The following is a 123,770-nucleotide window of genomic DNA, read 5'->3' on the forward strand; positions in this document are numbered from 1 at the left end:
AAGGTGTACGAACAAATTTTTTCCGAAATATTTTTGTCAAGTTACAGTTTATTAATATTCAAAGCCAACTTATTGATAAGCTAATAATGCAGTTGTAAATATTACATCTTTCTCAAATTAAAATATGATATCCTCTATCTACAGCACAGCAAGGCTTGGTAAATATTAATTGTGCAACGCTTGCAGATTTGCCTTGCAGTTTGTATGAACTTTTTATACCGTAGGCCTAGCTCAAATGGTCTCTTGACGTCAAAGAAAAAAAAAGTCAAACCTTATTAAGATATTACATCATAACGACGTCAAGGAATAGCATTGAAGCATGAAATATTGCTGAGTTTTATTAAAAAGTCTTGGGAAGTGTGTAGTAGGCCTATCCAGATTGATACAACGGACGGAGTCTATGAAAAGTGACCATAAATGTTTCCCGGCCTTTGTGGCAAAGAAAACGTTACGATGTTGATTGAATTTGCATTGATTTGAAACTGAGTTGGAAGTTGTGACGCCATGTTGCGTCATATCCTTTACTTTTATTGTAACCTTTATCCTGTTTCCGTGAAACCAAATTCATTGACATGAAACGAGAGGAAACTTTTTACTGGTAAAGTTATTTTGAAACGAAATGTTTCAATTTAAAGAATTTTGAAGTCAAAGTTTTAACATGAAATACAAAAATTTTTGAAGACACATTTGTCGTCAGAGACTTTGCAAGTAATAAAAAAAAAAGGATTTAATTCTCTTTGACTTGACCGACTTAAGTTGCACAAGGAGAAATAACTATGTTTTCGTGTTTGCCTGACTTGCTGCACAACCCAACAGTGATCTTACCTGTATGTGTGCGTTGATAATGTGCTCCGTCCTTCCAACATACTTCAAGTTATTGAGACCTTCAGCTTCAGGCATCCTCCATTCTGGTTCTACTTTGTCGCAGTGATGCCAGACGTACACCACTCCGTTCACTTCACGACACGGCCAAGTGGGAACGGATACGAATGTTGGAACTGATAGGAAAAATTTGAAATTAAAACCTCATCTAATGATGTAATGAAAGAAAGCAGCATCGACAAAAGCGCATTAATATTGAAATTTGTCAACATTTCAACATTATCTCTAAAGCGTTTCATAATGGAACATTTCCAAAGAAGAGTTTTTAGTGGGAGGGTTTTTCTCGGGAGATTTCTTCTGGAAAAGTCTCATTAATTAAAACATTCATCTATAAAAAAAAATACACTGTCAATGCGAATGAGAAGCAGGTCATCTATCTATGTTACCAAAGTTATCATTACAAGTAAAAACATATGTTGACATAGAACGCAACATTTAAACTACCTTGCAACTATAACTAGCAGTTGAGTCAGCCATAGTTAGCCTATATTACGCAACAGATATTCTAAATGTTGTGTGATGCCATGGTATTTAGGCCAACTACTTTACTGTGCTTGTAGTGTAAATCTAATTTTCTGTGGAGACAAGTACCTCTCCTTTTTTTACTCTAAACCAGCCAGTTTGTTAGATGAGATTGTTTGCCCTTTGTGTGTTCAAAAGTTTATTACTACATCATCGGCGCAACTATTTTAATAAAACCTCCTTCAGAAAATAAGAATTTCCTAGAAACAATTTCTCGTAGGTATGCAGACAATAGAAGCTGCTGGATGAATCAAATTTTATGTTTTTAAAGTGAGTTTCTTTTTTGTTTTTAGTCGGTGCGCTGGTACATCGCTCAATGCATCCAGCTTCGTCTTTTTCGTGTCGTACACAAATTACATGGTTGTCAATAAGAAATCTTTGTTGATATTGTCTTCTCTTCTTTCATACCATACAGAATAATGTCAGGGCTAATGGGATGAGATAATTTTTTATAATTTTATAACAAGCGAGACTTAATTGCTTCCTGCTATGTTTCATTTAAAAGTTATAAATATTTACTTTAAATTTCATTAGTTTCCTCAGGCTTTGTTAGCACTGGTGAAATTACGTTTGTTACGCATAAAGAAAGAACTGCCATCAGCAACTGTAGAAAACAATGAAAACAAAACTATATGGGGAGACACAAAAAGCATGCTGCAATGTATGTTATAATCAAAATGAAGTTTTCATTGACATTGCCATTGTAGTTTACGGACTATAGGGTTTCATGTTTCAAGGTAAATAGCTTGAAATGTATGAATTCCTACATGATTGATTTGTCACTTTCATCCTTTCAACGTCTGCGCTGATTTTCTTCTGAACATATTTTAATCTTGAGCGTGTCATTTAACAGAGAGGGGATTCAACTTTAGCTTTAGTTTTAAGATACAACAGTATATTCTAAGACCTCTGATTAAAAAATAGTATAGTAGGCTACTGTTATATCCTAAAACCAGGCCTAAAATTTAAATTACCCCCACCACCCCTTACATTTAGACGCGTTTTTGTCGCCTTTAACCTCTGCTTGACTTCTCTCTTATTACCATACTTGTTGAAGTGGTGAGAAAAGTAAGCAGATGGAAATGGATGTTGTTACTTAAGAACTGGATGAAAGTCCTTTTCATCATCATACTATGAACAATATTTGTGCTAAAATAATTACTTACTGTGCATCAAGTGTCATTGAGATAAAACGAAGTGATTTGTGGCAATGGACCGGTTTGTTTTATTATTATACACGATAAGATCTTAAGATTAACTTTCACACCTCCGCTTCATGGCAACAACATTACTGGAATGTTATTTGATAATCTCCACTTTCATTGGCAACGCTTTGGAATCCCCCTTGTTTTTGAAGTCATTGACAAACATCAAAACGACAAACTTTTACGCCAATGAAACATACATTTAACTTCTGAATGGTAAATTGGTTTCTGTTGCGCAACTGTCTGTACCAGCAAGTGGAAAATTGCAACCAGCTGTGAAAGCGATGTCTATGATTGGTTGTTACCTTGGTTCATGACCAGGAACAAGAACATAGAAGCAATGTTGATCGCAATGATCACTTCAAATGCGTGGATTGTGCAATGCAAATGAACGTGAACTCACGCAATTCAATTTTAGTTTTGCAATTCGTCGTTAAATTGCTCATTCCTAACAGTAGTCTATCTTATGTTACTGTACAGTGTACAACATAATTAAAACTGAAATATTCCACAGTTATTTCAAAATATCCACCAACTCTGAAGTCAAGTATTACCAATTTTAAAATCGCCATAAAATACGCCAAATTAAAATTTCTCTTGAAAAAAAAATAGATTCCCTTTCAAAAACTGGTTTATTGACTGACTAAAATATAACCTTAAAATTATTAGGTTGATGAAACAATCCGCGAAAGGCGCACTTACTTTTTTGGGCATAAGGAATGTCAACCAGCTTTCCTGTTTCCCCACTAAACTTCCAACCATGGAATGGGCATTCCAGACAATCTGAGTTGACAACTTTTCCTCCTGCAGCCATGTTGGCTCCCAGATGGGGGCAGTAGGCGTCCATGACCCTCACAATGCCACGTTTGTTTCGAAACACAGCTAATTGTTGACCTAGATACAAAAAGCATTGTGAATACATAAGCAACAACACTTGAAGGATAGTTGAAGTCGACTCCTTGTTTTTGCATGTATTTTCTGCTTAGTGCTGTTGAATGCTGCATTGCAGTAAATATAATATTTATTTACTTATATGATGCTTCTTTGAATCGTAATAATATAATCAAGTAATAATAGGAATAATCTAAAATAATAAAATACTTTAAGAAAAATGTGAACACTATAATATAAACGACGACCTTTTAGACTACATGTTAATTGTATGAGTACATGCAATTGCATAAAAGTGAGACTAAGTCCAATTTGAAATTCTTCTGTTGCATTTTGGCAATTTGAAATTCTTTTGTTGCAATTCACGATATGCAACAGAAGAATTTCAAATTGGACTTTGTCTCACTTTTATGCATGTAGGCTACTCATACAATTAACATGTACTCTAAAAGGTCGTCGTTTATAATTATTATAGTGTTCACATTTTTCTTGAATTTTTGATGCTTTTGTATCTGCTTTACGCGGATCCCCGATTGACTTTAAGTTGACACGGGTTTAAAGTAATCGCCTTTTTTTTTAATAATAAAATAGTGGCGTTTGTTTTCTAAACTACTTAGGCGAGTGTAGACAAGTTGTATTGCACGTCTTGTAGACTCTGCACGTGATAACGCATTCCGGAGGAAATTTTCAATTAAATAGCTGACCGCGGTCCGAATCCGAACCTTCTGGGTGTTGATGGTGGACCTCGGGCTTCTGGAAGAATAACCTCATTGCCACGTTTCAGGGCCTTTTTAAATGTATTTCTACTGGTAGGAAGCAATTTTTTCTGTGATTTATCTCAGTACTTGGCGGCATGGGCGCCGATCGCTCTTTAAAATTGGTGGGGACATTTACTAGGAAAGGTAGGAAGGGGCGACCAGCAAAGCGAGCTAGAAAGATCGGGGGTTCTGTTCTGACAAACAAACTAATACAGTAGGTACAAGTCTGATGCGATGTGTATTTTAATTGTCAGTGTCAGCATTGGACAGCAGACGTCTCAACACTCGGCAACGAGTCTCCGGCGAATTAAAAACGAAGTCCTTGGATAGGTCATGAAGGTTGATCGAATTCAAAACCTTGTTGTGCCATTGCATGATTTGGTCGTTCATGTGTCATGGTAGATCGTAACCAAGTTTTGACACGTCGCAAAGTTGAAAATGACCATTCATCTGAACACGAGCTGGCTGGTGAAATGAGCAAAATTCGCACAAAAAGTTCCACTTTCGGAAACATTTGCCGAGCAGCGGATGGCACCTTCTTGAATAGCCTATCATTCAAAAATCTTCCACCTACTTTCCATTGTACTGCTTTCGAAAGAAGCATAACTTAGTTCTTGTGCAAGGGATTCTGTGTCAGAGAACTCAGGATAATCGTCTACCACATGCGATTGTAGCTTTCCACTATAAAAGAGTGATTCTTGTAGAATTTTGTACTGCTCTAGAACGGTCGTCTTGAAATAGTCAGTAAGATTTTGCTGGGCGCTGTCAATGACTGCAAAATACTCTGACCGATATTTCGTCTCCGGTGTTTGAAAGTTGAGGAGGTCAGCCATGTCCATGCTGAAGACGATTTGGGATCTTTTTGGGACGTGACAGTTTCAATGACTCAGGGTTGCAATCTTCCATTAGCCTCTCAGCATTTACAAAGACACGATGAAATTCTTCTTCATTGCGTAGATGGCGGAGCAGTACTACAAAGTTCAGCACCTTCAAGCATGCCAGCCACAGTCACCGTGCAACCCTGCAAGGCTTTGTTAAAACGTTCCATACACTGAATGACAGCCAATGCCGCTAATAACCTAAGCATACTTGACCCACGAGAAAAAGATTTCAAAAGCCAAATTGCAGTTGTTGCTACATTTGAATCAAATTGACTCACGGCTGCTTCAAGGCTTCCAATACTGACTTATTATTATACTGACGTTAGAATCATCAAGCACTGCTTTTACAGCAGCTGCACGTGTGAGCAATCTGGTTGGACAAATTGGTTTCAGTTTTGATGCAGCCTGAGGCAAAGACTCTTTGGAATAAAGATTCAGGTACATATGCTTGAATTTCCCAGAAACCTTTTAGCCTATATAGGCCTAGCTTTCCAAGTTCTTGTGTGGAGCTTGGAGCATCTCGAATAAACGGCGAAGCTACAACAGCTTTTGATACAATTAGATTAGTAAATATGTGCCCCACAATGCACATATTTAGCAAGAGGTTGAGATTTTTTATTTCAGCTTGACAGCTATGGGGTTTACTCGGTCGGGGTTTCCTCCCATAAAACAAAAATGTTGTCCCCTCCTTTCAATAGATTTTAAACGTCTGACTAATAAAATTGTGACATTCGGTTAATATTTTCCCTTTTACATTATAAACATAATGAAAAAAGATGGTGGGGACATGTAAAAAGATGGTGGGGACATGTCCCCGCTGTTCTATAGGGATCGGCGCCCATGCTTGGCGGGCTTCTCCCATCAAGACTCTCCAACACTTTATCAAAAATCCAGGTCGAGTTACATTTTACCTAAAAAATGATGGTTCGGTGCTGGTACAGATAGTTTAACTTTCGTGGTTGCGTGCAAAAATTACTTATTCACCGGACCGCTAAAAATATTCAACTTGTCAGACTGAACCTTTGTTAATATTAGTTGAGTAACCCTGGACTAGATTAATGTCTGCGTGAGCTTTGAATAACAAGCAAACGTTTGCTTCATTGTGTACAGAGAAACACCTGTTGGGTATTTGAGATCGCTTCTGACGTCCAAATGTCTTCCCGCGTCATAGAAGTGACGCCATGATCAATTGATCAATACAGATAAGTGTGTGATGCTGCAAGTGTTTCCATTATATCTCCATTATTATCTCCATTGCGTGATATTCTAACTGGTATTCGATTTGTAGGTTATGTTTGTACGGTGAAGAAAGATGTAGCACTTTAGTCAAAACTATAGGAAACACCTTAATCCGCCCCGATACCTCAGTTGGTTAGCGCGTGCATGACTTCGTGAACGTAGAAGCTTCAAGATCAAGCGGTGCTGGTTCAACTCTTGGGGTGTGCGCTTGAGCAACGCATTCTAAAGACTGCTCTCCATTTGGCGGCACCTAATGGATGGAATAATTCCATGGCAACAACACTTCAACAATCGGAAACTTCACTCTGTCAATCTTGGTGACCGGTCCTGCGTCAAAATCCTCTACAAGTATGCGAAACTACCAGGAATAACCTATCAAGGCTTTGTCAGTCCGAGGATAAAGATTCAAAACCAACCACCTTCGCAGTTGCGTTGACAAGATGATCCATGAGGGTACGATTGGACACGAGCTCAAGATAAGTTTATGGGCCCGAAATCTTTTCAAGAGGGCTAAGAACATAGAAACAACACATATTATTTGGAGTCCTGTTGTTTTGTTTGGAACTGTCTTGTTTATGGGGGCCCGGGCTTTCTATTGGAAGTGAGCCCAAATTATTCGCTCAACAGCCCTGCACTGTAGCGTGTGTTTTGCACTCACCAAATACATAAACACTTTTCACTTTTCCTTTCTTCAAAGACAGCGAGTCCATGATTCGGAACCAACCATTTGGATAAACAGGAGGTGAATTTCCTATTTTCCTAAAAAAACAACCAAAATGAAACATTTAGACACGATGGTTATGGCAATATGAACAATTGAACATGTCGTTAGTGCCAAACACGTTTATGAACGATAAACCTAAAAACAAAAGTCTTACAGCACCAAACGAAGGAATACGGCAGCTGTGAAAAAACTATGTTTTGGTAGATAACAATAGGTCATTACTATGTGCTGTGTGGGAAAGAACAGATAGTGCAATCAACTGAAGATAAAAGTAGGAATGCAGTTGCATGAGGGAATCCCAAAAACCAAAAGTATTCATGGGAAGAAAAGTTTTTCAGCACCCAATAGAAATAGACTACTTGAAGTAGTCAATAGAGATGATAAAATGAGTCTTTTCGAATAGCGGAATCCACATTCGTAATAGCAGGACACGGAGGCCGTTAATGCAGTTGGAACAATTTCGCCACGGTGGATGTAAAGACAATACCAGGTCTCAGCAGCGCTGACAGGGGTGTCCAGAAAGTACTTTTATATCCTGGCCCTAAGTGATATTAGAGGCCAGTAATCATTGCAAAGGGCTCGGAAACTACAAGAGACCTCCTGGTGTTTGTTGGACATAGCATGTTTTTCTTAGAAGTGTCTTGATTTCGAGGCCGAGGATCTTATTAGTACTGAGCCAAAATTATTGTATCAACGGCCCTGGCAGGCCTATTCCTTGGTTAGCAATCCGTATTTTTTCATCGATTCAACGTTTGCAGACGGAGAAAAAGTTTGAAGGAGCACATCAAATATGTTTTTACTTCATATTACAGCACACAAAATGGTTTGGTTGTTTGGCATACAGCGGTTCCACTTCGAGTATGCTTTGAGTGCATTCACTATGGTCAAAACGACTGTTAAGGCGTGAACCGTTCAAAAATGCAAATACAGCTTCTTCACATAACCACAGATAGCTTTAATGCCTCCGGCTAATACAAATGAACCACAATGACTTTTGTCAGTCAACTTTATGTCAGTTAGTGTCAAGTAAGCGAATCAATTCTTTTCAAGGCGATTATGCAACACTTCTAGGTGTCGTTGACAGTTTGATGTTATTAGAACGATAAAACGACTGCCGACTACCAACAAAGCGAAATAGCCCACCCCACCGTTTTGAAATGATTTAATTTGCACGCATCAGATCTTCACTGCCTTTGATGATAATTTATTGCTTTTAGATCATAAATATCAACAGCGTCGAAAGACCACATCCAAATTAATGTTGTCTACTTTGTGTAAAAGTTAATGCAGATTTATATTAGTCATTAAAACCTAGTTACCCACAGGCGGAACAAAATATAAATTAAAATATGAGTAAATTGTTTATCCAATTTTTTGTAAAACACAGTCAAGTCATTGAAAAATTATAAAAATTTCTAAAGTTACTTTTCAAAACACAACGTCACGTTTTCACACCTACATAATCTGGAAGAAATTTGTGCAAAGTTGATTGTCGCTGACTCTGAGTTTGTTTCCTGACCCATTCTCATTAAGCGGTCTGGTGAACATTGGTAGACTGGACGACATGGGCTACAGTTTTACAAATCCAATTGCCGTAAGAAATTTATTTAAACTAACAACATTTTTAGTGAGACATCTTTCTTGTAAGGTTACACAATGACACATCAAACGTGTGTTGTTTCTCTGTCGTCCAGATGTAAACGCAGCAGGCTGCTTCAATCAAAACACACCTAAGAAACCTTCTTAAAACGTCTGTAGACATTGAATTAATGTGAAATAGGGTTGATTTGCTTTCTGGGCTATTTGACTTCAATTTTCCCCTTTTAGCCTGGGCCAGTCATTGACTCCACAAAGCAGGAGGTTTCCAACCAAAGTTTTTTAAATAGAAGAACCACAGAATGCGGTTAGGTGGAAGTCAGAACAGATACAGTAAAATTTCATTTTAACCGCTTTTACAACTCAGATACAATAACAATAAAAATAAGTTTGTAGTTTCGCCAAATTGAATAAGAGAGAGAAAGCGTATCTTTGAGAAGATAACATCAAAATTTAATTAAAGTTTCCAATGTAAGTTTTACTTCTTTCTCGACATTCTTCGAAAGACTGAATCAATGACTTTCTTGCTAAATACAGTAGGTATTCTGAACACAAGCATTTGTGTATGTTGACGTTGTTTACTGCATTTCAACGACTTCCTTGGAGCGTTTTTAGCATGATCTTCATAAAAAAAAGCGCAATGAAACAATATTTTGTTTGTAAATTTGCTTTTAGAAGACCACCGAACATAAATGGCATGTAATTTGCGTCTAAATGTGGATCAAATTTTATCATTAGGATCACATCATTTGAATATAGTCTCCACATCAAAGCTACAGGCCGGTACTGCGAAATTTAATAGACCTGGCCTCCGAATATGCAGATATTGATTTTGGAAAGGCTATTCTAAGCAACTTATCTTTTCTATTTATAGTAGGCTATATCAAGCAATGTTGTTTTGTAAGACGCTATCAGTCCAAGCAGCTCTCATTTAGCCAATCCATGAGAACGTTGTTGTACTGGTGAGCTGTGAAGTATCCTCCTTGAAGCTTGGTTATAGGCACTCCAATATGAGATGGTCTGTAGACTGATTTAGGGCGTTGCATTTTGGGCAGTTTGGTTGAGTTGTCATCTCCTATCGGATTGTTACTTGTCTTAGTTTGTTTTGTTCTTATGAGGTTTGCAGTGGACCATACTTTTCTTGTGGCAGTGTCAAAGCCTGAGAGAGCTTTTGTTGGGTCTGTGATTAAGTCTCTAACAAGAGGGATTTTGTATTCTACAAGTTCTGCCACTTTTTATAATATTAATTGGAGATGGGTCGGCTTTGTGGAAGAAGTGTCGTGATTTAAGTCGCGAGGTTTTTGGTGCTTAAATATTTGTTAAACCACAGTACTGGAAGCTTTTCTGCTGAGTTGCGAATTTGTTGGTGTAAGTTCGAAATTGCTGCCAGTCGTCGGGTGTGTGGAAGAGAAATATCAAGCAATTGAAATGCAGCTTGAAAAAAGTGACAAAATTACAAAAGAATGGATTAGTTTACAACAATGGTAACAATACGATAATCACACTTAGGCCATCATTTTTATAGAGAGACTTATAACTATTAGGTTACATGTTTATCGGCTAAGTTGTGTTATTTTTCTAAAGGTTCAGGAACACATTTATAAGCTATTGCTTTTAGTGAAGACGTTTTGCAATATTGGCCTCTTTGTTCATTAAATTGGTCCTGTAGTTTTTACTTGCCTTGAGAAATAGATTTATTGATATGGGTGTCGCCAAAAAAAATATTCTGAATTAGACATAAAAATTTCTGACACAAGAATTTTCTGACATAAGATTCAGATATTCATTTAAATTATACTGTAATTAACTATCACTACAAAGTTTTACACCAACCGTTGTTCATTACTAGATAAACGATTCATATGCTAAATAAATATTTATTTATCAACGCTATCTCGAGGTAACAAATCACTGTGATGCTTCTTCGATTGAATAGAACGTAGATACCATGTTATTATAAACAATTTTGTACATGATATGAACCAACTGATTACAACGTTAAACCGGGACGAATTGTTTATATGAGACAGCTGACAAAATGCGTCATTTTGACATTGATATAACGTCTCCAAACATAGAATCAACGTGAAATAGAATCAATTCTGTTAGCTGTAAATCACCGCTTTTACAAATCATGCTTGCACTGAATTCAGCTGTTTGGAAAGCTTTGCATTGAAATTTTAAATCAAGTCAAAATCAGAGGTCTAGTTTTAATGTCTAAATCAGGTCCACGTCATCATTTGACCGTCATTTTTCTCAAAGCATTTACCAGTCTATCAACTTGTTAGAAACTTGAGATTGGCCAAAAACTTTCTGCCCTGCAGGCTTTCAGGTTTGTATATTCAGGAATGATAATATTCTCTTTAAAGTGTGGTTCTAAAACTTGATAGAGATGAATTTTGTTTCCAAAATCATAAAATAAACATTTTACATAAAAATATTTTGTAAGAACTTTAGATACGTAAATGACGTCATTATCTCTTTCTCAAACATGGCTATGACAAGTTAAACCATTCAGTAGACATACAAATAGGCTTAATTCGCAAGTTGCTTGAGGAATTGGTCACTCGAAAACAGATTTGTTGGATTTTGTTAGAAATTTCAAAATGGTGATAATGTGAAGGTATAAGTCATTTACACTTTGAAAATAATTAAATAAAAACGTGTTTTGTCTCACTTTTGTTTTTGGTTTTTCCTAATACTTTCATCTCTGGATACCCGTTCGTCGTGGTGGACGTAGCCGATGGTATTCTCATCACGATACAAATCAAGTGGATGAAATACAAGGATGTAGATTTGATGCAGAGACCACAAAGAGGCTCCCAACGTCAATGCATTGAATATTGCGCTGATCATGAAAGGAACATCTTTTCTAAAGATAGTGATGAATTAATAAAACTAAAGAAGATAACAAAAGAAAACCTGCTTTCTAAAGCGGCGTTATGAAAGCTATTCTTGCAATAATGCAACTGGCAATCGTTACAAGCGATTACGTTCTGTCTGAAAACAGTGACATAACTTTGAAGAAGTAGTTTGAGATAGAAAACTAAAACCTACCTATGCATTTACTAAGTTGAAGGTTTCAAGTAGACAGTGTACTATTCAAAATGGCAGAATGAAGGCTATTTATAAATAAAGAAACTGGATACCAGTGGCAGTGCCGGATAAGCCATTAGGCAAAGTAGGCACGTGCCTACAGGCCAGTCAAAAATCCAGGCCACTTTAAAATCAGTAAAAACTTTGTCATGTTTTCAAAATGATTATTTTCTAAACTATTAAGTATTTATAAGTATATAGATTATAGACTATAAAGAGCAAAGACTCGATGAAACAGAAGCAAAAGACATCAATGAAACGATGAAACGATGCATTTCCGAACACTGAAATAGCACTTAGAATGTAGCCTACTTGTCTCTAATGGCTACGAATTGCTCGGGGGAACGCTCGTTTTCACAACTGAAACGAATTAAAGACGTTAAACGATCAACAATGTGTCAACAACGTCTTGGTACACTGGCACTTTTGTGTATTGAAAGCGACCTACTCCGTAAGATTGACCTTCAAAAACTACGTGTTTTCAATCGCAAAAAGTCCAAAGGTGTTATTTAGTTATAGGCATATGACCAAGTTTTTGCACGGTACCCTGTGTTATAGTTGCAACAACGATCTTTGTGACAATGATTTGGCAACATTTATAATTCTAATTTTTTATTTGGCAACCCTGATTTTCGGGCCACTTATAAAATGTGCCTACAGGCCAGCAGACCCTTAATCCGGCACTGACCAGTGGCATGCTTCACTAGTGATATCATGAAGTTATGCAAATTACAAAGCGCGCAGTCTGCAAATCAGTGCTTTTTTGCATTGAAACTTCTGCAGACGTTGCAGACTTTAAATCAATGCAAAAAAGAACTGATTTGCTGGATGTGCACTTTGTAATCTGAGTAACTTTGTATGTGACATCATCATTGTTGACGCAGTGAGAAATATGACGTCATACAAACTTCCAGTGAGTTCAGAACAGAAGGATACCTGCCACCATCAGATGGCCCACTACGAAACGCTACTTTTTGTCAAGTTTTTTTCAGTTTAATCCATAAATGAAATTCAACTCATTTTCACTGGTTTGAGAATACAGATTTTCTTTAAATCACAATAAGATAATAATAAACAAACCGAGTAAAAATATAGAGCCTAAAAACAGAAACGAAACGTGTGCAAACGTTTTGAAAACTAAATCTGTTTTCATCATCAGTGCTGTAAATCTACCAAAATACGTTTTTGCTGTTCTGGGCTATGCAAAGCTGGTTTCGCAAGCCCCGTATCACATAAAACTCGTTTAAAAGAACTTTCAATCCCATCAATGGATAAATCGAATTGAATTCCTTTTTAAAGCCTAACATTTGCATGCGTTGAAGGTTATCTTGATCTAGCCATACCACTTTAGGTTTAAATATTCATAAATCATGACAGTCCTTGAATTATTGTAAAAAAAGGAATTATTGTAATAAGTTGTCTTACCCGTCAATTGCCAGACCACATACGATAAGAAACTTTGGGGAAAATATCAGTTGAGAAGCAAAAGCACTCATATTAGTTAGCACAGAAAGTAACATGCTGCAGATTATTTTATCAGTGTAAAAATAATTTTCAATGAACACTGTATTTTTTTCAATCTGTAATATAAAAAGCAACAGCCGATTGTGAAGTATGCGAAGAAATAATCTTGCTTGTTTTTAGTTGTTACGCAGAGTTATGTGACATCAAATTCTAAATTTTCACTTGCTAGTAAACAGCACTTTAAAGACATTCTAATATTAAGGCAGTATAGTAACATTGCTTAAGAGTTTCTATGTCAAGTCTGTCAAGATTTTTCTGCTCTGTCTTTGCATGATATTACAAAGCAAAAAGGAACAGTTTTAATGCTAGTGCGTATACTCTCTGGAGATAAATAAACTACAAAAGGCATAGCGTAGGCTACTGCCATTTCAGATATAAACATGCAGAGATCTCATTTTGATTTTCACAGCTTGTAATCAATTGCAAATAATGTAATAAAGCGAAGTTACTGTACGGTCTATAAACGATCAGCCGATAATATCTGCCTAGTAGGCGGCTTGTTTTGTATAAGAACTGTTGGTTTAAAAACGCACTGCATCAAAAGACTCTATTAAGGTACCTACCTCAAATCTGATCAAATATTCGAAAGCCATTGAAACTTGACTTCCAATAATGTTAGTTTCCTGTACTCTGCTGTATATGCGATTACATCACTGAAGGCTGACCTACAATCTTATTTGTATGACTCGTAAGCTATTCGTTATGTAGAAATTCTTTAGGTTAAACTTCCTTGCTGGTAAAATTTATATTTTTAAGAATAAACATAAGTGAATTGTGTAGTTGTTTTTGTAGATTAAAAGAAAGTTGCATGATGACCATAAAATAATTTAGATGTACGAAATAAAGCGTTTTAAAATATGTTTGCCAAGTTTAAAAATCGTTATTTGCTGTAGGTCTCATATTCTAACTTTACTGAATCCTTTTCGGCTTCTCTTATACGTCTGAAAAATTCTTGCGAGGCTTTTCTTATATACCGTACTACTTCCACTAACCAGTTTTCTCTTTCTTTTGCGTTACAGTTTTTCAATCATATTTAATGACGTAGGCTGCATGCCTGTCTACAAATAAAATTCACTATTTTCTCCCTTGTCTGTGAAGAATCTGAAGAAGAATCGCCACTCCCGCCATCATTTATAGCTTCTGTATATTACGTCAGATTGTAATCGCTCGGTTCTAGAAACAACAGATTGATGTTCCAAAGGATCCCGGTTCGTCTCCCTACAGAAATACTCGGCGTGTCCATGCGCTTAGTGACGTGACTGAAGGTGAACTTTTGCTTCTTTCGCTTACTGTCCACAATCCAGTCCTTCAACAACCACTTGTCGTCACCTTCAACAGCAGATTGAGTCAATCAATAAAGATGCCATCAGCTACCGTCAGGGCCGTTGACGGGACAATTTGGGGCCGGTGCCAAATGAGATTGTCGGGCCACGATTCAAAACACTTATAAAAAAAATGCACCATATCCAAAGAATAGAAGACGGTTTCTTCAAACCCCTGGACTCCTTGGAAAGGTTTTGGGCCTCTAAAAGTAGGCTATACCGGGCGCGGGTTTAAAAGTACTCTCCAGGACACCCCCTGTCAACGCTACTAGCCTATAGCTACGGTTTGTATAATATGGCAAGAACGACACGAAGACCTTTAAAATTTTTGTCTAAAATAGTTGAGTCTGCATTGAAAAAACAAGCTACTGATATTGATGGGAGTAACGAAACATAGATTGAGCCTAAAGCATGTTTTGAAGCAACTTAGCAAACGATACAATGCTCACATACGAAACTGCGTATTAATCCTCTACGCTACACTGTACAGTTGTACGCAATACGCATACCTACAGCCGGGACTACAGGTATAGACAAATGGATAATGAGGTCAGTTACAGATGTCAAGACAAGCAGCAACGGGCTGAAGGAAATGAAGGTTTGAAAACTAGTTTGCTTTTTCAAAATTGATGTAAAATAAACACAAAATTATTTTTGTTAAAACTTAAACCAGCGGTTCTGAACCGGTGCGTCACGGCGTACTGGTGGGCTACGGAAGGTCACCAGGTGTGCCGCAGAGCAATTGAAAAAATATTCAAAAAAATCTGTTAGTTAATATTTTTAGAATTAGGGATAAAAAGTATGTGTTCTATAGTTCTGAGGCAATGAAATGGGTACCGTAGTTCAGTTTATTGAATGATGTCATATTTTGTTGATCAGAGCCAATTTTTTTCAATCAACGGTTATGCTATGTGTTTTCATAATTTGAAATTATTAGGCCTACAACGTAAAAGATTTTTTTTAGAAATTTTTGCTTTTATTTTTGGCTTATATTATTGAGCATAAAGTACTTTAAACATAACGCAACTATGAGGCCTATGTAATGAAAATTTGCAAGCAAATTAAGAAAAATACCAGTGGTCTACTGCAGTGGTTCCCAACTCGTTTTTAAGGCGACCCATTTAAAAAAAAAATTTACTTCGCTAAAATCTTGCGACCCAAGCAAATTGTCGTAATATTTTAAAAGCCATGCAAGATTGTGTTGCAAACAAACTGCACTACAAAAGCAGTAACTTTTTCCGAAAATAATATGTTTATCAAATCACTAATGAGATAGCTGTGCTGGCTTGCTGTCAGTGAGTTTTTGAAATCGAGGCGTTATTTTGCTTAGGCATAGCCGCATGTCGGCTTTAACTTCCAGCCGGATTCGCTGTTCAGTTTTCAATACACACATGGCGCTAAATCCAATTTACAAAGCCAAGTTGTTGCAAATGGAATCTGTTTTTGAATCCCTAATTGTGAAACTGTGGGATACACTTTGTACATGGAAGCCCAAAAGTGGATGTTTGCAGAATCTTTGGGGTATTTGTCTTTGAAGAACGCAAAAGAAATACGGTTTGCTACTTCTGTCGTTATGTCCATAAACTGTTTTGCAACATGGATGGAAAGTTGAGGCAGATTTTTTCCAACAAATGGATCAGTTATCCAATCATTTTGGTGATTAAGTGTTAGAGATTCAAACAAACTTTTTGGCAAACTTTTTGGCAAACTTTTTGGCAAACTGGTTTGCAAACTGTTTGGCAAACTGTTTTGACAAACTTTTTGGCAAACTGTGCTAGGTGTCTAATTATCGTTTGCTTAATATCAACTTCATTGCAACAGATATATTGCGTTAGCTGAGGAAATATATCGTACTCATCTCTGGTAACATAACTTTTCCAGAATATGAGTTTTTTGTGTTAAGCAGAAACTTTTGCGGCGCGAACAATCACCGTAAAACCGTTGCCTTGCATAGGCCTATATAAATTTAGATAATTCAGAGAGTCAAATATATCGGCAAGGTAAGCAACTTTTGCGTTGAAATCTTCTTGCAAAAACTTCTCGGCTAATCTCACACAATTCTGTTGCCTCAGGAAGATAGCAATCTCTTCTCGCAAATTAAAAACTCGCTTCAGGACACGACCTCGTGACAACTATCGTACTTCTGTGTGCAACAGCAATGCTTGATAATAATCAGAATCCACAAAGACGAAAGCAAATGCCGATTTAGTGGACTTGTTTTGATGAAATTTACACACTTCACATCATTCAACACTTCGTGCAGCTCTTGAGACAGCTTTTTTGCAGCAAAAGCCTCTTTGTGGAGAAAGCAATAAGTCCATACAGCACTTGGGGCTTTGTCTTTGATGCGTTTTACCACACCAAACTATGCGTGGTCCAACGTGTTGAAAACTTTGTCATAGTTTTTCCGACATAGCGTTCGTGACATATAGTGCACGTTACAATATATCTCCCGTAACTTTGTCAAGTTAATTTATGTTTGAGACTGAAATTTTTGTTGGGTTTACATTTAATCATAATAATAACAATAATAAAAGCGAAAATTGTTAAAACTTTTTGCACTACGATCATGCTACAAAGCTTTCCGATGTCTCGACATGAAACGCTTAATGACTTGTGTTTATATTTTCCAGTTTTGTGATCGATCTCATCACGTTTTAAATTTTTTTTATTGTTATTTTTTTCGCCCAAGATACAATACGCCTGAAAAACAAGCGACCCAAAAAAATTATCAGGCGACCCAACTTTGAGTCGCGACCCATGAGTTGGGAACCACTGGTCTACTGTATACCCAAACAATTTTTGCGCCTGCTTCGCTCTCCTGGTGCGCCATTACATTTTCAGAGGGTTGCAAATGCGCCCTGATGTAAAAAGTGTTAAGAAACACTAACTCAAACCTTCACAAGTCAATGTGCAGACTGCAGACTCTCCCAGCAGTCACCCAAAGCAAGTTTACGTTTCTACAAGTCAAAAACTTGTGCAAACTCTAGCTTGTTATTTTATTGCAGATGAAACTAATATTTATTGAAACTTGTGACATAAAAGTCTATAGTTTTTACTCGAAGTCAATCTTTATACCATTGACGACTAGCTATCTCCCACACAGCATTACAATTTTATTTTGTAATTTATTTGCTGCAGAACCGGCTATTTCTATGACTTTAGCATCTTTTCAATAATCATTGAAACTTAATTTTGTAATTTTCACACCTTAGTTTGAGAAAGATAAAACTGTCAGAATGCAACCGTGCTATTTAGGTACGGTAAAAAAAATTTGGTTTACATCGACGGCCAGGCTTATCTGTCTATTACGGCTATGTTTCTTTGTGAGAATCTCACCTTATGTCTGCACTGTAAACCGCAGACATGAAAAGTAAAAAAACTTCCCGTGGATCAAAACTGCACAATTATAGTATGACGTCAACCAGTGATAATGAGATAAGATCCCACATAGCAAAACCCGTCATTTTACGTAGGTTACTGATTGTAAAGTTGTACTGAAGAGGAATTCATATCCGAAATCGCAATCTGATAATATGAATGATAATTTAGTATCATTTGGACTTTGTCGTACATTTACCTTGAATGTAAAATTTTAAGGCATTGTATGCTTTGGATCCGTAATTGAGCTATCTCTAGCACCGGCTTCACTGAGCGTTCGATTGGTTGGTTCGTTTTGAATGCTTATCCTCGGACTGACAAAACTTTGCTAGACAGGGCGGTCGCAGAGAATGTGACAGAGTGAAGTTTTTGATTGTTGAAGTCTTGTTGCCGGGGAATGATTACATCTATTAGGTGATGCTGAATGGAGAGCAGTCTTTAGAATGCGTTGATCAAGCGCACACCCCGAGAGTCGAACCAACTTCGCTTGATCTTGAAGTCTTCTTTCACGAAGTCACGCGCTAACCAATTGTGCTATCGGCGCGGTTGTATTCTAATACGTAATACTTAACCTAATTTCTTTTTGTTTTTTTGCAAACTAAGGCATAATGGGAGTTTGTTTGGTATGTGAGGGCAAATAAATTTTGTGTCACAAAATGGTCTGTGGAATGACTCCAAAAATAACAATTTTAAGTTGTTTTAAAGATATCGTTGAAATTTCGCTTCAAAAAAGATAATCACCAAGACATAGGTTTCAACAGGGCTGTGGAGTCGGAGTCGTTAAAAAAACAGCCGACTCCCACTCCGGTTTGATAAAAAAACGACAAACACTAAAATCTTTGTTTGCAATACACTTCTCCAAAGTATTGTTTCTAATTCTCTGTATTGCGCTTCAAACCTTTACCAAAAAATAGAAGTGTTGGTTCTTGTCAGTTTTGTGAAAGTCGCCGTTTCAACTTTGATTACAAATTTAATAAAATTAATTTTAAAAAAAATACAAAATTTTAGAAAAATGGTTGGTTGGTTTGGTTGGTTTTGAATCTTTATCCTCGGACTGACAAAGCCTTGATTGGTTATTCCTGGTAGTTTCGCATACTTGTAGAGGCTCATGACGCAAGGCCGGTTACCGAGATTGACAGAGTGAAGTTTTCGATTGTTGAAATGTTGTTGCAGGGGAATTATTCCATCCATTAGGTGCCACTGAATGGAGAGCAGTCCTGAAATGCGTTGCTTAAGCGCAACCCCGAGAGTCGAACCAGCGCCGTGGGATCTTGAGCCACGCGCGTAGGCTAACCACTGAGCTAACGGGGCGGACAACTGGGCAAAAATCTGGGCAACCCTTTAAAATCTGGCAACACTGAAGCAGAAGTCGGCCCCTTATATATTGAGGAGTCGAGTCGGAGTCGTATATTTTTCGCCCGACTCCACAGCCCTGGTTCTGAACGCTAATTTAACCTTTGTTGACCTACAACACTTTAGAAAACATATGAAAGGTGTGAAATACTTTGCTTTTAAACAACATTAGTGGTATTTGTATTTGTTCTTTCAATGACAGTTTTTCTTCTCAAGTTTCTGAAACCGCGAGGTAACCGGCTGTGGTATGTCTGATCGTTTAATACATAGTCTGCTTATGTGATATTTCTTCCATTTTCTCAACTCAGCCTACCTACTTCCCTCTACTTTCAGAATCTTACCTAGAGACATTCAGAGGATAAATTGGTCCTGGTACTAATGAGACCTTCGGCCCTAAATCAAGACAAAGAAAAGCGTACCGTACCCAATAAATAAACGATGGTTTCTTTGTTTCCCAATTCGTTGGAAAGGATACGGGCCCTTACACTCCTAGTCTGAGTCCAAAAGTAGCCCCTGTCAACGCTACTGAGCTTGCCCCTATGGTTGCTGGTCCTCCAGAAAATTGTTCTCACAATCGCTGACTGTTATTCCACACTGGTTTCTTTTTGGAATCATTTTATGCAGATGTCTTGGCATTAGGGTAACTGGGAAGTTATAACCTATGTAAATATGCGTGGGCAAGTTAGTGAGAAGAACTCACATGGCATTGGATTGTTCTCAACTGGGTGGGCTTTAAAAGTAATTCGATACCACCAACTTATTAGTTTTCATACGCCCACCAAAGTTTAAAAGGAATATAGAGGTGGAAGAATATAAAATAAGATATAATTTGGATTGTATTTGCTTGTTGTTCAAGAGTTATTGGCTATTCAGTGGTTGGCGAAATAAGCCTATGTTCAGATAGAGAATCTAACCACAGTTAACCAAAATAAATTGAGTTTGTTTGCTGGTACGGTACTGTAGGCTATATTTTTCAATCTTCGTTTTTTAGATTGTTTTCGCACAATCGCAGAAGTAAAGAAAGACCTCAAAGCAAATTAAAGATGTACATGTAGTGTAGTCTACTTAGCAACTCGTAATTTTCATTGTTTTATCTCTTCGTAGGCTGCGTCTCAATCATAAAGTCCTACTTTCCACCATCTAACCTATTTAGTTTGTGATTAAAACTTGCGCCTAATGGAATGGAACTGAACTAATTCACGCCAACAATCATCCTATAGCCTAAATTCTTACTTTAGTAGGCCTATCTGTTTTACATTATTGTTCCATTACCATGGTGTCCCACACAGGGGCTCCGAGAGGGGGGGAGTCGGGCAAATTTCCTCCCTAGCAATACATTGTAAAGGAAAAACGAGTAGTTTTTGTTTTTTTATTTTTGAGGGGGGCCCATTTTTACTACTAAAATAAAAATGTACCAATTAACTCAATAATAAAAAAAATCTTGAATGAAGTGCGTAGTCTCTGTCTCTGTAGGTATCATGGCTGATACAACCCTCGATGTACAATGATGTTCCAGTTTGATCGATCTCGTGCGTCTTGCCAAATTTTAGTAGGGTCCTTGGTATGTGGTTGAAAATTGTGCAAAAATGTAAATCTTTGAGCTCCTCTTGACCGTTTTCCTAGTATTTTTTCACTTACAGATAAATCTTCAAGTTCGCCTTTCCTTATGATGTGACCCAAGAACTTCAGTTGCCGCATTTTTATAGATCTCATTATCTGCTGCTCCTGGCCCATCTGTTGGAGAACTGCTCTGTTGGTTCGAAAAGCTGTCCATGGAATTTTGAGAATTCTTCGGTAAAACCACATTTCTGCAGCTTCAAGCATTTTTCGTGTTTTTGCCGTTAGCGTCCAGGTTTCACATCCGTACATCAAAATTGACCAAACAAAGCATTTTAACAAACGAATTTTTAAGGTTTTGGAGAGCTTTCGATCTTTAAAGATTTTTGCCATGGTGTTGAAACTTGATTTTGATAGTGCAATGCGTCGTCTAATTTCTTCTTCACATCGGGTGCTTGGATTCAGTATTGAGCCCAAATAATTGAATTTTTGAACCTGTTCAATTTTGTTATCATTACAGTAGGCTACACGCCAATTGTTGGTTCAGGAAGACGTTTCGAGACTGCCAGAGTTTTAATTTTGTTAATGTTTATTTTTAGTCCATATTTTTCACTAGATGTTTGAACCGCATCTAGTAAAATTTGCAAACCACATTGTGACGTTGCAAGCAAGACTGTGTCATCTGCATATCGAATGTTATTTATAAGTTTTCCGTTTATATTAATTCCTTCATCAATATCTTCCAGTTCTCTAAGGATGAGCTCACTGTACAAATTGAAGAGATCTGGGCTGATGACACAGCCCTGTCGAACACCTCTTGATATTTCCATCCATTCAGTGATTCCATTGGAAAGTATGACAGCGGCTTGTTGCTTGTAGTATAGATTGTGTATCATACGGAAATCTTTATCATCAATCCCAATTCGTTTTAGTGATGAAAAAAGCTGGAAATGGCGTACTTTATCAAAAGCTTTCTGATAATCTATGAAACACAGAAATACATCTTGTTGGTGTTGAATTGAACGTTCACACAGCATGCGAATTACAAAAATTGCATTTCTTGTTCCTCTGTCAGGCATGAATCCGTATTGGCAAGCAGATATTTTCGGTAAAATCTTTCTTCGTATTCTTTGGAGGACAATTTTCAAGAGCAGTTTTAATGTATGTGACATTAGACTTATCGTTCTGTGGTTTCCACACTCAAGTGTGTTTGGTTTTTTCGGAAGGGCAATAAAAAGAGATTTCAGCATATCCTTAGGTAATTCACCACTTTCATAAATGGTATTAATGAGATTCCACAACAAGTTTATTCCATCTTCTTTCAAGGCTATCAACATTTCCACCACAATTTCATCTGGGCCTGCTGCCTTGCCGGTTTTTGAATTATCTGTGCGTAGTAGCCTATAGGCCCACGAAAAATTTTAAATAAAAAAAAATGTACTTTGTTACAGCATCTTTTGACAAAATTTACTCTTGATTTTGGCTGAAAGTAGTCTCAGAATGCGCAATTTTAAGATATTTTTTCAAATTTTGTTTGGGAGCTCTCCCACACCCCTGTGCGTGCTCCGCCTTCGGTGACTCGTTGCTGGATGATTGGAGATGACAACTCAACTAAACTGCCCAAAATGCAACGCCCTGAATCAGTCTACAGACCAATGAGACCATCTCATGTTGCAGTGCCCAGTACCCAGCTTCAAGGAGGACACCTCACAGCCCACCAGTACAACAAGGTCCTCATGGATTGGCTAAAAGAAAACTGCTTGAACGTGTCGTATGAAACAACAGCAACTAAATGTCGAACCGCCACCCTTTCGAGTGCCTTGCAGTGCTATCATTATTCGGTTAGGCTACACATTACACAACCAAACAGGTGTCATGTGCAATTGTGCATTATGCTAAGTTAATCTCCTTGGTCACAGACCAACATACGACCAGTGCTGTATTCGAGGGTATACGGCGGTATACGCAGTATAGGCTACCCTCTGCTTTTTCGAGCAACTATAGTATACCCTCTGGTTTTCCCAAGCGAGTGCGTAACTGCCTATGATATCCTTACTGATTCCTAATGTATGATGTTCTGCAAGAATTATCCATGTTATCCATTAAACTTCAGTCTCGAAGTACAACTTTACTTAGAGCCAAACTTTTAATAAAATGGACCATGGCCATGAATGGACAATACGAATTATTGAGAGTTTCAAGGAAAATCCGGGAGAAAAAACACAATTGGCTTTAGCAGCAAAGGATAATTTAATGTTCAGAAATATTCCTCTGATACAAAATTCTAAAATAGTGCCAATTAACGCAAATCAATTCATTCAGAGCGTTGTTAGCAGAATGCAAATGAGACTTTGCACTAATACCGACACTGACAATGCTCAGCTACTGGTTGATATTGCTAACTTGCAACCAGAAAAAAATGATAGAAGGAAATTTGCGTCATGGAGAAGCAGAGGTGAGAAGAATTTGTAAACGCTTTGATATTGATGAATTACAGTCAATCCAAGGATTAAGAGACTTTAGTGAAAAAGTTGAAATTGTGCCCAATAATCTGAAGTCTCTCTTTACAGCTGTTTCAACTTTACCTTGTTCAACAGCAGAATGTGAACGTGGTTTCAGTTTAATGAAAAATATTATCACAGGTTTAAGAGCATCTTTGCTCATAGATAATGTGAGCTGCTGTTTGATGCTTATTGCAATGGACCACCCGTGGCTCAATTTACCACTACAAATATGTAAGATCCTGGCTACTAAACCACCGATCAGCTAAGGATGCTAGATCTCAAACTTTTAAAGAGGATAAAGATGTAGATTCCTCTCGGCAGGCTGTATTCACAGAAAAATAAACAATTTGGTATCTCTAGTCCAATTTTGATGTTTATACAGTAATTCATGTTATGGTAGAATAAAGATTAGTATTTTGCAAGTTGTGTATTATTTATCATTTTGGCAAATCTGACAGTATACCCTGTGCTTTTTTTTTACGAGTACAGCACTGCATACGACATATGCGCAAAAATACTTATTTGCCTCCTCCCGAAGTTTTGAGCTGGCTACGCGCCTGGTCAGTTTTATCCTTTGCATTAGCATGGCTGCAGCCTATGTTACAAAGTTTTCTGGATGTTTTAAGTTCTGATACATAAAGCAGTAAATTCTAACATCATATCCTGCGTGATATGTATATATACAACAATATAACTAAATCTGGATAGACGATTGCTTTGTTACATGAAAATGACATTAGGCTGCATAATACAATACGGTATTGTTATGTAGGCCTATTCCTTCTTTACTCAAAGCAACATTGTCAGAGGCTGTTGGCCCGCGAGCACTTCAGTATAATCAAGTCCGGCTCGCCTGTTGGACGCCTCTGAATTAAATGCTTGGCTGAACTATTTTGGTTGCCTGTATTATGTGTCTACAAAGTTTTCTAGACAAAATAGTTAGCCACAATAGCATTTTTGCTGCAAGTGTAATCTAGTGATTTTTGTTGATTTGCACATTGAACGAAGTTCTTTTCATGTTGAGGAAAGCAGGCTAACTTCAGCTTAACACGAACATGCTACGCAAGGTACAAATTAGTAGCATTTTTGCTAAAAAATATTTTGGGGCCCAGTTTTCGCATTGTTTCCCGACCAGTGCTGACTTCCAGAGATGTACGTATACGCCGCAAATTCTACGCCGTAGACTTGCGGCGTAGACTTTTTGTTTACGCTAACGCTTGCGGCCACATTTTTTTGGATAGTTGTCGCTTGAGTTGAGGCTACGCCGTAAAGTTTTCGCGGTTTTTTAGTGCATAGCGTCAACGCATAGCCTACTTTTTAATGTCTTAGCTGTTGTTTGCATTCTTTTTTATCAAACTTTCCAAATTTTGAATAAGTTGAAAGAATGTTTTCAATGGGCAAAGACATATTGAAACCAAAACGCAGCAAAATGTCAGATGAACAATTGCAGATGCTTGTGTTTCTTAGTGGAAGTTTGAAATAAAACTTGTTTGTTTCGAGTGGTTTCTACCGTGTGAATGTTTGACACCGAGCAAACAAAATGAGTTTACGCTAGTGTATGCGCTTACGCAGCCAACTTTTTTTACAAGTTACGTTGACGCATACGGCGTATGGTTTTTCGAACGTTTGCGTTTACGCTGACGGCGTCAATATTTTTTGTATGCGCGTACATCACTGCTGACTTCTCTCGGAAGCCCTGGTCCCACAAACAGAGAAAACAAGGAAGCTTTGTGTATCCACTTTGCATTCCAAGCAGAAATCCGGCCATTTTCAAATCAACGCAAAAGTCCAATTGTGTTCATAATATGAAGTTTTTTCCAAAACAAATTTGACTTCGTTGGGCCTGTACTTTTCTTTGAAAGTTGTGGAATGTCCAAGTGGTACAGATCCATAAACAGCATTTCCATTACGCAGTAAAACACATTTTAGACTTCGTTTACAGCTGTCAATAAAAAGTCGCCAATCTTGAAGATTGCATTCTGCTACACCAAACTTTTTAAGAAGACCTTCCACATCGGTACAGTATATAATATCATTTTTTCGTGGAAAGATCAAGGGAAAATAAGCTCGTGGAAAACAGCGCCTCACTTTTCTCAATAACTTCAAGGAGTATCCTCACGCTCCATCAGCAAGAATTTTTAATATAGTTAAATACCGGGGTAACTATGCATAAACCCTGATAAACGTCTAAGCCTGGGAACAGGCATAGTAGGTTACCGGTACACAAAAAAATAGAAGAATGTCATAGGTTACCGTCTGGTGTTTGAAGTTAGAACTACTGTAGAAGATCTAGGCCTACATCTGTGGTATTTTTTTGGTGTATCATCCCATTCCATTCTTTGCTCATTACAACCCCATGAAAGGACCATGCTGCTAAGCTGAAGCGACGTAAGATTGCGTCATTGAAACAATGATCTTACTCCACCCGACAAAGGCTACTGATCCAAACTGACTACACAAACCAAACAAGTTAAAAAGGATTGTAGCCTGCGGTAGTAAAAACTATAGCATATGGATTGCAAACTCTGACTGAGTGACGTTTATTATGGGAATGTCAACCACATCAAAATCACTAGTAGGCATGTAGGCCACAATGCTGACCAGGGTTTTGCTAAAAGCTCATTCTTCCAAAACATTATCTTTTAAATTAATGTTTTACAAAAATAAAAATTAGGTTACCATATCCTATTGCCTAATCATATGCTTCGCTCAAAAATTAGTAACCGGTGACTCCATTTCCTCAGTCCGTTTCGTAGCAAATCGTCTTTGAGTGTCTTTTGCCATTTTCAAAGTAATCTTTCAAAACAAAAAATAAAAAAGTCTTCCCGTGTCAAACGACAGTTTTAGTTTTTTCTCCAACCTTTCTTTCCGGAACTTAATGTTTTTTTCGAAATTAATTTTTGTCCCAGCGCCATTGACATTTCCCCTAATTGGGTGGGAACGAGTTGATTTGGTTGGTTGAGTTGAATCTTTAGCACCTGATTGAGAATGAAAACGATTATGGCAACATTTTAGTTTTGCCAGAATCTTCCCCAATTGAAGAACTTCAATAAATTTCAGGATCAATGGACTCAATCAATCAATCACTGGTTTATTTTTTTCTCAAATTATTACGACAAATACACTGGTACATTACATAGAAGAAAGAGAGGAAGGAAGCGAAAGACCTTATGAGGTCACCAAGTCAGCTTCCACCCCGGCGGCAGTATTTTACAAAAAAATATTACCAATGAAAATTACACCGAAAACACTTAGAGAAAATAATGAAACGTTGAATAAGGTTACAATCGCAATGTGGCGGTTAGTAAATGCAAGCCAAAACATGAGAAGATTGTATATGAACATAAAATAAAAAACAAAAACAGAGAAATCAAACAAAACACAAATTAGATCCCAAAAGCTGTCAGACATGTCAGAACAATTCCACTGAAAAATACACAATTGTTTGTTTATCTTTATCCTGCATTGCGGAAAAGCGGACTTGAGCGCTATGCATCGGTGTACGCCTTCCGACGTACACCTGACCCACGCTGCCGCCGACGGCAATGTCTGTTTCCGGTTGTCTACTCTATTTATGACTTAAATTTGGTACTACCCATTACTCGAAATCGATCACTGGGTAGAGGCAATTATCGTAAAGTTTCTTGCCCAGAGAAACAACAGCTAGTGCGGGTGGCTGGAGTCGAACATGCAGGCTCTCGACTGCGAGCCCAACGCGCTAACCACTCGGCCATGTAATATATTGATCAAGACGGATACACAGGTTTACAATACGTCCTCACAACACGAGTCTCTCAACATAATGCCGATTCGATGTTCTGCGCATGTCTCGTTTAGAACAGGGTTTCCACGTTAACAATTAAGATTCCAATATATCACATCCCCCGATTTAGCATACACAAAATCATACACAAAACAAGAATGAAATTCAATGAATGAATACACAAGAATGAAACAATAAATTTAACATGCGGTGTGTCTTGCAAGTAGTTGTAAGCCTATACAACAGGGTTGTACACAAAGTTAATGTTAAAGCATAACTATGTCATGGTACTGCTAATTTGCATTCATCAAATGCTGGCATTTGCACAACAATCTAACCTCTTAGTGTAATTTATTAAGTTAAGAATCGATTTCGCTATAGTAATAGCATCTTCAGCTAGCACATGTAAAAAAAGAAGAAAATTTGAAAAATACGTAAAACGAACAAATAAAGCAAACTCCGATGTTATCAACACGCATAAAAATTATATTTTAAATAGATGGTTACATAATATTAAAATCAAAACCTGCAAGCCTAAATCTTAACTGGTGTTCTCCCACGATTTCCAACAATATTCTGATACAAAATTCAAGAAATACATTAACCTGATCATCCGTCTAGTAAATTACAACAGTTTAAGAAGGCGAATACAAAGAAAAACGAAATTTAGTTTCAATCCATTGCCGTAAGTTTATATCGATAAAGCGTCAATAAAGAATAAGTGTAAATGGGCATCCATCTAGTAAATTACAACAGTTCAACAAGACGAATACAAAGAAAAACGCAATTTAATTTCAGTCCATTGCCATAAGCTTACATAGACAAAGCGTCAAAAAAGAATACGTTTAAATGGGCATAGTTGAAGAATCTACACCACAGGGGTCGGAGGTTGCTGATGACATGGGATTTAAGTGGTTGGTCGAATCAGTTTCTGTATGTTTATGGTGGCTTTGATTGTATGTAACCATTTATCTTCAGCGATGTCTAAATAATGTTTGCTGGGTTGTTCGGCGAAAGTAACGACAAAGCAGTCTGCCAGAGCTGGTTTCTTTTTGAGTTCAATATTGTGGAGTTTCGCATAATGTTTCAATAATGCTGCTTTGTCACCGGATTTATCAAAGTAATTAAAACTGTTCCAAATAGATCTATGTGTGGCCCAACGTGTGGAAAATTTTGTCATGGTTTGTCCTACATAGTGTTCGTGACATATGGTGCACGTTGCAATGTATATCCCGTAATTTTGGCAAGTTAATTTTTGTTTGAGACTGTATGTTTTGTTGAGTTTACATTTAATAGAGGTGCATTCTTTTACCATAGGCTTATGCGCTCCATGGTTACCACACAGTGCACATTTGCCGCATGGTTTGGAGTAGCCATTGGTTGGTGTTACTGTATTCAGGGCAATTTTTTTGTATTTTGTGAGTAAATTTCCCAGCGTGCTTGGCTTTTTATATGTCATCATTTGATTGGGCTGTAGTTTTTTCTCTGCGTTGGTGGTCTTGAGTAAATTAGGAAAAGATGTAGGCCAGATTACTCTGTGGGCTTTGGTTGCATTTTTTTCTGTGGGTTTAGGTATCCGTTCTGTCCATTTTTCAGCAAGTTGAATTTTTTCTTTGATAAGTTTTTGGGGAAAATTTGATTTCAAAGCCTTGTTTTTAAGATGTTCAAGTGCTGCAGTGTAGTCGTGTTGTGTTTCATTCAATCTCCTGAGTCGTAATGCTTCTCCATGTATGATTGCCTTGAATGTAGATGTGGGGTGATGTGATTTCCCATTGAGGTACAAGCGATCAATAGCTGTTTCTTTGGTGTAGTTGGTGGTCACAAATTTAAAGTTCGACGTTTTGCAAGTGCGGTGGTTAACATCTAGGAACTCAACATTTTTATCAGTTTGGGAGGTGTTGATTTCTCTGAAAGTAAGTTCCAAGTCGTGATTTTGAAATGCTGTAATTAAGCTGCGTTTTATCAATTCTGTGGTCTTTTGGCCAAATGATATCCACATTATGTCATCTATAAAGCGTTTGAATATTTCTGCTTGTTTCAATGTGTTGGAAGCTGTTTTGATGACGTAGTGCATGGCAATGTTGGCGATTGATACAGAATGGTTGTCACCTGTTATTATACCCTCTGGTTGCTTATAGAAACTCTCACCGTTTTGCGTGATAACATTGTCAAGACAATACAACGTCAAATCTGTGAGTGTTTCTATTGCAATCCGAGGATATGTGGTGTGTTGATCTAAAGCATATTTCAGTGCCTCTTTAATTAATGATCTTTTGACGTTAGGATAAAGAGCTTTGACGTCAGCGGCAACTAAATGTAATTGATTGCTTTCAATGATTTCATGATATAATCAGCAAGTCTCCTTGGAGGTCTCGACAACCTGGTTGATCTCCGAACATGTGACGGTTGGGCATCATTAGTTTCAAAAGAAGACAAATGCCGGGTCGTGCTCTCATTGTCAACAACAGGCGTGTGTGTGTAGTGATGATTATTAGTGCATTCTTTTGAAAAGAATCGTTTCCTAAGATGAATTCTGTTGCGACGAATGATCATGCCCGATTCTAGTTTAATCAAATACTTCCGTGCTCTGTAATAACATTCAAGGACAATGCCATACCTGTCCAATCTTTTAGTTATGTTGTTCTGTATGCACACCGGATCCCCAACCTTTAGAGGCTTCAAGCTCTTGACACTTTTATTGTAATAATGTTCCAGTTTTTCTTTACGCTGTGCAGCTTCACGATCTACTCTTAGTTTTTCATCATGCCAGCTGCGTTTGAGGGCACTTTTGTGACATGGGATAAGATCTTGTATGGGGTGGTTGTACAGCATCATGGCTGGTGATAAGCCAGTAGATTTATGGGGAGTGTTCTTCCATTGTAGTAAGCCTTTGATCCAATCTTCATTTGATTTCAAGGGTTGTCCTTTTCCTTTCCAACATTTCCGGAGTAAACTTTTGGCCCACTTTACAGTGGATTCGGCTATTGAGTTCCCTTGGGGGTATCTAGGTGATGAGGGTGACCACTTTACTCCCCATCGTAAGAGAAAGTCTTTCATTTCGGCTGACCCAAATGGAGGTCCACCGTCACTCCACAAGTAATCACAGACTGACGTATTGATGAACCACTCTCTTAGATAACCAATACAGGAAGGCGCATCAGGATGAGCCACTGGCCCTTTGACATCAAAATGTCCTGAGTACCAATCAACAATTACTAAAAATTTGTCCCCATTGAGGTCAAACCAGTCTGTTGAAATAAATTCGAATGGGTGACATGGAGTTGGAAGATGTTTGATCGGCTCTTTTGCTTGGCTCGGACGGTCATTTTCACACTTCTTGCAACTTCTGCAAGAGTTTTCTATGTCATTATCAATGTTAGGCCAATACACGACTAGTCTTGCTCTTGCTTTTGAACCTTCGATGCCACGGTGGCCAGCGTAAAGTTCACACAAAACATTTTTCCGTAAAGTTTTGGGAATGAGCAGTCTTGTACCTTTTAAGATGAAATCATCATCACTGATGGTTAGGTCATCACGAACATTCCAGTAAGCATGCAGCATTTCATGTAACATGTGTTTATGCTGTGGGAAACCTTGTAAGACTTGGCTCTTTGATAACTGGTACTCAATGTCATTTTCTGCTTCTGACCGTATTTGTTCCAGTCTGAAAGAACAATTGGCATCTTCACCTTTAGCTCTTCGAAGAATATTTACACTGAAGAGCTGTAATTGTTGGTCGGCTTTGTCGCTCTCATCGGGTGGGTCAACAGGATGCCTAGAAAATGCATCAGCAGCTTTGTTATGAGATCCTGGAATGTACTCTACTATAAAGTTATAGTCCATTAATTTGATCAGACATCTTAAAATTCTTGAGTTGTCCACTTCATCAAGTCTACGTTTGTTACAGATAGTAACAAGAGGGCGATGATCAGTAAAAACTTTGAATTTACAACCGGCAAGAAAATTTCTGCATTTTCTTGTGGCATACACGATTGCTTGTAATTCAATCTCAATAGGTGCATAACGAGTTTCAGCATCTAGAAGGGTCCTTGAGCCGGTTTGAATTGTTTTCCATGTGTTGTCAGGTTGTAATTTTTTTTAAAAAAATCCCAGACCATTTTTTAAACTCGCATCAGTAAAGAGTTGCAATGGTGCACCTGGACGGTAATAGGCCAACACATTTTCACTTGTTAGAAGATTTTTTGCATCTAGGAATGCTTGAACCTGAAACTCATCCATGCTAAACGGTTCATTTGACTTTTTGAGCAAAGGACGTAGAGGTTGCAATGCTTTTGCCAAGTCTTTATTAAATGGTGCCAATTGATTTGCCATGCCTTGAAATGACTGAAGATCAGTCAGGCATTGTGGCTGTTTGAACTCCATGATGGCATTCAGTATCTTATCTTGAATTTTATACCCATGTTGATTAAGCACTACCCCAGCAAATGTAAGTTGATTTTCCGAAAAATTAAACTTATTGCAATGTAGACGAATGCCATTTTCCCTACACTTATGCAGGAACGATTTTACTAGTTGCAAGTGATGATCAATATCATTTGACGAGTAGATTACAACATCATCAACAACTTTTTTCACATTAGACAACCCATCAAGTGCTTCTGACATTCTACGATTATAATGCTCACTGATGGAATTTATGCCAAAGGGAGCTCTTTCATAACGAAAACGTCCAAATGGTGTAATAAAAGTTGTAAGTGATTTACTTTCTTCAGCCAGTTCAATTTGGTGATAACCCTTCCATGCTTCAAAAGTAGTGAATAATTTAGCATCATTGGCATTAATGGCCTGAACAGTCTCTAGAACACAAGGTGAGCTATAATGCTCGCGTAAACAGTACTTATTCAAATGACGAAAATCAACACAAAGACGCACTTTACCTTTGAAATTGCCATTACTGTCTTTCTTAGGTTCAACCACAATTGGATTCACCCACTCTGTTGGGGTTGTCACAGGTGATATGATGCCTTCTGTCAACAGTTCATCAATTTCTTCTCGGAGTGCTTGTTCATATGCTACTGGAATTCTTCTTGCCTTTGTGACACATAGTGGAGTTGCTTCATCAACAAGGGTGATCTTAAATTGTTCGCCTTTCATTGGAGGTCTGCTCTCAAAGACGTCTTGAAATTCTTCAAGTAATTTTTGTTTCATGCTATTTATTTTACTGTCAACAGTAGTGCTGGTGCATTGGGGTACTTTCGGTTCTAGAAATATCTTGCCTTCAGAAAATGGGAGGACTACATTTGAAGTGGTAGAGAGTTGGGCCACATGGTGACTTGGTGGTTTGGTTGGTGTTACTTCAATTTTTACAATACCCAATGCTTTTAAAACATCAATGGAAAGCAATGGTATTGATATACCCTCAAAAACAACTATGTTGGCTTCTGTGATGTTTGGTCCAAACTGAAATGTAGCTTTTACATATCCTTGCGGGTGCATCTTTTCACTTGTTGCTGTAACAGTGCGTTTCATTTCATCAGTGGCTTGACGGACTCCACCATTAGTACCAACAACAGACTGAAAACAGCAACTGAATGATATCAAATCCGTAGTATTAATTCAAAAGCAGCCGTAGAACTACACCATAGCAGTATCAATGAAGGAACGTAACCTAAATGTTACTTATATCGGCCACGTGTCAATACCATCTTATAGTAATTGTATCACCACCACAACAGTATCATCGCAATATGAATACCATCTCAGCATCGTCGCCATCACATCACCAATGTCAACACACGATTGAAATAATCAGTTCACTTATATCAAAACTGACGGACTAATATCAAAATCGACTGAATAATATCAAAATCGACTGACTAATATCAAAATCGACTGATTAATATCAAAATCGACTGACTCATATCAAAACCGACTGAATAATATCAAAATCGACTGACTAATATCAAAACCGACTGAATAATATCAAAATCGACTGAACAATATCAAAATCGACTGAATAATATCAAAATCGACTGCATAATATCAAAATCGACTGAATAATATCAAAACCGACTGACTAATATTAAAATCGACTGAATAATATCAAAATCGAGTGAATAACATCAAAATCGATTGCTTAATATCAAAACCGACTGAATAATATCAAAATCGACTGAATAATATCAAAATCGACTGACTAATATCAAAACCGACTGAATAATATCAAAATCGACTGAACAAGATCAAAACCGACTGAATAATATCAAAATCGACTGCATAATATCAAAATCGACTGACTAATATCAAAATCGACTGCCTAATATCAAAATCAACTGACTAATATCAAAATCGACTGAATAATATCAAAATCGATTGCTTAATATCAAAACCAACTGAATAATATCAAAATCGACTGAATAATATCAAAATCGACTGAATAATATCAAAATCGCCTGAATAATATCAAAATCGCCTGAATAATATCAAAATCGACTGAATAATATCAAAATCGCCTGAATAATATCAAAATCGACTGAATAATATCAAAATCGATTGTTTAATATCAAAACCGACTGCTTAATATCAAAATCGACTGAATAATATCAAAACCGACTGAATAATATCAAAATCGACTGAATAATATCAAAATCGACTGAATAATATCAAAATCGACTGACTAATATCAAAACCGACTGAATAATATCAAAATCAAATTAGAAGATATAAAACAAAAGTATTTTTCGTGCATGAAACAATTAAGTGAAGACATAGTTATGCTAAGCGATGATTTCCGATCGCCTCTCCGACTTGTGTGTGCTTCATTGCCATCGTGAAAGGATCAATGAGGAGATGATCAATCGAGTTGTCACGAGCTTAGTTGGCGGAAAGCGACGAATGGAGGTTTGATCATAGTGCTATTTGCTTATGCTTGGCATGGACTTTCTATTGTACATGAATTGGGACTTTGATCTTTTAAGCAACTAGTCGATTTTGATATTAATCAACCGGTTTTGATATTAACCCGCCGGTTTTGATATTAAGCAATCGATTTTGATATTAGGCAGTCGATTTTGATATTATTCAGTCGATTTTGATATTAATCAGTCGGTTTTGATAATAAGCAGTCGGTTTTGATATCAGTCAGTCGATTTTTATATTAGGCAGTCGATTTTGAAATAATTCAGTCGATTTTGATATTAGGCAGTCGGTTTTGATATTAGGCAGTCGATTTTTATATTATTCAGTCGACTTTGAAATAATTCAGTCGATTTTGATATTAGTCAGTCGATTTTGATATTATTCAGTCGATTTTGATATTAATCAGTCGGTTTTGATATTATGCAGTCGATTTTGATATTAACCCGCCGGTTTTGATATTAAGCAATCGATTTTGAAATTAGGCAGTCGATTTTGATATTATTCAGTCGATTTTGATATTAGTCAGTCGGTTTTGTTATTATGCAGTCGGTTTTGATATTATTGGGTCAATTTTTTATTAGGCAGTCGATTTGAAATAATTCAGTCAATTTTGATATCAATCCGTCGGTTTTGATATTAGGCAGTCGATTTTTATATTATTCAGTCGATTTTGTCATAATTCAGTCGATTTTGATATTAGTCAGTCGATTTTGATATTATTCAGTCGATTTTGATATTATTCAGTCGATTTTGATATTATTCAGTCGATTTTGATATTAATCCGTCGTTTTTGATATTTAGCAATCGGTTTTGATATTAGGCAGTCGATTTTGATATCATTCAGTCAATTTTGATATTAATCCGTCGATTTTGATATTATTCAGTCGGTTTTGATATTATTCAGTCGATTTTGATATTAATCAGTCGATTTTGATATTATTCAGTCAATTTTGATATTAGGCAGTCGGTTTTGATATTAAGCAGTCGATTTTGATATTATTCAGTCGATTTTGATATTATTCAGTCGGTTTTGATATTATTCAGTCAGTTTTGATATTAGGAAGTCAGTTTTGATATTAGTCAGTCAATTTTGATATTATTCAGTGGATTTTGATATTATTCAGTCGATTTTGATATTATTCAGTCGATTTTGATATTATTTAGTTGGTTTTGATATTAAGCAATCGATTTTGATATTATTCAGTCGGTTTTGATATTAGGCAGTCGGTTTTGATATTAGTCAGTCGATTTTGATATTATGCAGTCGATTTTGATATTATTCAATCGGTTTTGATATTAGTCAATCGATTTTGACATTATTCAGTCGATTTTGATATTAGTCAGTCGATTTTGATATTATTCAGTCGATTTTGATATTATTCAGTCGATTTTGATATCATTCAGTCGGTTTTGATATTAAGCAGTCGGTTTTGATATTAAGCAGTCGGTTTTGATATTAGTCAGTCGATTTTGATACTGTTCAGTTAATGATGTAATTGTAACTTATTACATAAGGTCTTGTGCAGTTAATGTGTAGTTTCTGTTGCTGTGATAATAAGTTACATGTTCTTAAAGGCATACTAAAGGAAAATTTCAAACCGGAATTAAGCATTAAAATGAGTAAACTGAACATTCAAGAATACATTTCAAAAACAATAACCCAAAAAAATTTGTTTTCAATGGCGCTGGCAAGGCCCAAAGTCCAGTGTTTCATTTATTTTCATTTTTTTCAAAATGACCAAAACGTGCAAACACAGCTCAAGAATACGTCATAAAGTCCAGCAATAACAAAAGCCACGTTACCAATCTGATGTTTTGAGCAAACTGTCTGCTGTTTTGATGTTAAAATGTGCTGTTTTGATGTAAATACATACATAGCCTACAGTCAAATCGCCCGCAGTAACAATTATTGCGTGATCGGTTGATTGCTAGACTTTATGACGTTCTTTACAGTCGCACGCTTCGTTGCTTAGGCCAATCTCGTTTTGAAAGCTCTGACAAAAGCACGCGCACAATGGTGGTCAGACCGCAATGGGGCAAAATTTTATTGAAAATCGTTTTATGGTAGCATGTTAAACACAAAGAACGTGGAAAATCGCCAAGTCAGGTTTTTCCTTTAATACCCCTTTAAAGTATTTGATGATATACGTCATTGTTCGATGTAGATGCGTTGTTGGTACTATTGCGGGTGATGATCTTATGATACTGATTTTGTTCTTAAGCCGTTGTTGAGTTTCCTCCCGTGGCGATATTGCTACGATTGTGTGATCGTTCCAACAATGAAGTAAATCAAGGCAAATGATATAAATGCGACACTGATCTATTTCTCTTGTTGATTTCCTGGCGCGTTCCCGGCTTGACACAGGTTTGTTTTCATCAATCCAAAATTTGTTAGATGTTTTGGCCCTATTACAGTCCAATCAGAACCAGTATCAATAGTGAAGTCTTGAAGATGACTGCCTCCTTGGTCAGTTGTGACTATTACTTGTACACTTTCTGTTTTGGTGCCAATATGAGATACAACTGCACCAGTTTTGTATTTGTTGTTTATCTCAAATTTGAATTGATTTTTCTTTTTGTAACATACCCTTTCGAAATGTCCCATTCCTTGACAAAAATTGCACTTTTTCCCTTCTGCTGGACATTTGGCATGGTATGCATGATAGTAGCCACATCTTCTACATTCTTTTGACTTGGATTGATCTTTATCGGTCCTGTTTACTACATTTACAGAGTTGAGGTCCATGCCTGAGAAAGTAGCTTGAGTTTTTTGCATAACCTCAAAATTATTGATTATTTTTACAGCCATAGGCAATGTTAGTTCAGCTATTTCGAAAAGTTTGGTTTGCACTTGAGGGTCACAATTAAATACAATTTTGTGCAATAGCATCTGATCTACAACTTTTAGCTTGTCTTCAGCACAGATATTGTGGTCAAATTTGCATGATGAGACCAGATTTATTCATTCAGCATAAAAGTCATTGAACTGTTGGCCAGGTTTTTGTTTGTATTGTTCAAAGGCATGTCACTTTAGCCAAACATTTTCGGTTGCTCCTGTCACTTCAGATAAAGCATCAAGAAGGGCATTCAAATCCTCTCTATTATCTACAGGTAGCTGGAGTCTGATTGCATTAATTTTGTGGAAAGAATTGGTGCTGACACATGCTTCAAGTGCAGCCCACTTTGCAGCCCATGCAATGCCAGATTGCGAGAATCCTGCTTCTCTGATAAAATTTGTGAACTGCCTTTTCCAATTAATAAACTTGTCTCCAGTGTGTGTTGTCAACTCTAACTCTTCTTTCACAAAAACTTGCTTTAGGGACCAATCAAGTTTAGACGGCATAGTTAATCAACTGACGTACTATAGGTGAACAAAGTTGCCGCTGGGGAAACGTTTCGACTTTTAAACTTCAATTAGTCACTTTGCCGGCGACGCCATGTAATATATTGATCAAGACGGATACACAGGTTCAGGGCCGGATTTAGCTGATGGGGGGCCCGGGGCACTTTTAGATCGGGGGGGCCCCGTGCAAAAAAATTTTTTGCGCCTACGGCGCGAAAAACCACCTCTACGTCTACACTACCATTAATCCAGCACTGTACAGCATTTTGCAGAAACTTTAAAGACTGAAAGGAAAAATAACAACACAAAAACACATTTTTTCCACGTAGGGGGGCCCTTCAAAAGTCGGGGGGCCCGGGGCACCTGCCCCCTCTGCCCCCCCCTAAATCCGGGCCTGCACAGGTTTACAATACGTCCTCACAACACGAGTCTCTCAACATAATGCCGATTCGATGTTCTGCGCATGTCTCGTTTAGAACAGGGTTTCCACGTTAACAATTAAGATTCCAATATATCACAGGCCATTGCTGCCAAAACAATAGAGTTGCAAATAGAGTTCCAGAACAATAGAGTTGCATTTAGCAAGAGTAACAACCGACACACTTAGAGAAAATAATGAAACGTTGAATAAGGTTACAATTGCAATGTGGCGGTTAGTAAATGCAAGCCAAAACATGAGAAGATTGCATATGAACATAACATATCAGGAAATAACAGGAAATTGTAGTTGGGGAAATTTTGATAGTCTGGAAAAAGATGGGTTAAAAATACACAAAAAAATTTTAGAAGGTAAGAACTCTTTTTATCATAGCAAGTTGTGAACAGAAACCATTCCGACAAACATCGAGAACTTTTTTTCAGAAGTTGGGGAGTGTGTTGTGAAATTAGAAATTTTTTTAGCGAAAGTGAATTGTTCATTTCTGTGCTGGCAACATTGCGACATTCACAACAACATTTGTAATTTGTTTGCATTACCATATTTTGGTGTTTGCTTCCGATGTTAGGAGTTTGAATTTGCACTCGATTGCCAGACAGTAGCCTAACTAAATACAAAATGATCAGTTGTAAGTGGTTTTTAACTTAGCAATGCACGTTCATTCTGCGTGTCCATTCACGATAAGAGTCTGTGGTCTTTCAGTTAAATAAAAAAGTCAAGTGTAAGTCAGGGGTGAACCATCTCTTGCATGGATGTCGTACTGTCGAGTCTGGTAGCATGCAAAATATACAGTATGTGTATCATATGGAAAATTCAAATCTGAATGATTAATCATAATTTAATAAGGCGTATTCAGATACAACTAAAAAAGTTTTTTCAAACATCGCTGTCATGGAGTTGGACAGTTCATGTTTCATATGGGTGCAACCTAATTCATACCATGCACAATTCGTACCGTCAGTTCGTACCTTGAAAAGATCAAGAGAAAAAATTAAAAAAAGCCGAAGTCGCTGATCGCAGTTTCCGCAAACATTTTAAAAGGGTTAGGGTATCGGTTAGCGGCAGGGCCTCTGAGAGAAGTTTTCCCTAAGGGTACGAAGAGTCATTCCGGGCCCCTCTCACTCCGGGCCCCCTTCGTTTTGGGCAAAGCGTGTGATGTTTGCTTAGGCGTATTGCACACCATACAACACTTTACTGCAGAATTAGACATCTGTGCGAAATAATAGTATCAGGCTGCAATAAAACTTGTATAATACAGCTTTAATGTAAAATTTTCAAACTTAGTTATTTATCTTAGATGTAGCCTATAATTATTTCAAATGAGGACACTATGTGGTGTCGAAAACGTTGGATTTAGTAGTTTTTTATTGTTTTTTGTGTTTAATGAAAAATGTTAAATCCGTTAACGTTACTGAGTATTATATGTATCTGGTACAACAAGTCAAGCTCGCTACCAAGGCTCAAACATAACATCTGGTTAAAACATATATCAAATTAATCATCTGACCAATCCTGACCTGTCTTCATTAATTTTTGTATTCACTACATGCTTAGCAGAGGTAAATGAAGTCACTTTTTTTTACTTCGGCTCCGCTCCTCCTTTGAAGGTATTGACTCTGGCTCCTGCTACAACTCCGAAATTCATTTTGAAGTGAAATAAGTGTGAAACTACCTTTTTCAAATAATTTTTAAAAAACACAAAAATACCCAAAAGTAACCGGGCTTTAAAAAAAAAATCTGGCGGGTTAGGCAATCTCAACCCTGCTTTTGCTACACTATGCCCCCCCCCCCCGGACAGAAGAATAACCAACTTTTATGATTTAATTTAAGGTGCTTTTAACAGAACATTTTTAACGTAAAGCATTAAATCACCACTTTGGGCCCCTAATTTGCGTCCAATGCACTTGGTTAACTTTCCGGGCCCTCTAGCTATATTACGACTAAAGAATAACAACTTTTATGCTTGAATTTAGTTGCTTAGGATGGGTTTAACCAAACATTTTTGCTCGTAAACTATGAAATCACAATTCCGGGCCCCAACAATCACAAGATTGGGCCCTCAAGGGTACGCCGTACCCTCCTAACCCCCCTTTGATAGGCCCTGGTTAGCGGTATCCGCAAACAAACCTACTGAAAAGAGGGTGCAACTTAGTTCATACCCTGAACAGTTCGTACCCTGAAAAGATCGAGAGAAACAAATTAAAAAAGCCAAAGTCGCTGATCGCAGTTTAATAGCACAAAGCCGAAGTCGTTGATCGGAGTTTCCGCAAACAACTCGAGGGTTAGGGTTAGCGGAAACTGCGGAAAAATGTTTGCGGAAACTGCGATCAGCGAGGGTTAGGGTTAGAGCATAGATTACTCTATGGTTAGGGTAAGGGTTAGCGGAAACTGCGGGAAAATGTTTGCAGAAACTGCGATCAGCAAGGGTTAGGGTTAGAGCATAGATTACTCTAAGGTTAGGGTAAGTGTTAGCGGAAACAGCGGTTAGCGGAAACTATGGAAAAATGTTTGCGAAAACTGCGATCAGCGAGGGTTAGGGCTAGAGCATAGATTAGTCTATGGTTAGAGTTAGGGTTAGCGGAAAAGGCAGAAAAATGTTTGCGGAAACTGCGATCAGCAAGGGTTAGCGTTAGGGTGAGGGTTAGCGGAAACTGCGATCAGCGACTTCGGCTTTATGCTATCTTTTTCTCAATCTTTTCAGAGGGAAAATTTTAAAATGTTTGCGGAAACTGCGATCAGCGACTTCCGCTTTTTTTAATTTTTTCTCTCGATCTTTTCAGGGTACGAACTGTTCAGGGTACGAACTAGGTTGCATCCCTGAAAAGATCGAGAAAAAAATTAGAACATCGCTGATTGCAGTTTCCATTTTTCCGCAGTTTCCGCAAACATTTTTAAATTTCCGGTAATGATCCTAGAGTTTGCCAAAGTCGCTGATCGCAGTTTCCGCAAACATTTTAAAAGGGTTAGGGTTGATCGGAGTTTCCGCAAACATTTTAAAAGGGTTAGGGTGTTTCCGCAAATAAACAAACTGAAAAGATCGAGAGAAAAAAATAGAACAAAGCCGAAGTTGCTGATTGCAGTTTCCGTTTTTCCGCAGTTTCCGCAAACATTTTTAAATTTCCGGTAATGATCCTAACAGTTTGCCGAAGTCGCTGATCGCAGTTTCCACAAACATGTTAAAAGAGTTAGGGGTTAGGGTTGATCGGAGTTTCCGCAAACATTTTAAAAGGGTTAGGGTTGATCGGAGTTTCCGCAAACATTTTAAAATTTCTGGTAATGATCTAAGAATTTTTGTTTGCTTGCGGAAAATTTTAAAATGTTTGCGGAAACTGCGATCAGCGACTTCGGCTTTTTTTAATTTTTTTCTCTCAATCTTTTCAGTTTGCTTATTTGCGGAAACACCCTAACCCTTTTAAAATGTTTTATTTTAAATCACTTTAAAACTCCTAATTTTACGTTAAAAAATAACCATTTTTTTTAATTACCAGTGTTGTCAGACACTTTTTGGATTTCCAGCACAAGTGCTAAAATCTAGTCTGGTATTTGAATGGTAACAACGGCACAAAAGTTACTCAAAATGATGCAAAATATACACAAAGACTATATTTATTTACTAATACTTGAACAACAAACTATCAACTTATACTAGCTATTTTGTCTATTAACAGATCGGCCTTCAGTCAAGTTTTGAGCTGCACGTTGCCATGGCCTGTGTATAAAAATTGTCATGGTTTAGATCTATTACTTGTGATTATTCCATTTGTCTGTTCTTTTGCCTTAGCAAAGTCCAGCTATGCAAACATTAGATCTTTGTGGCGCGATGTCTTGTCCATAAGATTGCAGCACCGGATTGCAGTGATTTTTTTTGACTGGCACACGTCTGTCTGGTGACCTTATTTTCTTCACTTCCCTTTTGCACATGGAGGACAGTCATGTGAAAGGAAAAAGGAACATTCTCTTTTTGCTTATCTGTAAACTTTTGTCATGTGATTCATTTTTTTTTCATTACAAACATATGGACAAAGACAGTGATACAATTAAACAAATCAAGTATATATGCAAACGAGAAGCAAATCGTGATACATTTTTCTGATATATTATATTGTTTAAAGTGTGATACGTTAAACCAATGGTTTTACTTAACATTAGGTAAGATTTGGTTTGAGGTTTCAGATTTTGAAAACAATTGATACGGTGTGTTTTAGCAGCATGTGATTAACCGATTTTGTCTGTATCAACATGTTAAAAGTGATTGCAAATTGCACCAGTTTGTTAGGATTGTAGCTGAATAGGACAGTAGTCACTGAAATGCACTATAGTATTTTCGTTTTGAAACTTGATTAGTCAAATCAATTCAGCACTTGTGAACAAAATAAAATAGGCTCCCAATTGCAGCATTATATATAACAAATTCATGGAATGAATACACCCTCAAGTTAGTATTGAAGATTTAGTTATATGAAGCTTAATCTTCATGTTCATCGACCAATTTTGTTTAAACAGGCTGTGAATTGTTCTGATGTCGAAGGTGTGTCCTATCTTATCTGTCGAGAAGGAAGTCTTCCTGTCGATGCCTTACAGTCACTGTCTATTGGGTTGGCAGAGTCCATGTTCATGGCTGCAAGATCACGCTTTTCAAGTTCTTCTTAAGATGGCTTTAATAGCTTTAATATTTTTTCTTGCAATTATCTACTACATATAGAAAGTTTGCAAGACAGTGTGACAATGCCCCCAACAAATTATACACAAACATTAGGCTAGAACCTCTAGACTTTATGTCTCCCAAAGTAAAGATTTAAAGAGTATTAACTTCATTAAGAAGAGATTATTTTCTCAACACTTTTCACAGGGATTACAAATTATTCAACAACAAAAAAGATGTACCGTAGCCTAGCTGTTATTACTTTTTTGCATTTCAGATGCTGGAAAGTTTTTCTAATCTTATGGACTTTAATTGTGCATGATTTACTGTTTGCGTGTCATAAAGAAACAAGATTATAATGTCTGATGCGGTGACCATAGATTCCATAAATGTGTCCAAGCTTCCTTTGGAAGTTCGTGCCAGACTGGCCGAATTGGATATTGAAATTTCTGAAGGTAAGCTTCTTCAATGCTTTAAAAATAAATGCTCTGAATAGCTGAAATGAAGCTCAATAGCGTTTAGCTATTGATAAAAAGTTGAGTTTTTTAAAGTAACACAAAATTTTGACTGCACACTTTATGGCTTGGTGTTTACAAAATATTATACTGTAATATTGATTTTCTTAATTCAACTAATGTCATCATCATCATTTTCAGCCTGTGAGAGCCCACTGCAGAGCGTAAGCCTTCCCCTTTTCATGCCAATTTACATGATTATGTGCTAGTTGGTACCAATTGGTTGTATTGCATTGTTTATCAATGTCGTCCCTCCATCTCACTTTTGGTTTTCCTTTCTTTCTTTTGGTTTCTCGTGGTGTCTGTTCATCAATGTCGTCCCTCCATCTCACTTTTGGTTTTCCTTTCTTTCTTTTGGTTTCTCGTGGTGTCCATGTTGTTAATTTTTTAGTCCATCTATTGTCCTGATATCTTGCTATATGACCAGCCCAGGACCATTTTAGTTTCTTGATTGTGCTTACTATATCTCGTAATTTCGTTTGATTTCTGATCCATTCGGCAGTCTTTTTATCTCGCCATGTTAAACCCATCATGATTCATTCATGTGCTCTCTGCACTAATGTAATAGACTAAAATTTGAAATCGTAAAGGGTACGATATGTCTTGAAATAAGGTATGTTACAAATTACATCAAATATGTATATAGGTATTTCTAGGGTGAAAACAAAAGGGTAAAACAGGGCTGTTTTGCATGGCATTGAATTTAAAATTTCTAAAGTCCAATTGAGTTTGGTTTTTGAATTGTTTTATAACCTATTGACTATTTATTTTCTTTGAAAGGCTTTCTTTTATCAATAGAGTCTTCTTGTATAGTGGCATTGAAGTAATTCAATATTTTGTTGTGTTTATTTGTGGGAGTGGGGTTAGCCGAGGCCCTACCATATGAATTGTGTTTTTAAGTGGCTGTAGCCACTAGGAACAATGACAAGTGGATGCGTCTGGTGATTTATTTAACCTTTTTATGGGATTCAAATATTAACCTGGCTCAGCTAAAATTTGTTAAAGTTTGATTAGAATTTGAATGCATTTTTAAGTCCAGTACTGGTAACATCTATCATATGTTTTTGACCAGGCAATTTTTCTTGACAATGGCTTAGTCTCAAAAAACGTTTGTTTTTCAATTAAACAGCTACCAGTGCAGTAGGCTGCATTAGCTTGTCAATGTATAAAGCATGTCTCCCTGAAGGTGGACATGAAGATTGGCTTCCTTGTCTTCCCGTCCACTTAATCTAAATCTTCAACCACCAGGTTAAACCTGGCAGGTTTAAGCCTGGATACAACAAAAAAAATGTATATATATATTTAAGAAATCAATCCACATGTTGCTATTAATATTAATCAATCATTAATTAATAATCAATCCACATGTTGCTCGAAAGATTTGTCTTTTGCAATTATTAATGTTAAGCCAATTTTGATATATTTTTTAAACATAAAGTTTGTAAACAAATTTATTTTAACATTTATTTCATTTCTTTGAAAAATAAAGTCAAACACAGTTATTGCGATTGTGTGTATGTGAAATAGACAGTTTATTAAGTCAATATCTGGCCATTTCAATTTCAAATCAGTCAGAAACGCCCTTAAATCCTTTTTTGGTAGCAATAGAAATATTGAAGTGAAATAGTGATGCTGTTGACAGTACAAAAGTTTTGCCCTTTTGTCATAGATCTGTTTGCTAGCAGTAGGGAACTGAATCATGTCCATGAATATTGATGATGCAAAGTTGTCATCTTCCAAATATATTTGTTGTGTTTTAAGACACGTTGTGGTGTTTGTGAATCCATATTTCTATGTCTGCAGACGTTAAATCAATGTATGAAAGCAGTGATTTGCTAGCAGAACGTTTCTTGGATCAGGCCTGGGTCAGGCCTGGATCAGGCAAAGAGCCTGTTTAGTTTTTTAGCCTATTTTGTTTGTTGAATCTTTCACACATTCAAAGTTATAACTTATAGCAACTCAGAATACCGGTACACCAACTTGTGACTAAACTCAACAAATCCAGTGGAGTTCGATTCAATCAATGATAGTCTGCGCCATGCGGTTCTGCGTATGTTACTTAAACGGAATTATGCCTCAACCGATGTGTATCAGCTGCACATGACTTCATGTCATCTTGCAAAGCATACCCTGCCAGAAGACTGATCAATTATAATATATATTTGTCCACACTCACCATGTGCAACACAATGTTGTACTCGTGTTTGATCACACATAGTAGACATCCACTATGTAATTATATAAGTGTTGAACCTCACAGCAAAATGTTAAATTTTGAACCTAAAAGCAAAACTGAAAGCTCACTGCCACAACCATACCTTTTTGCAGACGTTGATTCAATATAGAAATGATTTGGTTTGTTGGTGAGATCACACTCTTGAGTTTCAACATTACAAGCTTCAACCATCTACTAAAGTGTCCGTTCTTTTATCACTTCAGGATTGGCGACGACGTTGAAATGATATAAAAATAGAAACTTTTTCTAATCAGGAAACGATCCCGGGGGAATTAGTCCATCCAGTGCCGGGATGTTTGAAAGTGGTGTTTTGTTTCCCTGAATCTTTTGTACGTTTTGGTTGTTACCGGTATACTGCGTTCTATGCCGCCACCGGCATTTGACGTTGCGTTGACGTCAAAGTGTTGTAGAATAAATTTGAATAAAGTAGGACTTCCTGAGTATTTGACAAGCAATCAGGCCACAATACTTCTCACCATGACCGTTGCCATTCCTTTACTTCCTGTAGTCTCTTTGATATCTAGTTACATACAGAGGTGGGCAGTAGCGCGCTACTTTTGTAGCGGCACTACTAGCGGCGCTACTTTTTTGGTAAAAGTAGCGGTAGCGGCGCTACTTTTTAGTTGGAGTAGCGGCTGCAGTAGCGGCGCTATTTTTATTCCAAAGTAGCGGTAGCGGGAGAGGCGCTACTTTTTTTCAGTCGCACTCCCGCTACCGCTACTTTTTAATTTAAATTGAAAAAAATGCTTGATTTTTTTGCAATACTGGCGTGGTCAAGCAGCTATATAATCGGCTTGATTGCAAAGTTTCGGTCCTTTCTAGCTGACGTCAATATCTTCGGGGAATATCTCCGTGTGATGAAGCCTATCTGCCAGGCTTTAGACATTCTCTAGGGCGAGTCCAAGGCGTATGACGGAGTCTTGCTTCCAACCATTACAATTTGCTCGAAGAAGTTGACCGAGATCAGTGATCTTGTGACCTGTGAGGAGTTGAAAGTGAAAGTCCTTGAAGGGGTGAAGAAACGATTCAATAAGTGCTTCAACAACATGAAATGCGTTATGGCATCATGTCTTTATCCCTCCTTCAAGACGTCGTGGCTACAATTTCTGCACTACGTTTCCACGGATGATGCTGACGCAATTCGACTGTTGCGGGAGACATCAAGCCAGGTTGATACCGAGAAGAGTGAGCCAACACCAGTCATGACTTGAGAATGTATTTTTTGGAGTGTTTGCGCCATCCCGTGAAACGTCGGTGCAGAAGGAAGCAACAATAATTGTGGACGCCTTTTTTTCGGACAAGCGCAAGTCCTTGCGCTTTTCGAATTCCGAGTTAAAACATCTGTTCATTAAATACAACACCCCCATTCCTTCCAGTGCTGCGGTGGAGAGACTTTTCTCTGTTGGAAAAGATGTGCTTAAGCGAAAGTGCGGGTAGGACTTAGTGACTCTCATTTTGAAATGCTCGTATTTTTGAAAGATGCGTAACAATAAATTTCCCTTAGAATGTGTTTTCTATAACGACGTCAAAATGACAGCGTAAACGAATGATAACATTCGTTTTCAAGGTCATTTTTGCGTCACTAGAGACTTGAGTGTTTCCTAGTGTCATTTTAGACAAAAGTAGCGGAAGAAGTAGCGGTAGCGTGCGCTACTTTAGCCCGAGTAGCGGTAGCGGGTAGCGCGCTACTTTTGTAAATTGGTAGCGGGTAGCGGTAGCGCGCGCTACTTTGTCCAAAGTAGCGGTAGTGGGTAGCGCGCTACTTTGAAAGTAGCGGGTGCCCACCTCTGGTTACATACCACCAGATGATTGCTCTGTCGTTGCAGCAACTGCAATTTTGTAGCGTTTTTTTCAATTGATAGAGCCGTGCACTTTGCTTCCATACGTCGTCATAACAATCTTTGCTCCTGTTCTGATAAATTCAATTTGTTTTTAATGAGGCAGCATAGGAAAGGTTTGTGCGAGACCCGTTTGTGCGAGGCCCGTTTGTGCCAGGTTTTTAGTCTGCTTTGTAGCTTTTGTTTCACAGAATGAAGATAAATATTTATATAGTTAGTTTATTAGTTTTTTAATGTTGCCGGTTTCCCGTTTTTGGAAAACATTTCAAAGATCTCACTAAAAAGGTAAAACAGACTGTCAAGGTCTCGCAACAACTGACTTTGATTTCAATTACTCTAAATTCTGCTTGATATTGCCGGGATTCCACTCGATTTGCGGTTTCAGTACCATTCATTTTACCATTTAATTGATTTAGCGTCGTCAAATACGGCCCGATATAAATTGTCAAACCCTGCCACCCGGAGATAGTAATAAGTTTTGCAGCAGTCGAATTGGTTTCAATTCTCAACCATTTAAATCGATCTTTTAGTGGTGGAGGGTGTTTCATTGTGGCTGTGGTGAGTGCTGAAATGGAAATAATATGCCATGTCAATAAGTATTTTGTTTCGCTTGTACTATTTTAGCCATTAGTTGCGCAAGAATGTGAAAATGAGACCTCAAACATCTAATGGACGTAAAAATAAAATTACTGTAATATATTGTTCGAAATTGCGTTTGCCAGCTCAATCGGACGGAAGCTTTGTTTGTTTGTTTTGACGGTTTGACTTTGTAAACGCTAAAGTAAAGTTCAATTGAACTTTTTTGCAACTGTTGGATGAAGCGCAGAGGGTTGATTTTTATGAAACATTTATTTGTACCGATACATATCATTGGAATATTCGTGTTAATGTTCTATGACCTTCGAAGGTGGTTCGTGTAATGAACGCTGAAGCTGGCATTGATCATCTCAGACATTGTTGCCTTTGCTCAGGTGGATGATTCACTGTGTCTGTTTACAGTCTACACCCAGCTAGCAAAGTTGCCACTTTCAAATTGGTTCTACGTCGCAAGACGTTAAAGCGATGTGAAAAGGTAAACTTTGCGAGCTGGGTAAATGCCGATTTGTTAAACTCATGTCTAGGTTATCGTTGAAAATCCCATGGCGATAGTTCGTATTATGATCAGTTCATAGATCGGTTTAACGCTGCCACGAAGTCGCGTTATAAGCGAAGGATTGTCTTATTCTTTTTAGACCCCAATTGCATACGAACGGTATTTATTTTTCGTTAATATTTTATATATCAACATCACATGAACATAATAATGTCAAGTCTAAACATTTGTTTTGACCAAGACTGGGCCCTTGGGTGTCTGAAAATACAGGCTTTATCCACAAGGCGTGTATAATTGCCATAAGATTTCAATGTATTCTTTTGTAAAAGCCAATTTAAATGTCGATTTATTTATATTGTCCGTCTCTTTGGAATGTTATTGATGTATCCGTGGGAAAACGACTTGCCCATCATTCGGCATAACCTTGACTGAATAGGTCCTGCTATCTAAACAACCAGAAAGACCGAGTGATGACTGAATGAATGGCAGAAATATCAGTTTATTTCCTTTGGATAGCAATTTTTATTCACGCATTCGCACACCTGAAAGCTTAGTTTAAAACTTTTTATGGGTCGTGACATGATGGAATTATCTAGTAAATTGACGTATGGCTTTTTAGAGATTAAACTTATAAGTTTATTCTCTAAAAAGCCATACGCCAATATTTTGTCGACTAATCCAACAAACTGATCAACTCAATGACAAGTACTCAGCCTCAAAATGTTTACCATCCTAGACAGCATAATCTGTCATTTTTATATTCAATATAAAAATGACAAACTTTGTCGCCTGGGTCGCTGGTTTGTGTAAACGTCCGGTTTATGTACAGTGCGTAAGACCAGCTGTCATGATGCGTGGAATGAAATCGTGAATGAAATTGACAAAGCACAAATGTAGATTGTGAGAAATGCAGTTAGTGATGAACTGATGAGTAGATAGGCAGGCATTATTTTCCAGCCAGCAAATCAATCGTTATTCATAACGTGCGAAATTTGATAGCGAACGTACGAACGGAATTTATTTGAAGGGAAAACTGATAACGTACGCTTTTCTGCGGCGGCATACTTGAACCAAATCAATTGTCATTTTATTTGCAAGTGTCACAGATTGGATTCAAGGCCGTTTTCCTTCAGTCTTTGTTTTTCATGTTGGTACAGCAGTGAAAACCTTCGCTTTTATGTAATGGCAAGTGGTGATAAAACCTGTGTTATAAGTGCTTTGTTGTTCCATGGAGGTGATTTCCTATATCACTTCAAACCTTGAGTGGCTGTGTTATTAGTTACTTTCGGGTGTCTCAAGTCTCGTTAGGTAAGACAATAAGTGTGCCTGTGACGTCCTGAGCAAGGTTTATTGATTTAAAAATTGAGAAGTCTTTGTTAGAATTTAAATCCACTGACGTAAAATCTTTTTGTGATACTGCACTTTAGTTGAAATAAAACTTTCTTCTCGAAAATTTTTTTACTTTTTTTTACAATGAACTTTCCAAATATAGTATGCCAGCTGTGAGTTTTTAACTTGTATCTGATGATCACACTACAAACTTTAACAATGACCTTTAATATTTCTCCCAGGTGACATCACTCAGAAAGGATATGAGAAAAGACGGATGAAACTCCTTGAACCTTACCTCGCCTCTGCAAAAGAAAGTGAGTTCTTGCACCGTTAGTTGGTGGCTTAATATTTTGCGGAATCATTCCCAGACAGCAAAATCCGTCATTTGTATATTGATTGAACGTCTGCAGACGTGTTTCAGGCTCTGTGAAAGCACAGCTAATAACGTTTGCTGTTCGTTTCATTCTCAATTGAACGTGCACAATGACATGTCCGATTCTTGCCAACCAAAATTGCTGTTTTATGACATTCGAATTTTTTTCATGCACATTACTAATAGTAGTGCGTAACTGTCAAATTCCTTAGAAAACACTATCAAGTAGCTTAACTGCTTTATATGCCGCGGTAGGTTTTGGCTTTTTAGTCGTTATATGCTTTATTGCCTTTTTTATTGAATTAAGTCATTAGTTAAAAAAAAAAAAAGTAGTTGTCTAAATCTGTGAAAGGTTTGATCTTGTAACTCAGATTGAAACTTTATCAGGTTTCACGTGCAGGGTTGAGCAGCTTCTTTAAATGAAGATTTAGGAGTAATGTGTGATGTCTGGTTTATTACACTTGGGTGTCATGCTGATTACTGAGTTAAAGTTGAAATCTTGAAAGTTGTTCCTTCAGAGCAAGCAGCTGACTCTGTAAGCGAGCAGTCTATTTTCGTGGGTGATCTATCACGCTCAAGAAAGTGAACAACTTTGTTGCTCTTTCGAAGTTTGTACGTGTTCTGAATATCAGTGACTGACAATGACTGATGGACAGGGTTTTATTGGCCAAGATGCATAAACTTCCAAGCTGAAGCTGTGTTGCTTGTTTGAAATATATGTTTGGTTGAAAGTCCCTCACTCTTTCTTCCTCTTGATATATGACATCATTCAATATTAGTACAAGTCACATTTTCATTTTGATGAAAACTTGAAATTGCCCCAGGATGCCACCAATGATTCTGAAACAGCTTTCAACCGGGACGCTGCTGATTCGTTTTCCTTTTTCTCTGTCTATCTGCATTGCTTTGAAATTTTTTGACCATTTTTTTGTAATTGTTCTTGTGTAAGCAAGAGGAAAGAATTCGATTTTGGCTGACTTGGTGGTGGATTTGTGACAACTGTGGTTGTCACTATCCACTTAGCAAAATTGTTTTTTTTTTGTATTACGACGTCTGCAGACGTTGAATCAATGTAAAAAAGACCAATTTTGCTAAAAGAGACAACAGTGTGTGTTGCATCTTGCATCCAAGAATAGCTGTTGGCTTCATCTGGCCTTGCATCAGTCTAACGTCTCTTTGCAGCTGATCGATGTGAAATGTGTAATTTTAATGGTTCAAGAACAATTTTCATGTGCAAGGGATGGCTTGGTTTTCTTACGTTTGATAGGCTGTGGCAGTTTAATGGCTGGTTGTTTTCTTAAATCGTCTTTGCGAAAATAATTACGCATGCTGTCGATATCACTATGCAACTTGTTAAATTCGTTCAATATTATACTTGTTATATTCAAACTGATTTCAAATGTCGTCCATTGCCTCAAATAATTTTTGTAAAGACAAGTTTCAAACCCAACTGCAATCTTCTATAATATAATCTCAAACCTACATCTGACTTTCATCATGCTTGTTTTTATTGTCATGCCTCTGGCTCTGCGCACGAGCTTCATTATGCATTAAAGTTGCTCCAGAGGTGGGTAGGTGGTGCTGAATCCAATCTTTTATGACACCAGTCTACGCACAATTCGGCAAGATTCCAGCCCTTGTATAACTCTGTTGTGCTAGGTTAATTTTGGCAGTTAACTTCAGCCTCCCACCTTGAGGTATCGTACGGTGGTGGCATTTGTTATGGTTTGTTCATTGCTCCAAGACACCCAAGCAGCGAATCATTCCATTTTACATTGATTAAACGTCTGCAATCATTATAATAAATTAATGTGAAAAAGACTGATTTACTGGCTGAGAACAGGTGTCGGTCTGCATTAAGAATTTGGTGAACTGATAGAGCGCACACGCGGCACTCACTCGTCATGGTTAAAAGACTGAATTCGTTGCGCCTGACAGGCAGCTATAAAGCATGCATGCTGCTTTGCTGTATAGTTGTCTTGAAGCTTAAAATCTTCTACGATAATAATAGATTTACTAAGGCTCTTGCAAGTCATAATAGCGTAAACGGGTCTGCTACTATTCGGTGAGTCCGATTCGGTGAGTTCCTAACCTCTAACCCCTAACCCTAACTCCTAACCCCTAACCCTAAAACGGCAATGATAATTAGGCTACGGTACCCGATAATTAAAAAAAAAATTGAAAAAATTCCCCGTTAAGGGATCGGACTCACCGAATAGTAGCAGACCCTAAACAGCACCCCTTACGATGTTCACATTCTTTCTAGACTGTTTGGCTTCACTTCGATTTATCTTCATTAATTCTAATTTAATTACTCCAGTGTCGTCACAAAGTTTGTTTAACGTCATCCTTACATGACGTCATCGCTTGATGACGCGTATGCAGACCAAAATATTTATTCTGACTACCAAAGCTTTGCGAATACGTTATCGATGTCGAAAGAACTTCACTGTCATAGTGTCACATACCTTGCTTAATTTATTTCCAACATACTGGAGTAGCCAACTGCAGGCCAACTCGTGTTTTTTTCCGGCAGCCATCGTGGCCTACCGAGAGCTCCTTCTCGGCGGCCAAATCTGCGTGCTTGGAGGCCAAAATACAATAACGATAGCACAAGTAAATAGCATTAAACTTGCAACAATGTTAAAATGATCACTTAGCGTTGTTGATGCCTGGCGACGTCCTGCAATAGAGTCGTTGTACCACGCATTAAATGCTTTATCGGGGTTGTAATCCGGTATTGCGGGACCATCTAACGACCCTAATTGGTTTTAACTGCTCGCAGCTCAGTAAATTGTTTCAACTGCATACCGCCTTTCATAAAACCTGACCATTTATTCCGTTATGATGTCACCATTGAGGGTGTGAAGTCACTAACCCACGTCCCACAGCCTTCTCAACTATGATGAAGACACGTGTTTTATCCACGGATGTCAACTAACATAGTTCTCCTTTTTAACAACGATTCAATATCCGACAACATTGAATCGATATAAAAACGACAATATTGCCAGCCGATGCAAATTAGCACTTCGGATTAACACTTCGTTAAAATAAACATCGGGAATTGCAAACAAGACTTACAGCGCTGGTGATCGCAGCTGGATATATTCAATACAACAGTAGTGACTATAAAGCGCTGACCTAATTCTGCGTCACTCTTTGATACTACATATTTTCGACATTTAATCCACGATCATTCTATTGCGAAATTAAATAATTGACTAGAAGAAACCGGCGGCCAAACTTGGCCGACGGAGGAGGTAGCACCGGCGGTCATTCAAGCACTACTTAGCGGCCATGGCCGCGATGGCCGCCGGCTGCTTTAAGGCTTGAACTGCCTATGGTTTCAAAGCAGGTCATCTGTTTTTAAGAAGTATTTGATTTCTCCCACTGTTCTTCGATAAATTCTGTGATTGGTTTTCGCAAATACTGTATCAAAAGTTGGCTACCAAACTTACCTGGTGACACTGTTCATAGCAATATTTAACTCTGTGCCAGAACGGAGAGTAGGAACCTTACACCTAGATTGTTGTTTCAATTTCTGGTAGAGTTGTACAACATCTTTGAAGTTGTCTGCTGTCACTTAGCATGTTTGTCAGTTTAAATACTAAATTTCCAGATAACAAAATCCATCATTTTTACATTGATACAACGTCTGCAGACGTTGGATTTGGTTGAGTTTGTCTTGTCAGGGCTTCCCAAACTGGGGTTCCCAGAGAGTATACCAATTATAAACAAACATAACTCAGCAACAACACTACATTTAGCATTATAAAAAACAAAAATCAATAAGCGAACGTTTTCGGCTAGTAATACAGCCTTTTTCAAGCCTACAAGAGAAATATTTTAAAAGAAATACTAAAGAGTCATGCAGTATCACAGCAAAAATATGGTCAAATCTAAACAATGCTTATGTATTTTAGTTATAATACCATATTTTAGTATTTCATTCTGTAAGGGAAAGCACAACTAAATGAATACCTATATCCGAAGTTAGTCTGTTAGTTAGAAGTGAGGTTAAAATCAGTCATATACGTAAGAAGCTACATTTTCAAATGCGTAAGCAAAGGTATAATATTTAAAATACCCTTTTATTATTGCAACATTACCTATGCAAACATAATCTCTTTAAGAGACTACTGATGGCGCCGGCAAGAAGCCATATGGTTATTGAGTTTTATGAATGACTAAACACACTTGTGAGTTGTGAATGCATGTTTGCAGTCTAATTGACATTGCGGGCGGTGACCTTTGCGTTCAAGGCCACTTCTGAAAGGATTTTATTGTCAAGAGAATACTTTCATTTGTTTTTCCTTGTGTTGCTTGCTGTTGAGCGAAGCAGTGATTTGGCGTCCAAACAGGGTTCTACGCAATTGCAATCACCCTATCGGGATTGTGAAACGAAGTCTTGCTGTTTTAAGGTTCTAAAGTGGTTTTAGTTAACTTTGTATCTACATAAAACACAATTTACACAACCAAAAAAAGAGCTATAATTTTTTGGGGGCTGTCTTCATAAGATGGGTAAAGATAAAGATATAAAGCTAAGTCACTGCAGTAGTATTTTACTTCAGTTTCTTGTATGTGTCGTCATTCTAACAGTCGCTTAGTTAGTCCTTTATCTCTCGGCCAGTCCACTGCTCTTTTCCTTATCTCAATCATGAAGCTTTCGTCATTTCACAATCTTATGAGATCGAGTCGCCGGCTGCGTGACCGAGTGGTGAGAACATATGCGCAACGTTAGAAAGGACGTGGGTTCGACACCGCTCCAGTGCACGCGGCTGTGTGTCGGCAAGGACACTTAATGGCAAGCCAAACTAACGGAGCAGCTGAATTGAAGACTAATATGTCCCTTCGCTGCTTCCTGTTGTCTGGTGTATTGCATCTGTGATCGTAGTGTACATTGTCGCAATCGGCGCAAAATAAAATATGATTATTTTTATTATTACGAGTATTTTCATTCTATTTCTTCCACGCATGATGTGATGATATTGTTCACTACCCATCGGCCACTAAGTTTGGTATAACCAGGTAACACTTTTTGCAGTTGTTCATCGTATCTGGGCCTTAGACATGGAGTTGATTTTGACAAAATATTTTTGCAAACATTGTATTTATCTAAAAGGAAACGTGGTTTGTGTTCCAGCTGTCGTCAATCTTTGTACTTGCATCTTCGCCGCTTTTCTGCTTAAATTTTCGCTGCTCACTGCTCAGTGTCAAGTGTCAAGCGTCAAGCTGCTTTGCCTGTCAACACGGTGTATATGCTACAATTACTTCACAAATTAAGAATTAGAAAGGGTGACAGACTACTCAGACAGAGAGGTTACTTTTGTGCTTGAATGCTTTTATTATGCATGTCAATAAAATAAGCAAATTTATCAAACACGAGAGACTGAGTTCATCAAGCAGTAACATTGTTGACCTAAGTAGAGGAAGATGGAGACTAGAGAACTTCTCGCGATGATAACCCAGTAAGCTAATTTGGTCAGAATTCAGTAGGAGTTAGATGGATAGGCTAGGTTTTGATTTTTCTTGGCTTACTTCTAGACTAGCCTACAGTGGTAAGTGTTTTGTATAGCAATGTTTCACTCATCGAAGATCAACCAACGCACTTGAGAAAGGAAATATCATCAAAGCATCGTCAGGGCTATCCTTAGGCTTGATTTTCCAATCTCTACCCTTAACTCCGCTGGGGCCTGTTGAAATGCCGATAGCTTCGTATGTTGCTTATTTTGATGCCTTTTAAATCAACTACTTTGCTGGTGCGAGTTTCCATTTCCTATCACTTCTTATAGGTGTGGAGCTGTTTGCCTCCATTAATTCATTAGTGAATTTGCAGAAGCATTATGACTGTCTTTTAATAGAAAGTCGTGCTGCCAAGCACTTGCATGCAGAGCATGCTACCAGCCACGCCACTATCGTGACATTTGTAGCGTTATTACCTTAAATGGTATATTTTGTAGCCTGAAAGCTGTGTGTGCCCATCTTGCCAGTTGATGTGCTGCAAACCTGTTGTAATGTTGATTAATGACAATTCTATTGAGAGTTCTCCGGCCACAGACAGGACGAGTTCTAATCATACAAAAGTCTTTATTTGCTACTAAAAGCGACACATTTTTCAGCTGGAAAGACTCTTTAAGCCAAGGTTTGTGGGCCAACACCCCTGAATCCAATTGGCGAGCTTTTCATAAACCACAATTGGTGTATTCGGTTTGTTAGATGTTTTATCTTGTGTTCAATCGTTTGAACTTTACTCAAAGTATCTTAATATAGAGCTATGTAAAGTGTTCGCCGGTAGAGAGGGATTTTGTTCTGAAATTTAACACGGCACAGTGGTTCCACAGCCACAGACTGGCGTTGCAAACGATTATAGCCACCATAAGGCAGTGCAATTATTCGTATCTTAGCTGCCTAATTTTAATCGTAGATACATTATAATACAAGGTTACTCAGACTGTTCTGAGCTGTTATGCCACAAGCGTGCAGCAAGTAAATGACATTACTAGATTTGAAGTTGTTTTTAATTCAATACAATGCATGGAGAAATAAATCGAACACTTTTGTCTTCCATCAGCTTTCAGCAGTCCAGAAAAAAGTTACTACCGGTATTTCAGAAATGTAGCTGAACCACGACGTGCAGCCATAGTTTTGTTGTAATTATCTCCCATGTGGCTGTTCCATTCACCATGTAGCCACGTCAGCGACGGGGTTAACAACTCTTGCATGTGTGTACAAAAATTATGTGTAATACTGGATAAATAAGAATAAATACTCATAAACAGACAACTACGCAACAACACAGCATTTAACAAAATAAATAATGAAATCAAATTTGCAATTGATATTTTGCGTAGTGATATTGTAGTAACACAGCAACGCGGTAGAACAAAGAACCTTAATGATATGGATTGTAACATCTGTAACCCAAGTGATATTGAACATCACACTCTGGGTTGAAGTTTTCGTGCTAAATCCGCTTTTTGAACAAATGTATTTGAGATTAACCGCACGGGCCGTAACATGACCTAAATTGTTTTCTTTGAAAGTGTAACCTTCGTGTTCCAGATGCCGCATTGGGAGGTCACTCAGTGCAATTTCACTTAGCAAAATTGGTCTTTATTGGATTGATTAAACGTTTGCAGAAGTTGAATCAATGTAAAAAGGAGCAATTTTACAAGCTGGAAGTGGAATCACTTGCCGACCTATGATGTAATCTTGGCTGACGTGCCTTTTACACAAGGCTTCTTTGTAACTTATCTCGTGCATTGCTTCAAAATTAACTCTTGTGGTTTGCATTACTTAGCAACACGCTGTCTGGACTTATCTGTTAACATTTTATGGTGTCTTTTTTTGAAAGACAAGCTCATTACCTCATACTCGATGACCTCACACAAAACGTTCTGCAGCACTCCCATTACATGCGTTGCAGTTATGCAGTTCCAGTTATGCAGTTCCTTCACTGAGAATAACTTGTTTTTTGTCAAAACTTCAACATTTTGCCTTTTAGCTAGAACTGATGTAAAAGTTACCAATTTTTCCCACTTGCCATGCTTAAAATTTTTACATGTTTCATGAATTCGAACAGATATAGTTAAACGTTTCTTCCTTCTAAACATTTCTTACTGAAGAAATGTGATTGGAGATCCAAAACTCTGAAGTCAATACAGGGATATAGATATCCCTGAGTCAATAGTAGGCTCCCGCTACAGCATTGACTTATTCCCCCTCACAATGGTTGGCAAGGGTGTCTTAACGTCAGGTATAACGTAGCGCTACTACCGAATGTTTGTTGTCGTTTTTGCATTGGAAACACTGCGAGCATTTTAGGGATAGTTGTCGAAGTAACAATCAGGTTATTAATTTTGGTTTGCGTTGTTTTGAACAACTTTGTACAACAACAGTTTGTAGTAATTCAGCATTTTTAGTTAGCTTGTGTGTTGTTGATGAGACTACGTTGTGTTCTTTAGCCAGCAAAACGTGTAAGCAACGTTGAAACGACGAAAAAGGCAACTTTGACTGACTGGGTTGTTTACGATTGTATGTTGATTGTTCAATTCAGTAACGTTGCTTGGCGGCATATGTTTGCGATATGCACAACACCGCACTTCATTAAGGCTAATGGCCTCTGCCTGGTGGAGTGCATAAGCTATTGACAAAACTTTATATATATAATTTTCCAAATTAGCCTTTAACTTTAAGGAGGTTTGCAGTGGTAAAAACAATTGTTTTTGGTTTTATTACCTTTATTGTTACGTTGCTTATACATCGCTTAAAGTGAGTAAGCATCGTTGTTTTTTCTTAAAATCAGGGTCATGAAACGCACTGTTAGCTTTTTCGCAGCATCCAAGTAGCAGATTGAACTTGTTTCAGCCGTTTGTGTCAACATGATACGGTAGTTTTCTAAATTCAGTGTGTAAAAGTTATTACTGCTGCATTTATTTAAAAAAAATATGATACTGTATTACCATTCTAACAACTGGCATTTATTGTCAATCATTTTTACTTATAATATTATATAAACTCATCCAAAGTTATCTGTTTTAGTGACACTTATGATAGCTGTTCATCGTAAAGAATTCTATAAATGGAAACACAGCTTAATGATATATATAGTGTATTGTGTATTATATTTGTGATATTCTGGGACATCAACTTATGCCACACCCAAAGCTGCGAAAGAATGCAAAGTTTCCCAGGATTTTTCAAACGATTCCACTTTCTGAGTAAAGCTGTTCCTTTTATATCTTTTACGTCGATCGATGTTGAAAAGATGTACACAACTTTTGTTGGCAAACTTCTTCCCATTGTTGCTTATAAATCTCTCCAGTTTCCCTAATGAATAAATTAATTGTGTCCCTGAATAAAGTCTATATACATACTCTATGATGTCATTACTCAAATGAGCACCATGTACATTGTTTGGATTTTGAACTTCCTTGTAAATGATACGATTTGTGTTGCTACCATGAAAGTGGACCAGCTTGGCTCATTACATGAATACTTAACAATGGTTCAATAGTACCTCTATGAATATTATTGCATTTATGAAAAGACGCTTATTTTTTAAAGATTCTCTTATTCTGTTATGTCTTTACAAAAGTATCTTTTTCCTTTTTGTTTGTGTTCCATATTGTTGTAGTTTGTCTTGATTTAGATCTATGCAGCACTGACGCCTGAGCACCATCCCTTTGAATGCCCTGTAACTTCTATTTTCGTTCATTGTAAAAGTATGCATCCCATTCATGAAAATCCAACACTCTTGTGCCACCACTATATCATATCTTGTCAGGTTTTAAAAATATTTTACGCAATGTCTTTTCTCATGAGGCATCACGATTTCAGAGAGAGACAGATAAAGAAAACGTTTGTTGCCGTTTATTAGTGAGCCGTCTTAATATTGCATATACTGAACGAGTAGAATCTTCTCGAATTTTTGTAATCGGCTATCTTCATACATACTGTATTTGATGATAATTTTTCAACCCCATCGCACAGATTGGCTTTTCCCGGAAGGGTTTTTGTTGGCAAAATATTGTAAATTGATCCATGACCTGAAATGCTGTCCTAGGCACAATCCTAGCAAATACTACCCATGTAAACAGGACGACTTGTATTTGCTAGGCGTTCATGCTTATTGCTTAGTGCTTACTGTGCGCCAACTGCACCATATATCAGTGCAAGCACGGGCTCTTGTGGCTGATGGATAGTTGGATACCAAAAATTTTGTGTCTTGTCAACATACAGTACCGTAGTTAAAGAAATAGACTATTTCAAAGCTTGCAGTCTAGGTTCCAACTGATTCAGCTCAGCTTTCAAACCTGTGGCAATCGCATGTGATGTTACGCATTTAAGCTGTAAAAATAATCGATATCTTGAAATGTGTAGCGAAAGTGAAATTGTAATATTGAAAATTTGAAAGATAAATCATAATGGTGGTTAGCTTGCTGGCGTATGCGTTTCCTTCTCCGAAAGATTTATTGCGTCATCAGTTGACTTGTTTGAATTCTTTGGCCAAGACTTTAAAGTCAAGGTGCTAATTATGAGGCAATAATTACTTTTTCTTCTAATCACTGTGGTTACACCCAAATCTAGTATCACAATTGTTCCTCCAGGCATTTCTTTAACAAATGCCCTTTTTGGTTTGTCTGTTCAGACTCAGAGTCTGGTCAAGTAAAATTTTGTAAGTTTTTCGTAAAACAACGTCTTCTGACTTGACTTTATTTCAAAAATTTTCTGAGCTTTCCTTGAGAGAACAAACCTACTCCTTGTCGTAGAAGGACAATTTTTGGATTGTTCATCATTAATAAGGAATAAAAAAGCACCCGCTGGTGAGTGCATTAAGACATTGCACTGTTAATTGATGTTCTGTACATTCTCACAAAATCGTCACGGTATTGTTTACTTTGAAGATGTGTTTTGACGCGATTCACGAAACGTAAGCTGATAGCTTCCTAACATTCAATTATGTAAAAACGTAGCGAAACTTATATTAACCATTCTTCAAGAAGGTTGGTCAACCTTTTACCAACCAGTATAAACAAGATTAAACTAGTTTGCAAACAAGTAAAGTTGCTTTGTGCCTAGTTAGACGTTGGCCTGCACCAATCTCCGTTTCATCGTTCTACTGTATGGCCACGCCCACACGACTGATTCAAGCACAGGACACATCTTGGCGCAGCAAATAAGGCGCTCGCTTTCAAATCATGCAATCCTGATTCAACTCCCGACTTAAGCTGTCGCATAAATTGGGTTGATTGCTGAAGGAAAAGGCAGCTGAGAGAAAGGAACTGGCCACACTACTCTCGTTAGTGCCGAAGGCTCGGAGTAATGAGAACCACATCTTTTCATCCTCAATGCTTAAAATAAAGTATAGGACCAGCAATGGAGCACAGTAAAGAATGACACTGTGCTTTGACCGGTTCTACACTACTTCTTAACCCCTAAAAGTTGGTGTGAATCTGAGTCCCAAGAAGGAAAGTTACCAATATTCAATTTTCAAGTCATCTCGCGGTGAGCCTTGTATCCAACCCAGGCCTATCGCTGCAGTAGTGAACACTCCAACCACTAGCAGCCCATTGCGCAGACGGCATTGACTTGAATAGAAAAAAAAATCTACATCCTATGTTGGACTTTTTTTTGTCATTCAACTCTGCCAAGTGGTAGATACAAAATGATTCGTTTGCCTGTTTACAGTAGTGCCATTAAATTTCCGATGTGTTTTATACTTCGAATCACTTCTCTTGTTTTTGCTTTCGCTACACTAATGTTAGACTTCAAATTGGCTTGAAAGTTTTGATGTCAACGCTTACTTAACGTTACATCACAGTGTTTTAACTTGAAATGAATCGCTTTTGTTTGGTAACCGAAACAAGCAACATCCCAGAATGTGAAGTTTGTCTTTTTCACATTGATTTAACATCTGCAGACGTAGAATCAATGTAAACACGGCACATTTTCTTGCTGGGATACAATACATCACTAAAACCATCATTATGTCAAGGCAAGCCGCGCTTAATCAAAGTCTTCTCGGTTAAAGTGAAGGTTTTCTGATAAAACTACGTTGTAATTGACTTTGTTGCGGAAGTCTGTTGCCGCCTGGCCATTTGCGTTATCAGTGTGATGGGCTGCTTGCGATAATAAATTCTTACGAAATCGACTATAAATTAAGTGATACCCTTCTTTTTGTCAGGCCTTTATTCTCCATGAAGAAACCCCCCCCATTTCAATTACTCTTTATCCAGCGATTCTCAACCGGGGGTCCGGTTTTCAAGGGGTCCGTGAAAGTTTCTGAATTTGGAGCATGACTGATTAATTTAAACATTTAAAAATTGGCTTTGTTATATTTGTGTAACGTGTATTGTCAACATGTGCGTCGCCACGCCCTGATGCGTTGTTTGAAATTTCAAAGGGCATCGCGCAAACGCTCGGTTTCGCACCAGTTGACTAAAAAGAATTTATAAATTAAATCTTTTTATAAGGATATCTATGTTCAACCATGGCCACCTGGAGATGCGGCCTGATTTGCCACATTTTGCAGATTTTGATTGGCTCTACTGCTTAGTGTCTGGCATTTTCTGGGATTTGTTTACTTTTTGCTGTCTCGTGATGATATAAATGCTTTTTCTTGCCTTGGCGAAGCAATAGAAAATGTGAAAAAGTAAGTTGACAAACGCTCGACTGTTATTGTGAAATTAACAGTCTGACTGAAATTTTCGAAATCAAATTGTCATTGTTTTTGAATATCTGATGATGTTAAAACTCATAGTGTCATCTGAAGAAGACAGTAAAGATCAAGCGTAAAAATAAAATTTATAAAAAAAAAAATTCATTCAAACAGTCGCCAAAAGTTTGCAAAACTTGGAAAATTCTGCTAAATGTTACAAGTCAGGCCGTATCTCAAGGTAACCATGGTTCAATGTAATTTGTTTGACATATCAGACTGTTGATCAATTTAGAAATACAAACGTTAGCCTATTAGCACTCACAGTTTTGCAATCATGACTATGATTACAACAAAATATTGATGAAAAAAAGAGGAAAGTCTTTGTAAAAGTCGCTAAATTTCAAATAAAAATACATTTTAGATGAAATTTATAGAAAAACATTTAGTCAGCATGCCATATAGATCGCTGATTTTTTATCCTATGTACCATCACATAGCTCATGAGTCATGACATAACTTCATCAATGATGTCATCAACCGTGGCAAGTGCGTCACGAGTAAAACAAATTCTTCAATGTGTGCCGCTTCGAAACTTATGAAACATTTGATTCTAATTGGAAACTCGATATAGCCTACTGTGTTGACCTTTCAAATAAAAATGTTTTCGGGCTTCGCGATCTCTTCGAGGACACCAAAAGAGGTCCGCCAAGGCAAACAGGTTGAGAACCACTGCTTTAATCAATGTTTTATATCAACAACCTGTGTTACTTTACATAATAGTTTTTTTAAGCACTGGCTTGATATGAAATGGGTAAAATGTTGATTCTTCTAGATTAGAATATGAAAGAAAAAATTTCAATGAGTATTGGTCAATGAGGTTTAGCTGAGAGTGAGACCCAGCTAACTTTTCCTCAGCAGGCTGCTATGTGTAGACCTTTATGTGTGGATCTAAGGTTCATTACTGCACTTGTTCTTCTAGTGTGGGTGCATTTTTTTGTAGAAAAAATTGATCCCCTAGTCCTGTGATACCAACTCGTTTGAACTTCCAGAGGGCTCGAGTTTATTTTTTCACCACCGCAAGCTGTCGGTCTTTGCCAAAAGTGCTTGAGAGCGAACAGTCTTTCCTCTGTCTCATTGTGCAAACTGTCATTCAGGGTGTCACCTCGGAACGTAAAATAAGACATATGAATACTAATTAAACGTGTTTTTTTGCGATGTAAGATGGTACAAGTTGCTACTGATGCTGCAAAACATTGATCAGTGACATGAGGTTGTGCAATCTTCCACGGGCATGTTGCGTTTTCCTCCTCACACTTATATAACGATTTAGTTCGGAAAAGTAAACTATATTAACTCCATCTCATGCTTTATTTAGTTCCGATCAACGTACTTTCTCTGATGACATTCAAGTGCTTGTACCTTTGAAACTTTATCTTTACTATTTAGCTTGACTGAACACCTGTTTAGTGGCCACCTCATAGTGGTCAGCTCGTATTGGTTACTAAATGCCATACTTCTAGTTGAAGACAAAGATTTTTTTTTGCCAGGTCCTCCAAAAGTTGTCTGTTCAATGCTCATTCACCCAGATTACACGGTTAAATCTTGAAAAATTTTTGTGATCCGTCGACTGGCTTTTTTGCTTTCCCATTAGTCGTACACAAATACTCGTTATCATCGTCGTCATCAGCCGAGTGCTCAGAAGCCTAAGGTGGAGAGTGACTGATAATGAAGAAGAATTGAGAAATTTTTTTTTCTAATTCTGATTTGTTTGTGTTTCAGCAGCGGAAGCTCAATCCAAGCAAGTCCAACGGAAGCCACCGAAACATAAAGAAGCCCACCACGGCAAACGCTCTGACCCCAAGTCGAAGAAGCACGTCAAACAAATGAGCAAGTCGCGCCACTCGAGACGGGATGACAGATACAGATCAGGTTTGTAAAAATCTCCTGTTACCATTCTGTTACTTTATGATGGGAAAATGTTGCTAAACACATCATGGTCCTTGATGCTACTGCCCACTGTTGACATAAGTTATTTTTCTTTTACCTCACTCTTTGAGCAAATTTCCTGCTTTACTATGCAAGGCTCCAATGTAAATTGTTTTAACTTAATCGCTGATTGTATGTTGCGAACTACATTTATATGTGTATATTTTGTGTTGATGTAGTTTCAGTTTCTTCTGATGACAAGTCTGTAAAGCGACACGAAGCTGCTCTAATGAAGGTTGCTACAGTTGTCCTTGTAATAATGTTTTAGTAAAACACTCGATTCTTTCTCTTATTGACCATTCAGTGTCTTTGTCAGCACAACACAAAAAGTTTTGAGTTGTCTGCGATTACCCAATACTCAACCATGAAAAGTATACCTTTTGTGTAGTTTTAACGCAAAGCGACATTGAAAGGATGTAAACATGACAAACTTTTGATCATGATTTTGACCTCACTTTATTATGTTCAGATGCACACACAGAAGCTGTTCATTTGGCTCTAGCGAAACGGAAGACCCAACGCGTGCCTGTTCTGCCGCTGCCTGTAAAAAGACGGTCATTGATGGTGCACAATAGTGTTGGTGATAGTTCAGGTACATATCGTGCTGTTGCATTAGATTTAAAACGGTATTTCTTATGGATAAAATACTAACAGGAAATCCAGCTTCAAACACACTAAATAAATAGATACAATGGAATTTGGCTATAGTGACACTTTTTTGTAAAATTCCCTTCAGGTGTCACTGTAGGCGGGTTCTACTATACTAATTTGTTTAAAGTCATGGATGAACTCTTAACCAAACAGTGTATTTTCTGTACTGCGGTTTCTAGTTACTGTACATACTTTTGGTTGACGTGATATGTGAGACTCATAGAGTAGCTTGCTGGGATCCGTTTCGGAAGCTCTCGTGTTTTTATCCCCGTATGTTGTGATTTCCAGCCTGACACTATCCACAAATCGCAATCCAGTTGCCATGGCAACAAATGTACCCGGCCACGGCATCACCCCACGGCATCACCCCACGGCATCACCCCACGGCATCACCTCACGGCATTACCCCTCTCCCGTGTTCTGGTAGCTATGCCAGACAACACAATACGTCATCGTCATACGTCAGACAACACAAATATTGCATCGCAACAAATAACTTGAAAACATTTCAGATGAAGACGCCGCGACCGACGCTTCTTCTGTCGGAGATGACGGATCGTTGCAGAGGAGATCGGCCAGCAGGTCGCCTTCTAGTGGCAGTTCAGCCCCCTCCCCGGCGTCCTTACCTAGAGTTTTGCCCCCTCACGCCACCCAAGTGCCACAACTCAACCACGTAAGAATTGATTCATTGTTAACGACATAATGTGATGCAAGTGGTAAACTTGTAGTTCTGTTTGAATAAGTAACAAGGCTACTACAACCGTGAAAACTTCTATGATGAAGTAATCGGTGTCTACTTATCGAGTAAGATTTTTCTTGGTTAATTATGCGGAAAATCAATTAAAAAAAAACAACAAATTAATAAGGAAATCACATGTGGTGACTTAAAAATCGGCTTTTCACTTCCCTTATATTCAACCTCTTCAGACTATTTGCAGGCTGTCAACGTTTTTGTTACTTCAACTACGTAATAGTTGTTTCCAAAGAGAAAATTGTATAGAACTTAAGAAATGCTTTGAATTGATGTGTCGTCCTGTTCCATGATTCTTATGTTATGTGCAGTGTAAATCTTTTAGTCGTCTACTTCTGGTTGCTACTTTGCGTTATGCTTTTTGTTTTCTTCAGAAAAACAGCTTAAACTTTGTCATATGGTAGCAAGAAAAAGTTGCCATTTTGCATCGTTTTGACGTCGAGGGTTGTCTGACGATCTAAAAATAGCAACTTTTGATGGTTTGGGCGCTAAATAATGATGGGTTGGTCTTGCCCCCGCTATTTACGACATTCCACTTGAATATTTTGAAACTTGATACTCATGATCAATATCTTACTATCTTGCATGCTGCTCAGGACATTACCAAGAAACTGTACGCTTCATTGCTGTGTTAGTTTGTGTGTTGAATTATTGATAGATATTTTGCATGGGAAAACCGGCTCTTTCTGGTTGATTTTTTTCTTTTATTAGCTTGTAAATTATTTAAAATAAGGTTGCATTTTGATGAAATGAATAGCTTTGTTATTCCAAACACACGGATATGTAACTTTTAAGAAATGTTTCCATAGCCAAACTGCTTTCATCTTCAGCTCTTTTAGTCTGAAATGGATGGCTCATCCATTCTGAGTTGCATTGTTGGTGGAATGCGAAGTTTAAGAAACACTTTTTCAGCTGATGATTAAATTTGTTAATAATTCATTTATTTTGCTTTTAGTATGTCATTGCTGCAGTTACACTTGACTTTGTTTTCGAATCTTTCCACCAAACGTATTTTCGCATGTCTAGGTCAAACGAACGCCGTCTAACCCCACTAGCGCGTCGAATAATGGGATTGGATCGGGTGACAGCAGCTCAAGGGGGCTTCCCCAAGCATACCAACCACCCACCCCGCTTTCCAAGAAGCTGGCGGACATCATGCCACAAATACTGCCTGGTGCGTAGATTAAATTCACCCCGACAGCAAAATCTGTCATTTTTACATTGATTTAACGTCTGCAGCACTATTTACATTGATTCGACTTGTTCAGACACTGAATCAATATAAAAAGGTCTGTTTTCTGTCTGGGACTGATGCGCCGAATTACACGTTTTTTTTTACCTTTAAGCGAACGAGTCATTTGATGAGATGCTGCCAAATCATTACCTCATCTCAGACCTCCTAGATCACCACAGGCCGTTATTCAAAAACGTTTTGTCGCTAATTCAAATTAGTTTCATCATTTGCATGCACAATGCATATTGCCAGGAAGTAGAGTTCTGCTGCTGTAGCAATGTCATTCATTGACGCTTTTATTCTGCTATGATTCATCAATGCCACGACCTTCAAGTTTTTTTTAGCTCAAAGACTAAATGACTAAAACAAAATGCAATCATCATTATAATCATAATATTGTTACAACGTAAGATAAACACCATCAAACAATTTGTTGGGTTAAGTCATTTGGTTTGTTAGTCAAAGCCAGATGATGGTTTATCGACGTTAAAAGAACGCGAAAGCAAATATATTCTTTATCGATTATGTACAGCAGTTTACTTTGGTGATTACATTGATGAGAGAGGAGCAGCTTATTGACTAAATTTGTAAACAGTCAATTAGAGGTTCTATAGCTGAGACCGATCTTTCGTGAAACTAATTTTATTGGTAAATATTGGTATTGACGCGAGTTGCCTAGTAAGAAGTTGCCTAGTGGTAAGTTGCAGTTTGAAAAGCCGTTTTACAAATGCACGCCATGTACGGGCGTACCAGTCCAGATGCTTTAATGTTGGTGTAATCTCATCCTACCGCAGCAAGGCTTGGACTGATACCCTTTTTCTCTTACCATTTCTACAGTAAAAACAAAGTTCTTACATCTAAACCTGACAAATCATACCAAGCTCTTTACACACGATTATTAACATTAGGTAACCGCATTTCTTCTCTATTTGGCATTGCCAGTGGGACGTTTCATTTTGAGTGCACATGCGATCAGACGTGTCCCTTTTGAGTTAAACTTGCAATCACCATTAAATAGTTTGCATAGCATTAACCCAGATAGCAAAATCCGTCATTTTTACATTGATTCAACGTCTGCGGGCATTGATTTGGTTCGGCCCTTTCAGGAGACTGAAGGAGGAAATAACTTCTTAACGTTCATGTGTCTTCCAGGAAGTCGCCCCGCATCCCAAAATCTTCCTCCTGATGTTGCAAATATATCCGTTACCAACAACACTGTTTCCTCTTCCGTGTCTGCTCCTGTTGTTTCTTCTTTGGAAGTTGGAGATCAAGTGCAAAAATCTTCACTATCTTCCCGCCCTTCCTTCACCAATCCTGATGAAGGCAACGAAGGTGAGTCCGCGCTAGAGCGTTGTCTCCATAATTGTGTTGCAGAAGATCATTTTCGTTGTAAAAAATATGATACAGTATTTAAGCCAAGCAGAGCGAATTTTGTTACTAATCAAAATTAGTTAGGCTACTAGTTCAATAGAAGCTTTAACAACCTGTTTCACCTCAATAGGATCATCAGAATGAACTTATTCAAATAGAATTTATTTGAACTTTATTTAAATTTTTGAATTTTAAAATGAAGTAAATATTTAAATATTAAGAATAAATATTTGAAATTTGATTCTATTTGAATAAGTTCTTTCTGATGATCCTATTGAGGTGAAACAGGTTGTTAAGGTTTCTAGTGAACTAGTAACTAATTTTGATGCAATACAGTATTTATATATTTTTATAATTTTTTTTATAATTATACATATGATTCTATTTAAATAAGAACCCTGTAATCCTCCTGATGATCCCAAACAAGAGTGAAACAGCCTGTAAAAGATTTTAGTGACTAGTAACTGTATTTAATGTAATATTTATAAGATTATATATTAGGGTGGCCAAAAAAAATTGAAATTTTTTATTTTTGTTTGCACACCCTCTCATTTGAGGAGGATTCATGAAAAAATGACACTGTGAAAATTTGAAGTGAATCCGACAAGAGGAAGTGCTCTCCCACCGACCTCAAAGTTTGGTTTTATTGGCATAATCCGTCAAAATTCCTTGAATATGTGACGTAATTCTTTTTTGACTTATATACATTGCAGTTGCAGCATTTTTGTTTTAACCATTGTTTTACTCTGAATTTATGATACAATAAGTGTTTCCACATGCAGAAAAACATAAATAATGCACAAAATAGATCACATTAACAAGCGTTTGGTATGAAATTAAATGCACTAAACTTTAGCGAAAACCGCATAAAAGTACGTTCACCAGTCACGATCGCAACGCTTCAGGTGACAACACATTGCCCAGAAAAAGCAAACGAAACGTTTGTAAAAAGTCAAGCCATTGATTTTATTTAATGGAGCTGTTGGCATGTTGGCTTTTACTTGCACTTGTTGGAAGCAGCTTTCTGTGGTGCTCGACCACCTGACAGAGGAGCTGGCGCTGCTGTTTATTTTCCGTAAGGACTTCATTGAAGTGAGTAGCTAATTTGACTGCCCAGTGCCCGCTCTGCACAATCATTGACGGCTTTGAGACGACGGCATGCAAGAAGTAGCAGCCTTCAATTAAATGCCTGCTGCACGACAGTGATAGCTCCAGACAGAGGAATGAGCATTCATGACAGAGGAATGTGACATTGTCAATTCATTTATATCAATTCCAGCTGCAGCAAGATCAGGAGTGATGATCATCATTGCTTGACGACTTGATGTTATAGTTCTGTTCAGTGCTGCATTAAACAGTGGATTATCAATAATGCAGTGTTTTGGTAATGGCTGCTCCTACTGATTTTTGTTTTTGTTTTGCTGTTATTTGGATTTGTGGTGCAAATAGTGGGTCACTGGAAGAATCTTCATCATCTGCTGATCATTTTCAGATGAGAAAGAAGCAGCACTTGATGGTACTGGATCAATGCGATTTCTGTTGCGTCTCTGTTCATCATCTTTGCGCTTTTTATACTTTGCAGCAGCTTTGCAATGCATTGGGTCCTCTGCTGTCATCAGTATCTGTCATGCACCACGTTGGTCTATCAAAAACTGGCAGTCTTCTGGTATTGTTGTGCGGCATTCCCAGTTAGCATATGCAATATCAAATAATGCACTTAAGCTCTGGGTGAAGTCAGCTTCTGAGGTCAGCTAGGAAGCTGAATTTCGCCTCCCTTTGTGCTTTGATTTTCCTATATGCTCTTGATGGATGTGTTTTAGTTTGGTAACAACGTGAGTCTTTGCAGTGGTAGCGATATTAGCTTTCACCCACAAGAACTGCACTGCAAGCAAGTGGCAGTGTAACCTTATTGATCTTCATCTCGTAGTAGAGGTGGTGAAGAACCACACCCCATACAGGCAGCTGACATGGCCCCTCAAGAGAGTCAACACTAGCGAGTGGGTGTCCATTTGTTGACTGTCTTGAGGGGCCATGTCAGCTGCCTGTATGGGGTGTGGTTCTTCGCCGTTTCTACTACGAGATGAAGATCAATAAGATTACACTGCCACTTGCGTGCAGTACAGTTGTAGATGAAGGAATATTAACTACTACCATCTATGCCACTTTTTGGTTTGCAGCACCTTCATCAATATCTACCCCTACAAATGACCTAGCAATGTTACAGCTGACAGAGGATTATAAAGAGGTTGACAATGCAATTTCTCAAGTGGCAGAAAAAAGTTGAGGTTGCGCTTGTGGTACATCAGTAAGGATCTTGCTGCACTACGGTACCTTTATTCAATGATAATAACACAGATGATGAAAAGAAAGCAATCGTTAATGCTCTTAAGAAAGACCCATTTCTCGAAGATGTTTGTCGTGTTGCCCCAAACAAAATTGTCAAGTTTCAACGTCTCTCTTTGGCACAGTTTGTAACACAGCATTCCCTTAACCTTTTCGAGTCACTGCTTCTGTCGACACATGGCGTGATTGTGATGATTATAAAGAAGCCTGCAAAGTTTGGCGTCATCTCAAAGCCGTCAATGATTGTGCAGAGCGAGCACTGGGCAGTCAAATTAGCTACTGACTTCAATGAAGTTCTTACAAAAAATGAATAACAGCGCCAGCTTCTCTATCAAGTGGTTGAACACCACAGAAAGCTGCTTCCAACAAGTGCAATAAAGTCAACCAATGGCTTGACTCTTTACAAACATTTCTCTTGCAATTTCTGGGCAATGTGTTGTCATCTAAAGCGTTGCGATCGTGACTAGTGAACGTACTTTTATGCGGTTTTCGCTAAAGTTTAGTGCATTTAATTTCATACCAAACGCTTGTTAATGTGATCTATTTTGTGCATTATTTATGTTTTTCTGCATGTGGAAACACTTATTGTATCATAAATTCAGAGTAAAACAATGGTTAAAACAAAAATGCTGCAACTGCAATGTAGATAAATCAAAAAAGAATTACGTCACATATTCAAGGAATTTTGACGGATTATGCCAATAAAACCAAACTTTGAGGTCGGTGGGAGAGCACTTCCTCTTGTCGGATTCACTTCAAATTTTCACAGTGTCATTTTTTCATGAATCCTCCTCAAATGAGAGGGTGTGCAAACAAAAATAAAAAATTTCAATTTTTTTTGGCCACCCTATTATATATATTTATGTATTTTATTATATTACGTATAATATACGTATAATCTATAAATATATGATATTTTAATCTATGAAATATAAATATATATTTCTGATCTTAGAGTACTATATGTATTTGCAGTGTATGAAAGTATATTTTCGATATATAAATGCACCCCCTAAGGCCTCACTACGGTTTTATTTTTGCCCATTGTATATGTAGGAAATATTGAACGTCAATATCTATATAAATATCTGTTGTAACTGGTTTTGTTTAGAAAATTTAGCTGTCGCTAAAGTTTCTTCAAAGATCCAACAACTCCTCCTCACGCTTAAGGTCGGTACCATGAACTTCTACATCCAATCGTTGTGTGCAGAAGCATATTCTGTTGCTTGTGGCTGGCAACGCAATGCTTCATTATTTCTTGGATGCATCTCAGACAACAAATCAACCGTTTTTACATTGATTCAACGTTTGCAGACGTTCAATCAATGTAAACAACGGTTGATTTGCTGTCTGGGTTGATGAACTAAATTAGCTTTGAAATTAAAGAAGGTTAATAAAGTAAAAAGAGCATTGCAGTAATATAAAATTTTGTGTTTAACGTCAATCTGTGTGTGAAGGTGTCGTATATTTCTACCAACTGCATGATGCAAAAAGGATACAGCAGTAGTAGAAAAGTATTTCAGGATCAGTTGAGTTTTAAGGATCCAGTGCCTATTTTTGCATTGTCACCCATTATTTCATTCACGACGACGACAAGTATTTCGGCTGAAGTTTTTCAAATATAACTTTCATCCGGCTTTCAACTGACAACGTGAATTAAATTACTGGTTTCTTAGGAAATTACCAGTTTATGACCAAATTGTGTGCTTGTAGAGGACAATTCTCATTGTGGGCAGTGGAATTCGACCATAGTTACTTCTGTTGCAAGGACCCGTGTTTAAACTACAGGGAGAATTCGGCTATAGTGACATTTCGCTTTTGTGAGATCTTTTTCAAAGATCACTTCTGTTGTCACTTGGCGAATTCTACTTTTAGTTAAAAACACCGTAGTTTCTGTTTTTTTTTTCTGCTAGTTTTATTGCGTATTAATGTGGATGGTTTCTAAACCACAAACTCTCCGCAGTATATATGATAAAAATGAAAACTAAGCAAAACGAGCATTGTGTTATATGTCAAGACAACTGTTTAATCTTTTGAGCAAAAGTATTACGTTAAAAGCCATGGTGGCTTCTGTTAGTAACTTTTATTTTACTTGTGAATTGTTTTATCATGTTCATATTTTTCTATCAATCCCCCTAACACCGTGCGTTATAACGCGTAGATACCGTACCCCACAACCTGTAGACATGGTTCCATTCGAGCTGGAAGGGTCATTTATTTTTTACAACGAATGTAATAGCTCCGGTTGTTTTGAAACCAAAGTTAAGCACTCAAACTCATGCATTTAAAAGCAATTTAAGAACGTTTGTCACTCCTAAGAGTTTGAGGGTCCACGGGTTTGATAATCTTTTGAAAGAAATCTTTCGGTGACAACAAAAAGATTGGAAACCGCTGTTAAACAACTATTGTAAACTACCAGATTAAACTTCCCGACGATGCTTTATCACTCTGAGAATAAATCTTATGTCAACCAGTGGTGTATAGCTTCAAATAATGTTTACAATCTGGATGCGCTGGCACTTTAGGATGAAGGCGATGGACCGAACAGCACCGGCGCGACATATCAGGTCATCTTCAACTTCCTTTCGATAGCAAAGTTTGCTTAGCTTGGTTTCTTTTGCATAATCCATGTAGCAGAATTTATTTTTAGAAAATTTTCTTTTGCGTTTGCTCGTTTTCTTTTCTCGGACATTCTTTATGTTTTAGTGGCTTTACGATTATCTATAAACAATTAACCTGCAACCAATCAAAGCACTGTCACTGTGATTCAATTCCTTGTCATACTGTGCTAGCAGCTAACCTTTAATAACTTTTGCATTGGAATACTTTCTTACTTTTTAAACTCACTCAATTTTGTTAAATTGCAAAACGTTTTACATTGTTTTACATTTTATCTTGTGTTTCGCACCTGATTATTTCCGATGTCTTAATTCCACCACCAGCGATAATTATTGTAACTTGTATCCTCGTGACGTTAGGTCATTTAATCCTCTCATCTCTACCCATTGTGTTACCGACATTCTAGTTCCATTCCAACGTTCTACTTTAATTGCTACATTAATTACTAGCCGGAAACATACCTTCGTTTTGTCTTCCGCGGCCATATACACGAAGAAACATTTTAAGGCTGATGGCTCATTTCTAATATCTTGCTCTGCATGGCGACCGTTGCGGAATGTATGTGAAGAGCAGTTCGTAGTATTTATATACGTAAAGAAGATAAGGAGGTTTATTACAACGACGAGAATATCTTTTCCACACAACCCTAACAACCTTGTCTCTGTATCCACTGCCAGCAAGCTGGTTTATTTGTTAAACCATGTTTATTAATTTCTGTGCAACCTTCATCTTGACAGTACCTTAAGCTACCGACTTATCTGCTTATTTGTCAAATCATCCTTTTATGTTTTGCATGCTACATTAACTGCAGTGTTTTTAATGCTGTGAAATATTGTTAAAGATCTGCAGGTGAAGCTGATAGGTTTATTAATGTATTGTGCTTGGGATTAACACAAGAAGTTGTCAGTTTATTCGTTTTGGATTTTTTTTTTTTTGTAAATTATTAGCAATATTGTCAACTTTTCAAATGACAACACTGCTCATCAATAAACTTACTGCTATGTTGTTTTTATAAATGAATGTTCTTTTATATTTTGGTGACCGTGTGCATTAATGCACATCTTCCGTTCCTGATTTGCATTAGTTTTTTTTAAACGCTAGCATCTTTTTAGCGTTATTTTTGTAAAATAACAACAAATAATCACTTGTTAATGGCAGCTGTTGTTAATTGATATCTGAGTTTTAAATGCGATCATGTTTTCAGAGGCCTAAGAAGAAGCCATTGGCCGAATACTTCCAAGACGAGCAGGTTGGTGGACCTTGAAATAAATTCTAGAATGTGACGACTTTGAAAACCACAACAAATTCCGTGTATTGTTGTATTGGTGATGGCTGACGTTGTGGTCCAATGCCGCTATGTTTGGGCTATGCAATGTTGTAAAGCGGCATTCTAGACACGAATCAGCCCTTTTTTACATTGATTTAACGTCTGCAGACGCTGAATCAATGTAAAAGGGGACTGATTTGTGTCTGGGATATTGCTTTGAATGCCGTATTCACCCTTTTCTTTGCCGTTAATAGAGTTGACCTACTTGTGTTTTTCCTCAAAGTTTAACCTTTTTTGTTCTCGGCGACGCCATTTTTACCAAGATAGTGCTCCATTATCGTATACTTTCTCAGTGGCAATGTTATATCTTGTTAGGAGGAACTGCTGGAAAACACTGTGATCGATGAAAATGCCCCCAAGCCTGAAGGTACAGTCACTTCACCCCGAGAGGGTTCCCCCCTCCCCGCGCAAACGAACGCCCCTCACTCCATTGAAGCAGCCATACACAGGTACATGGATGCATTGATGTTTGTTGGTTGAACTGCAAGAGTTTTACATTGTTCTGACCGTGGGCTCCTGAAACGTGAAAAATAATAATTCGCACAACTTTATTTTCTTATAATTTTTACCGCAAAAAGGATGGCATTCATTTTCGTACCGTACTGAACTTAATGATTGTGATTATTTCTCTGTTGAAAATATTAAAGTCCAGCTTCTTCCGATTTGTTATTTAGGTTGTTTGTTTATTGTATAATTTTTGCGTGCAGCGGTCAATTATTATGATTTTAACCAAGTGTGCGGTTGTCGGAATAAATGTCCACTGATTTTTTTAAACTTTCAAACTCAGGTGTGGAACAGTGAGCCCGAAAGCGCCTTGTCTCACGTCCATTGACAGAAATGGGAAATCTTCCATCACTTTAACATACGGTTAGCGGGATTTATTGTTGATTCATATAAAATTGTATTTACTTACATGACAAACATGCTTTAGTCTACTGGCCACACACGAGTCAGCAAATAACAAGGTTTGTTTATGTCAGCATAATTTTTGTGACATCCGGTGTGTTAAAATTACACGATTGCTTATCTTTTATTTTTTTTAAAAGCGAAAGTGGATACTGTATCATATGAATGTATTGCTGTGGTTAGACTAGTTGCTTTTGAAAGAATCTTTAAACTAAAGAAAAAGCTCACTAAGCGAGCGTCATTAAAACAACTTCTGGTTTGTTGGTAACGCATCCAAGTCCAGCTAGCAAATCCGTCCTTTTTACATTGATTCAACATTTCCACACGTTGAATCAATGTAAAACAAAGCTGATTTGCTGACTGAAAAAGCACGATCGGTCACAAGGAGGTATGGTGGTCCTCAGGGATCTATTTAATGTCTTCGAGATTCCTTACAAGTTTTTCACATTAATCAGGATGCTAAGATAAATAATTCTGGGAATATAAAAATATTAATATCTTGATATTCGACTCCCACCGAGTATCGAACCAGGGTTCTTGTGATTTGCAAAATAGTCTTACTGCTTTCCTCTATGAAGCTGATTCACTTGGCATGATCTATGGATTGTAACTTTTGTGATTAAAATTCCTTCTAAATTCAAAAAATAAGTTTTCTTCGTTTCTGACTTTGACTTTCACCCTTCCACGTCAGGAAAGCTACTGTCCCGGATGCGGAAGGTGGCCTTCACTCTCACTAACAAGCGGAACAACCTCCAGCCTGGCCAAAGAGTGGCGTTGGTCTTTCCCAACTCAGAGCCGATCCCATTCACTTGTGCCTTATACGGATGTTTCCTGGCGGGTCTAGTACCTGTAGTGGTGGAAGTTCCCATGTCTTCTGAGGTGAGAGTTGAGTATTTGAAAATCGCACTTTTGGACCGAAAGGTGAGTGGTGAGAGACTTGGTACGGCCCTCGAAAAGGCGCCGGGTCGACACCCTTCATGAACATACGACTGTGTCTTTGGCAGGGCACTTAAAGGCATGTCTGAAGGTGGACACGAAGCTTAGCTTCCTTGCCTTCCCGTCCACTTAATTTAAATCTTAGGAAAAACTCAACTACCAGGCGTAAGCCTGGTGACTATAAAACAGCTGAATAAACTTATTTTCCGAAGCAGCATGTCCCCAGTTGGAGAAGCAATGCAAATTAGTCACACTTCACAAATTTGTTGCACCACAAATAGGCAACTTGATATGAAGCGTTTAATGTGAATGATGCAACACGACTGGATGGTTAAATATTAATTAGCATGCTGAACGTATCTTACTCATTGGTTCAATTCCAGTCTTTGTTGCACTTATAATCCTTAAGCTTCACTTCAATCAAAATATTTGTTTTAACCTCTTTGTTAGGTTTATGGCGTCATGATAAGCACTAAGTTGCATTTTCAACACATGAAACATTTTTCATACTACTGGATCCAGGCTTAACTTATGACAACTCATTTAACCTCTTCTAAGTTACTGATTGTCTTTGGGGCCACAAATATTAAAGCGATTTACTTGAATATCATTTTGCTCTAAAAAAAATTAAATACTATTCTCGAACCTGTTTAGTTGAATTTGAAGCTGACGAAGATTTGTTTTTGTCTTGTTTGAGCCTTATTCGTTCAAAACGAATTTGTAGATCTCTTTCAAACAGTTCTTATTCTAAACAAACATTTTCAAAAACATAGGTCATTGCTCTCTGGTGTTGATTTTCCATTTGGTAGGGTGTCACTTGCTATATCAATTTAAACACTGTATATACTTGAAGTTTCAATTGTTATTAAATAAAAAAACAAAATCCCAAAGTTGCTTGTTGTTGCTTTCGTAATAAGCGACTGGCCATCGATATTGCTTACGTCACATCTTTACCACATCGTTGTGTCAAGGAATATACGGTTTGGATGTTCTTCCGGGTTATTCACTTTTCTAATAATGGCTAATGTGCTAACCACATAACCACTACAGCCACTTCTGATAAACATATTTTTGTACATCAGCTCTTGCGTTGCAAAGTTTTGAGTCACCTTCATCTGAAACTTATTTGCAGGATCCAGGGAGCTCTCAACTTGGCTTCCTGCTCGGCAGTTGTGCTGTGGGTGTGGCCTTGACGTCAGAGCACTGTCTCAAGGCGTTGCCAAAGAATGAGAAAGGAGAAGTCAACCAGTTGAAAGGTGATTGGTGGATTTGGGGGCGTGTCATTTGTGGCGACCTTGCCATTTTTACGTGTTGTTATGTTGTTGAACAGAAATATAAATTAAAGCTCTGAAAAATGTGTAGCTGACGTAATGATGGTCTCTGATTATATTCGAGTGGTGAAGCTACGTTTCACAGCACGAAAGCAAATCAACAATTTCAAAGTAAATATTGAAAACCTAGTTACCCAATAGACCTACGATAGGGTGCTATTTATGATCAATGTTTTAAATTTAGATTGTTTTATACCTCTTCCTCTTAAAATTTTTATTAGTCCCCAGAAGTGGGTCATTTCATTCACCTGGACCGAATGTGACCAGGATTAGTTGAATCGTTGTTTCTATGTTCACTCAGAAAACAGATCAATGTCTTATGTTAATTCAACGTTTTCAGACGTTTAATCAATGTAAATAATATTAGTTTGCTGGTTAGATTAGTCTAATTCATGCACAATTTCTTAAAAACATTACTGTGACTTCTTAGGGTGGCCGAAACTGCATTGGATAATAACCGACTCACGGTTCTTGAGCAAACCTCCCTCCAATTGGGAACCCTCTGCCCCGGGAAAGTCAAACCAGCTCGCTTACATCGAATACAAGACAGGCAAAGAGGGAAGTGTCATGGGCATTGCTCACAACAGGGCTGCCATACACAGGCACTGCAGGTATGGAAGCATTAGATAATGATGTTTCTTTTTCTTTGGCGAGGAATTGATATTTTTGACAACCCATATATCCTCGTTCCCAGCATACAGACATTAAAACCAATATCTCTAGGTGTTTCAAAGCCAAATTAAAAAAACACTTTCTTAAACTATACAATAACTAGGCGTAAAGTTTTTTCTTATTATCTTATTTACCACCACTTCGCTGCCTGTTATCAAACTTTGTTGGTTTGTTTGTTTATTTTTGTTTTTGTTGCACGGTGTTCTTGTTGTTATTTCCTCTTCTTTTTGTACTTTTTTTTTTATTGTTTGTATGAGGGTGGCAGCTGGCTTAGTTGATCCAGTGGTCTTTTGCTGTTATCCTGGTACCAGCACCACATTCAATGTATTTATGCTGTTATGCTAAACCAAAATAAAAAAATAATTTGAAGCCTACCCAGATGACAAATCCGTCCTTTTCACTTTAAAAGGACTAATTTGCGGGCTGGGATATGGTTCGGATTTTTGTGAAAGATAAGCTCAGAGTTTGCATCTTTGTGACGCGTGTTGTGCGTCACTATAAACCCGACTCGACTCCAAGCAAATATACTTTATCGTTCGTTTGTCTTCCTTTGCAGGAGCCTTGCCACCGCGCTGAGCTACAACCCTGGTGACGTTATGGTCAATCTTTTAGATTTTAAAAAGGGACTCGGTCTTGTCCACGGCATACTGGCGGTAAGCGGAGAGAAATACAATTCGAAAGAAATAGTTTTTACGTTGTAATCTTTTCTGTTGTAATAAATCACCTGTTTTTTCAAGTCGTTTTCTGAAAGTTTTCATCTACATTACTTGAAGGAGGTTATTCTAGATATGCTTGCTAGCTTCAAAACAACCCCTGTAAAAACTGTAGCGCAAAATTTAATTGCCAATCAGTTACTGTAAACAAGTTTTATGTAAGCCAAGCCTCCAGTTGTTTTGTTTTGAAATGTTATGACACAACTATATAACTTTTTGATACTTTTCCAGAGCATGTTCAGTGGGATGCATGTTTTCTGCGTCCCTTACGCTCTAATGAAGCAGAACCCCGTTCAATGGCTCAGCATAGTCACCAAGCATAAAGGTTGGTGTAGACGTAGCTGAGATGTCTTGTATTTTGATGTCAATATTCACTGTTTTGGTTAAACTCAATTTTCTACTAAATACTACTTAACTTCTAGAATAACGATCCATGTTCCTGTTGCAGTTTGTTGTGGTCTAAACGATAAATTTTTCCTTAACTTTGTGAAAACTTATTCTGAGATGATGTGCTGTATTGTTACGTCAATTCCACCTCACATTTACGAATTGTCGTCATGTTCAGCTTCACTGGCTTTGGTCAAGTCACGTGACCTCCACTGGACCCTGGCGATGCAACGAGACGGCGGGAACGTGAGTTTGAAGACCATCAGGATGCTCATTGTTGCGGATGGCGGGAATCCATGTGAGTCACCTGCAATGTGTGTAGCTTTCTTTCAGTGGTGAAAATTGGAGGATGAACCGCTATCTGCTGCCTTTCAGTTACTGTAAACCTAACCCAAACAAATTATCTGCTAGAAGCGGTTGACTGTCTCATAAGATGTCTTGTTCCAGTTTACCGATTTCATTTTTAACGTTATCTACTGCATCATTATCTTGTATGCGAGATGCAAACACAAACAATGACACAAACAATGACACAAACGAGACACAAACAATGCTCTTACCTGGCTCCGACACTGGCGTGACAAGCTATGAATAAATGAATGAATGCGAGATGGAAAACTTTGTTTGGTTATTTTGTTCTCTGGTTGTTCTCCTTTTTTTAGTTTCTTTTTTCTTATTTGTATGAGGGTGGCAGCTGACTTCGTTGACCCTGTGGTCTTTCGCTGTCATCCTGGTACCAGCACCAATTTCAAAGTATTTAAAAAAAAAATCTGAAAAAAATCATCTGCTTACTTTTGACCTTTACCCTTTTTCAGGGGCGATCGGGTCGAGCGACATGTTTCTTGGGGAGTTTGAGAAGAGGGGTTTGAGTCGTGATGCCATCTGCCCCTGCGCGTGGTCCCCTGAGGCGCTGACTGTTGCCATCAAGCGGTGAGTACCACTTTACATTGCTAACATGTTACAATCTATCACACCGACTGCTCGAAGCTCCAGCTATTCTATCTTGTAATCTTGCATCACCTGTATAGCGCGCTGAGCCGCTGATGTTTGCTTTATCAGTTGCTCATGACCTCGGCGAATGACATATATCTGCTGATAATTGAGGTGGTGAATATTATTGTCAGAAGGCTTATCTGCAAACAAGTTCAGTTGTACGAAGGGTCTCTGCAACTTCAACGCTTTTCAATAACAACAGTGAATCACATGCACTGAAGCTTCTACTCATTCAAATTAGAAGCCTTAGAATTAGATTTCATTTTCATCACAAAACATTGTTTTTAAATCATAAACTATTCAAAACAAATTTCCCAGTAACTAAAAACCTCGTTTTTACATCACTTAACCTTGTGGGTGGTTCTAGATCAACACAACTGACTTCAAACTGGCAAAATCTTTCTTTTCATGTTTCGTTAATGTAAAAATAATGGATTTTATGCATTTGTGCTTGCAGTCTAGCCTTCAAAGAAGCAGATGTTGAAACTTGATGATATTATGTTTGTATAACGTTATGTTGCATAAAATTTACATCAAAATCACTTCAGGCCAGGGACTTCGGCGGTAAGGACTGCCTTATCGCTGTCCGACATGTCGTACAACGTCATACACGAGGAAACGCCATCAAGTCAAGCCCCGTCCGTCGTGCTGCAAGACTGCGGCAATATACTGCCGGGAAGTAAGTTCGTTTTTCGTTTTGTTGCGTACTTTAACGTTAAATGATGGAAAATGATGTCGAAAATTAACCATATTGCGTTGATGTGATGTAGCAGCATCTCAGCTGAAGCCACCATGTTTCGTAGTTTTTGTTCGATAAAATATTGTCGAATAGTCACCGTTGTAGGCTTGTTTGAACTGATAGTTTTAATTCTAATAGATGGCCGTACACTACTAACCCTGTAGCCTGCAGGAAGGCACTATATGCCTGTGATAGGAAAACATTTTATTCTGTTCATCAACGTATTTTAACAAAACGTTGAATAGTCAGATATCGTTTTAACTGGCAGTAAAATGGATGGCGGTAGTATTCTATACTAGCTACATGAAAACATTTTGTTGGTTTTAACGTGTTTTTATGGCAATATTCATCGATGTAAAGTGGAAAAATTACTGTAAAATTCGGTCACTTCATTAAGTAAAACCATACCAAGAAATTTCAACAAACTCATTTACACATTTAAACGCGTTAGACAGATCGATGTGGAGGCGATTGCGGCCACCCTCGCTAACGGGGACGTCACCGGATTGGAACTGGACTACTACTACTACTCATTTTTATTTATTTTTTCTTGTGTTTAGCTGTGGCCACAGTTGTAAAGGTGGACGGAGATCCCAACCTCTGTCGTACGGATGAAATTGGTGAGATCCTCTTGTGTCCGAAGCCATCCGAGACCTCTAGCACTGGATCATGGTACTACGGACTGAAAGGGATCACAGAGAAGACATTTAAAGCCCAGCCAACAGACGAGAGCAACCACGGACAAACTGAAGTCTCGTTCTACACAAGGACCGGACTGCTGGGATACGTTAGTCCGGTATGGACGCATGACTGTGTTTAAACTTGCGAAGTAGATTCAACCGTGGTAGCAAACTCTGCAAAAGAAGACTATCAGATCCCAACCAACAAAATCCGAATTTTTTCATTGATTCAACGTCTGCATTGAATCGAACGGATTTATCTGACGAAAAAAGAACATGCAGATAGAAAAGGACGGATTTTTCTTGATAGGCCGATTTTTTAGTTTCTCCCAATCTAACAGAACACTTGAACCTAGGCCTTGCGGTTTGAACTGATCCAGCTTGTTTTGTTCCGTTGCGATGTTCAATTGAGTACAATCCTAGATTACCATTCAAGCTTTTCGTGTGTGTGATATTAGACAACTATTATCATGAACCAACATACAACTACGTTATTTTAACGTTTTCCAGAGCGGGCGTGTGATGGTCACTGGCAAGACGGAGGGGATGATCAAGATATCTGAGAGGATTCACAACGCGGATGATATCGTGGCCACTGTGCTGGCCATCGAACCAATACGATTCGTCTATAGGGGCAGGTGAGGGCTATTTGTGACGTATGAGAGTAATGGGGTTATTTTATGACGTAAATGAGTGTGATAGTGTTTTTCGTGACGCAAAGAGCGACGAAGTCCCCAAAAGAGTTGAATACCGTTGTTTTTTTTAATTGTTTAAAGTTTTTTAAATGTTTTATCTGAAAAGTGTTTTAAAACATATTTGCCACAACCCAGAAAGATTAGTTGATATTTTCATATACACTCATTTGCTGCAAACTGTTACATGCGATGTCCATGACCTAGACAGCAAATCAACAATATTTTACATTCATTTAACGTCTGTAGATGTTGAATCAATGTAAAAACGGTTGATTTGCTGGCTGGGGGTACGTACACTTGTCATCCCGGAAAAGTAATATGGGGCGAGGTATATGTGGGGCGGAGCAGGCATTGATGTTTTGTTGTTAGGATCGCTGTGTTCGGGATCACTGTGCTCCGGGATGAGAGACTGGTGGTGATTGTTGAGCAGAAACCAGATTGTGTTGAAGAGGATTGCTTCAAGTGGATGAGCAGTGTCATTCAGGTGAAAAGATGATGATGAGCAGTTTGTGTCAACTCCACGTTTGACTCCAGGGATCTTGTAGTGTTGTATCGCCAGGGGCACGCACATAAAACCAGAGTTTTGTTCATTAGTTAGTTTTCTGCTCCTCTGATCGTCTTTTTTCCCATACACCTTTATCTTCTTCTTTCCTCTTCAGTTCACAGCATCAAAACCTTTTCATAACGAAATCCAACATCTTCATTTTTTCTTTCCCTTTGTTTTCTATTTTCAGTTCGTACTATCACTTATAATCTTGTCTTCAGGCAGTGGAAGGGATCCATAGTGTCGGAGTATATTGCTTGGCTCTCCTTAGCCCCAACAAGCTCCCGAGGACACCACTAGGTGGCGTGCACTTGTCTGAGACCCGGTCGAGATTTTTAGAAGGCAATCTCCAGCCGCGCAACATCCTCATGAGTCCTCATCAGTGTGTCCTGAACCTTCCCAAGCCTCGTCAGAGGCACAAGGACATAGGTGAGCTGTCGAAAGATGTAGTGAAAACATTGACGTTATTGCATGTTTTTAACGTACCAAGACGTTGAGTCAATGCAAAATGGCGTTTTGGTTAGCTAGATTGACTAGAGGGGCCACAGGGTCAGTTTGATTCCATTGAAATCTTTTAAACCCTGTCACTCCAAAAATTTACTTCGTTTGTTTTTCTTTGCAATCAGGTTTTGTGAGTTGAAATATTCTATAGAGCTTTTGGTAAGTCACTTTTGACGTAACGTTTTGACAATAAAACCAACTGTCTTCATCAGACCAAAAATCTCACGCTATAGTTTTCCCTTCCCAGGTCCAGCATCGATCCTTCAAGGTCAAGTGATCACAGGGGTCAGAATGGCAGAGGCCAAAGGTCGTGACCTTACTCCTCTTCATGATGAGGAGGATGCTGTGGAGGAAAGCCCTAAGTTCCAGTATTTATCCGAAATCCTTAAATGGAGAGCACAGAGCACGCCAGACCACGTCTTGTTCTCACAAATCGGCGCCAAGGTGTGTACCTCGGTTGGAATTTCAAACAGACTAAAATGTTAAATTTAATTCATGAACTCCGTTCCCAGCCTAAACACTGTAAAGTTTAACTTTGTGAATAATTCACTATTAGAATTATAGTTATAAGAACTGTTAAATGTAATAATCTGTGCTTTGATTGCCATGTAAATGTGAATATAAACGCTGTAATGTTATTGGAAGAATGGCACATAAACTATATGATATTGTGTACCATGTCACAAAGTGCTTTTAAATATATTGATCAAATTTTTTTACAGGGTTCTGTGTCTACCCAGTTCTCTTGCCTCCAACTTCACAAGAAAGCGGAAAAAGTCGCCCAATTATTGCTCTCCCACTCCTCACAGCAAGGCAGCACATCCCTGTCCACTGGGGACCATGTGGCGCTGTTGTTCCCTCCTGGTTTGGAGCTCATCATGGCCTTCTATGGTTGCCTGTATGCTGGCTGTGTGCCTGTGCCTGTCAGACCCCCCCACACACGCTCCCTCACCGCTACCCTGCCTACTGTCAAGATGGTTGTCGAGGTGTGCTCTCACTCGCTGTTCTAAAGTTTACAATATTTCCATTTGAAAAATGAAGATGTGTGATGCTTAATCAACGTACTTGTTTTAGAGAGCTTAAACATCTTTCATGTACAACCATTATCATTCACAGCGCATTATCATTATGGTGTCTATTGTACGTAGCCATACAACTTCAGGCATACAAGGAACGATAAAACCTTGCGTTTATTCCATCCTATTAGCTAGTGATGCAAATGGGGGCTATTCCAGAAACTTGCGTCACTTAACAATTCCTTTAATATCGCCCTACGTGTGGGCTATGAACACAGTCGGTCTATTCGCAGCGAGCTATCATAATATTGGAATATTCTATAGTCGGTTCATTGTTTATTGTAAGGAATGTCTTCCAGGTTTCGAAAGCAGCTGCTGTTCTATCCTGCGCTTCCATCATCAAAATGCTGCGCGCAAAAGAGTCAGTCGCTGTGCTGCAGGCGGCGGGCAACCCGACATGGCCCCCTTTCCTTGATATCGATGACGCCCCCAAGAAGCGTGTTCCGGTCACTTACAGGCCCCCGACCTCTGAGCTGCTGGCTTACGTCGATTTCAGTGTTACTACATCCGGGACGTTGACTGGGATCAAGGTCAGTGATGCCAAATGTTTATTTGAAATAAATGTAGATAAGTCTACAGAGGTTAAATCAATGTACAAATAAAGGATTTTGCTGTCTGATTAAGCACTTAAGCAGTTTATTTCTCGAACAACTTTTTTTCTGATGCACCCACGGTCATCCGTTGATTCTTAACCAACTTCTTCTCTCGTATTGTCGCTATATGTTAGGGCATCCGTTGGTTAGCCACTGCCTGGTGTCGTCATCGATGGAAATTAGGCCTTCCATACCATGGGGTGGTCTATATAGCCGGCAATCCTTGATAATGTGGGCTGCCGTCTACATTTCGCCACACTCACAAGCAGCACTTTCTGCCAAGCCCCAGCGCAACATGTCTGCACTATAGCGTCCAACACCAGTGAGCAAATGGTTACGCCTTGATGAGGCAAGTCTAGAGAGGCCATGTCCCATCTGGTTTTCGGACGAGGATCTGAATACTTGGCGAAGTGAGGACGTGCTGCTTGACCATTGTTCACACCACGCCGCGTGGCACCACTGTTTGCTAGGGCTTCCACCAGAGGCTACCAGAAGGTCTTGTGCAGCGCGTACAAATGGCTTTCTTGATTTTAGCCGCTGTTTTGGTGGATATCTCAGCGTGGTTGTGTGTGGCGGTGGCCAGGGTTTAGGGCTTTACGGCTCAGGGAAAGAACAGCACGTTGGCGCCGTAGTGCAGCTGGCTCAATGTTTGCAAGGACAGGCAAACAGTCAGTTGAAGTTGGGCGGATGCAACCTGTGACTTAACCAACTAATCAGGGTTTTCGCTTAATCGGTCGCTTAAAAGATCCGCTGTGGGTGCATCTAGCCCTCAGTGTCTTAAACACAAGTGACCGACTAATCTTGCTGCTGCTTCTGTTAGTAGTTATCCACACAACCATTAGACTAACTCATTAAAATTGATACCAACATAGTGACAGTCTTGTTCAATGCAATCATATACCTGTAGTACGGTTTTCGTAATGACTGATAAAAGAACAAAGAAATGAAAAGCGAAACCTTTAAACAATACAAGGCAAAACATACGTCACAATGACGTAACTGCAGTATGAATGACGTCAGTTTGTCTTGAAGACAGCTGATGCACGTCGGTGGATACGTACAGTGCTAGATGGGGTTGTTTTGATATGATACCGCCATGTTGTTAAAAATCACCTGTGGGTGAGAATCGAGTTCCTGGACCGTATTTATGACTTGTCAACACAGATACTTTCGTACAAACCATTTCAAACACTGCTAATGACAAGTTGTGTTGTGTTTCTATTCAACTGCTTTCACGATTCTCACTCAACCATATTCGATTTGCTTTTGTACTTGCAATAATAATATAACAATAGTATTTAACATATAATCACGTCTAATCAAAAAAGAAAGAGCCTAAAATGTAGATACTAAATTCATGTTCAGCAAAAACTTTCGAAAACTAAACTGCTGTCATCTACAATGCTATTGAATCTACATTTCGGGTTCTTTATTCTATGATTACCACTTTTCCACGGTTATTTTAAACCAAATTGTAAGCCGATCTGTATCTTCATCTAGATGTCGCATTATTCCGCGAGCCAGTTATGCCGCTCTATGAAGTTACAATGCGAGCTCTACCCGTCACGCACCGTTGCACTTTGCTTGGACCCATACAGTGGACTCGGCCTGGTCCTGTGGTGCCTGAGCAGGTGAGTGTTTGGTGTGGTGGATGTAGTCAGGCATGTGATTACCGGGGCTGTATTGCTATGATTTTCTTCGAAGATGCTCAACGTTATTCTGATAAGAGATCTCAAGCCCACGGGATTTCGTCTTCCAAAAAACTTTTATGGTTGATCAAGATGGCAGCAAACATCTTGTGATTTGATTGTTATCTTCACATGAAACGACAAGAAATTAAACTTACGTAACAATTCAATCGATCAGTGTTCCCGCGGCTCGATTGCCCTCTCGGGTTTGAAATTTGTTCCAATTTATGTTTTTTCGTTATCTCGTGGGCCTGCCTGCGGATCACAGGCATTTTCACTCTATAATCGCTTCTGCTGCTTGCCAAAGACCATTGTGTTTGAGAAGCCATGTACCTTGTGTTGGAAATTTGTTAGTATTCGTTGACAAGCAAGAGGATGACAGGACGGCTTCCCATACATTTGTGATATTAGTTGGATTTATAACTGTATGTGAAGTCCTTAAAGTGTGTGAAAAAAACAGATTTTTATCCCTACTTGCATACTCAGATAGATCAAAAATACAGGGCGGGAGTTATGTGTGTACCAGTAGAGCGAGCGAAGGAGGGATTGTAGGCAGGCATCAAGCCCCTACTTTTTATAAGAACCAATAAGTTAATTGATTGCGGAATACATTGACAGAACAGTAATGAAAACAACCCAAAAACACGGTTCAAGTTCAGAAAAGTATTTTCCTCAAACAGATTGAATTGCAACAAGGCAGTGATGCATCAGATCTTCAGTGCATTCTCCCACTACTTTCCATTTGTTCAATGATGGAAGATAACATTCTATCTCATTGATTGTTTCATTCTTCCTATCAACTCCACCAACGACAAATATGTTTTCTTTTACCACACAAGCAGAACAAGCAACTCGTGGAAAATTCATCTCACTAACGTAACTCCATTCATCTGTTGTTGGGTCATATCTTTCAACACTCTTCAATGTAGTATCATCGCTTTCACCAGCTTGTCCGCCAATCGCATAAATGAAACCTTCACAGCAGACAGCTGCCAGCATTCGTCGTGGAGTTTGCATAGGGCTTACAACTTTCCCTTTTCTTTCACCACTTTGCAAACATTCAACCGATGACAAATATTCATCATCGCTGTACCCACCAATTGCATACAAACGATCTTTGCAAGCGACAAGAGCATTTCCATCTCTTTTTTGTTGCAATGGAGGTATATCTTGCCATGAATTCAAAAATGATGAGTAGCATTCCCCAGGCTCTGTATCACCAACAACAACTAGATTTCCATCAAAAATAGCTGCTCCCATGAAAGATCTTCTCCGATTCATTGGCTTGACTTCTTCCCACTTGAACGGCTGCACAGATAGATTCATTCGCCAAACTGAAGATGTTGCAATTCCGTCATGTTTGTTTACAGGGCGCATCCCACCAACGTGATACAGATTGCCATGTAGTGCAACGGCACAACCACAACTTCGATCATCTGGTAAATCAGGTAAAGTTACTGGTGGTTTATTGTGAGAATTATAAACTTCAACTACTTTGGACCCTGTATGACTTCCAGCTATGCTCAGTATTCTGGTGGTTTGATCTATTTTGGTCATATTATTAAAGACTTCATTTTGTGCCTGAAAGAATAACTGACATAGCTCATGGTTTTGCATCACTACATTTTCTTTCGAAATATCTTTGAACAATGATGCTGGAAGTTTGTCGAGATCAACAAGTTGCAAAAGCTCAGGAAACTCACTGGCACGATTACCTTCATCATGTTTGACCCATCCCAATATGGCGGCGAATATTGAAGCTTCATTGACAATGGATCGATCTTGCTTTGAAATGCAGTTTCTCACTTCCTTTTCAGTGAATTTTTTGAACTCAACTGTACTTGATGCCACAGCAAAAGTTCTAGCAATAATTTCAAGAGCTTGATATTTCAGTAAATTGTATTGGAAACGTTTTGCTATATCAAGAACAATGAAACTGTTGTCTGGACTTAGAGCTTTAGCCAGAAAATCAAGGCTAAACTGCTTCACATCATCAATTTGTAAGTAATCAGAAGCTAACAGCAAATCACAAACATTCGCACTGTTTATATTGATCTTTCCAGTGTACATAAATTCAATGAGACTTTTCATCGAGTTCCCATCTACACGGTTGATTTCAACGGAACGCTGATATTTTTCTTTCATCTCAGCCTTGAACATAGTTTCAAAGAAAGTTGAAAAGCAAGACAAGACCATCCTGTTTGCAGGAAAACGATTATTTCCTGCGCATATTTCAACATCATTAAACGATCCTGAATGTCTGTTCTGATTCGCATATTCCAGCAAATTGGATTCATTTGTTCTCTCACAGCATATTTGCTCTAGCTTAGTTCTACCAACAAGTGACACGGACATGTTGAAAAATACTTTAAATATCCAATGATAAAGGTTAGCTGCAAAATAAAGTTGCATTGGCACCACAGAACATTAACATCAGGATTGTAATATAACATCAAGGGATTTCTATGGTTTTCAACATCATGTTTCTGACAGATTGGTTATCCATAGTTCACATCGGAATATATTGGTTTGATCTTCACTGAAATTTTAGATCATACTTTAACAAGCAATGACAGTGCTTTGTTCTTTCCTGGTTCACTCAGTGGTGGGAGTGTCTAGCTGGCGCTTGAAAGGGCCTAAATTCGAGACCCATCCAGAGCACGTCGCTTGCCAAAATTGGTAATAACATGTCCCAAGAAGGTGGTCACTTTCTTGCCTACCCTCCACTTAATCTAAGTCACCACCAGCCATAAGCCACATCATTAACATTAATCAGTGTCAAGCAAAGTGTCAAGTAGTCGTCCAAGAACAACACCTTGCCATGCGTCAATTTTACGGCAAGGTCGTTTATTATGGCGAAAAATACATCAACACCTCGTGCTGGCCTGGACAGCTTCTCATCCACTCATTGCTAACTACTGTTTTCTTTATCTATTTGATGGCTAAAAGTTAGAACAGTTTGACTATGTTTGCATGCTGGGTTACAAAAGCTTTTGTGCACATTAGGGCGTTCTTAGCAACTTTATCGCCTTCACTATTTTGAAACTCGTGACCTTCATATCCAACACATGATGACAATGCAAGGGCAGGTTTGACAGGGAGGATTAAACAAATATTTTTATAGAAAGATACAACAATACACTGTTCGTATCATGTTACTTAGTCCTGGAAAAACGCACAATACCTATGGACTAAAGCAAATGTTCTTCAATGTCATAAATCTAATTTTTGTTCCGCTTTTTTGAAATACTACCTAGTCGCCCCGTTCTCGCAAATACATTGCTGTAGCTACCTGTACATTCGCCAGATGGCAACGCCTGACAACTGCTGAAGTTGCCATTCAGTTAACTAGCCGCACGACAAAGCTTTTACCAAATACCTAACTTAGCTCACGAAACTGTAATAATATTGAACTGCAAACGAAGCTTGAGTCATCTTTTTCTTAGCACCATGTGTTTACTAACGAACCTGGCCAACTTGCGTGATGGCTTGAAGTGTTTTGTTTATACATCTGACCGATATCATCCCCATTCTCCCCAGCGTCTACTCCGGCCACCAGTCCTTACTGATGGCCCCCACCGACCTGGAGGGGAATCCCCAGTTGTGGTTGAACGTAGTCAGTCAGTACAAGGTCCGGGATGCCTTCCTCTCCTACAGCGTCGTCGAGCTCTGCACGAAAGGCCTGGCTCCCCTCATTCCCAACTTGAAGGTGAATAAGAAGTTTATAAAAACAACATAAGAAAATGTTCTGTATTAAGTAGACGTTGAATTTACAGCTTCCATAGATCGTATGTATTTGTAGTCAACCAGCATATCAATCCTTGCTTACATTGATTCAACGTCGGTAGATATTGAAACAACATAAAAAAAGACTGATATGCTGAGTCTGATGTCTAAAGTGGTTCGTAACATTAGACTTGAAAGCAGCATTTTTGCTCTCATTCCACTACTTGCAAATTTAATGAAACAACTTATTTCTTCCTTTTCGTCATCACAGAGCCGAGGTGTCTCTTTGAATCAGCTCCGGACTTGCGTCATAGTGGCCGAGGAGAGACCCCGAGTCCTCCTGACCGCCAACTTCACAAAGCTCTTCCGAGACCTAGGTCTGTCCCAACGGTCTGTCACCACCGCGTTTGGTTGCCGGGTCAATGTGGCCGTTTGTCTGCAGGTGAGGCCGAGATTAATCGTTGTTTTTACGTTAAAAAGATAAAATTGTGTTGCCAATGTGACCATGGTTCAATGGCCGGTTTCATGTTACTAGAGAGCGGTAGCTTTGTTATTTTGAGCTGACTTCTGTAAATTTCGATGCTCGCTAAGCAGTCAAAAGTATAGTCAGTAGGCCTATCGCGTCCCTTGCTTATTCCTACATTGCTTAATTTTGCATTACCATTTACCTGTAAAGATTTTGCCATCTTCCTGAATTAATTATCTGGACCGTCTAGTTGATTAGGTTTCTGGAGTTGGCCTAAAGGGAAAATTGAGTATTTTGCCATCACTGCTAAGTGAAGCTTGTCCGTGAATCTATTAGACTCTGAGGCGTTGTCTGAACATCATGGTGCATCTCGAACGGTTACGTTTCAAACCAATTTATTTCAAAAACGTTAAAAAAACAGCAAAGATATTGCAATAAATGTGAAGTTCTTGTTGAAATTAATCCCCTCCTGTTGTGCATTGAAGCCATGCAAGCTTGGTAAGCTATCGGAGCTGCTTGTAGCCGAGGAGCCGTTCCTGGTAGGTCTGTGTGTTCGCCCGCTTGTCGTGTGTCATGTCATTGTCATGTTCAATGTTCATGTGTCTCGTCTGTCCAAGCCATCGTTTGTTAACCATTGTGTGTAAGCCTAGCTACGCCCAGACAGCAAAATTCGTCATTTTTACATTGATTCAACGTCTGCATCTATGTAAAAATGACGGATTTTGCTGTCTGTAACGATCACAGTATCCAGCAAAGGGAAAGTAGCAACATGGTTCTTACGCGTTTTAAGACCTGATGTGTACAGGTGTGGTAACCTCTTCACCCTCGTAACTGTGGCCCCTGCCGCACTATTTAACTTGTTTGCCGATTCTAGTTCATTCATGCAATCATGCATTATAATTTAAGTCGGTCACTCATAAATACATAATTTGTTGTTGAGTTAACGCTACATTCAGTGGAGTTTAACATCATACCAATTGTCTTCGTATTTTTTTTATACGCTCATAGCCATTGTCGGTCAGGGAACCCAGTTTTAAAGCTATAAAAGTGGCCCGTTGTGGGCGCCATTACCTTATTTCTTTTCATAATGTTCGGGTAAAATCCGACCGTTCTTGTCCACTACATGTTCTTTGTCACGTCACGAAAGCTTTCAACTGAACTAATTGTGGCCTTGTTGTGAAATGGCTGGAGATTCCATTTGAACAAGATTCACTTGATAAGTTAGCTTTATAATGTTGAAGCATATTTCAATTACATCACTAAACTACTCAACTAATTTACGCATTTTCAACCTCGCCATCCATCAACTACTCAGTCCATTGTTACAATACTAGTAGGCTATCTCATATTTCATGAGTGGTTTTTGTTGAAAGTTGTGTTTAGTAGGCTATTTGTTATTTAATACTTTCATAGTGTAAGTCAGGGGTTCCCAACCTGGGTGCCATGGCCCTCTAGTGGGCCATGAGCCTTTTTCAAGGGGCCATGGAAAATAACAATTTTTTTAATTTATCATTTCTAAGTCCACTCCAACATTATATAAGCTTAACAAAAGAAACAAATTAAAAATTAAAAAAGTACTAGTACCAGTTACTGTATAAACAAGTTTTTTAAATAAAATGACCTTTTTTGATTTTTTCAAAAGGTTGAAAAAAATAGGAGGGCTATTGATTTTTCAAAATTTTTAAAGGGGGCCCACGGTGTATAAAAGGTTGGGAACCCCTGGTGTAAGTGATTATAAATTCCATTTGGACAAATCCAAGTAACTTATGTTTTCCAAACTTAAATTATTCTAATTAATAACCGGTAACCTGCTTCAGGGGATTAACTCCTTAATAATCACAAGATTTAGAAGCTATGGCCTGAAATTATTTTTATTTGGGATACGGAACCGTCATTTTTAATCATACGACTGGGGCTGAACATCATCATGACGATCTAATATATATCAGCGGCATGATTTGGGCGTGCTCTACTTCATTTAACTAACTGTTTATTCCACTCTGTTATTAACAGTACAAAAGCAAAGTTGCACTTCAGGCTAAGTCTTTGGAATCTGGCTCAAACCTGAAAATACTGTGAAAAAGGTTAAGCTAGATTTGAACGTTCCATAATCTTTGCAGATCTTTACACAGGCCAACCTATTTTTGGCAATTATATTCAACTTTTGATTCAAAATTTATCTGTTAAGCTTTGAATAAATTTTAGATTCATGTCTGAAATATAAGAGCCACATCCATTTCTTTGCAAAAGATCTCGTTCTTCGTAAGTTAGACAACCGAATGTTTTAACTGCTGTTTTGAACACGGCGTACTCAGTCTTGACTGAAAACTGAAATACGTGATTAAACTTTGACCTGTTTGTCTTCCAGGGTTCGTCCTGTCCTGACCCCACCACCGTGTACGTTGATATGAGGTCGCTGAGGAATGACAGAGTATCCCTGGTTGAGAAAGGGTCGCCACATAGTTTGTGCCTCATGGAAACCGGAAAGGTATGTTACAGTTTGGTGGCGATTTGGTGGCCTTGAGAGTGTGGTAGATTATTCGTGTGGAATAAAGAAAGAGTCAGTTATGCTTTGCATGAAACTGCAAAAGTTCCTTGTTGTCTTAAACACTGGGCAACTGTTTTCGTTGTGACTTCTACAGTATTACACACCAAATTCTCTCAGCCGCACAATGATAGCCTTTCATCGACACCACTGGTCCTGAACCTAACAATGAAAGTGAACTGTAATAAATCATCTTTGACAGATCCTTCCTGGGACCAAGGTCGTCATCGCTGACCCAGACACCATGGGTCAATGCTCCGACTCCAGGTTGGGCGAAGTATGGGTGAACAGCCCCCACACCGCTCGTGGCTACTTTGCTGTGTACGGGGGCGATGCCGACGTCGTCTATGATGACCATTTCCAGGTAATTCTACTCTCAGTCCTCTCGCTTAAGTATGGAAGAAGGGTTAACCTCGCTTAAAACATGACCCACCCGCAGACATGACTTAAGTTCAGTGTATTTAAAGCTGAATTCTCTGCAGGCCACAGTTTGCTTGGCAGGCCACAGTTGCGCATAGACTCACATACGACTGGTGGTTAAATCGATTAGTGCACCCACAAACGTTCAATATATAACGAGGCGTGATGTCATAAACCACGAGTTTATTACCACACAGTTCCAGTATCGACCGATACTTGTGCAAGACCAATGTTAGTTTTTAAATATTTGTTTTATATCAGAAGAGTTAATTTAGTAAAGTTCTCAAATGCAGTTACATTCATAATTTCCTGAGAGAATTCGCTTTTTTGAACCACAGACAGGGGTGTCTGTAATTATATTTAGTGACGACCCCCACTCTAAACCTCTCTTCGCCCCCAGGGTCGGTTGAAAACAGGAGACACTCAAACAACTTACGCCAGGACAGGATATCTGGGCTTCCTGAGGAGGACGGAGCTCACATCCGCATCTGGAGGTAATGTCCATCTTGAGTATGTTTCAATAATTTCTAGTGATTTCTCTGAATAGATTTGTTTTACAAATTATGCTACCTACATAAACTGCCCACTGTCTGCGGTTTCATCGTGGAAGAAAACTTGATGCTTGGGACAGTTTGAAGTAAAGCAAGAAATGGCGACATATGATATGCGCAAAGCTCCTACTCTTAACTTAGACAACTTCATCTGTGATGATTTACAACTTATATTTGTCATCCACGCAATAGATCGACACGACGCCCTGTACATCGTGGGATCCCTGGAGGAGACCATAGAGATCCGAGGGATGAGATATCATCCCATTGACATAGAAAACTCTGTCGTCAGATGCAGCACCAAGATCTCCGAATGGTGAGAACTCAGACCGACAGTGACTTTTTAGGGAAAGTCAATCGGATATTTAAATTCTTTTTTCACTGCCAGTAAATCGGCTTTTTTTTACATTGGTTCAACGTCTGCAAACTTTAAAAAATAACTTCAAAACGGGGTGATTTGCTGACTGGGTTATGCGTTGAAAACAAAATGTTGTGCGTTCACAGTCTATCTATACAATTTTAACTTTTCTTGTTCCCCGTATTGCGAAGGTATGGTCAGTAAGGGTACCGAATCTACATCTACCGTCTAAGAGACTTGTGATTACATGCTACTGTATAGCAGCGTGAGAAACTGAATTAGTTTTGCGGAAAGTTCTACATTTTTGACAATTACGACCTTTTTGATGTCACATCGCTGTGATGGCACTACCCAGACAGCAAAATCTGTCTGGGTAGCTCCCTCCTTTAGGGGGTATTGAACTCATATCTATTGTGTTTGCTCAGTGCCGTATTCCAGTCTACCAACCTCCTTGTGGTCGTGGTTGAATTGGATGGGACCGAAACATCTGCTTTGGATCTTGTCCCATTGGTGAGTTACTGCTTGTTACGTTAATTAAACGTTTGATGACGTCGATATTGAGTGAATAGTTGAAATCGTGATTAAAGCTCTGCTATCCTAAACCTGATTTGTAAACTCTTTGACACCTCTGTACGTGTCCATGTAAAAAGGTAAAGGGTGTCCCATACTTGATTCAAGTGTTGGGTATGAGAAGATAAGATTCTCATTGTACTATAAGCCTTCGGCACTAACGAGAGTAGGGTGGCCAGTTCCTTTTCTCGGCCGCCTTTACTTCAGCAACTACGCTCACCCAATTTATTACACCCTAGGTAGAGGTGAGCGGTGTTTTCAACAACCAGCTTAAGCCGGGGTGGAACCGGGTTTGCATAATTAGAAAGCCAACGCCTCATCCGCTGCGCCATCCCACCACCCATGTATTGCAGTAAAAATCAAGCACAATGATTTTTTTACACAATCGTTCGAGAAGCGATGATTGTGCTTTTCCTTCCTAGGAGGTGTTGCCGTTGTATGTTCACAATAGAGACCCAGGCATCAAAACCCGTCATTTTTACATTGATTCAACGTCTGCAGACGTTGAATCAATGTAAAAATGACGGATTTTGCTGCCTGGGGAGGTTTGTCTTGATGGTTTCCATCTTTAAATAAATCGCCTCATCACTTTTTTACGTCCTTGTCAGGTCACCAACGTCATACTGGAGGAACATTACGTCATTGCGGGTGTGGTGGCCATCACGGATCCAGGTTCGATCCCCATTAACTCCAGAGGGGTCAAACAGAGGGTGCACTTGCGAGACGCCTTCCTGCTTGATCGGTTGGACCCCATATACGTCGCTTATAACATGTAAACCAATGGTAAGGAAGGTTGATAACTTGTATGGTATAAGTTTATATTAAACCACCCATCGCAGACTGTTCTGGATCAGCTTTGACAAAAAAGTACCCGGTCATTTGGTCGACAGGACGTTAGGTCGACAGAACGAATCATTTTAGGGTTATTTAACTAACCTTAACCCTAACCTAACTCTAAAATGAATCGTTCTGTCGACCAAACGACCGTACACCGACAAAAATGGCCTCTTTAACTCGAGCATATGGAATTTTACCTTTATATCTTGCATAACGATTTACCCCTTTTCATGCGGGCTGTGTAAGCACTTCCGTATTGTGAAGAGGTCAATATAAGACTCCTGTCCAGAGCTTGGCCTGCAGTGACAGTATCTGAAAATAGTGAGTAGGACATTCATACCTCGAAGCTGCAGTTTTTCGTGTGACTCTCTTCTGGACTTGTCAGAAGTAGGCCTAAACTTTAATGTGATGGAGTATTTGTAAGTAGAAAGAAAAATCCGCTTTCGTTCTTCATCACGTTTTGGTTTACTTTATTCTGACGTCTCCAGAAGAGAGTCAGATGAAAAGAACTGCAACTTCGAGCTATGAATGGCCTTCTCACTATTTTCAAGTTTTGTACCACGTCCGTGAATCAACTCGCCCCGATAGCTCAGTTGGTTAGCGCGTGACTTCTGGAACGAAGAAGCTTCAAGATCAAGCGGCGCTGGTTCGACTCTCGGGGTGTGCGCTTGAGCAACGCACGTTAAGGACTGCTCTCCATTCAGCGGAATCTAATGGATGGAGTAATTCTCCGGCAAGTACACTTCAACAATCGGAAACTTCACTCTGCCAATCTCAGTGACCGGGCCTGCGTCAGTGATTTAAAGCCTCTTACAAGCATGCGAAACTGCCAGGATTAAGCTCTGCAAGAAGCTTTCCCAGTCGGAGGATAAAGATTCAATCAATCAATCAACTCCTCAGTGATACTATTGTCTTCTTTAGTAGGCTCCATTCTACTTGATCATCATCATCCAAATTCGGTTTTGTCCCCACTAGTGGGGGTGGCCGATTCTTTCCTTGCAGCGATTGCCTTCATCCTTATTCAAAAAAGGGGATGTACAAGTGTAACTAATTGCTTACTTCACAGTGTAGATTCAAACGATCTGTTATAGCCTGATGCTGCGGGTTCTTTTTGGCAATATCAAATTACACTAGCTTTCGGAACACAGTTCCCTAGTCATGTGCTATGACGAATGGTGTTGAAGTCAGTGAGTGGTTTTTTAAAATGGTTCTTTGTTTTGGCTTGAGGCTGCCGGCTGTTGAGTTTCTGTGCTGTTAGGCGTTATTGCTGTGAGGTTTTGTTGGATCGGTTGATTAGTAGATTAGGTGACGTAGTTCTTCCCTTTCGGCGCGGTTGTTGATTTTAGGATTTTGTTTGCTAATGAATATGGCTTCTTTGAAACGTAATTGTACCGCGTCATTTTCTCTTCCAATAATTTTAAATTCAAAGTCTGCTTGGCATTGTTGTTGGTGATCAAATACCGAACTTTTATCCGAGCTGAAATGTTCTTTGAGGCGGGAATGGAGTGGGCGAATCGTGCTGCCTATGTAGCTTTCCTTGCATTTTTTACATATAATCTTATAGACACAGTTCTTGGTGTTGCACATGTTGTCGTTCCGTAGTTGGCAGTTTTGCATCCGGCAGGGTTCGGGTTTTTTGTGGTTTTTTAAGTGCGTTTCGGAGGGTTCGGGAGCGCCGAAAGAGGCGGACTGGTAAGTCCAGGTCTTTGAATTTTACTACGTGTGTTTGTGACGGAAGATGTTTTCAGAATGTCTTGGATCTTGATTGACGCAATTCGTAGCTTGTGTTCTAGTTCTTCACTCGCTTGCGGTGGTTTGTGAAGGTCATCGTTGCGAGGGAACCGTGGTATTCTTGTCGATGGATCGTCGTCGCCATTGGTAGATCGGTGCTTATTTTCAGTGTATTCTCTCCATCGGGCTTGGTATGCCAGTTTACAGAAGGACGTTGTGATGCTCAGTATGGTTCGTTCGTCTGGTTGCTTCTTGATGGCAAATTTCGGTCCTTTCATGAGCAGGGTTCGTTCTTGGTCGTTAAGGGAATTTGATAGGTCAGTGATAGGAAGGGATGTTCCTTGATTGTTTGTCGTGGTCATGTTATGCGATTGGTCCTTTGGTAGTCTCCGGTTTAGTCTGTTTTTGTTGCGGCTTTTACTGTCTTGAAATACTAATTTGCTACTTTGGATTATTTGTTCCGCGTGGTCTGGTTCTTCAAAGACCTGGACTTACCAGTCCGCCTCTTTCGGCGCTCCCGAACCCTCCGAAACGCACTTAAAAAAACACAAAAACCCGAACCCTGCCGGATGCAAAACTGCCAACTACGGAACGACAACATGTGCAACACCAAGAACTGTGTCTATAAGATTATATGTAAAAAATGCAAGGAAAGCTACATAGGCAGCACGATTCGCCCACTCCATTCCCGCCTCAAAGAACATTTCAGCTCGGATAAAAGTTCGGTATTTGATCACTAACAACAATACCAAGCAGACTTTGAATTTAAAATTATTGGAAGAGAAAATGACGCGGTACAATTACGTTTCAAAGAAGCCATATTCATTAGCAAACAAAATCCTAAAATCAACAACCGCGCCGAAAGGGAAGAACTACGTCACCTAATCTACTAATCAACCGATCCAACAAAACCTCACAGCAATAACGCCTAACAGCACAGAAACTCAACAGCCGGCAGCCTCAAGCCAAAACAAAGCACCATTTTAAAAAACCACTCACTGACTTCAACACCATTCGTCATAGCACATGACTAGGGAACTGTGTTCCGAAAGCTAGTGTAATTTGATATTGCCAAAAAGAACCCGCAGCATCAGGCTATAACAGATCGTTTGAATCTACACTGTGAAGTAAGCAACGATCGTGCTGCTAAAAGCGAAACTCATTCAACTATGTAACTAATTGATTGAGTCTTGTTTACAGCTTCCTTCTTCAGCGGCAGTGTTTCTCTGCCTGACGCGGCCATCAAAGTGTTACAATCATTATCACTTCATCTATTGCTTGCTCAATAACTCGCGAGGGAAGAGACTATGCAATACACCAGAGCTGTTTGAAAAGTGAATAGCTTGACAATGTGACCCTATTAACGAAGTGTCGATACTACTTTCAACGGTATGAACATTTGCTTCACATCACGACTGATGCCATGAACTCGGTACAATGTCTATTAGGGTGTTTCATTTTTTCACCATTTTTGAAATTCAAAATGCCTGGGGTCCCATCTGGTGGTATTTGGGGAAAAAAGTTTACACCCCAAATATTTTTCAATTATGATGTCATATTGAGGTGGTCCACAAGGTTTGAAATTTTTAGGCCTCAAAATCTCGAAATTTTGCTGTATCTCCGGAACCGCTCATCATAGATCGACAAAATTAGTATCAAAATGCGCAGAAGGGTCGATTTCCTATACCCGATGTAGAGAATATTAAGGTCTATGTGCTTCAGAAAAAAAGTTACTTCAAAACATCTGATTTTTGGTCTATTTTCTCCTGATGAACAGAGATCAGGTGATCAAGATAAGAAGTTTTTCTGTATTTTTCCATTTTAGAAGCTGCTATTGCGTAATAATAGTCCTTGTTAGTTTTGCAAGAGATGAAATGGTAATTTGAAGGTATTATTATTATAATATTAATGTAACCGTTGAGGAAGAGGTATGCTGCTCACCTGCTTTAGATTATGTGTCATTATTGCATTAAGGTCACGTATTAGTAAGTCGATGCAAAACTTCAAGGAATTCGAGAGAAATGTGCTTCCCCTGAATTCAGACATAGTCATTAGTCAGTCACTAGTTTTACTTGAGGAAGAAAGTACGGTAGCCGAAGCCAATCCTCAGTTTTTGAAGAAAATACCCCATTTCAAAGATTTGAAAGATGTAGTTGGCATGTGGAACAAAGCTGGTCTTCCAGTGCTTAGCAAACAGAGAAACCTAGCACTTCTGGCATACAATCTGCCAAAGCATCGGCACTACTATGTTTGAAACAGAGAAATGAAGTACCGTAGTTAGATGTCTATACAGTAGCGAAAGCGACTCTGATGGTGATATGAATTGGGAAGATGATAAGGAATACGAGCCTCTGAAACCAGCTGTTAGGGAAAAGTGTACAAGAAAGTAGCCTAGGCTACATTCTTTTTCAATAAATGATAGAAGTTGTGTACTTGCTGATCGTAGGATGACTTCGGTACGCCAGCAGTCAGACCTTATAAGGTTGGTTCTTGGAAAAGATCAAGTAGCTGCAATGCTGCATTACCTTCGACAGTATACCGCCAACGACAAAAAATGAGAGAAATCTCTGATTGAAAGTGAGAATCTTCTCAACTCAGCTTTTGCCATGCAGTTATGTTATGATGGGCGCGTTGTCGATAAAATAGATCGACACGTTTTCTTGGGCCAACTTGTTGATGATAATGGCATGAAGCACGAAAGTGTGCTTGCTGTTAAGTCTTTTTCCAAAAGTGTGTCGGTCACTGCAGAACTGATTTTTGGCACCATCATCCAGGAGGCTTGCAGAGTTCACCTATCCCAAGTATATTCAATTATTTAGTCATGGCTGATACGACTGCTCTCAACACAGGAAAAAAGTCCGGAGTCAATACTCGACTGGTCAATTATTTTAATGATAAAGTTGGTCATGATATTCATACCCTTAAATGCATGCTCCACATAAACGAAATATATCTTTCCCATGTCATTTTTTTGTGGACGGCGCCAAGAAGAGTCCCGGAGCAATAGGCCTACAAGACGGGGCTTTTGCTTAACCAGATAGCAAGACTAGACAAGCCCAGTACTGAAACCTTAACACTAACTATTTTTACGCAATAACAGCTTCCAAGAGTAGAAAACTACAGAAACACTTTCATCTTGATCACCTGATCTCTGTTCATCAAGCGAAAATAGACCAAAAATCAGATTTTTTGAAATAACTTTTTTTCTGAAGCAGATAGACCTTAATATTCTCTACATCAGGTATAGGAAACCCACCCTTCTGCGCATTTTGATACTAATTTTGTCGATCTATGATGAGCGGTTCCGGAGATACGGCCAAATTTCGAGATTTTAAGGCCCAAAAATTTCAAACCTCGTGGACCACCTCAATATGACGTCATAATTGAAAAAAATTTGGAGTGTAAACTTTTTTCCCCAAATACCATCAGATGGGACCCCAGGCATTTTGAATTTCAAAAATGGTGAAAAAATGAAACACCCTAATGTCTATACAATACATTGCTTGGTGTACCTAAACTGTACCGGATTAGTAAGCTTGAATTTTTACGCTGCCAATGTCGAGCTCCCTTCATCGCGATACGATTGCACTCGCCTTACAGTTTTGTTGACGTGACTTTCGCCGTTTTACTTGACGTTTAATTTGTTTTATGAAAACGTGTAATTATTTCATTGGTTCATTTATTTTCTGTGTTCGTTTCGTTTGCAATAAATATCTCTGGAGGAGTTTCTGACAGCTGCTCCGATAGTTTGCTTGGTGGAAGAAGTTTCAGCTGCCATGTTTATGGCATTTCAAATTGCAAGGCTGCGCCAGCGAAAAACATTGTACACATATTTATGGCGTTCGCCTAAAATCGTACTGCAGTAACGGCATGCAACTTTCCAAAAGGTACCGTAAAAAATTCCCTACTTTAAAATTTGACCAATCAGAGAATCAGAGTCACGCTGATCAATAGGGTAGGCACTTTACCATTTATTACTTTGAACTTTGTTTGGTAATTACAGAAGAAAAAATAGCAATAGCAGTGGTGGGAATCAAACTAACGTCAATGAATTGACTACCATCGCCCTAACCCTCTGCGCCAAGTCAGCCGATGACTTAATATAGCTAGGATTTGCATTTTTTCTTTGTTTTTCCGAAGTTTCAACATAACGGGATGCACCGTTGCAGCATCTAAATGCAGTCGATATGTTTACGATATTGTTTGCTCTGTGCGTTTAAATAAACACACATTCCAACAATTCTAGTTTTATTTTCATTTCACAGCGAGCCACACCGAAATAACAGTTCCAAAAGCAGATTAATTGACTTTTAGTCACAAGCCTTGTGTCCAAGTAAAAGAAATGATGGCAGATTTTACATTTGAGGTTTACGCGCAAACAACCTGCACCCTCACAGTCCTGCAGTTGCAACGCGTGAAAAATGCTGAGCTTAGCACAGCTTTTCGAAGGATGACGTGGATTTGCTGAGTCATCGCATCGGGTCACGTGAGTGACTCCTCGTTTCTAATGTACTCCCCAACGTCGGCCTGATGGAAGGCCACGATGGCCATCGGGTCGGCTTTACGGCATTCTGCGGTCGATTTGGCCGCCACTCCAAAACCCTAAAAGTAAAGAATGTGGTGAAATCAGTTTTATAGGTTTATAAGTAAAATGAGCGAAGAAACTAGAGATCCTTAGCACAACAAAAAAACATTTCTCTGGAGTCATTGTAAACATCCAACCCAGGTCTCTCTGAAGCAGAGCTACCTTGACGATGCACACAGTTTCATTACCGACTTTGACCAAATTGTTGAAATATCACATGACGCCATTTACTTGGTTTTCATAAGGACGTTTCGCGGCAACCATGCACAGCGCAATATACAGTTTCATACACTTTCCACCAAGGGCGCCATTTCATATTTAAACACTGAACTGCCCAGACTTGATCTCCAAAGTACTTACCAATGGCGTGTCGCTCATGGAATAAATAACCACCCCTTGATACTTCGGGGTGCTGTCTGTTATTCTTCCTAATCCAGACTTGAAAACATGATTTCCATAAAGGAATGTCTGCTCGGCGCTTGGCTTCACCCAAATCTTGTACTGAAATTAAATGTGCAGCATTTACTTGTCATGCTTATGATGCCGTGTCATGTCATGCTTATGATGATGCCTCAGGCTTTTCGTTAAACTGATACAATTTTAAAAAACACTTTGTTTACTCATAAACTTCAGACCTAATTTATAAACGCCCTGCATGTTATTAAACCATTTATTCACCATGTATTATATATGTTTGGATTTAAGATAGCATACACTTAAAGATTTCATGAAAAACTACCTACTATGAGTTTCAAAGAATTTACTTGTAAAATTTGGGAGCAAGTCTTTTAGGCGCAGACAGTTAAGCGCCGATCAAATAGGCGCGCACACTGTGGCGTCAGGATATTTAGGTGCGGAGCACTGTGGCGCCCGTTCAGTGAGGTGCTATTCCTAGTAAAGTCTGCAGATTGTATCATCTTGGCAGGTAAGGCAATTCTTGCGAGTAAGTGGGAGACAACGCTCTACTACATGAATACATTTCTATAGGGCATATGAACGCTGGCTACAAGTTGCAAGCATAATGGTGCGACTTGGCTTGTTATTAAACCTAGTTGGGGTTTTGAAGGAAAACTAAGTTACTCCTCACTCAAGCCTACCAGGCTACCACCCACTTGAACATAGGCTACGGTATATTTTTATTGATATTTAGTCTAGTTATTATTTGACTTAACTAAAAGTGAACTCAGTCATGTTCAGAAACTTAAATAATTTATTGATAAAGCTTTCGCCGACGCAAACCTGGACTAAAAACAAATAAATGCCGAACACGCGCATTAAAAGAACAATATCTTTTTCTGTTCAATATAACATTTTGTGTGAAAAGCATTGCCGGATAAAGCAGCTTCACTCACTGAAGCCATGACTAACAACAAATAAATGCACGCTAGGGTGCATCATCTCCCCCTTATTTTTTAAATCAAAGTTGTGCCATTGATAAATGGTGTCCATTTTAGGTCAGATTCAGCCAAAAAAATTATGGGGGTTGTGGGACCCCCCCTACCACCACCTCCGCAACCCCCCAAATCCGCTTCACTAAAATCGCAATAACTCAAAAACCAAACAAGATAGACAAATGGTGTTTGGTATCAACATCATCGCAACTACTTGATTTAATTCAAATCTGCCAAAAAATTTGCAATTTTATGTGAATTTTAATTTTCGATTTTGTGACAGGGTTTGTACGTTCATGTGTAATACGAAACATATGAAAATCAATCTTCATGTTGACTTTTCCAGTCGCTTGTAGATATCTGGCTGGTTAAATTTAAGACTGCTCAAAAGTATTCCAGTCATTCTCAATAAATTTCGAGTTTGAAATGGTCCCATCAGAGAATATTCCATGCTCATCATCATCAACTGATGGTGCAAGCTCTGAGGATGATGTGCCCAGCTGTAGCACAGCACCAGAGGTTCACAGGAGAAAGTTAAAAACTGGTGCACTGCTTGAGGTGCCTTATGATATCCTGTCAAGAAAGTCAGTTGTTAAAACTATGACAAGGTGCGGTATTTCTCCAGCATCTGCTTCAGCTTTTCTACAGAGCATCATAATGGAATCAACATACACTGGGAAAGAAGAATTGACTGGCACACAGTTACTATCAAAATTTACACTGTCATATGCTTCTTGTGATCGATACAAACGAAAAACAAATGTTAACATAGCGGAAACCATCAAGGAAAATTGGACACCACCCTTGTTGTATAACATACATTGGGATTCTAAACTCATTCCAGAATTTAACAACAAATACAAAAAGGTTGAAGTTATGCCTATTTTAGTATCAGAAGGTCATCAAACAAAACTTCTTGGTGTGCCATCCTTCAGCCCCAAAGTTGGGCAGTACGCTGGTAGCATTATCAGTGACTTCGCTTGTGACTTGTTACGTGAATGGAAGTGCTCTATGGATGGGACCATAAGTATGGTGTTTGACACTACATCTACAAACACTGGTCTGTGGTCAGGAGGTTGTGTGGAACTGCAAGACCGGTTAAGCAAACCACTGTTATGGTGTGCCTGCAGAAAGCACATTGGCGAACTTATTGCTGGCAGTGTTTTTGATGCACTGCAAATTGAAACATCCAAGTCTCCAGAGATCACAATATTTAAAAACTTTCGAAGTTTCTTTAGCCATGTTTCTCAAGATAATTTATCTTTTCCTCCTTATTTCAGTGAAGCCGAGTACATTTCAACCAGTGGAATGGATTTCCTAAATAAACAAAGAAAAGATGCTATAGACCTTGCTACTCAACTGCTGACAAAAAATGATAGCAGTGATATCCCTAGGGCGGACTATGAAGAGCTTTTACAACTACTTCTTTTTAGTTTTCAAGCACCCCTCCCACACAAGCCATTCAAGTTAAAAAAACCAGGTGCAATTCATAAAGCTCGATGGATGGCTAAAGTGATTTATGCAATAAAGCTTTCATTGCTATCTATGGAGGCGGAAAAAGTGATGGATCCAAATAATGCCAGAAAATGCTTGATTTTACAACCCAAGGACACCAAAAAGCTGAAAAGATATGCAATGTTTCTTTTGTATGTGTACATTCCTTGGTGGTTTCGTTGTGGTTCTGCAATATCTGCTCCACAGGCTGACCTAGCAATGATAAAAACATTGCATCAATACAAACAGATTGATGCAATAGCAGCGTCAAGTACATTAAAAAAGCTCCATTTACATTTGTGGTATTTGACTGAAGAGATGGTCCCACTTTCCCTGTTTGATGACCACGTTAAGGATGAAGAGAAATGGGAAATTGCTCAAGCTCTGTTAAAAGTAAAGGAATCAGCTCCATCAGTCTCTCAAAAGAGACAAGGTAATGGAAAGCCAACATTTCCAATGCTGGTTGATGAAAAATCTTCCCTGGCAGACTTGATAGAAGATTCATGGTACTTTTTAAACTGTTAAAGTTGGAAACAGATTTTTTTAAAAGAGATGTTAAAGAGTGGCCAAAAGATGAACAATATTTAAGTGGAAGAAAAAAATTAGCATTAATTACTGTTGTTAATGACTGCTCAGAGAGAGGAGTTAAGTTGGCCACAGACTTCCAACCATCAGCTAAAATACCAAAACACTTTGAGAATACACTTCAAGTGGTGGAGAAAAGCAGATCCAATAGGCCAAACTTAAGGAAAAAGCCGCTCACATAAGATATGGTAGATTTATCAATTGTCTTACCAAGTGAGCAATACATCATTATTCATTACATTATATACTGATATGGTTTCTACCATTCATTTTTGTACACTTTTTTATTCCAAGAGAATCTCCTGATAAGCAAGCACGCACATGTATTCCTCACATTGTACTAAGACAGAAACGTGTTTTTGATGTGTTGATACATTTCACTCTATCAGTGTGTGTTGTGTATGTGTATCTGTTCAATGGGAAACTGGGTATGGCAGCAAATAACAGCAGGCTTGCTTTACACCAAGATGGAAATAATGCAAATACTTGTACGACAACATTAAAATAATACAAATTGGCTATGAACTAACTTTATTAGGCCAGTTATCACAAAATCAAATATTTTATAGCAAATGATATTTCAAAAATTAATTGATTTTCAAATATTTTTGTATTATGCATGAACATACAAACCCTGTCACAAAATCAAAAATTAAAATTCACATCAAACTGCAAATTTTTTGGCAGATTTGAATTAAATCAAGTAGTTGCGATGATGTTGATACCAAACACCATTTGTCTATCTTGTTTGGTTTTTGAGTTATTGCGATTTTAGTGAAGCGGATTTGGGGGGTTGCGGAGGTGGTGGTAGGGGGGGTCCCACAACCCCCATAATTTTTTTGGCTGAATCTGACCTAAAATGGACACCATTTATCAATGGCACAACTTTGATTTAAAAAATAAGGGGGAGATGATGCACCCTAAGCGCGCATTAACAAAACAACATATTTTTCTGTTCAATATAACATTTTGCGTGAAAAGCATTGCCCTACCTGCCAAGCTGATACAATCTGCACACTTTACTAGGAATAGCACCTAAATTAACGGGCGCCACAGTGCTCCGCATCTAAATATCCTGACGCCACAGTCTGCGCACCTATTTGACCGGCGCCTAACTGTCTGCGCCTAAAATTTGATACATTTATAATATTTAATCAACTTTTAATATGTTTCATCAACACACAACATACTGTAGTTTAAACTACCTACGTAGTTGAATGAGTTTCGCTTTTAGCAGCATGATCGTTGCTTACTTCACAGTGTAGATTCAAACGATCTGTTATAGCCTGATGCTGCAGGTTCTTTTTGGCAATATCAAATTACACTAGCTTTCGGAACACAGTTCCCTAGTCATGTGCTATGACGAATGGTGTTGAAGTCAGTGAGTGGTTCTTTAAAGTGGGTCTTTGGTTTAGCTTGAGGCTGCCGGCTGTTGAGTTTCTGTGCTGTTAGGCGTTATTGCTGTGAAGTTTTGTTGGATCAGTAAAGTACCTACCTTGGCATAAGGGGCGAGATAATCCAGGGCTGTAATATGGAGCCGGAACTTTCGTGTTTTAGTGAACTTTCCGAAACAAACACCAAAACAAATTAAGTTCTCTCGACTAGCATTGGCAGCTCGGCGCATGATTTCTTCAGAAACATAATATATCCTGTCCTTGTGGAGGCGAAAGCAATATGTCCCATCTGGTCGGTCAATCAGAAGTTTCAAATTCTCCCCAATGCTGTAAAGTGCATATAAAATAGTTAAACATAACAAGCACTGAAAGATTAAATTTGATTATTTACAGCAATTTTCGCATGAAGATTCTTGAAACTTACACTTCATCATGTTATAATAACTTAACACACTGACAAGTACCACACTTATAATATTTTGCTTATTATCACAAAATTATGAGAGTAAAATACTAGACACAAAGTACCATATTGCAAACACTAAAGGCACTTACTATTTTGATAACTTTTCAAACATCAGCTTAGTTTCTTCTTCAGTTAATGGACGCATATTCAACTTAGAAATATACTGATATGTACCGTACTACTGTTTCCTATAAAATGCAATGATTTACTGATATTCAATTTAATGACCTTTATTTCAAAAATTTCAACTGTTTTATTTGAAGAATTATTCTGGCAATTTGATCAACTTCTGGCAATAATGCTCAGCATCAAACTCAGAGGACCGGTATGCCTTTTTGGGCTGGTATAACCTCCAAACTGAGCGACATGCAACACAGTGATAGTACCATTAAATTGTTAAGCACAATGAATGAGCAATAAACTATTTAACTTTTTGATTGACACATCCATGAACACTGCATGATGAACCAGTTATAAAGCATTCACTGCTCCATGAATACGGTAGCATCTAGCTTTATGATAACTTGATAAGGTATGTAGCCTTGTTACACTGTTGGTTCATTCCTGTCGATAGACTACCCCTGATTTAGTTGGGGTGCAACCTAGTTCGTACCCTGAACAGTTCGTACCCTCACTCCCTCAGTTCATACCCTGAAAAGATCGAGAGAAAAAATTTAAAAAAGCCAAAGTTGCTGATTGCAGTTTTAGTTTTCAAGGACTTCGACGATTTCTTTTCAAGGACATCTGAAAATCGTTGTTAACTTGAACAGTTACTCTTTTTTTTATTAGAAAGATATTTCCATACTCGTAAACGTGTTATATTTTGGTAGTCTTGTTGTGTGTATTAAAATTACAATATGGCATTTTGTGATTGCTGTTTTAATTCCAAAATGCATTCAAACACTACTGTCATTTTGGCGGAATGATTTTGCACGATCCACCCATAAATCCCTGGATCCACCTAATAAAATGACTTGCAAAGAACGAGCGGCAAATAATGCAATGACAGCAACAATATGTGGACCCTGATAAAAGAACTTTTTTTGACATATTTATTTTTATGCCTCTTGAAAGTTAGGATGCCATTTTTAATTTTTTTTTTATAAAAAACAGAGTTTTTCTAAAAATGTAATTTGAAAACCAAAAAACAAGTCAAATAGTTAGCATAAAAATATAAAACTTACATAAATTGTGATGACATTATTGATAAATAAACTGTTAATTTTTTTCTGCCAAACTATTCTCGATTGCAAAATATTTACAAATCGCAAATCGACCCTATTTGTATAGATAGAAACTATATATACAAGTCAAAATATCACGTTACGAGAGCAACAACCTATTCTAAAAGCTGTCTTGATTATCAGCTTTTGTATTACTGAGCTGGTAAACCAGTGGAAGTCTTTTTGTATTTATGAAGTTTTTCAGTTCAGTATGTTTAGAAAAAGACCAGCAAAAGTGATCATTCACTGGCTAAACTAACAGGTATGACAGAGTTGCCAGGCGTGATGTGGCCGCTTTGCCCACTCAGGTTGGTATTTTTGAAAAATGTGAAAACCTTACTCCGTCAATCTCGAGAACCGGCCTTGCGTCAGTAATTCAAAGCCTCAAGAAGTATACAAAACTGCCAGTGATGATCTAGGGCTAGGCTATCAGAGGTTGTCAATTTGAGGATAAAAATTCAAACCAACCAAGCCTATGTGTTGGTTTCATATCATTCCTCCACGACATGGATCGTCACGTTGTCGACTTGTGGAGGCTTGCGTGCATTGATGATTTCTGTCAGGCGCGGTCAAGACAGAGTCAACCATGTTGGAACGGCTTTGGATGAGATGCCAGACTAAAAACGATCCAAACCAGAAGCTGTAAATGTGCAACCAAAACAATTCCATGCTAGATCGGACGTAGCATAAAAACGCCCCCGCTCTTAGTGAACAACAAAAAAGCCCGTCAGGTTGGAAAAATAAACTAAGTTCTCACTAACTCCATCGATTGGATAACAATACCCAAATCTTATCACTCAATGTTGAAGGGATATCTATGGCTAAATGTAAATTCCTTTTAAAAAATTTTCCCATCAACAAGTCGCCTATAACTCATTTCAGAAAATAGTCCAATCTGGCAACTTTGTCGCAAAATTACATGCTCGTTTTCTATATAAGTTGTAACCCAATTACGGTACCGCCATGCGATGCTTCAGTGACAACTCATGTTTTTTATCATTGCTGAGCAAGTGAATAACTAGGCTATAGACATAGAAAAATAAATTGAATACCAACATAGTCGATGCTGAATCGCCACATGTTGGATGGTGACGGACAGTGGCGTAGCCAAAGGTGGGTTTTGGGGGTTTCAACCCCCCTTTTGAGAAAAACTAAATTGAGAAAACTAAATCCTCTTTGAATTTACGAAGCAGATCTGCCGTATATAAACGCCCTTGCTATTATATCCGAACTGCGTATATGTGGTATCGATGTCTTTTCAATTCTTGCCAAAAAGTGCTGTAAGTGCCTTGCCATTTTGCCCGCAGTCAACGCTTCCAAACAGTAATATTTTACTCCGCATTCTGGCTACTCTTTCAGTTACAACTTGCACCAATAAAAGATCTTTTTCTGCTCTTCGAAGACTTAAAACTTATTTAAGAAATTCAACCTCTGAAAACCGATGAAATGATTTGGCTTTGCTTAATCTGTATAGAAAATTGGTACCAACTGTTGAGGATGTCATTAACAAGATGTGTGAAAAGGTTCGTCGACTTCCTTTTTCTCTTTAGTTTCATCAGTAGGCTATCAATGATTTTTTGCATTTTTCTTGCTTGTGTTGATCAATTTTTCATAGCTGGTTGCTGTAGGCATGATTTTACTAATTTGACATGTTAAAGCAATTATGGTGCTATATCTTTTAAAATGAGTAAGAACTTGTGTGTCATATGCTTTATAATTTGAATGACCTTTCATATAGCCTACATGTAGCAAGGTGTGACCGCTCTACAACTGTTCAGTATCCATAGTCTGCAGCTAACTTGTGCAGTCCGTGGAAACACCGCAATATCCACAGCTGTGAAAAATTGCACTGACCTTTTATATAGCTGATTCCAGTGATTCGTCATACAAAACTTGAATATATCAGAAATAAAGTAACTTCATTGTCTCAAAGCTTTTTGTCTGACACTCATCAAGTAGCCTATGTATGACGTCTATGACGTTACATTTTCTAAACTTTGGGTTAACTTTAAAGCATAAAAGTTAGTGACTTTACTGATTTACCGGAATAGGGTAAGATCGTTTTTTAGATCAACCAAAGAGGAGAAAATTGATAAATAATAAAACTGTAATAATCTCGCAAAAAGCAATCAACCTATGTCTCTAAAACAAAGCTTGCCTAATTTTAAACTAAATTAAAGGAGCGAGTTTTGCCAATATCAAACATTCAAATATCTCAGCCAGGAATTAACAACAAGAAAACATAGAAACTTGGCTTTATTTCCGAAAAATGCCAAAGGAAACATGATTTTATCCTTTTGCTATGCCACCGAGCAGCACCATTTTACAGGAATATTCATACCCACAGTTTTGTTGAAAATGATCTGAGAATGCACCAAATTCAAAGTAATTTTTCAAAATTTTCTGGAGGAGGCCCTCCAGACCCCCCGCCGCTTAATGTCGTCTTCGGCGAATACGCCGTCGGGCCGGCCCTCAAATCCATCCCCTTTCAAAATTCCTGACTACGCTACATAGGCCTACTAGTGACGGAACTAGCCTACTGCATTTTTGAGTAGAGAACTTGTCAGTAGCTTGTAACGTTCACTTCAATTCTGATACAAAATGTCTATTTATTTTTATTTCTCTTTTTTCTAAATTTATAAAAAAAATTATTAAGGTGTTGCGACCGTGCCATATTTTAAACTGATTGTCCTGCTTTGGTATTATGCACGTTATAACGTCCGCGTTTTATCGCTTCTACCTTTTTCTAGACCTCTGCTATGTTTGTCATAGGCTAGGTTATTGCCTATTGTTTTTTTCGTTGTGGCGGTCAGAAATAAAAACAAAACTGAACTGAGTACTGACTATTCTCTAAGTTTGTTATTCGCTTGCAACTTTGCAAACGCAGTCTTGAAGCATATTGATGCTAATTGAAAAAAATATTGCGTAGGCTACTGGAAAATTTGTTTAGAGGGAACATTGACCTTTACACGGTCCCTTTAGCCTACAGTAAAACAGAGGTAGGGCAAAATAAATTTTGGGTTAAAATATTGCTTTTTTATGTGCTTGTTTGTGTATCAAAAACAATGCATCCCTGTCTGGCAATCCTGCATCATAAGATATAGGCTACGTTTTCGTTACACTTCTTTTCCTAGAACAAAATCTTAGTTATGCTGCTACTTACACTACTAGGGCAACTATTTTGCAATCCTGCAGAATAAGTAGCTTACGCTAGAAGATTTGGCTGAAAAAGTTGGCTTACGAGCTAGAAAAGTTGGGCTTTTTCTGGAAAAGTGCTTTGAAAAACTTTGCTATCGCTTGGTGCCTCAACACATCAAACAACAATCGGACAATTCCAGAAGTGAAAATAACAATTTAATACAGTAAAAGAAAGTTAGGAAGTGAATCCAATCGCCAGAGCAAGTGGGGATTGGTTTATTCTTATACAAAGAATTTATTTCTGTAAGTTCGAACAGTTTCACATCGATTTAGAAATTTCTTCGTGCGATACTGTACGGTTGCCTATTTTGCTCCGTTAAATTCGCTTTGAATCGAACGAATGAATCTTTTTGCATAAGTTGAAATATCTCAACTTGCGCAACATCGAAAATGTGTTGGAGAGACAGTTCGTTTCTTGAATCTTCATTTATTTGCTTCTTCACTCTGTAGCTCAAGTTGACCTTTAATGTAAAACGAAATATTTGTATATTGACATTGGCAATTGAAACCTACCCAATTTTATTTTTCTTTGTTGGAATGCAACATTATTATTATAATGATGATGTTTAAAATAGAGTAGGCCTAGACCTAGAGAAAAAATTAACAAAGTGAAAAGGTGGTCCCAAAATACGTGTTGTACATGATTACCACATGCTAACTGAGATTGTAGTAGACCAAAACGAAGATGTTGCATTTATTGATGAATGCACTTAATCATTTAATTGATGCATAAATCTACATTTTGCATTTCTACTGTTTTGAGCTAAGACAATTTATTTGCACTAAAGTTATTAAGGCCCCGATGGAACGAAAATAAAAGACGCCATAGGCCACTCGAATTTTTTTTCGTTCGATCGGGACTTAGTGGCTTTACAAATCCCAACATTTTTATAATTCTACTAAAATTATTGCAGATTGTAAATGTGTTGCATTTTCTATTCTTCCAAATCTAGGCCTTTTTGAGCATCAGCAAATTGCATATCGTCGACAAGTTTTAATCCGATAAAATGCTCCTGGTCTTACCTCTTTTGAGGCTTCTTCCCCTACGTAGGTGGCTGCAATCCTTGCCGCTTCTTCCATCCGAGGATTGTTTTTGAAGTGTTCAACATCAAACCAAAAATCAAGATTTTCTTCACTCCGTTCTATCGTCAGAAATTCGCGGAAATGTTTAACAGATTCTGTGTACAAGTGGACGATTGAACACTCTATTGACATGGCACATTGTTTTTTCAAATATCATCATGTCTGATTGTTGAAAGGTCAGAATACATGCAGACATATCATTGTATTTAATGGTATAGTTTATACACATGAAACAAAACATGTCACCTTTTAAGTCAGATTACTGACCAACATTTCAACTCTATTTACTACGAACTGGCATTTCAAAAAAGCTGAAAAATTGCGCTTTTTATTATGCCTTGGTGTTCAATGTAATGAAGAGCTCGAAATGCTGACTTTCATAAGTTGCAAAAGCGGCACAAATTGTGATGTAATAACTTTATAGGACCAGACAAAACTACTACGACCTAACCATTACTAATAATACTTAAACAATGCCTATTAATGATGCGTGTAATACAATAACAATGATTGTGGAAGATGAACAATGGGTTGCTGGAGCGCACGCAACCGCGTCGTTAAGTGGGCAGATGACATTTCGTTTATTAAATTTTGTTTGCGAAAATAACTTATCAATTTAATGAGTCTTTTTTTGGGGCAAATCAATCAATCATTTAGCATATGATTGCAATTTATTGACGTTGCTACAGGAAATTAGAGATCTAATCCACTTGGGAGTGTAGGTAATTATGGGATTGCCTGCCGCCCTAAACAATGTGCGAGCACGTTAAATCTGCACGTCTGGTCTGCGGCATTTCGTGATGTTTTCTTTTCCATCAATCGAACACATTACTGTGACGTAACAAGTTGCTTTGTGACGTCAAGCTTACCTTTGCAACGCAGTATATTCGTAAGGGAGCAGGGAATATTGTCATGGGCGGGCACGAATGAAGATCTGGAAACAAAAACACTGTTCATGAAAAGAAGCAAAGTCTTCATTTCAACTTTTTTCACAACGTTATAAAATACTTTGGGAGCACTAACAAAAAAGAAGGTTGTAAACATGGTACGATGCAGATTGTGTAAAAGAAGTAGGCTATGACTTTCTCCGAAGAAAAACAGATTAATATGTTTAATTCAAATTCATAATAATTAATAATTAAATTAATAATAAAAACAATAGAATTGTTTCTGAAAAGAAGCATCGGCTAAAGTTCAACTTATATCGCGACACCACAATATACTATGAAAACCGTAATAAAAAGATTTAAACTATATTTGATACTCCACAAATTTTGTAAAGAAATATATAACTTTCTACTTAGGATAACTAATCAATATGATTTTGCTAAACTTTAATGTACGATACTTTCATTTTTATGTTTTTACGTCAAAGCCAAAAAATAGCCCATCAAACATGTTAAGAGTGCTGAGATTTCACAACTCAAACTCACAAAATTTCAAAAATTTTCCTATTGCAACGAATTGCTATCCCAGACAGCAAAATCTCTTACTTGGGTATATCTCAAGGCTAACGAACTTACTTTTCTAAAAGATGCATCTTTGCTTTTTCATCTGCGCATTTTGATTGCAAACACAAAGAAAATCTTCGTTTTGAAACTGATGGATTGTTGTTTCTTGCACTGTTCGATGAGATTGCGGCCTTTTTTGAAAGTCTAAATTTTTTCAAACTATTTTTCCATCTCAAAATTTTGTGATATATCTTCGATCCAGAATGGCTGTGGGATTTACCTCTTGGCTGTTGTTTTGTCTGTTTCAAAATAATTTTAAATCAATTTTCTATTAAAGCATCCAAGGTTTTTTCCACCTTTTACCGTTCAATGACGTGCTGGTATATTGATTATTGTAGCTGGTGCTGTTTTTGTTCCGGACACGGTAGTGACGAAACAGCATATTATGATACATGATGCTTTTTAATGTTGTACACTGCTGACAGTTTTAACAAAGCAAACGGCACTACACGGCCGGCTCAGATAGCAAATCAGTCGTTTTTTACATTTATTCAACGTCTAAAAACGTTTCAAATTAAAAGTTCACTACGTTAAACTTATTTCACACTTCCTTTAATCTAGCAGCCGCCTAAAATTATAGTGTAATCTGCATCAAGTCTTCGCTCAACCCAATGAAGCTTTAGCTCACACTACAAACCGAATTTGAAGGCAGGCAATTTGAATTCGCCTAATAGAAACACATCTTTAAAAACTTGTTAGGTAGCCTACAGCACGTAGGCTATAGAAATACCAGAGCTGTGTTTACATGTGACAAAAGTGGCAGAAAAAATTAAAATTTACATCTCCGCATGTTTGAAATAGACAAAATCAAATATTCCAAAGTCAAAAAAAAACTTACTTCATACGTCATAGCGTGCAGTGGTTCGTTGTCGTGGTTACGGCAACTTTTCGCATGGCATCTCTTTGGAATGCTTTTGTAGCAAACGTTTGTAGACTGATGGAGTGAAATCCTCGATAGATGATGCAAAATTCCATGTCGATGAAAGTAACTTGGAGTTTCATCAAGATTTAAACGTTTGTCAAAACTTTCTACTTCAAGAATAGCAATTTTATGATCAAAATTATTTGGCATTTTGAAAGATTTTTGTTTAGTCATACCAACAAATAAAAACCTGAACAAATACAACAGATCTGAATAAAGCTGATATTAGGTTTTACCTTCGACTGCTGAGTCGGTATCACAAAATCTGATTCACTTAACTGACAAGTGAAAATATAACTGTCTGAAGTTTTTTTTTAATTGGATTTTATTACCTTATTTTTAAATCAAAACGAAAAATCTAAATCTAAATATATAGTCGACATGATATTTTTATCGGTAACATAGTCAGTCCTTTTTAGGAAGTTTATCAATTTAAGATATTTTTAGCAACAAATCGGGCGCGGGAAAAGTAAGTGCGATAAATTGTGACGCATATGTCAGGCTGGGCAGAACAAATCGAGTGTCATTCACGCCTATGACCTGTCCGCAGTTTTGAACTACTTAGTGCTTACACTACCTCACACGCTCACGGCAAGCAAAGGTAGCAAATATCATTTCTTTACATTGATTCAACTTCTGCAGACGTTGAATCAATGTAAAAAATGACTGATTTTCTGTCTGGGAATGTAATCTGCATTGTTCTTCGCTGGGTGACTTTTTCTGGCAGCTGGCGCTGGTAAATTTTTGCAGCCGGGCTTGTCTTTATCTGATTAGCCTATAGATTTGCAAAAGATGCTTCGATTGCAACATAATCAAGTTTTTGTCTGGTCACAATCAAACATACAGTGGTGCAATAAAGACAATATTGTCCTACAGATATCGCCACGATGCTGATGCAGATTTGGAGAGCCATCAAGCGCTTTTTGACTTCTAACTTTGTACGCAATCGAAAAAAGTTGGCCAATCACTTTCGAAAGCAGCAAAATATGTTTCTAGAAAATTCTTTCAACGTTGTCTCTGGTAGCCTCTACAAAATTATCATAACTTTTATTTAATGTCTCAGTACTTATCACTGTGAAAACTAAATCTAATGTTCTCCAATGCTTCGTTTTTTTCCAAGAATTCTTAAGCTTTGGAAGTTTAGTATTATCATGAACTTGTTATTTTTAGAATTATTAAACTATTGTTAAATTATTATTTTCAGAACGTATATTAATATAAACCTAAAATAGTGGAGCATGAAAATTAACAACGAAAACTATTAACGTGAAGAAAGGAGTATTCTTCCTGGCTAACAGCACAAGGCTGAGTACTCACTAGTACAGCGAGATTAATGAAACCAAACAAACAATTGCAAAACTAATTACATTACTTGGCAAGTAACATTAAAAAAACAAATACAAAAACAACAGTTTTAATTTAACGCACGTTGAATAACTTGACATGGATGTTAAGTTACGGAAAGTGAAAACATTTGACCAGAAAAACATAACTCTCCTGATACAATTGATTGCAGTTCATATTTATGATGATTGCGAACACATAATGGTATGAGCCCATTGCAGCACACTTCACTTCACTTTGTAACTTTCATGTAAACTTTCTGCACAAATCCACTTCTAATTGAAGAGTTTAAAGTACAATGGAACCTCATTACAACGGGGCTAGTGCTTCTATAAACTGCCAACGGCTAAACATGGTCACTATATATCAGGATAGGATCTATCATAAATATCGCTGACAGGGGGTACATTGTACGTTGGATCCGGGATTATTTTAGGGGTTGGAATTCTTTTATATATCATATAGAACAAAAACACGTAGCCTATTCGTTGGAGTCCTATTATCTTTCTTTAGAAATGTATTGCTTTGGGGACTTCTAATATCTAGCCCAAATTATCCTTTCAGGGATCATGTCTATCATCGCTTGCTTTAGGTTGCTTACCTTCTTCACCACGAAATATAAATATTTAAATCGTTTAAAATTTACTTAAAAGCCTTTAATTCATTATGCTTCATCAAAATTTGTGTTTTTTATAAGTCTGCATATGACACCAAGGTTTTGTCGTAGCTTTGTCACTAAATAAACAAACCTGGCGGTTACATAACCTTTTGCGCTGGTCGAGTGGTTCTCTAATGAGTTGATATATTCCACTTTGGACATACGTCACAAAGGTTTGCTGAATGCTAAGAAGGTTTAAAATGCCAGAGCTTCCTCCTCAGCATCTCTTCAGATATTTCATACGACAGTTTATTTTCTGTGCAAAGGTGTGATTTTCTAATTGTCACGAAGAAATTAATTCCACCGTTTTTTACATTGATTCAACATCTGCAGACGTTGAATCAATGTAATTAGCGAGTGATTTGCTGTCTGGTAATGAGTTACGATTGCAGACATTCTTTTCGTTTTCTACTCTCATTGCAAAATCAAATCAATCGACACCTTTTAATATAGGCTACGTTAGGCTTGTTTTCATCAATCCCCTTCAGATTTTGCGACTCTTTGAACTAACCTCTGTAAACCTGTTTTAAGGAAGAACATTCTGAAGATATCTTATCACCATCCATGTCAGGTGCGTTGACTAATTGCCATTCTTTCCTCATTGTCGTTTAAATGTTTATTTGAAGAAAAATGATGAAAATTCACTATTTAATCTTTTACCTCTTTGTGGTCTTGCCCCATTGCTTCACAACTTTTATTAAAATTACTTTTTAACTGCAATTCTACTCATCAACTGAAACAAACTGCAATACACTACTAAAGCTGCTTTTACTCCTAATGGTAGTAAAAACAGAGAGAGAATAGCTGCTTTTACTCTTTTAAGTCTAGGTAGTAAAAACTCCTATTTAAAATCTTTCTGGTAACAGCTGCTCAAACAAAATAAACTGACAGAGCTTCTTAGCACTTAAGGTTTCATCCAATGACCTACCAGCAGCGTATACGGCACTTATAGACAAGTAACCTATATTGTGAACTATCGATTCCTGGTAAAAATGTCACCAGTATAAATGACACAGGTAAAAGAGTAACAAAGTAACGTTAATAGGAAATATTAGAATGCAGCAGATCAACATATTATGGTGCATCTCTCTTTCATGTATCTTAAGCTAACTTTTTCTCACCTCTTCCTAATAATGAACACTGAATAAGTAGAATATACGTGTAATGTTTTTTAATGCGGTACATTTCATGTCCAATCAAGAATTGGCGGTCGGCTGCATAACCGATTGGTGAAAGTCCCGCTACCTCGATACAAAGGTCATCGGTTCGACACCGCTCATAAACAAGCTGCCATGTCTTTAGCAGGTAGTATTTTAACATGCGTGAAGGGGAACATGACTTTCTTGTCTCCTGTTCCTTTGATATAAATCTTCAATCATTGGCGTAAACCCTGATAAGACAAAAAATAAATCTCGGAGTGTCTAAGATAAAAACATTGAATTTTTAGTGCTTACAACCGGCACGTATTCTTCAACTAATTTTTTTTGTTAACTTAATTCTCACCTCACCTTGAAGCACGTAGTATGTGAAAGTTACCTTCTATCAGAGCAATGGTCTTGCGTAGGCTACCTGAGCAGCACTGTCTTGTTTGAGTTAGTTACTATCTCGAAATGCACTAATATAAAAACACAATTATCGCAACTTCTCTAAAAACTACAATAATTTGTTTCGAATTATATTTCGTGTACAAATTTTTTAGGGTGTAGCCTAAAAGTCAATGCTCAAATGCCTCTCAACTACACAATAAAGCATCCACAGAAATTGTATCTTCATGCAGGTAATCCCAAAACTTTTGCGTCTATTTGTTGTCTTTTAAACGTTGAATCAGTCTGTAGATGTGCGCTTTTGTCCTTCAAGTGTAGACTACAATCTGTCTTATACTAAATGAAATGTTCAATTACAAAATTCTGCACTAACTGAAATTACTGCTGAATTTGGTCATCCCAAAAAAATGATTGGAAACGCTTTCACCCTCTTTATAAAAATATTTCATTTCTTGGAGTGAAACCCCTATAAGAAATATTTTGTTTCTAGAACTGACGTCTTAAGCAAAGGTCAGCATGACATTTTAAATTTGGGTCAATTTAATAATTTTGTTTTGTCGCGTCTTGCAGAACAATTGAAAGAAGCAAAAAAATCTTATCACGATTTTAAAAAATATTGGCAAGGTATGTAATCTTCATCATGAAAATGAAATTTTTGTTCTCAACTTTGTTTTTGCTTAAATGATGAACATGTCTGGCTCGTGCGCCGGATAACCGTCTGAATCGATCAGCTAACCATGATAGGTTGTGGTGATTGATGTGAGGTTTATTACCAGACTTCAAAAGCTTCTTGACCAACTTTAGTTCACGACCATTTTGCATACAGGTCCTCGGCTACTGGCGAAGGTCACGAAGAGGCTAATTAAGCCAATTCACGACACAGACTTTCATCTTCTGTTATCTTACCCTACCCAAAGATTAAACTGAGCTCAACATTGCTTTTGTATAACGTTTTATTTAGCCTAAGCTTGAAAAGTGGTGAGTAGCAACTCTATGCTAATGAAACTGCCAAACTGGCTGTTTTGGTGGATTTTTGTTAATGAAGTTAACGCAAGACACGATTCTTTTCAATGCAGTTTAAGTGATAGACTGATGATCTACTTACAACACTTGTGTTCATTTGTTTGATTCAGACGACGTACCACTTTGTAGTTTTGCAGTGAATGCAACCTACAAACAGTTACATTCGGTTCATTTACTGTTTTTTTCTTGGTTTCTATGTTTGTTCAATGCTATCTCTACTGTGGCATTTGAAGCACACAATTATCACATTATGATAAAAAGCAACTTACAGTAGGTTGTAAATAAGTACATTTGTTAATTCTATTTGTGATTGTAATCGAAGCTACGTAATTAGTAAGTAATCGTACTTCTCCATTGGACAAGGGGGCAAGGTTCACAGTGAATTGCTTTGAAATGTGAAGGTACCAAATCGTTATCATGGTTACAGAATAAGCAAGCAGCCTACTTGTAATCGATAGCCCTAAAATAGAAAGCATCTTTAATCGTAAGCAATCAAAGTAACCCGCAACAGAGATGTAAAGAAGTAATCGTAGTCGATTATACACTTACTGTAATCATTTTATCCCTGTGCGCATGCACATTAGGTTGTGATGTGTTCGTTTCAGCAGATGCTATTCTTTTTGTCTCGTTTTTTGTCTGTTTTCATGTTCAGGGAAATGTAATACCATGGCGATGTTGGGTTTTACTACATCAAACAATTAAGGGACCTTTGAATTTGCAACTTTATCTACGGTCGTTTCCAGCTTCCTAATGATGCAAAACTTTATCAAAAGTTTCTCTTCAACTAAACATTGATTACATAACGTTGTCTCAAATTGTTGCAATCTTTTATTAGCCACCAGCTTTTATGCACTCGTGTACTTTTGCTTTCGTGCCAATCTTGCTCAATCGTCGCGTCCCAGACAGTTGCGAAGTGTTACTTGGCGCCGCATTTCAGTTCTGACTTTGTGACAAAAGGTGTCGCAGCACCGTGTCAGTGTAAATATGACGTGTCACATGACACAATTACGTAAATGAGGTGCCAAACGTGAGTACTTTGCAGATGATAGGTTTACAACAGCATAAAGGTGACGATATTAGCAAATAAAATACTTTCGTCTGGTGGATAATGTACGAAAGCAAACCTTATATGTCAACATAATCAATAAGAGAACTAAAAGATTGCTTAGTTTCATCTGTTGGCCTATTGTATCGTCGTCTAAAATTATAAAAGTTACACGAAAAGCCTAAAATGCAAATAGCCTACATAGAAAATATGTTTGAAAATTTATTAACCAAGCTGCCCCTTTAGAGAACAGATCTCATTTAGAACTTTATGGCTTTCTAATCCACAAAATAAAAGATTGGGGAGTTTGAAACTTGAACGTATTGCAAACGCATAAAAATCTACCATTAAGTTACAGAAAGAATTTCGTGTCTGCAAATTCTTTCTGACCTTATTTTTAGACCTTATTTTTTTACAGCCCAAAATCGACTACATCAAAAGGGTGCTGGAGAACAGTCAGTTTTTAGTGTCGTCATCTAAGACACTTATCACACTGGCAACTAAAATAAGCTGCAATGTCGGCTTTAGTAGCCAAGTTTAAATTTCAATGAAGACACTGGTCAGCTGCATAGCCGAGTGGTGAACGCCCTGGTGTGACACGCAAAAGGGCGCCGGATCGACACCGCTCCACTACAGTTGTGTCTTTGACAAGACACTTAAAGGTGTGCCTAAAGATGGACACAAAGATTGGCTTCCTTCTCTTCTCATCCACCAAATATAAATTTTATGCGAAACTAAACTACAGACATAATCCTGGTCTTAAACTTTAACAACTAGCTTGTGTAAGCGTCGATCGACAAAATGAAGATGCCTACTCCTTTTTGTATAGTATGATGACGCTTCTGCTTCGTTTAGTGAACGTTTGGCGACACGATCTTTGATGATGTGATCTGCGGTTAGTACTTCAGCGCCACACCCACATTAAAAAGATACCATCCTCTTTTGGGGCAAGGTTAGGAGGAAAGGTCCGACTTCTGTAAGCTGTGAATGGAACTGAAGCATAATTAAAACACAAAGAAATTCAAAATATGTTTCTAGCTTCATTAAATGAAATGTTAACCACGTCAATCATCAGCAGTCGTAGTTTAATTGTTCAACACACGCGTTGTCGCAAAAAACATTGGATAAGTTATGTTTGTTTAGTTCATTTATTTCAAGTCTATTGTAAAGTCAAACCGAGTGACTTGTTTCTGATTTGTGGGTTGCCTTTGCAGCCGATTTTAACTTTCATGCAGTATTACTAACTCTTGCGGAAATACAAATTAATCATTTCTTACACATGGTGGCGCCCTCACACAATGGTTACACAAAATTTCAGCGCTGAAATTTTTGGGGTAACAGTAACACTAAAGGATAGATTTCAACAGGACATTCCTTTTATATGTAAAACACAAATTTCACCAAAGATTAGAAAACAAATAAATGAGGATGGTTGTTCAAGCCTCGTTTTATGATCGTCGGTTCATTTCCTTACATCGACTTTTGCTGTTTCATGTTGCAAATCTAAGTTTTGACACACACACTTACTGCACTACTGCTTTGAGCAACAATTCAGTTTGATCTGATCGTGTTAATGATCATCATAATGGAAACATAGTTTTCCCGGGGGGTAAAACGGGTTTCAAGACATTGCAATTTTTCTATATCAAAACTTTTACCACTTAACCGTGTTACAACTTCATTGAAGCGGTGATCTGATAATGAAATTTTCTACGGTTTGAGAAAAAGTTTTCTCTGCCTATAAAACGTTGAATGGTAGTTTAATTAATTATTTCTGAAAGTTCCTTGGTTTCATATTATCTGAATTATCTTTGTTTGTTAGAGATTGTGGTTAGATTTCTCTGTTTGGTTTTCATTACCAGATGTAACCTACTTGCAAAACAAAGCAACAAAACGGATTTACTATTATTTTAGTTAGGGACACAAGCAAGAACAATTAGTGATTTTAAATTTTTCAATGCTGCTCTGTGCTTTTGAAAAAATAAAAACCAGGCTTAGTTACAAACCAGTTCTGAAAAATACCGAATGACTGTAACAGAAAGTGGAAAGAAGAAAACAAATTAAATAAAAATTGCACAACAGAAAGGCCAGCCGCATCCATACATTGCCTGTGAGACTGATTTGCTGGATGTGCAGAACTTCAAGGAATTTTGTTTGAAATTTAAACCTTTCTCTGAATATGAATTTCAATTGCTCAATTGAATCGTTGTTGTGGCACTCGGTATGAAAGGTGATGTGCTGCAGTGGCGTTTTTGCTCGCAAGAAGTGCTTCTAGAGTCCTAGTCCACAAATGTCTGGTTGACATTCCGTCACAGA

The 123,770-nt window shown here is 38.1% G+C and overlaps 4 protein-coding genes across 4 annotated transcripts in view; 1 reads left to right on the forward strand and 3 right to left on the reverse strand.

Annotated features, from left to right (window-relative positions):
- Window positions 1–13,370, reverse strand: part of LOC145774338 (cholesterol 7-desaturase nvd 2-like) — a 20,424-nt gene extending 7,054 nt beyond the window's left edge. The window contains exons 1-5 of the mRNA XM_082585564.1: window positions 13,220–13,370; window positions 11,376–11,570; window positions 7,037–7,137; window positions 3,312–3,503; window positions 826–998 (exon numbers count right to left, since the gene is read on the reverse strand). Coding sequence (XP_082441690.1) covers window positions 826–998; window positions 3,312–3,503; window positions 7,037–7,137; window positions 11,376–11,570; window positions 13,220–13,314 — 756 coding nt within the window. The 5' untranslated portion in view covers window positions 13,315–13,370. The remainder of the gene's footprint in view (window positions 1–825; window positions 999–3,311; window positions 3,504–7,036; window positions 7,138–11,375; window positions 11,571–13,219) is intronic.
- A 29,417-nt stretch (window positions 13,371–42,787) lies between these two features.
- Window positions 42,788–99,416, forward strand: LOC145774165 (disco-interacting protein 2 homolog C-like). The gene is made up of 37 exons (XM_082585337.1): window positions 42,788–42,953; window positions 49,752–49,826; window positions 63,828–63,977; window positions 64,504–64,626; window positions 65,198–65,358; window positions 66,463–66,610; window positions 67,823–68,002; window positions 71,496–71,554; window positions 72,910–72,951; window positions 74,208–74,252; window positions 74,646–74,779; window positions 75,118–75,197; window positions 75,928–76,115; window positions 77,305–77,428; window positions 77,934–78,114; window positions 78,732–78,828; window positions 79,120–79,213; window positions 79,454–79,573; window positions 80,091–80,205; window positions 80,817–80,947; window positions 81,568–81,803; window positions 82,198–82,325; window positions 82,752–82,866; window positions 83,148–83,355; window positions 83,675–83,871; window positions 84,150–84,413; window positions 84,803–85,033; window positions 86,597–86,727; window positions 90,325–90,493; window positions 90,782–90,952; window positions 93,345–93,464; window positions 93,724–93,885; window positions 94,342–94,435; window positions 94,685–94,808; window positions 95,276–95,360; window positions 96,029–96,203; window positions 99,189–99,416. Exons 1-36 carry the CDS (start codon window positions 42,857–42,859, stop codon window positions 96,194–96,196), a joined length of 4,947 nt encoding a protein of 1,648 aa, XP_082441463.1. The 5' UTR covers window positions 42,788–42,856; the 3' UTR covers window positions 96,197–96,203; window positions 99,189–99,416.
- A 2,668-nt stretch (window positions 99,417–102,084) lies between these two features.
- On the reverse strand, window positions 102,085–108,093 carry LOC145774166 (60S ribosome subunit biogenesis protein NIP7 homolog). The gene is made up of 4 exons (XM_082585338.1): window positions 107,993–108,093; window positions 107,539–107,764; window positions 102,934–103,074; window positions 102,085–102,590 (listed from the first exon to the last, which is right to left on the reverse strand). Exons 1-4 carry the CDS (start codon window positions 108,046–108,048, stop codon window positions 102,471–102,473), a joined length of 543 nt encoding a protein of 180 aa, XP_082441464.1. The 5' UTR covers window positions 108,049–108,093; the 3' UTR covers window positions 102,085–102,470.
- Window positions 108,094–112,468: 4,375 nt separating this feature from the next.
- On the reverse strand, window positions 112,469–116,005 carry LOC145774891 (uncharacterized). Its single transcript, XM_082586222.1, has 5 exons — window positions 115,757–116,005; window positions 114,931–115,157; window positions 114,277–114,341; window positions 113,348–113,502; window positions 112,469–112,785 (listed from the first exon to the last, which is right to left on the reverse strand). Exons 1-5 carry the CDS (start codon window positions 115,988–115,990, stop codon window positions 112,594–112,596), a joined length of 873 nt encoding a protein of 290 aa, XP_082442348.1. The 5' UTR covers window positions 115,991–116,005; the 3' UTR covers window positions 112,469–112,593.
- Window positions 116,006–123,770: the final 7,765 nt, after the last annotated feature.

Source organism: Aplidium turbinatum, chromosome 7, assembly GCF_918807975.1.
Source record: "Aplidium turbinatum chromosome 7, kaAplTurb1.1, whole genome shotgun sequence".
In the NCBI taxonomy this organism is placed as follows: domain Eukaryota; kingdom Metazoa; phylum Chordata; class Ascidiacea; order Aplousobranchia; family Polyclinidae; genus Aplidium; species Aplidium turbinatum.

Bases quoted from the DNA above. Each gene is read 5' to 3' on its own strand.
- LOC145774165 (XM_082585337.1), top strand. From the start codon at position 42,857: ATGTCTGATGCGGTGACCATAGATTCCATAAATGTGTCCAAGCTTCCT. The intron at 64,627-65,197 runs GTACATATCGTG...AAAACATTTCAG, and splicing joins TAGTGTTGGTGATAGTTCAG to ATGAAGACGCCGCGACCGAC. The intron at 86,728-90,324 runs GTGAGTGTTTGG...CATTCTCCCCAG, and splicing joins GTCCTGTGGTGCCTGAGCAG to CGTCTACTCCGGCCACCAGT.
- LOC145774166 (XM_082585338.1), bottom strand. From the start codon at position 108,048: ATGCGTCCATTAACTGAAGAAGAAACTAAGCTGATGTTTGAAAAGTTA. The intron at 107,765-107,992 runs GTAAGTGCCTTT...TGCACTTTACAG, and splicing joins TTTGAAAAGTTATCAAAATA to CATTGGGGAGAATTTGAAAC. The intron at 103,075-107,538 runs GTAGGTACTTTA...ATTTAATTTCAG, and splicing joins ATCTCGCCCCTTATGCCAAG to TACAAGATTTGGGTGAAGCC.
- LOC145774891 (XM_082586222.1), bottom strand. From the start codon at position 115,990: ATGCCAAATAATTTTGATCATAAAATTGCTATTCTTGAAGTAGAAAGT. The intron at 115,158-115,756 runs GTAAGTTTTTTT...ATTTTGAAACAG, and splicing joins TGCACGCTATGACGTATGAA to ACAAAACAACAGCCAAGAGG. The intron at 112,786-113,347 runs GTAAGACCAGGA...TTTACATTAAAG, and splicing joins GGGAAGAAGCCTCAAAAGAG to GTCAACTTGAGCTACAGAGT.